At 43.9% G+C, this 139,820-nt stretch overlaps 11 protein-coding genes across 19 annotated transcripts; 6 read left to right on the plus strand and 5 right to left on the minus strand.

Annotated features, from left to right (window-relative positions):
* Positions 1-652: 652 nt before the first annotated feature.
* On the plus strand, positions 653-9,942 carry slc49a3 (solute carrier family 49 member 3). The gene is made up of 10 exons (XM_028417049.1): positions 653-1,064; positions 2,852-3,010; positions 3,088-3,304; positions 3,753-3,829; positions 5,126-5,263; positions 6,203-6,319; positions 6,423-6,575; positions 7,296-7,453; positions 7,976-8,079; positions 8,512-9,942. The coding sequence occupies exons 1-10, from the start codon at positions 900-902 to the stop codon at positions 8,688-8,690; spliced, it is 1,467 nt and encodes a 488-aa protein (XP_028272850.1). The 5' UTR covers positions 653-899; the 3' UTR covers positions 8,691-9,942.
* Positions 9,943-10,288: 346 nt separating this feature from the next.
* ncbp1 (nuclear cap binding protein subunit 1) lies at positions 10,289-16,132 on the minus strand. 2 transcript variants are annotated; one of them, XM_028417048.1, is made up of 23 exons: positions 15,949-16,132; positions 15,280-15,368; positions 15,100-15,200; positions 14,866-15,022; positions 14,677-14,784; positions 14,455-14,576; positions 14,292-14,361; positions 13,992-14,207; positions 13,808-13,905; positions 13,654-13,717; positions 13,465-13,575; positions 13,299-13,363; positions 13,146-13,208; positions 12,988-13,062; positions 12,736-12,839; positions 12,507-12,629; positions 12,250-12,352; positions 11,821-11,914; positions 11,641-11,744; positions 11,440-11,557; positions 11,222-11,362; positions 10,986-11,099; positions 10,289-10,845 (listed from the first exon to the last, which is right to left on the minus strand). In XM_028417048.1, exons 1-23 carry the CDS (start codon positions 15,980-15,982, stop codon positions 10,732-10,734), a joined length of 2,388 nt encoding a protein of 795 aa, XP_028272849.1. In that variant the 5' UTR covers positions 15,983-16,132; the 3' UTR covers positions 10,289-10,731. The 2 variants fall into 2 exon arrangements, with proteins under 2 accessions (XP_028272849.1, XP_028272848.1); XM_028417047.1 differs by having other exon boundaries at positions 11,222-11,365.
* Positions 16,133-16,155: 23 nt separating this feature from the next.
* tstd2 (thiosulfate sulfurtransferase like domain containing 2) lies at positions 16,156-19,043 on the plus strand. 2 transcript variants are annotated; one of them, XM_028417051.1, is made up of 9 exons: positions 16,156-16,552; positions 16,878-17,143; positions 17,244-17,352; positions 17,440-17,559; positions 17,666-17,771; positions 17,884-17,999; positions 18,140-18,298; positions 18,424-18,562; positions 18,634-19,043. In XM_028417051.1, exons 1-9 carry the CDS (start codon positions 16,421-16,423, stop codon positions 18,861-18,863), a joined length of 1,377 nt encoding a protein of 458 aa, XP_028272852.1. In that variant the 5' UTR covers positions 16,156-16,420; the 3' UTR covers positions 18,864-19,043. The 2 variants fall into 2 exon arrangements, with proteins under 2 accessions (XP_028272852.1, XP_028272851.1); XM_028417050.1 differs by having other exon boundaries at positions 16,157-16,552; positions 16,851-17,143.
* Positions 19,044-19,509: 466 nt separating this feature from the next.
* Positions 19,510-37,790, plus strand: sec24b (SEC24 homolog B, COPII coat complex component). Of its 2 annotated transcripts, XM_028416545.1 has the most exons (24): positions 19,510-19,785; positions 20,324-21,019; positions 21,110-21,268; positions 22,701-22,835; positions 25,382-25,465; positions 26,231-26,394; positions 26,601-26,782; positions 26,893-26,995; positions 29,088-29,214; positions 29,317-29,426; positions 29,598-29,710; positions 29,791-29,909; positions 30,388-30,443; positions 30,684-30,890; positions 31,042-31,165; positions 31,662-31,820; positions 31,902-32,075; positions 32,157-32,267; positions 33,206-33,381; positions 34,111-34,248; positions 34,372-34,476; positions 35,030-35,122; positions 35,589-35,692; positions 36,816-37,790. In XM_028416545.1, the coding sequence occupies exons 1-24, from the start codon at positions 19,692-19,694 to the stop codon at positions 36,928-36,930; spliced, it is 3,648 nt and encodes a 1,215-aa protein (XP_028272346.1). In that variant the 5' UTR covers positions 19,510-19,691; the 3' UTR covers positions 36,931-37,790. The 2 variants fall into 2 exon arrangements, with proteins under 2 accessions (XP_028272346.1, XP_028272347.1); XM_028416546.1 differs by lacking the exon at positions 22,701-22,835.
* A 9,780-nt stretch (positions 37,791-47,570) lies between these two features.
* Positions 47,571-52,646, plus strand: hopx (HOP homeobox). Its single transcript, XM_028416449.1, has 2 exons — positions 47,571-47,918; positions 52,378-52,646. Exons 1-2 carry the CDS (start codon positions 47,769-47,771, stop codon positions 52,453-52,455), a joined length of 228 nt encoding a protein of 75 aa, XP_028272250.1. The 5' UTR covers positions 47,571-47,768; the 3' UTR covers positions 52,456-52,646.
* Positions 52,647-65,137: 12,491 nt separating this feature from the next.
* On the minus strand, positions 65,138-74,127 carry spmap2l (sperm microtubule associated protein 2 like). Of its 2 annotated transcripts, XR_003671391.1 has the most exons (10): positions 73,902-74,127; positions 73,787-73,817; positions 73,511-73,567; positions 72,963-73,097; positions 71,624-71,761; positions 70,669-70,810; positions 70,323-70,457; positions 69,615-69,770; positions 69,130-69,280; positions 65,138-65,248 (listed from the first exon to the last, which is right to left on the minus strand). XR_003671391.1 is itself a non-coding variant. In XM_028416740.1 (9 exons), the coding sequence occupies exons 1-9, from the start codon at positions 74,047-74,049 to the stop codon at positions 69,182-69,184; spliced, it is 1,041 nt and encodes a 346-aa protein (XP_028272541.1). In that variant the 5' UTR covers positions 74,050-74,127; the 3' UTR covers positions 68,448-69,181. The 2 variants fall into 2 exon arrangements, 1 of the variants encoding a protein (XP_028272541.1); XM_028416740.1 differs by lacking the exon at positions 65,138-65,248 and having other exon boundaries at positions 68,448-69,280.
* A 129-nt stretch (positions 74,128-74,256) lies between these two features.
* On the minus strand, positions 74,257-76,751 carry arl9 (ADP-ribosylation factor-like 9). Its single transcript, XM_028416741.1, has 4 exons — positions 76,373-76,751; positions 75,868-76,045; positions 75,602-75,777; positions 74,257-75,445 (listed from the first exon to the last, which is right to left on the minus strand). The coding sequence occupies exons 1-4, from the start codon at positions 76,607-76,609 to the stop codon at positions 75,269-75,271; spliced, it is 768 nt and encodes a 255-aa protein (XP_028272542.1). The 5' UTR covers positions 76,610-76,751; the 3' UTR covers positions 74,257-75,268.
* Positions 76,752-77,265: 514 nt separating this feature from the next.
* Positions 77,266-78,391, minus strand: LOC114442843 (snRNA-activating protein complex subunit 1-like). The gene has a single exon (XM_028416654.1). The coding sequence runs from the start codon at positions 78,388-78,390 to the stop codon at positions 77,290-77,292; it is 1,101 nt and encodes a 366-aa protein (XP_028272455.1). The 5' UTR covers position 78,391; the 3' UTR covers positions 77,266-77,289.
* A 397-nt stretch (positions 78,392-78,788) lies between these two features.
* srp72 (signal recognition particle 72) lies at positions 78,789-84,743 on the minus strand. Its single transcript, XM_028416811.1, has 19 exons — positions 84,593-84,743; positions 83,972-84,092; positions 83,596-83,716; positions 83,349-83,492; positions 83,154-83,265; positions 83,048-83,079; positions 82,807-82,931; positions 82,667-82,724; positions 82,449-82,580; positions 82,234-82,362; positions 81,981-82,053; positions 81,792-81,856; positions 81,607-81,702; positions 81,258-81,361; positions 80,992-81,069; positions 80,617-80,754; positions 80,488-80,525; positions 80,251-80,410; positions 78,789-79,489 (listed from the first exon to the last, which is right to left on the minus strand). Exons 1-19 carry the CDS (start codon positions 84,690-84,692, stop codon positions 79,309-79,311), a joined length of 2,007 nt encoding a protein of 668 aa, XP_028272612.1. The 5' UTR covers positions 84,693-84,743; the 3' UTR covers positions 78,789-79,308.
* Positions 84,744-85,302: 559 nt separating this feature from the next.
* On the plus strand, positions 85,303-89,739 carry leprotl1 (leptin receptor overlapping transcript like 1). The gene is made up of 4 exons (XM_028416335.1): positions 85,303-85,409; positions 86,028-86,103; positions 86,838-87,024; positions 87,458-89,739. Exons 1-4 carry the CDS (start codon positions 85,394-85,396, stop codon positions 87,572-87,574), a joined length of 396 nt encoding a protein of 131 aa, XP_028272136.1. The 5' UTR covers positions 85,303-85,393; the 3' UTR covers positions 87,575-89,739.
* Positions 89,740-91,502: 1,763 nt separating this feature from the next.
* LOC114442617 (fas-binding factor 1) lies at positions 91,503-102,530 on the plus strand. 5 transcript variants are annotated; one of them, XM_028416331.1, is made up of 8 exons: positions 91,503-91,691; positions 92,275-92,432; positions 94,399-94,655; positions 95,178-95,265; positions 95,934-96,046; positions 96,604-96,756; positions 96,821-96,896; positions 101,703-102,530. In XM_028416331.1, exons 1-8 carry the CDS (start codon positions 91,601-91,603, stop codon positions 101,739-101,741), a joined length of 975 nt encoding a protein of 324 aa, XP_028272132.1. In that variant the 5' UTR covers positions 91,503-91,600; the 3' UTR covers positions 101,742-102,530. The 5 variants fall into 5 exon arrangements, with proteins under 5 accessions (XP_028272132.1, XP_028272135.1, XP_028272131.1 ...); XM_028416334.1 differs by having other exon boundaries at positions 96,824-96,896; XM_028416330.1 differs by lacking the exon at positions 101,703-102,530 and adding an exon at positions 97,468-97,791.
* The last annotated feature ends 37,290 nt before the right edge of the window (positions 102,531-139,820 follow it).

Raw genomic sequence — 139,820 nt, forward strand, 5'->3', positions numbered from 1 at the left:
ATGGAAGGATGGAGAGGATCTTTTCAGTCTTAAGTGGGTGGGACATGTTTCCAGGGACCTTAAATGGTGACGGACCTTGCTATAACATGCTAATAATCGCCTCATGGGGGCTGATGAGTCGTTCTTACAGTATCAATAACCACAATAACTCTGAAACAGATTTTTAATATTTTTAAAGATAGAAAAAATATTTCTATAGTTACTTGAAACAGCTGATGTGTTGATTTTTCTGTTAATGTTATTGTTTTCTAAGCTAAGAACCTTAACACTGGCAAACAGCAGATTAACACTAAGGCTGGATGTTCTGTAGAAACCTTTAATTTATCATTTATTAGCATGTATGTATAACCTATGTATAACTAATGGTCCATTAGAAAGCATGAGGTCTTTAAGGGAGGAGTGTGTTGTCAGAGGGATGCTAAAGAAAGGAAGAGCTCTCACTCTTTTCCTGTTTAGCTGTACTATAAATTATAATAATCTGATGATAATCCATCATATTTATCTAAAATAACTGTTTAATAAAGTAAAAAAAACAAATCTTTTATCCTCTGTGTTCGACTTTTTTTTCTGACACCAGCTGCAGGTTTGAAAAACTGCCGGATTCCATTTTTCACGCCAGGAGTGGCTCTTCGCCTCAGTAGACGATCTTTGTACAGTATGCCGCCGGTTGTTTGTGGACTTTTTCGGGAGTTTTAGAAACATCTCAGCCCCTCAGAAGAAGCAGGATGGGTTCATAGCTTGTTCTCAGTACACACTGTGATTGTTTAGTTTATCTGAGGCGTGTGTGTGTGTTGAACAACAACAACAACAACAACACAAAGCTCTGAAATGTCTCGGATTTTTGTGCGGTGTTGTTAGCTAACGAGCGCGCGCCGCTAGGCTAACCGGTAAACACGACGATGGACGGCGGCGCTGAGACCAGCTCAGAGGTCCAGACCGGTTCCTCTTTGGTTCCAAAGACCCTGACCAGTAATAACCTGGAGAAGCTGCTGTCCTTCAAGGCGTACCGGAGGCGGTGGCTGGTGCTGATGGTGCTGTGTTTGTTAAACTGCTCCAACGCGACGGTGAGTTCGTGAAAGTTTAATGTTAGCTTGTCATCAGGTACTGTCACAGTTTGGGACTTTTAGGGACTTTACTACATTAAAATTAAAATTAAAGTGTGATTTAATTATTTTGTATTACTAGAAGACATAAATCAGACCACCCCATTCAAATCTATTTAATGTCCTAACCTTTGTAATAAAAGAACTACTAATAGCTCTTATGTCATGTGACGTAGCCTTTTCTATTTATATTAATATTATTATTATGGATTTCTAAACATTTTTTATTTTATTTTAAATATTCCAGACTGAACTTGTTTGTCTGCCACTAAAGACAAATAAATCTCTATTAAGGGGTTTCTTATCTGCCGCTTGGATTTCAGGGCTTTCTTTATATATATTTATTTTTGAATGAAGCATATTATAACGATGTTAATGACTCTAAGCTAATTTGTTGACACATAAGGAAGACTTCTTTTTCCAGTTACTTAGTGTCAATGCATCCACATAATTCTATGTCTCCACGAACAGATGAACACATGTTTCACATGTTTGACTTGTGGATTGTACAAACATACATTTAGATTTAGTTTGTAGAAAACATTGAAGTTTCAGTGTAAATGGAAACTAAAGACATGAGCCGGGATTGAAATGAAGCTGTAGCTGAACTGAAACAACACCACACCAAATGTGTGTTAACTCCATTTTACTTTCAGTTTGAACATTTTTATAATAAATATCATGTTGATCTTCTTCAGAGAAAGACGTAGATTAGGTTACTGAGAGGAGACGAAAAGAAAGGGGTTGATATGATGGAGGAGGAAGAACAGGTGCAGCACAGTGTGTCGAAGATCGGATCGTGTGGTGCTAAAGAAAAATTGAACTGAAACAGCGAAGGCCTGTTTTGTTAGAATGTGTTACATGACGACAGTAACATTGTGTGATTATTTTCCTGTGTGAAACATCTTCCCATCACGTGCTGCTTTAAGAACAAGTTAGATGAGGCTGAAGAGGAAATGGAAAGAATGTGTTGAAGGAGATAAGAGAGGGTTAGCAGAGGACCCACACAGGACTGTGTTGTACGGATAACGTGATTCTCATGTGTCACTGCTCGGCAGGTAATCCAGGCTGCTTTCTCCTGTGTTTGCTTGTCTTAAATTGCAGCCATGTTTGGCAAACACGGCAGTGGCAGTATAATACTGTGGGGATGTTTCAGTGCGTCTAGAACTAGGAATCAGAAAAAGAGAAAGAAAAGAAACGTAAAGCAGCCTGCAGCAAAACTCGGTCTTGGTCGTGGTTTTCTCTTCGTCTCTTCTGGTGAATCATTGACCGGCCTACACAAAGCCCTGAATTCAATCTGACTGAAGATCTTTAGAGTGTTCTTAAGGTCATGGTCCATGCCAGGAGACCATCAAAATTCACCTAAGAATGAGCTAGGAAACTTCTTAAAAACCACACCAAAGTGTTCACCACCACACTCCAGACTGTTCAGCACAAAAAAGGTCAGACGACTGAGTGTTAGCATCAGGGGATCATCATTTTGAGTGTGGCTGGAAATGTTAAAACTGTCTTTGCTCCAGAGAACAGGGAAAAATGTCTGATTTTTGTCAGTGCTAATAATTTAGCAGCCATACTGTTGTGGCTGATTAATATATTGGATTTTATCCGTTTATCTGGAACCAAACATGATCGCATTTAACACAATTGTTTAATGTTAACAGTGCTTAAAATTCAAGATTCACCTTTGACACGGTGAGTTTTATTTTCAGAAATTATCGTAATGTTTGAATTCTCATGTGTCTTTCCAGATATGGCTTACCTTTGCACCAGTAGCAGACCAGTCCGCCCAGTACCTAAAGGTCACCTTGGACGATATAAACTGGTTATCACTGGTCTTCATGGTGGTGGCTATTCCGCTCAGTTTTGGCACTACCTGGATGCTGGACACCCTTGGGCTGCGGATCTCGGTACAAAAACTCTAAACAATTACGTTTCTGTATTTTTTAGTATTGTAATTTGACCTCCCGCCATCTTGACCTGACAGCTGATCTTGGGGTCCTGGCTGAACATGTTTGGAGCCTTGCTGCGCTTCTTCGGCACTATTTCAGTTGTGAGCTCAGATGTCCGGTACCCGCTGGTGATGCTGGGTCAGACTATGGGTGCCATCGCTCAGCCCCTCATCATTTTCACCCCAACCAAGCTGGCTGCTCTGTGGTTCCCTGAGAATCAGCGAGCCACAGCTAACATGATCGCCTCCATGTGTGAGTGACCTCAGGAGTAGAACAGTCTTTAAAGATTTCTGACCATATATTGATGATTACTGGTGGATCTGATGGATCGTTTTAAACACATGAATAGGTTTTTAAAGGTTTATGGGTAAACACTGGAGTGTACATGCAGACAGTGGATTAATGTCCTGGTGCTTGTGCCTGCTGTCATGTTTGAGCAGTATCAGTACACAGAGGAACTGCCAACATGTGCACGGAAGCATTTTGTCACCACACTCTCATGGAGACACAGCAAAAGGAAGCAGATAACAATAGTCAACGTACCAAAAATGAAGAAAGTAGAAAATCAAAAACCAGGAGATCAGGTTTCACTTTCAGATTTGTTGTTTTGATGCCTCTGACATCACTGAAACAGGAAGTGATACACTGACCTGAAACAGCCCGAACAGCCCCTGATAACACTTCTCTCTTCCCTCCTCAGCTAATCCCCTGGGTGTTCTTCTGGCTAACATCATCTCTCCTGCGCTGGCCACCACATCCACCCGTATACCAATTCTGGTGAGCTGAGCTAAGATGAACTCTGTAGCCTTCAGGAAGTGCTCCCTGTCTGTGCAGTGTCATCATTTTCTGCTAACATGTGGGAATTGATACTCTAAAGATCAGCAGAGTAGCAGTGTGACCTCTGAGTTTATAAAAAGGCGCAGCTCAGTTGTTTAGAGCCTGTTTTCCAGACTGATTTGTTAACTTGTATGTGGAAATACAGGAGCATTTAACACTATAACGATAAAGAATTTATATAAAAATACATATTTCCTAACTCATCTTCCAAACATTAGTGAATGCTGTGCATTGACTGACAGTGTAAACAGTATAATGCAAGTTAAACAGATGTAAAGACTTATTTTAAGCTACTGGCGTTTCCTTTGTATCAATGAGTTGCATTAACTGTGGTAAAAAAAAATTGTAAAAATGGGTCATAATTTGAGGAGCAGTGAGAAGGGAAAGGCTGCAGGATTGAACTGAATTTGTCTTGTTAAAATATCCTACATTTTAGAACCCATCATAAATGTGTTCTTCTGAAGATATAGACAAGAGTCATGCAACAAATCCAAGTGCAGTCTGACTGTAAAGGTCGAGACCCTGTGTGCCTCCATATTTGTGACATTGTGTAGCTTCTCTGTAGACATTTGGCCTGGAGAACCATTAAAGTGTTTACAGGTGAAACGTGGAGGCGGATGAAGTATCTGAATGTCCAGTTATTATAGATATAGATATAGATATAGATATAGATTAGATATAGATTAGATATAGATTAGATATAGGGTTTCAAAGTGAGAAGCAGACTCCAAACAGTTTCAGGCTAGCTTCAGCAAATAGAAGTAAAAATGAATGGTTGAATTAATAAATAGATGAGAGAACAGTTAAAAAGTTTCAAGTTCAGTTTTTTCCAGGCTTTTTATTGTAGTCTGAGTCAACATTAGGCTATTTCGGTCAAATACTGAGTGCATATGGGCTCAACTAAACTGATAATGACCCAAGGCAATCAGGAATTGACTTAGTTGGGGTTGGAAGGGGGGGGGCACCTTTTTCCAGTCTCTGTCTGAGCGAAGGCCTAAAGTTTTAGTTGCTATATAACACTGGGGGGCACTTTGTGGCATGTCAGGCCCTCCTCTGTTCACTCACCATTAAAACAAGCATCTCCTTTAGAATTAAAAGCTCATCATAGCCACAAAACTGCAGCAGCTGACCTCTGACTGCTCCTCACCTGCTAATGATGATAAACCGCCTTTGATTTCAAGTGCTAACATCCATTTATCACCACATTGTGTGTGTGTGTGTGTGTGTCTCCTCCAGCTGCTTGCCTATGCAGTGCCGACGTGCTTCATCTGTTTCCTAGCAACCGTTGGGATACGGAGCAGTACCCCCCCAACACCTCCGTCAGCGAGCGCGGAGTGCTCCAGCTCAGAACCGTTCAAAGAGGGCATCAAACTGGTAAGACAGACACAGACCTTGGTACCTTGGTAACCAAGAAAATGGAGGAGACGCTTGTTCTGGGGATTTATGTTTCTTTCGCTGTATGTCAGATGGAAATTACTGCAGCCAAGACACTAAAGTCCATTGATGCCATGGAGATAATCCTGATTAGGGACTTCCCAGCACACTGCCAGCAATATCCTGTCAGGAAAAACAGACTCTCCAAGAGGAAACAAAACTGTATGCTGAGGAGTTAAATCAGCTGTGCAAACTCTAATAGGAAGTTAACTGCGCCGCAGTGCAGACACTGACACATCATCACCAGGGCCTTGTTTTTAACCCTGATGTGAGATAAGACGTCTGAAGACCGGACGGCCTTAGCTTATCTCTGATCTGGCTCTCAAAAGTCCCAGATCACGCCGGCGTGATTGTATTACGTGACATTTCCATCGATCTTTCCATCTTTGGAAAGTGCAGATTTCGAACGTTCACCCAGTTTTTATTTTATGTTGATACACCCAGTAAAACCAGAGATACGATACGTTTTAGTTCGAGTATTTGTCAGAGCATAAAAGTGCGATCAGAGCGCTCGGCAGGCGTTTGATTTCTCTCGCCGTACTCGTCAATTTTGGTCTTTTTACAAGTCGGTCAGATATAAATAGTAGATAAATAGTATTTTTTTCCATTCAGATTTAGTGACTTTTTGTTTGTTTTGGGGCCCAATATGTTAATAGAGTAGGTTAAACCTAAAAATAATGATCAGATCTTATAGGTGAGGTTGTGCTGAAAAGGATACCAAACATGGGTATGGTAATATTTTCAATGTGGGATATTAAGACAAAACCAAAAGCATTCATAAACAGCCAGAATAGGCCCAGACTTCTGAAGGCTAATGTTGTGCTTTAACTATGTTTCTGTGCAGTGCACATACCTATTCTTGTGCATGTTCCTCTGCAGTTACTGAGGAACAAAGCCTACCTCATCCTGCTGCTGAGTTTTGGCTCCGGCATCGGTATTTTCACCTGCTTCTCCACGCTGCTGGAGCAGATCCTGTGTGTGAAAGGATATACCAACGTAAGTACAAAGCAACGCAGACAAAAGGCGCCATATTGATTTTGGTATTTATGTAACTGTAACCATGGTAACATTTATTCCTCATACCGTGTAACATTTACAGGACTTTGCTGGCTTGTGTGGCGCTCTCTTCATCATCTTTGGCACCTTCGGCGCCGCCCTTTTTGGTCTGTACGTCGACAAAACCAAGAAGTTCATCGAGGTCTCAAAGATCAACATGAGCTTCACGTCTCTGGCCGGCATCGCCTTCTCAGTGGTCAGAGCTCAGAGCTTTAAGAGCTTTTTATGGTTTATTATTTCTGCTGTGAAGGTGGATGTTCTCATATGGAAGTCTGTGAGGATTGGCACGTTTGGAGACAGCCTCGAGTGGACAGCCGAGTAACTGCAGTCTTTGTCACTTCCACAATGAGTTTCTACCCGTTTCAATGTGCTGCCTGCTGTTAAACCAGTTTAAGGAATAATTCATTAGTATCAAGAGATCCACCACTTTTTTTGTCACCTGTCTGCTACCTAGATAGTCAACGTTGATGATAATTGATGTTTTTAGCAGCAAACTGAAGCTTAAATTGATGCTGTACACTGCTGTTTAGTGACAGATTTATACTTTAATATCTGCAGGTCTGTTTTATTTGGTAAAAACCGTTCTGAAGCTTAAAGGTTGATGTAGAGGCTGCTGGTTATAATTACTTTAGTATGTGCGTGCAGGTGATGGTAAACAAAGAAAAATGGAACACTGGGTTTGATGAACACTTTCAATGCTCCTATGGGGTATTTTGGTCCAGCTATATTGACAGTTTTGTCAACTGAGAGCCATAGGAATCGAATACCTATGAGGTTATCCAGAGGACACCAACCCCCTTTTTTAAGAGTTCAGAAGAAGCAGGAAGTTCAGAGACTTTTACTAGCTAAAAAAAGAAGAATCAGTTTGGCAAACAGCTTTTTAAATGAGGAATGAACTCTTCTCTCTTCCTCTCAGGTCGCTCTGATGCCGCAGCAGAAAGTCGCCGTTGCCGCCACCTGCTCCCTCTTTGGCTTTTTTGGGTTTTCCATTTTCCCGGTGGTCATGGAGCTGTCGGTGGAGTGTTCGTATCCAGTAGGAGAGGCCATTTCAGCCGGACTCCTCTTTGTGTCGGGGTACTATTGATTGATCATACACATACACGCTGCTCTTCATTGTGAGGAGGTTTCAGTCTGATTTGTTTAAATTTTCACCATGTGGAATTAAAATCCACATGCAAAGTTAAGGCTCCAATTCTCCATCAAAATATCTGTTAACTCCCCAAATCCATCATTCAAAGGTCAAAATGCTCGGATACAGATAAGAGTTCTAGAGCAAGAATGGCTCCAGCAAGATAACATTAGGATTTTATTTGGGGGGGAAACAGATAAATGTGGACTTTAAGATGCCTTAAATGTTCAAACAAGAAAATGAGATACACTGATTAATGTTTATTGACAAACTCAAGAGCTTCTGTGTTAGATCAGTCCCTGTTTTAACAGCCAAGAAGCCAACAAAGCTTTGTGAGTCCTCCTTCAAAACGTTTCATCAAGAAGAGGTTTTAGCTGTTTTCAAGGGATCAAGAGAAACTTAAGGCACTGAATGTGTGTAACATTTCCAGCTACGGTATTCAAAATAAGGTCCTGATCCTCTTACAGGCAGGTTCTGTCTGTCATCTACATGATCCTCCTTCAGTCGCTGACCACGCGGCTCACGGACTGTCCTCTGTCCACCTGTGGGGACGCAGTCTTCAGCTGGAGAGGTATGTTGAGTTTTTTACAGTCTACAGGTTCAGTCTGCAGCTGCAGTGCAGATCTTTTATCTCCCCCCTTTCTGCAGTGAATGCAATCACACACAAACAGCTGATACCAAGCAGCCCTTTGTCTGTTCTACCTCATAAATTCATCAGTTGTTTGTTTCTTTTATTTTGTTCTGAACATTGAGACGCTCCAGAACTAGTACTGTTAGAGAGTGTTTGTCCTGGTCTTCGTTCAATCAGAGGCCAATACTGTGGAACTGATAGATTCACATATTGTTTCACAGCTTGCAAAAGACTGAGAACCCCTGGTATAGAACAAACCTTTCCTTTAGTGAAATCAACTCATTAATTGGCTGACAGTACTGTGTATCTCTGCCCAGCCTTTAATACATAACTATAACACTGAAGTGACTTTCTTCTACCTCTGGCCCTCAGTGCCCCTGATGCTGTTGTCTGCTCTGAGCTGTTTTTTCACCTGCGTCTTCGTCCTCTTCTTCCACACCCGCTATCGGCGCCTGGAGGCTGAAGAGCAGGCGACTTACGGAACAAAGCAAAGCGACAGTTCGGTTAAAGACCAGCAGGCTTTGACTGCAGAGCAGCCAACAACAAACTGAATTACGGGTGAGACTAATCCAAATCAGCTACAGGGGAAAAGGAGTTGCACTAACCTCACTGACGGGATAAAACGTTCCTGTGCATTTGCATTCTCTTTTCGTACAATACTGGGGCCAAACACTTTTGACATACTTTTTATTATTATTATTATCATTATTATTATTGTTATTATTATTAATAATAACAATAACTTAAACCAATGAAATTTAACACACATGAAAAAAATAGGAAGGATTTTTATAGAAAAAAATAAATATATTAAAGTTTATATAACATTCTCAGGTCGTATGCTTTAAACTAAATAAGATAAACCAAACATATGAAGTTCGTATATGAATGGTACCGTTAGCACTTACTGCCGTTAGAGAGAAGCAGTGTGGAGGAAAAAAAACACACATTCTTCATGTTCAGTAAAAATCATGAAGGTTTCACTGCAGCGCTCAGCATCCTGATCTTTACTGAACTGAATGCGCTTCATTATGTTCCTCTGAAAGGCCAAAGCTGACTCCAGACACAGCAGAGCTGCACTCCCAACACGGACTGTAACACAAAAAGGGACGAATCTGTCATGTCAGTCACAGGTTGTCTTAATTATAAGGAGTAACTTATATAACAGTCCTCTCCCTGTGCAATGATAAACTTACCAATAGGGACCCAGAGTGCTTTTGTTATCATGTTAATCTCTGCTGTAAAGGTTTTGGAGCTTCTACTTTGAGTACGTACAAGGACTGTTCTCCAAAAACACTCATACCGTGAGCTGAAATATGTCCTTTATATCTTCTGACCTCAGTACAGGCACATCTGTACTCAAACCACTATAAAAGCTCGAATAGCTTCTGTTTACTAACTCATACTTCAAGATAAAAATGTATTCACTTTATATTTACATGCTGCCTTCTGGACTGCAGACGTTTAGAAACGGGTTTGAAAAGTGTTAAAAGTGCAATAAAGCAAATAAACTCTTTACTGATACTGTGCCTGATGCCAAAGCAATACATCAGCATGCATTCAAGGACAATGTCCTCTGAACGTTTTACCATTTTAAAGCCATTTAATCGCTCAGAGTCTCATGTGTTCATATTTTTATAACTTGAGTTTTTGTCAATAGGACCAATATGGAAGACACAGAGCTAAAAACCAGTGATACTGATGCTTTTTAAAGAGGTGGTAGGAAACAGACTGAAGGTCATGTGTAATGTACATATACTGTATGACTGCTGCGGCTGAAATAAAAATAAGTCTTCTTTCCAAGTTTCTGTTCTGTTTTCGGCTGCAGATCAGCCACTTTACTCACTTTGTTTTTGTCATGTGACAGCTGTTTGTGAGTCAGTCATGTGCTCCCAGTTGTGCTGAGCACAGACTTTTAAAACCTTTCAGCATCTTCTTAGTGTACATGCTTTATCTTTGGCAAAGTAAGTTTTGATGAATTGTCCAAATATTCTTCCTGTTTTTATACTTTCTATGGTGATGGGAGCTTCTGTGTAGATATTTGCACAGATTTCCTTTTGGTTTCTAATCATTCTTTATCTTACACAGCCTGTGTTTTAAAGCCATCGGTATAAAAAGGGCGCAACAAAGGCACAAAAAAGCAGGAGCATAAGGACTGGACAGTTTTAATTACTTCCCAATTCCACATAAAACAAATATAAAAAAAGTAGATCACTCTCCAGATTCAGAATCAATCATAACCGACCTGAAGTCTCCTCCTCCTCCTATGAACATGTCTCAAGACAGTTTGTACAGTTTTAAAAAGACCCATTCATCATATGAGCAGGAGGTAAAAATCAGCTAACTGAAGCAAAAAATAAAACAAATTAAAAAAAAAAAAGAAGACCACTACATCAAATTAATAGACTATTCAAACAGACTGCTGAGTTCCTACTTTGAAAGACGTCCTTGGTTCCGGCTGCATGTAACTGACATGAAAGGCCCCAAATGCAAAACAGGTCAAATTAAAAAAAATAATAATGGTAACGAGATTCTTGATGCAAGAGCGTAGTAGGTTCTAAAGTGTCGGTTTGTCACATTAGGTAATACGTCTCAGAGCTGCAGGGCGCAGAACTGCTGGTACACGGCCAGGATGTGGTGGTCGAGCTCGGCGGTGAACAGCAGGTTCTCCAGGGTCCCCATGTACTGCTGGATGGTCACATGGTGCTGTACACGAGGGCAGACGCAACATCAGAGACAGGACACACACACAGTGAGTGTTTATAGAGTGTGAGTTAACTAGATTTGAGAAAAAGTAGAGTCTATAAAGCAGATCTGACACTGGCTGTGTGTGAGAGATGTTTTACCATGAGGAAGATCTGCTGCAGCCGCTCAATGCAGTTTTTGTACCAGGGTGTGCTGATGTCGATGCCGCCTGTCTCACAGCGAACCAGATGCTCCGTCAACAACATGATGAAACGCTGAGTGGGTTGGAGGGAAACACACACACACACACACACACACACGTTTGGGTTAAAGCTGCTCTGAACAGGGTTCTATCAGGGGAACTGCATGAATTTGACTGCGTTCATCAGCAAATCACCTGGAAGATGACAAGGAAGAGGTTTTTCTGTTCGCTCTGAGCAGACTCCACCTTCTCCTGCAGCCTCTCGATCTGCTCCTCCAGCTGACCCTCCTCATCCTCGCTGTTCTTGTCCATGTCTTCATCGTCGCCGCTGTCCCTCTGCTAGAGTACAACCACACGTTAGTGTTCTCTAAATAAAACATGTTGGACATGATGTGATGGAACGTGGAAGTTACCCTCTTGTGCTGCTGTTTCTCCAGCTTGTCTTTGGCCTCCTCCAGCTCCTTCTGGATCTTCTGGACGTGTTTGTTCATCTTGCGGATGGTCGAGTGAAGAATTTCCCAGATGTAAAGTCTAGAAAAGCGAAGAGTCTTTCAGTTTCTATTTTAGACATTACTGCACGTGACTCACCCCCCTTTCAGCAGCTGCTCTCTCACCTGGTGAACTCGTGGGCCATATCCTGAGAGAAGAGCCAGTTGGCGACGGCAGCACAGTCCACAATCTGCGTCCGAACCATTTTGTCCACCAGCACTGCAATCATCTGTGATGGGCCAATAATCCACATGTGAGTAAAACGCAGCGATTTTCCTGCATAAGCCGTTTATGTTTATTTGTACCTGTGGGTGGTTCCTCCACACATCATACACCACTTTGAGGATGTGGAGTTTTCCCTCGTCGCTGTCTGTCAGGGCCTTCAGGATCTCATGGAACCTGGGAAGAGCAGGTTCAGGTGAGAAACCTTTGAATCCCTTTATAGGACAGAATGTTTTTAGTCTGTTTTAGCTCTTAGCTTTTCCCCTTAGGTACGGTTACTACATTAAAACATGTTGTGGTTAATGGTGCTGTGAATTCAAGGCTGTGGAGTAAAAGCGGAGGATGGAAGTGGCTCCCTGGTAAAATGCTTTCTACTCACACAGCTTCAGAGTTTTATTTTATTCTGCAGGACAAAGCCTGTATTTTAGTCTGGAAATGATAATGATCACTACAGACACTTTTTGTGTTTTCAAATTGAGCTAGATAATTTACAAATGTCAGGTTAAACTTACTTTCCAAGGGCACTGAAGGAGTGACTGAAAGATTTTGCTGCCAGGTGAAGCAAAGTCTGCAGGAACACGTCGATCTTCAGAGGGTTGAAGCTCTCGCCTTCGTCTGCAACAAAGTCAGTAAGTATCACCACTCAGGTTGAAATCATACCCGGGTGGATCTTAAAACCACAAGTCCTGATTTCCTCTGTTGAATGGCACAAGGTATTTACAATAACAAAGCAAATAAAAGTGATGGTAAAGAAATTAAAAAAACTTACCATCATCATCTTCTTGGTTGGGGTTGGGGACTTCTTTTAGGATGGCGAGAATCTCTTCGTTGGTTGCTCGGTTCTTGATGGCGTTTCCAACGGTGATAGAGGCGGGGTACCCAGGTAACGAAGCTGTGAGGCAGCACACATTTTGTTAGTTTGAACCATCTGATGAAATAATAGATGAGGCTTTTATCAATATGTTTATGAAAATAGTAGGGGGGGGGGGCATTCTTACAAGAACTTTCATCCATGTATTTATAAGTGAAGATGGGTTCAGCAGGGATGAGGGCTGAGAAGGTTGTAGGGACGATGTCCACTATCCTCTGATGGTACGAAAGTCTGTGGAAGTGGAAGGAGCGAAACAAAAGGGATGAGACAGATGTTACAGATATTCCCACTGAGAAATCATAGAAAATATGCTTCTGTGTTACAGAAAAAAAACTAAATCTGCAGATAAAAATCATGTTACAGTAAATTTCTTTAATACCTCATGGATTTCTCCAGAACCTCTTTGACAAACTTGGGCTTTGGTTTCTCCAGATCCACAGACAAGCAGTCAGCCCTTTAAAGAGGGAACACAATTCCAATCACATCCTGAATGTCCCAACTATTTAAAGCTTCATACAGTTGCTAGAAATTGCTCACCAGTCATCCCAGCTCCATCGGAACTGGAAGTTGCTCAAATGATGAGAAAACCAGTTGATTAGTCTGCAAAAAAAGGTGATGTTACATCACAGACAGGAAGCAAACACTGCAGTGAATCTTTTCTGTCACTCAGCAAATATGCAGAAAAATTACCTGTCTATACAGGTGGTGTTCATAGTGTCCAGTCGCATGTAAAGCATCTCTGTGGCTTGAGCCAACTAACAGGCAGGTGTTAAAGAAAGAGTTCCTCAACCCATGCTCAAATAATTCATATTTCTTTGTACTCATCCTAAAATGTAAGAAATACAATCAAGGATACAACTTGTGGCAGCGATCCGGGCTGCAGTTTGCACAGCTCGATCAGGAGTGCTGTGTACATAACATCAAGGTGAGGCGGCGAGGGAAGCTGGAAGAGTTCTCCAAAGATCACCTGGAAAAAAAAACATTCAAAACATTGATCATGAAGGCTTTAACTTGCTGGTCACATCATGCCGAAACAAATGTGTACCTCCACAATGTGGTAGTTGAGCGGGATCTTATTTTTCCCTGGATAGCTGAGTAACTGAGCAGCACTGAGAGGAAGGACAGACAAATGTCAGTGTTGAAGTGATCATTCATGCACACGGTGAAGCTTTACAATCACGATCTGGCTCTGTACTCACCATGTTTTCCTCTCTTTCCAGTGAGTTTTGATGATACAGTGCAGGTTTTCTTCGATGACGAATCTCTCCACAGAATGACTGCCAGGCATAACAGGTCCCTGGGGAGGAGGATCGTGCCAATAACCAGGTGTGCTTTAAAATGTGATTTCACTGGTGTGTGTTTGTTACTAATATCTGTCATTACCTCTGGAGCATCAGTGTAGTCAAACATGCGGAAGATGACGCGGGGGATGGGGTACTGGGCGTCAGGCATGTGTCCCGGCGGGGTGAAGGGGGGCAGGTTGTGTTGCAGGGCCTCGCACAGCACGCTGTCGAAGGCGATGTACGGACGAAGGATGTGACGCTCCTGCCAGCGGTCTTTCTTCAGCTTCTGGATCTGAGCCCATAGGCAATCCAGGTACTGGAGAACAGGAAGAGACCATTTTATCACCCCGCAAAAAATTACACATTTAGACAAAAAAGCTGCTCATTGTGTGTCTCCTACCTCCTCTTGTGGATGTGGCTTTTCTGCAGTCCACACCTGCAACATGGGGACGTGAGTCTTTACTCTTCTCCTGGAAAATTCATAAAATACAGATCCACATGTAATGAAAAGAGCTTTTGACAACAGGAACATGTTTAACTGATGCAATATTGACGGCTCTTACTTGAGGTATCCTTCAACCTGGCTGAGGAGCCGGTCCATCTCAACATCCTTCTTCTCATAGAGCTCCTTACCGACCCAGGGCAGACAGGACAGAACGACGTACACAAACCAATCCGACCTCACCTGAGGACGCAAAAGGGATCAATTACAACACATCAGCATGAAGCATGCTGTACAATTAATCCATTTGGTTCACAGATAAAACAATCAAATGTCCACCTACCTGTGGGACATCTTCCTCCTGGGTAACACTGACAAAGTTTTCAAACATGGCCACCATGGAGGGAGCAGCAATCACATGGCAGTTGACCAGGTCAGACAGAAAACGCACCTAAAATGAAAGATATTATGTAAGAAAATACACACATTTGTCGTGATACAATTTGAAAAAGAGTATTGATAGCAAGCATACCAAGTAAACCGCTTCATTGTACAAGTTATTTTTCAGCGTCTCTTTGAGCTGCCTGATCATGGCCTCCACAAACTCGCCGCCAAAGTTGTAGTTCCTGGCATTAAGGAGGCCGACTAAAGTTGTATACACGGTCAGCTTCTCGGGCAGGAGGCGGGCACTGTCGGCAAATGAGAACTCAGTGAGAACAGGCATCCGTACACTCTTTTCGTTCATGTGGAGCTGGTATGTACTTACACAGCACATAAAATGCGCAGGATTTTGTTTTTGTAGTTTGGAAGGTCGGCCTCTAACACACCTGCGAGGCCCTCCAAGTTGCTCTCCAGAGAGGATGTGCTCTGTGGGGGAAACAGGTTTTTAGAAAAAGCTCCACAGAGCTGAAGGTTCTGTTTTTACTGGACATAAAAATAATCCCACCTTTTCTCCCACACGACATATCAGCGACTCAAGGCGGTCCTCTATCTCAATAGGCTCTGATGTTCTCCTCCTTTTATGGGCTTGACCTCCTAGAAGGTAACACGGCCACAGTTAAGAGTAACTCAGAAAAATCACTGAACACAATATTGAAGCACTGAAAACCAATTTGTACTACCATGAGCTGAATCTGAGTTCACGAAACCACTTCTACGCTGTCGTTTAAAAGAAAATGACTAAAGGCTACAAAAACATGGAATCAGCTTTAACATTATCTGGGGGAGCAAAAAATTCTGATCAATAAATAAACTTAAAATCAGCCTCATACTACAGGTTAACAACAAATCTCAGCACCTAGTTGCCGCCCCCATATTAACTACACCGGAGTTAACCAGACTTAGCTAATCCAGCAGCTAGCAGTACCGGTTAATTCTGTAGGTTCTACTTTAGCTGACAGTCTCGGTTTAGTACCACCATAATGTTAACAAAAAAAAATATCAGCAACTATTATGCAAGTTTCGACAATAACTTCGACATAACTCCAATAACGCAGCATTTAATGCTAAACCAGGCATACTGCGTGAATGCACCAAAAACACGCTAACGTTAGCTAAGCAAAGCTAGTTAGCATACTGTCTGAATTACACATGCCGTGATCCTTCGTTGACTCACCGTCATTCTCGTCGCTGTGTCGTCTCCTGGACATTTTTCACTCCACCTAACTAAAAAAAATCAACAGTAGCCAGACAGCAAAAAAAAATAACCATGCAACGAATCAGGAGGATCGTTAAAGAAGCTTCTGTCTAGATCACTCAGCCTGGCCGCAGAAAAATAATAGCGGTTGGATTCAAGTGAGGCACATCCGGGGCATTCACGGGGTCAACCGGAAGGTGCACCGTCTTTATTCGTCCGGCTCTTTCCTGCCCCCCGTCTCCTCCACGTTTGATGAAAGTGGTGTATTTATTATGTGTTTTTATAAAGTCTAAGGCTTTATATTAAGTATTAGCCAATATTTTGATAACATTTAGTAATGTGGCAATTCAATTGATTTAGAAATACGCTGATTTTGACGGCATCTTGTAACTTAGCTAAAACTGTGTACTAGCTAACAAAGTTCAGGCTGTTTTAGTAGCTGTTAAACGCAATGGCAGGCGATAATATTCCCTGTTCAGAGTTCATGAACCTGGAGGTTGACACTCCAACATGTGATGGATTAAAACAGGAAAAACTACTGTCTGCTTCACAGAGAAGATGTTACAGTTTGTGCAGGAGGAAGGTGAGTAGCAACAGAAACACTGGTATAGCCTAGCTTATGTTTGTGTATTCTGATAAATTTAGATTTATCAAAAATGACAGCTCACGGTAAACAACTGCAAACAGCTAACATCTAAAAAATAAATTGTTTCTATATATATATATCTATACTGTGCTCATGTGCAACAGCTGTAGCCCTAACACAGGTGACATGCGATGGCCTTCATTGCTGGTAGTTCTGTGAAGATAAAATGTTGCATTGATTTAAGACATACTGACTTTGCTGCATGAGAAACGCTTCGTTTTTTTGGTCTTCATAGTCTTTTGCTGCCTTTGTTGCGTCCAAGAGGAGCAGCGGTCAGGAGGTGGAGGGAAGCACAGCTTGGTGCTGCTGTGGCCAGACCTTCAGTGAACACCCTGCCGTTCACAAACATGTGGCCAGAACCCATAATTCTGAAATCCAGCAGCTCACACAGGACACATACGAGCATCTGTTAAGCCAAATGGAAGAAGAACCTGAAACACAGCAGCTAGATGAGCACAAGGCAGCGGCTGTGGACGTCTCTGCATGGACACCAAACATCGGCCATGTCTCTGAAGGCCAACTTAAAAAGTACACGCACGTTTTTGTTCCTCCTGTCTGAGCTTAGCTGTCATCTTGATGTTTATAATTTCTCACTCCTCTTGAATATTGTTCTCTTGCTCTCTGTTAGTGGTCCAGGGAAGGTTCTCCTCTACTATTGCTACTGTCATGTAGAGGAGCCACATATCATCTGTGCTTGGCAGAAAGCTTTGTGTGAGAAGCTTCACTTAACTGGCAAGGTGAGTAAACTCTGAAAGGATTCTGCCTGAGAGACCCACTTACTTGACATGACAGTCATTTTAAAATGTATGTTGATCTTTTTTCAGGTGAGAGTAGCAACAGAAGGCATCAATGGAACCGTTGGAGGAACTGTCATGGCCACTGATATTTACATTGAAGCTATGACTTCACATCCTCTCTTCAAGATGGACAGAGAGGATTTTAAGGTCAGAATAAGACAAAGACGCCTCCTCTGGGTGTCATATAGTGTCTCTGTTTTTATTAAACCCTGCATTTTGATGGAACAGTTTATCCACATGTGGTTTTGTGCAGACGAGTGACGGTGGTGCGGAGTGTTTCACAGACTTGAAGGTGGGAGTCTATAAGGAAATTGTTCCAATGGGAGTGGATCCTGATGTCATTTCCTACCAGCTGGCAGGTACTGGCCGGTTTCTGTTGAAGATGCTGCACCTTAAAGTTTTACTGTGTGTATTTTTTTTAGTTAGTTAGTTTTTAGTTTATTGTGTGAGTAATGCATTTTTGCTTCTTAGGAGTTCATCTGGAGCCTGAAGCGTTTCACAGAGAAGTGGAGGCTCTGCTGGCTGAAGGAGATTTTTGCTCTGACACCATCCTCCTGGACTGCCGCAATTTCTACGAGAGCAAGATTGTATGTACTTTCATAGACTCTGCATGCTATCATCTGACCTTTCACCTGTTTGTGCCCTGCCGACACCAGCTACCATCAAAAAAGGAAATATTGTCACAAGTGAATGATTGAATAATTGGATTTTTTTTATTTCCCATCAGGGGCAGTTTACCCGATGTCTGGCACCAAACATCCGTAAGTTCAGCTACTTCCCGGACTATGTGGACCAGAACCTCGAGCTGTTCAGAGACAAGAAGGTGCTGATGTACTGCACAGGAGGGATCCGCTGTGAGCGTGGCTCCGCTTACCTTCGCTCAAAAGTAAGCTGGATTGTAAACATCCTGCACGTTGCTGGGTCTTCACTGTTGTATTCAAAACGTTTAACACATCTGCAGCTTCTAATCAGAACTCTTGTTAACTCCTGAATCTCCTGCCTCGCCTGCAGGATGTGTGTAAAGAAGTTTATCAGCTGAAAGGTGGAATTCATAAATACCTGGAGCGTTTTCCTGAAGGCTTCTATCGAGGGAAACTTTTCGTGTTTGATGAACGCTACACCATCTCCTCAAACAACGACATTATCTCAGGTCAGTGCGTGCACCGAGCTCCCCTGTCAGCCTGATGAATTAACAATTAACAATGACTATTCTCCGCTCAGACTGCAGGTACTGCGGCTCTCCGTGGGACCACTATGAGCTGTGTTCCACTAATTTCTGCTGCCAGCTGGTTCTGTCCTGTCCCAGCTGCAGACAGGGTGGACACACAGCCTGCTGCCCCACCTGCCAGATGAAGGGACGGGCTCAGAGCGAGGCGACGCCGCATCAGAAAGAGGAGTGTGAGTGCACCGACACACGTCCCAGAATCCCTCAGGATGTGTCTCAAACATAAACGGTGAAATCGGTGCTTAATAATGACTGTAACTGTGGTAAATTTTAAAGTTTTATTAATGAAACATTTTATTACGCCTGCTGTATCTATGAAATGTATGTTGTGATTATTGTGAACATGTCATCACTAATAACAGGCTCATTCCAGCTTGTTTGTGTATAAATGTGACTTCTCAAATTACAGTTTTGATCTGTTTTGCATTCTGATTTTACAGATATTTAATTATCTACACCTAACACAAGCAAACAGAACAAGTACTGTTCACTACTGCACTGCGTGCTTTCCAAACTTTGCAAACCTGGGCTAAGTTCTGGAGTTTGCAGGTGTCTCTTAAACAAACCACAATGCAGTAACGCATCTGTGTGCCTCACTTAGGAAGTACATGCATATGTGTCAATGTGAAAACAAACCGTTAAAAAAAACAGCCTTCAAGTGTGCAGTGAAGTTATTTCATGACCATAAAAAATAAAGACATGCTGCAGACAAACATGCAACAACCTACAGAAATCAGTGCAAATTGGTGTGAATAAATAAAGTCATCAAAGGGGATTATTGATGTAATAGTACATCACAGATAACTGTGGAAACCGCATGTAAACGCCACCAGAGGGAGTGAGAGGACCACAGCTAGGAGGATCCAGCTATAAGCTGCTCAACATCCCCACCGGAGGAGGAGGCTTCAGCCCAGGCTGCCCGGGTCTCCACTGACCAGCAGCAGCAGCCGCAGGAGCCGCAGCCTCTGTTTCGTCCTTCGTCTTTGGGACACTGACGCTCATGTGTACTAACCCACCCGTGTAATTGTGGGCTTAAGGACGGAAGGAGCGAGCGATGTCTGCGCCGGGTTTCACCAACCTGAACAGCTCCGTCAGCTACAGCCAGAACTCAACGCCGAACGGTGGAGCTGCGCCCCCCTATCAGAATGGTAACGCAGGCCGGATGATGCGATTAGCTTGCCCGCTAGCATTAGCAGTCTTAAGTCTGATTGTCCGACCATTCCTTAGTCGGTTTTTAGTTTGTTTTTGTACATATGTTGTGGTTGTCACAGGGGTGACGAATAAACTAGGGCGACATGTGAATTTTGTGAAGGTTCAGCTAAAGCTAAAGCTAATCACTAGCTAACTGAGGAGCTCTTAAAGCCCAAAGGAGATAGCGGCTAGCCCTAGCTTCAGAGCTAGCTAAGTGTTATCCGTGCGACAAGTTGCGCAGCATCGTTTAATTTCTTAATGTCTACTTTATTCTGTACAACAAAGAACTGGACGAAGGTACGCTTAAGTGTTTTATATTTTATTAATAGTCTTTATTCGTATCTAGTAAGAGTTAGCGGGGAATTAACCCTCACTGCTGAGGTTCTGGCAGCTAATGATAACCTCTGATCTGTATGCTATGAATGAGAATTTGTTTTGGATGCTATTAGTGGATGTAGAATGGTATTTATGGACACTAACTGTCCCTGGTTTCAGGTCCAGTGCAGACCTACCCCTCCATGTATCCACCTGCAGGCTACTATGGAGCCCCACCTCAACAACAGAGCTATCCCACCATCCCCAGCCAAACGACCCCTGTTCCCAACAAAGCACCCAACACGAACAGTGCCCACAGTGCCAACTACTACCAGAATAACCATCAGCAGCAGCAGCCGCCATGTCACCCTCCGCAGCATCATGTAGCCCCATCGCCATACAGCAGCTCTGTCCCTCCTTCTCAACCATATGCCAGCCTCCCCTCTTCAGCACCAACACCGTCAAATTCCCAGTACAACCAACAGCCATTCCAGCAGCAGCAGCAGCATCCACGGCATCCACCCTACGCCACTCCAGGATCCTACTATGGGCAGCAATCATACCAAGCTTCCCCTTCGCAGCAGCAGCAGCAGCAGCAGCAGCAGCATCCCAGTTTGGGACCAAGCGGCACTGGAGCTGCCGTCTACCCGATCGTCTCGTACCCATCTGCACCCGGAAGTAGCCAGTATGGCACCCTCAGTTCCACCCAGAGAACCTCTGCGCCTGCTGTCATGCCTACGCAGATTAGTGCACCTTTACATCAGTACAGCGCTGCTGCTGCTGCACCACCATCCTCAACGACAGCAGCGCAGCCGGGGTACGGAGCGGCACCTCCAAGTCAGATGGCACCCACAGTCAATGGTCAAGGCAGCGCAGGTCTGTGTGATCCCTATCCATCTAGTGTCTTGATTTCAGGCCTCTTCCGGCCAGATCTTATGTTATCTGTTGTTGTTTTTTTCACTGCAGCCCAGAATGCACTCCACCAACAATACAACCAGGCTCCTCTGAGCTACGACTCCTACAGTGGAGTCTCTCAAAGCAGCAGCAGTGGTGCTGTGGATGCAGACCGACCACCCTCAGGAACCCCCTCTGCTTCAGTCCACTCCTCTCCAGGCCACCACCAAGGTAACCGCAGTTTTCCTTAAAATTCTGGAAAAAAAAAAAAACGGCCACTGCAAACTTGTGTGGAGAAGACACACTTTGTTGTTGAATCAGTTCCTGTTTCTGTTTTAAGAGGAAGAAACACCGATGTGTGCTTTAGTTTAACAGATTGGAATGTGTCTTGAAGACCTCACTGTAAATATTTACTTCAGACAGCGACTTGTGTTTTTGTGCTCTGGTTTCTGTCTTTTCTGCTCAGCAGTAAGTTTAGATGTAAATGCTTTAACTCCTGCTCGCTGAAAGCCTGTGGTGTCTGTGTGTGTGTGAATGTTCACAGCTGGGAGTGAGGCACATGTAAGGTGCACATTTGAACATGCTTGTGCAAACACAAGCATGTGAGCCCTTATACAAACGTTACCGCGTTGGGTTACCAGGATTTCTTTGTCTGTGACTGTGGTAGAGTTTTCTACGGTCACCCTTACTAGCACCACTACGAGGCTGTTTCAAAAGCTGCAAATGCATTTTAACAGTTATTTGGGAAGTGAAAATTTTTTTTACTCTCTCTGGTCAATACAATGTGCATCCAACTCAGTTAGCCTGATAGCTTCAGAAAACATGTAATACAAAAGCAGTGCAATGACAGGACAATCTCCAAAATAGGAGCATCCATTTATTCATATGTGTTAAATTAATTCCTCTTTTTTTTAATTTAATCTTCTTAAATGAACAGTACACCCCCAAAATCAATGATTCTTTTTATTTATTGATCTGCCATCCGCCTAGATCATTCAGTGATTTCTGCCTTTTTACCGGTTTATAGGACTGAAACATTTAATCTCTTCTAAACATTATGACCCCGTTATTTTGTGAAAAATCCACTGACGTTATTATGAGCAGTTTCAATTGGAGAAAAGGCAGAAATCTCCACACGCAACATTTCCAAAAAAACAGGCAACTCCCACAAAAACAATCCAGAGATAAGGGATGCCCAAAAATTAATATTAAAAAAAAGCAAAACAAGAACATGTCATGTTCCATAGTGGCATTAGAGATTATATTATATAACCTCTATTCTGTTGCTGCAAATAAGACAAACTACCGTACTCCCAGTTTTAGAATATTTGTGTGTGCCCCTGCCTCTTGACTAGCTGAGGTAAACCCACACAGCTGTTAAAGATTAGTTTGTGCAAGAAAAACTGAAATGAACTTTTAAAATGTGATATATAATAACTGCTAGAATAAGACGAGAATAAGCTGAAGCCAGTCAAATGCCAGGGGCCGGATAGGATGGATGAATAGCACTGCAGGTCAGAGGAAGAATATAAATATTTGATTGAACTGTCCCTTTACACACACACACACACGCACACCTGAGCACCTCAGCCCTGTCCGCTGATGATCACCCTGCCTTGACAGTTTTCTTATATCCCTTTCCCACTCCTCCCCCTTCCAACAGGCATGCAGTATGGATATGTTGCTAATAGTGGAGCTAGCTCTGCCTCTGCCGCCACCTCAGGCCCAGCAGCAGCCCCCTCGTCATCCAGTTCTGATGATGATGAGGAGGAGGAGGAGGATGAGGATGAGGAAGCAGGTCTGCTTTAGCTTTTACCTCCCTTATAACCCCTTCTTGTTTTTTTTTCCACCATAGTCGGTTCATTTAGTTCCTTTTAAACCCTTTCCTGCATTCCCTTAAAAAGACACCATTCATGTACCCACTCATGCAGTGCCGCTGTTGGTATCTCTCCTGTTCTGTGTCGAGCGGCCATCTGTCACTTCTGGTCTTAATCAGCTCATTATCCACGCCATCCTCACCTTTCTAATGGGCTAATCAGATTCCTCCCTCTTTGTCCGGCTGCCCCTCAAAACAGCCAGAGCAAAGCTCACCTGTTCTGCTCCACATTTCCCTCTCATAGCCGTCTATGCTCGTATGCAATGCTGGTCTCATATATTCACTGTGTGTTGTTTAACAGAAAGGTGTCAGGTAAGCTTCGGTTCTGTTTGTCAAACAGGGGAAGAATTCCTCCTCACATGGTGTCTCACTTGGTACTGTTTGGAACGTCATCAGTGCTCCTTCGCTTGCCAGCAGTCATCCATGCTAATGGAAGAAAAATCAATAAAGTGCATTTGTGTTTGTGCTGTAAGCTCTGCACAGCAGACTGAATGGACTTGGTACGAGTTGGAATTAGATCCCATTGTTTAGGTGTTTAAACATGTGGTGAAGGCACGAATCAACCACAGTTCAGATTAATAACTAACAGTTAAATACATTTGTGAAGCTGCTCTAATCAGCATCAATCACTGGAAAGAGAATCATCTGATGCTGAGACTTTGTGTGGCTGCGTACCAAAGTCTCCATCTTATTGGCTGAGATGTCATTGTAAGGCTCATGTGCCATTTCTCATGTCTTTCTGTGTTATTGTGCAGCCATAGATTATGAGAAGAGTTGCATTTACTTTTAATAATCCAATAACCCCAACAGCACTTAAGTACGTAGGTTGGCAGGCAAACACCTGGCCAGTGCCGGCAAACACACACACTAAGGTGGCATCACAGAGTTTTAGTGGTATTATAGCATGTACGGTATTTACCCACCACTCAACAGTAACATCAATGAATGTCAATGAAAATAATCAATAGTTGCATTAACAGATTTTTAGATTGATTTTTCCTTTAACATTATTTCCTCATTTAGATGTTTTATATGGACACTGTGCTGTAATCGGCCTCTGTTCCTCTCATGTTATCCTCCACCCTGCTGTTCTGCTTATGATGATCCCTCTGGAGCTGTGTCATCATCCAGAGGTGAACAGGTGTTTAAATATAGTCACTCCCCTGCTGACAGGTTCAGGCTCTGTGTGTGTGTGTGTGTGTTAGCACTGCTGAAATGACGAGAGTTACACAAGTCAACACCTGTTGTTGATTTGTAGTTCAGTATCATGTTACGAACACATTTAAAATCATATAAAAAAACAACTTTTGACAATATTTTAATTATTTAAGTAGCTTTGAAATAAAAAAAAAAAACATTTCATCAATTATTTTATCAGCATTTTCTCATTTAATAAAATGATAGTTGGGTCAGAATATAGATTAAATTCCATGTTGACATCCCGATCATGTTTCACTGTGTAAATGTACACATTAAAAACACAAACCGTGATTTAATCACTGATTGATTGATTACTCTAAACACCGACTGACTGACTGACTGAGGTCACACTTTGTTTTGGTCCATCTTGTCATGTTTGCTGAAGCTGCTGAGTCAACTCGCCAACTGATGCCAAAAATCATCTGAAGTGAGTGAACTGGGAACTTGTTGTCATGGAGATTGCGAGCCTGATCTGATCATTCAAACACATGTTGCGCCATGAAGTCCGCTCAGCCTCCATGCTGGGTTTTGTTTCACTGAGATAATCAGATCAGTGCTGATTGTGAGAAACGGTTCAGAAAGGAGAGAATGGAGCCGTAATTATCTGTAATCTGGCAGAGCTGACAGGAGAAAAAGGAATGAGGAGGAGGAGGAGAAGGAGGAAGGCTTAGCTGCCCCCGGTGTCCTCCTCATCCTCCTGCTGCATAATCCAGTAGTCTGCTGGTCTGATTTAGTCGGAGATAATTGGATCCCGTCGCGCCCAATGAGCCTGGTGCCTGGGGGCTGGCAGCGTCTTGGTTTGCTGTTGTTGATCCCTCCTTTTGGCCCACATGTTTTAATGAGTTCATTCAGATATTCTGCAGATGTAATCCTGCTCACTATTTATCACGAGGGCACAGTAACAGTGGAAGTGAGTGAAGAGAAGAGGAATACATGTCTTATTCTCAGAGGCCCTCGATCCCCACCGAGCATCATATATACGCTCACTTCTTGAGCGCATCCTTTTCATGTTTTTCTCTCACTGCCTCCTCCCTCTCCCTCTCCCTCTCTCTCGCTCTCTCTGTGAAGCTTGAGGGAGTCGGCACATTTCCTGGCCACAGAAGAGAAAAGCTGCTTTTCATGCTCTCCTTTCATCTCAGCCTTTCCTTCCTGGTTATTAATTTAATTTACAACCACGTTGTTTTGTCTCAACCATATTATTACTCCAGTCCTTCCGGGCGTTCTTTTATTTCCAGTTTTGAATCCTCTGCTTGTGTCCCTCTTTTCAGGCGGTGACACTTCCTCCTCCACCACTGGCAGTGCCTCTCCAGTGCCCAACAGCTATGATTCCCTGGAAGGTGGCAGCTACCCAGGTGCATAAAGGCAGTTTAATGAGCTAAAGCTACATTTGCAAGCTAAACAATACATTAGTCCACTACTTACAGCTTTGAGGAAACGTATACATACTCAGGACTCTCCCTTGGTGTCCTCCCTGTGACAGCATCACAGTGTATTCACTGTCCTGATACAGTTATACATGTTAACATCCATAAGTGAAAGCAGACAAATACTAGAGGTGTTGCAGATACCTCCATACAGTATGACTCTTTGGCTCCATGTTGCTGCTCTGTGTGCTTCTTGTGAGTCAGTTATGATGTTGCACACACATTGCAAACACAACTGAAGTCAGTAGATCTGCCCCATGTGACCTGATCAAGCTGTTCAGTCAATATTGGGGCTGATATATAAATGCAGTGCATCCCTACTGGATACCAAAATGTAAAATCATAATACCTGCAGAACAAGCAAATAGCCAAAAGAGATATATATTGATGAAGGGCCACGAAGAGCTTAAAAGGTAATCAATAGAATCTAAAAACTTACTCTAAATCTCAGTGTAGAGGTGCTAAAACAAGAGAGATGTGATCTTACTTCCTTGTCACTGAACCTGACACAGAAATCACCACCTGACGTGTTCGTAAAGCAGGGTTATTGGACGGTGGGAAACATACGGTATCTGCTCCTGTAGGTCAGATTATATCTGTGATGATAATGGAGCACACACTGTGATCTTTGCACTGTGTTCATCATGTTAAAAGACTGAAAAACCATCACTTTACTGATGAACTCTTCCACAGATTCCATGCCACCTTCAGAGGACATGACCAACCAGGCTCAGGCCTACAGTAACTATGGTTACTCCAGCATGCAGTCGACCTATCGGCAGGGGCCGGCCTCCCACACAGACACCTCCCCATCCCACGACCTGTACGGCCAGGCGAGCTACCCGCCGTACTCCCAGGTTAGAGGCTTAATGCTTCAGTGTTTATTCACTGCAGTGAATCCACTGTAATATTATAGAGCTGGCAGAAAATAAAAGCAGGACTTTTAAAAGCATATAGCTGCTCTTTAAGGTGGATCAATAACATTTATTGTAACAAACGAAGCATATTTAGGCGTTTTAAAATTTTAATTTGGCGCTTTTTTCTGTCTTTTGTTTCTCTGCAGCCGTTCAACCTCTCCCAGCTGTCTGCAGCTCTCGGGGGGCTCAGCGGGGTGCCGGAGCTGGAGGTGGAGGCTCTGCGGCCGATAAACCTGCTGCAGGAGAGGAACCTGCTGCCCCCAAGGCCCCTGGAGCCCCCCGAACCAAACCTCAGCCCTGACCTTAAGAAAGTCAACTGCAGTCCACAGTAAGTCAAGTGCAGGCAGGGTCAGTGTGTGTTGGTGTGTGTCGACATTTTTTCCCCTCCCTCACACTTCATCGTCTAAGTGTTTTTAAATGTGTCCCTCTGCTCATCAGGACATTCCGGTGTACACTGACCAGCATTCCTCAGACCCAGGCTCTGCTCAACAAGGCCAGACTCCCTCTAGGCCTCCTCCTCCACCCCTTCAGAGATCTACAGGTAGGACCTGAAAACTAAATAAATACATAACACAGAATCATGCAGACACAACTTTTTTAAAGATTTTTAGTGAAAGTCAAGCACTTCAAGTCCAAAGACGATCTTGAAATGAGATGTTAAATAAAAGGTAAGATTACCCAAAACTGGGGAATAATGTACATTTCAGATTTATACAGAAATGACCTTTAACATCTTAAAGCTGTTCTGCAGCAGTGGAGGTTGATCAAGCCTTGAAACGTTGCCTCATACTTCCTACAGATGTCCCAACTTTCCTTGATTACTTACAAACCCCCCCGTGTCTGCATAAAAGCAGTCTTGGGACACACCATGGTACCATATACCCTCATGAGCATTATTTAAGCAGAATTGTACTGCTGAAGGTAGCGTGTTGCTCTGCTGGGGTTTGTTTTGCTGGATCCAGGTTCTGTGACTTGTACAGAGTGAGAGGCACCGTGAGGTAGAACAGATACCACAGCATTCTGCAGCACCATGCAGTCCCCCTCTGGAATGCGCCTCTTAAGTAAAAAGAACTGGATGGTACGTGTGAAAAGATGCAGTGGCCCGCATAGTCTCCAGACTTAAACCCCATCGACCTGATTTGGGATGAACTGGACAGTCGAGTGAAAGCAAAGTCAGAAAAACTTTCTGAAGAATACTCGAGGCTTTGTTTACTCTTACGTTTGAATTGTTTATTTGTTTTATGCTTTCAGTAAAACCTTCGACCGGTCATGTACATTCAATATATTTATAGCTATATAGTTGTTTTCATTGTTGTGAAGCCTCATAATCTGCATGAAGCACTTTGCTTTGCAGATGTGTAGATATTTCTTGTGGCAACAGTTTCAGTTTCTTTTCCATCACTCGTTTGTTTTTACCAGGTGCTCTAAGCAAACCACAGGTTTGTTCTGTTTGGGCTAAAGACAATATTTCTGCTGAAGTGATAGCACTCAACGTGTTAAAAATATAGAAAAAAGATCATGAGAAAACACTTTATATTCTGTCTTTGGTCCCTGTTGTCCATTTGTTGATCCAAGCGTTTGTAGCTGCAGTGACAGCAGGAGGAGCAGACTGATGATGATGATGATGAAGTGCAGGAAAGATAGGAGTGTATTTATAGATGTGCTGGGTGACGTGGTGCCAGGAGAGATGCATTGACTTCACATGAAGAAGAAAGACAGGAAGTCAACACCCACCAGGCCGTTATAAAACTTTGAATATGGGTTGACAGAAAGTCTGTGCAGGTGTGAGGCAACAAAATCGGATATTGAGCAACACATTACATTCGTGTTGTACAACAGATATGCCTCCTTCCTACAGTCCTGGCACCTCCTGTGAATGTGCATCTCTTTTACTACACTTGCACAGTTTCTGTTAGCGTCGGCGTTTTGTCTGACTCACACTAACCAGTATATCAATTTGACTCATCGACAGAATTCACTGCACAGTATTTTGTGCATGTGGAAAACCTGGCATCCAACATATCAGTGTACACACAGTAAAGAGGGTGATTGAATATCTTGAGTATTTTTATTTGTTTTGGCCATATTTAGTGTATAAAAATCAATCAATAATATATCACAAATATGTACTGCTGCCACCTTGTGCTGATCATGGGTCTGTGCAATATTGATTTGGAGGTGGAGATGTTGAATATGAGCACAAGCCTGTGCAGTCGTTACTGTCATGAGTGGTTGTAGATTAGCATCTACAAGCAAGATAAGCTAGCTACACCTTAGCTAGGGCTCAATACAGAGATTTAGGGATGTAGCCTATAATGCCTGGGCCTTTGTACTGTGGTATATTTCTTTGTAAAGAAAATGTCAGATGAGACCCAAATAGTGGTTTAAATGAAAAGCATTATGTTTGTATGTAAGGCCGTTTAGTCCTGCCAATTACCAAACAGATAAAAATCAGTTTCAGATTCCTGCAGCACAGACAGAAAGCGCTCTTCAGTGATGTGTGGGGATGATCAGATCACTGATTATCTGCAGTGATCTGAGGCCACACCCTGTAAAAGGAACCATAGAATGTGTTATATTAAATTTTTTTACATATTTTTCTTTAACCCTTTTTTCTCCATGTCTCCCTGCAGCAGCTACCGGTCATCACATCCAACACCATCGTCCGCTGTCGCTCCTGTCGCACCTACATCAATCCATTTGTCACCTTCCTGGATCAGCGCAGGTGGAAGTGCAACCTCTGCTACCGGGTCAACGATGGTAAGAGTCCAGTTAGATGTTTTCCTCTGTTTGGGCATTATTATTATTATTATTATTATTATTATTATTAACACTTTTCTCTTCTTTTCCTACCTGTTTCAGTACCAGATGAGTTCATGTACAACCCAGTCACAAGGTCGTATGGTGAGCCACACAAGAGGCCAGAGGTACAGAACGCCACCGTGGAGTTCATCGCCTCCTCAGACTACATGGTAAAATGCTCACATGTACTGTGATTGTTTGTCCACTAGAGGGCAGTCCTGTATTATTACTGCAATAACCCATCCTCAGACAAAAAAAGAGCCTGCATGTGATGTGAATTACTATGGACATGAATCATTCTAACACCTCGTGGACTTTCTCTGGTCCCTTTGTGTTTGCAGCTGCGACCTCCTCAGCCGGCGGTCTACCTGTTTGTGCTCGATGTGTCTCACAATGCCGTGGAAGCAGGTTACCTGAAGTACTTCTGTGAATCACTTCTGGAGAACCTGGATAAGTGAGTGCTGATCCTCATAAATCTAGCAGCTTTCTGGTTTCCGGCAGATGTGGAGAGGGTTTCTGTGTGCTGCTCCTCAGGTTGCCTGGCGATGCACGTACCAAGGTTGGCTTCCTCACCTTTGACAGCACCATCCACTTCTACAACCTGCAGGAGGGACTGTCCCAGCCGCAGATGCTGGTCGTGTCAGACATCGATGGTACGTCTGTCCACTCACTCCATTCACAGCAAAACATTCAGGTTTATGCAGCAGTTACATTTTGTTGAGTACGTTCCAACTTAAAACACATTTAAATAAGTTAGAACTCTGCTGTAATGACTGTTTTTGGCCACTTGAGGCAGCAGCAGATTAACTTGGTCTCGGTTTATTACATTAATATAACAAAGCAGTGAAACACAATGTTCATAGTTATCTTTATTTTGTTTGTTTAATTGTACAAATATAATCAAATTACTTTTCTTTTAGTCCAACCATCTTGCTTTAAGTAACTATAGGGACAGGAGGATTTGGTGTTTATTGCTTTTGAGGCAGGATGAATTACTCTATCCTTGAATTCAGATTGTAAATGCCTGTTTACAGTGAAGTTAATTCCAGTAAATTACTTAAACTTAAAAAACTTAAAATTAAAACAGAAGATTTGCCACAGTTTTATTTCTTTTCTTTTCTGTTTTTGCAGATGTCTTTATCCCATCACACGATAGTCTGATGGTCAACCTAAAGGAAAGCAAAGAGGTAAAGAGCCTTTTCTTTTTATCATGTTGTTGTGTACTCAGTGATACAATGTGCAGTAAAAAGCTTTGTTAATGTCCCCACTGAAATGTCTGTTTACTGAAAAAGGATTACAAATATATATTACTGCTTGTTTTAAAGGAGTTTTCACAGGAACTTCATCAAAAGCAACATCCTTAAAAAGCTGGAAAAAAGACTTACTGTATTACAGCACATGCTAACAAACCCTAACCCTAACCCTAGCTGGTGGAGGACCTGCTGAAATCACTACCAGGCATGTTCAGCCAGAGCAGAGAGACACACAGCGCCCTCGGTCCCGCCTTACAGGCCGCCTACAAGCTCATGGCGTCCACAGGAGGCCGCATTACGGTGATCCAGACTCAGCTGCCGACGCTGGGTGCCGGGAAGCTGCAGTCGAGAGAAGACCCCAATCAGCGCTCGAGCACTAAGGTTTCTATTCATTTATCAGACACTGGCTCTGAAGTTTGAATTCTTTCTGTGAAATCTTTGTTTCTGTCATTTGTGAGAGCCGCTGCTGCGTGGATTAATACTTTGAAGAGCTGTGTGAGGATGTCTTGGCAGTAACTCTGTGTCCTTGCAGGGCATACCGCACCTCGGCCCCGCCACCGACTTCTATAAGAAACTTGCATTGGACTGCTCAGGACAGCAGATTGGAGTGGATCTTTTCCTGCTCAGCTCGCAGTACGCCGACCTCGCCTCACTTGGTGAGAACACAAACAGCTCTGTGTTCATATTAGGCTGTGAAAGGCGACCATGTTTTCACAGATCAATGGATTTTAATCACAAAAACTTAATTTAAGGGAAATCAAGCATCATTATTGTTGGGAGCATAACTTTCTGTCCTGACGAGTCACTCAAAATAAAATGTTCCCCAGCAGCTTATACATCTGCTATTAAGCCACCCATAACATTTTGGGGAGTCAATACGTAATCATCCCCGTTTTATTTGCTAATTTAGCTCCTCTCCCACTGCTGGAGCTGTTCTCGGTCAGACACTGGATACATCCTGAAACTATTTTCTGCAGCAGCTTTAATTTATTTGCTTCATTACAAACATTTTATTCACTTGTCACTCTGTTTCTGTGACGTTGTGTGGTTGTGTATAACACAGCATTTGGGTTGAGGGTTCCTTTGGTGTTTAGATGTTTTAAAAAAACATCACTTAAGCTCCATAAACCTCCTCCTCCACCTCTTCTTCAGCTTGTATCTCCAAGTACTCAGCGGGCAGCGTCTTCTACTACCCCTCCTTTCATTACATCCACAACCCGGCCCAGCTGGAGAAGTTCCAGAGGGATCTCGGGCGCTACCTCTCCAGGAAGATCGGCTTTGAGGCGGTCATGAGGATACGATGCACTAAAGGTGTTTTGATGGTGTTAATGTGCTGGTGTGTGTCTTCTAGAAATCCTGTTGTCTGACCCCTGCCCCTGATCGCCCCCTCAGGTTTATCCATCCATACGTTCCACGGTAACTTCTTTGTGCGCTCCACCGACCTGCTGTCCCTGGCCAATGTGAACCCAGACTCTGCCTTCGCTGTCCAGATGTCCATCGAAGACACTCTGGTGGACTCGTCTCTGGCCTGCTTCCAGGCTGCTCTGCTCTACACGTCAAGTAAAGGTACTGAAGAACTTCACATGCTGATGCCTCTGTATTTCAAAGTATATACTTACAAAGAGGTTTTTGAACGTCTCCCTGCAGGAAAGAGGCGAATCAGGGTCCACACACTGTGTCTGCCGGTGGTCAACCAGCTGAGCGACGTGTACTCCGGAGCCGACGTCCAAGCAATCACCTGTCTGTTGGCTAACATGGGTGAGTCTGAGCTTTCAGCTGGTTTCTTCTGTGATACAAAATACACTGAGTGTCCAGAAGCTGGTGGTGGTGACGTTGTAGTCATGTGACCGTGCTGTAGGTGTTTAGCTAAGGAATCAGTGGTCTGGAACAGGAAGACTATAATAATTTGAAAAATTATTATGTTTAAAAAAAATTTGTGTGATGTAAACAGGATAAAAAAAATATGATTTCTCTCTCATCAACCAATCAATTCATAGTGTTACATTAGCTTTTACTTGTGGTGATCGTACACAGGCTTCATTTAGTGGATTAGTGTCCTGAAAGATGGATTTTAAACCTAAATCGGAGCTGTCGTCGGCGACAGAAATGGACATGCGCTGTTCAAACTACCGTAGCTCTGGTTATGTTCGCACTATTGGAAAAATTCACACAGTAATGACCACACTGCGTGTGAGCCAGGGGCAGGAGTTTTGTGGAGCGTAGGAGAGTTGATGTAAAATAGTTTGAGTTTAATTTTTCAAATCTCATAAGTCTTGTTTCTGAACATTTATAGTTGTTTATAAAGAGAAATTTGATTTTTTTTCTTTTTTTACTTTTCTTGTTATTACACACTGCTCTGAGCATTTATAACATAATAACAAATATGTGCCAGCTTTGGAAAGTTATATTTCATCAAGAAAAAACTGGTGAAATAATTAATACAAAGAACGTGTTCTGACAGAATCATTAAAAAAAAATATATGTTATAATTATAGTAGTGAAAGGGTTAAATCTGATGTTATGTCCTCCTTTGCATCAGTCTGATTCTGTTGGACGCAGCGTTAAATGTCATTAGGAAGTGGCTTCCATTCCAACGCATTCATCACTTTCACTGTTTAACAGTAGTTGAAGGACGGTTGCAGTGTTTGAACCTAGGCCTCCAGTTCTCTTCTTCATCCTGTCTCCTTATATTCCAGCCATCGACCGGTCGATATCCTCCAGCCTGTCGGATGCCCGGGACGCCCTGGTGAACGCAGTGACGGACCTGGTGACCGCCTACAAGAGCAATGTATCGAGCCTGCAGCAGTCTGGACTTGTCATTCCTGCGGCCCTGCGTCTCTTCCCCCTCTACATCCTCGCTCTCCTCAAACAGGTGTGGCTGCTCGTTTGGCATCAGCGCACAAAAACACACCTCACCTAGGGTAATTACAGGATTTAGACACATTCAGACTCATACCCACAAAAACCAAAACACATAAGATGGTCTGATTGAGAGTTGAGTGAGAGGTTTTGTATAAACGCAGCGTTTTCCACCTTTTTACTGTTAACGGGCGTCTTCTGGGATCAGAGGACGGCGCGTGGAGTTGGCTTGACGTACTGCTTCTTATTACACATCTTAAACAGAGCTTTACTTAATTTGTCACACACCCCGAAAACAGCCGCTACCTGACCTTTAAAATGTCTTCAACACACTCTCCTAAAGCCGCGCTCAATGACTGTATTCATCCACCCAGGACATGCAGGGTGTGTCCACATTTAGACACACACGCCTCCTCCTGATACAAATACCCCTACAGGTGTTCATTATAGTGTAATAGTTTACACCCTTTACTATTCATAGAGACAAGAGTTTAAATGACATCATCTGTGGCCTTTTGTACTTTGAAGATTATAAAATGTTTGTTGAATAATTTCTCCAATTGTGATTTAATCGGCTGAGCAACCAGCGCCACCTGGTTCTGGACTTCAGAGGGATTTATTTTACCTTTTTATTAAACACAGATTTGTGGCTCGTTGTGCGAATGAAAGTTTAGTTTTAAGCAGCTGCACCGTGTAAATAAATACACAATAATAATCCCCAATAAACTGCTTTTGTCTCCAGAAAGCTCTGCGGACCGGCACCAGCACGCGGCTGGACGAGCGCGTCTTTGCCATGTGTGAGTTTAAGACGCAGCCGCTGCAGCAGCTGATGAGAATGGTTCATCCTGACCTGTACAGGCTGGACAACATGTCTGACCAGGTGGGACACTGACAACGTTTTTTTTATGTAGCTCTTTGTAAGGTGATCATTCTGTAGTATAGTATAAATATAAATGTATAAGCCCTAGGTCCAACAGATGGTGTTTGTTTGTGTGGTCTGCAGGGGGCGCTGCATCTAAACGACACTATCGTCCCTCAGCCTCATCTGCTCCACCTGTCTGCGGAGAGGCTGAGCAGAGACGGAGCTTTCCTCATGGACTGTGGAACCGTAAGCTTTCATTGTTATTGATACACTCAGACCCAATAACCACATCAACACATCTTTTATAAAGACAAGCGTTGTTTTGGTTTAAAATAACAAGGACTGGTTAATGTTGTGCGTTTGCTGCTTCACGATGGCCCCTCAGGATAATATCAGCACCGTCATTAATCAGTTTTTATTGACTTTAAAGACATAATTCAATCTTCACATTGATTTTTAGTCTTAACAAACTGCATTACGCTGCAAATTATGTCAGAAAAATGAAAGTAGCTCAAAAATTTCAGGAATCTGGTGCTTTTTAAAATGCAGAAAACAATTTGTAGTAATTTAGATTATTTGTAATTTTTCTCAGGTTTATTGATCGTAGACTGATACTGTTATAAGCAGTGAGAGCTTTGCTGTGTTTCCACCTTGTGTATGTAGCATGTACTTCGGTGACATGCTTATTTAGTTGCTTGGCGTGTTCTTCAGACTTGTAGCCGAGCATCCCATGCTTGCTGTGCCTCTGTGTTTTTATTTAGCTGCCGTAATGTCGCCTTCTTTTTGTCTGTCCGTCCAGGTGTTTTATCTTTGGATCGGCAGGTCCTGCAATGAAATGTTCATCCGAGATGTTCTGGGCTGCCCCAACTACACTTCCATACCCCCCAACATGGTGAGTGAGGCAAACACAAGAACGGCTTTATGTTCATATTTCCATCCGTTTAACATGATGCATCAGGAAATGAGAGGTGCTGACAGTAATGCTCGCCACCGCCCAGTGCACTGAGAAAATGATGAAATATTAAAACATGTTTCGCTGAGAATGACTCACAGTTTTGCCTCACAGCACATTTTTGTTATAAAGAAACGACTTGTGCTGCAGAACAGATCTGCTGGTGCAGCTTTTTAAATCACCCGTGCAGCCACCTAGAAGCTTCTGTGATGAACACACTGTGGGTGTGATGGCAACACCCAGAACAAACACAGACAGTCAGCACTTGTTTACGCTGCACATGTTATTTTCCTATCGAGAGTCGACGCATGTTTCTGTTCTCCACACTGTACAGCCAGCATGACTGGAGTGAGTCGACGTCAGCTGATGTTTTGGTTTTGCTCTTGTTTCTGTGTGTGAAACCCAGAGTCATGTTCCGGAGCTGGAGACGCCTCTGTCGGAGAGGGTGCGAGCGTTCCTCGACTGGCTGCAGGACAGCAGAGCCTTCAGCTCCATGATACACGTCGTCAAGTAAGCACCGCTGCACATCTGGGTTCACTGTCTGGCACTTGAATGCCTCTCATCCAGATGTGGGGTTCAGACCAGGACACGGTTGATAAATTGATGCAAGTTTCACTTCCTCCATCACCAACGGCACTGACTGCAGGAAATCAGGGGGTTTTAGAACAACAGTGAACATCACTGCAGCACAATTAAGAACCAGAGGAGATAAAAACAACACATTCCAGGTCCTTGTCACTTTTAAACTGCCAAAAACAGTTTGCAGTTTAACTAGTAGTGATGTAAGAGGCGCAGCAGTGAGGCCAACAGTTCTCGGGTGAAACAGGTTTTTCTTGATTGATCCTTCTGTTCAAACATTAAAAGATCCTTTTCAAATGTCCTTTCATTGTCAGAGATTAGAGCCACTTCAAGCCCAGGTGAGTGTTCAGCACAGCTTGAGCTCCCATCAACGCAGAGATTACCGGTTTACAGACGGACTGAACACTGATTTATTTTTACCACTTTGTGAATTTACCACAACTTCAGCACAAACTAATGAAGCCAACAAGCTTCAAAGCTGTTTCTGCAGCCTTCTCTTAGTTAGATCTGTCGGGCCCGTACCTCTCTCTCTCTCTGTGTGTAAACATCCGCTCACATACCTCTCAGTCCATTTGTACTGACATCAGCCGACAACACCGCGCTATAAACATGTGGTTAAGCAACAATGCTGTGCCACAGGGAGGAGGAGAGAGAGGAAGCAGAAACAATGCCTTCCCTGTGGGTGCCTTTAGCACCGCTGTCAATCAGTGACCTCACTGCTTACTCTGTGTTTACGCTGGAAATAGTTTGCTGTCAACCTCAGGCCCCTTTAACATGAAACCGTCCACACCCTGTTTCTGTTCAGCACAGCTCGCTGGAAAGACGATCACACCACGAGTTCACCAATATGATCGACAATTCCTGTTTAAATGTAGGCTAGTAATACTAGCATTACAGCTAATAGAAGGGTTCTTCAGTGCTGCTCGCCAATGAACGACAAAGCATGAAAGTTTAGCTTTGTAGATATTGTCAAAGCTGTCACTGCATGTTAGCTAATGCTAGCTACTGCCGGACTTGCTGCTTTACCGCTTGTCTTTGTTTCCTCTTCCTGCAGAGATGATGCTTCAGCTAAAGCCACGCTGTTCCAGCACCTGGTGGAGGACCGGTCTGAGTCGGCTTCATCCTACCATGAGTTCCTGCAGCACGTTCAGCAGCAAATGTCCAAGTAGGCTCCTCCTATCCCGCTACGCGAGAATCTAGATTTCTGAACACGTAGCGAGTAAAAGGACGTTGACCTCGTTAGAGTGGAAAAACTAGCCTGTTAGCCTGTGGTGGACTCCCTCAGACCAGTGTTAGTGAGGTGGGCTTCCTCCCTTTCCTGCAAACAATAAACAAAAGCACCAACGAAAAGATCGCCGTCTCAGCCGCGATCGGACAGGGGAGGAGGTGGTAGCTAGTAGAGAAGATAAAAGAGTTACAGATATAAAACGGAATTATGAAAAGCGCTCCTGCAGCAGCTCGTCGCTGCTTCTTAGCCTCTCTCGGACCTCTTCAACCTTCTCATCACATCCATCCTTGGGGGGGGGGGGGGACAAAAGGGAGTTTTGGGGGGTGGGGGTCGAGCCAAGAAGATGCCACTTCTACACGTTTTACTTTGTTTCTGTGCGCCTCACATGTAGCCAGTGCTGTTCCACTTTTGTTATTTTAAATTTTATAATTTATTCCCTTCAGTTTGATTTTATGACTTTTTTTGTGGAAACACTGGAGAACAGAAACGAGAACTCTGACATGTGCTTTAAAAAAAAAAAAAACACACGTCACCGTGTCGTCTGCTGCTGCTGCCCGCCGGTGACGGACGACGGCCGCCTCCTGCGTGACGGGAGCGACAGCGGCTGGACCCGATGAACCTCCGTCGGCTCCACTGTATGAACTCCGCAGACTTCATCCCTCCTGTCGCCATTCCTCTTCCCATTTGTTTAATTTTTTTCCAGGCGCTAACTGAAGTTGCTGTCCACTTTGTAACTACTGAAGAGAATCTTTTATGTGCGATAATTTATGAACCAGCTTATTAAATAAAAACAAAAACCAACTCTACCCGTTTCATGTGGTGTTTCCCAGCGTTCCCTTCACACACTTGTAGCAGGTTGATGCTCCCTCAGACATCATGTGACTTTTTTTAGACCTTAGTATATTTTTATGCCTCACAGCTGACCACTTTGTGATTCTGGGTTGTCAATCCTGTTCTTGTAAACAAAGGGTTTCTACTAAGGTGACATCATCATTTTTGGCTTGGTGGATTAGATTTCTGTGGTCACATGACAGACCTCGGGGGCATGGCAAACAGGAATATCTCAGATGTGCTTTGGCACAATGTCTTTATTTTCTTTCCACTTTGAATGTGAATGCTGTTAAATTCAGCTGTTTAAGGATGTGTACACAGTGTTGCAGAGTTATGGCTGAGAGGCTCTGACTGTGTGTAGAGTGTGTGTGTGTGTGTGTGTGTGTTACAGTAGAGTCAGGGCCGGTGAGTGTGTGACCTGAAGCTGCTCCTCAGCCTGGACCCTCCTGCATGTTACACCCTTGTACCTCCTGCCAGAGAGCAGGGGTGTGCACAGACCATGTGTGCGGTTGTAGACCCTAACAGTGGTGCAGGTTCTTCTCTGGACTCTTGGTAGAGGGTGATGGTTTCCTGATGATCCTCTCAGCCGTCCCTGTCCCGGTGATGCAGCTGGACACAATGCTGTCAGTTACACTCCTAGACGGTGTTGAGGATCTTTGTTGACACCATGTACATTTCAGCATGCACTGTTGCACAAGTGTCACCGCTGTGGACACCCAGCAGTTGAAAGCTGCTAACCCTCTCCACCTTAAGCCCACGGATGATCAGTGGTCGAGGAGTTTTCCTCTCTTTCATCATGTCTACACTCATCCACTACCATGCTGAGAGTGATTGTTTAGCCATAGTACAAGCCACTGTTATCGATGGTAGCATGTAGTCTGCGCGTTGTTGTGCTTTAAATGGTTTGTGAAGTTGGTTATTGTTTACATCCAGTCGTCAGCACCAGCTGCTATCATCCATGTGCATCTTTACATGTAACAGTTTGCACTATGAAGTGTCTGAAACTGCAGGAAAAGCCATTTAAATGCAGACTAAACTGGAGGAGGCCTGTGTGAGAGTGGAGTTTGTGCTGCTTAGGAAGGAGCTGTGAAAGGGTCTGAAGTTAATGAGCTGCTGTAAACACACACAAACAGCCTCTTCTCAAACATATCTGGCTCCCATATGGTCCGGCTGCTGCTGTTCTCATGGAAAACCGCACGCTGGAAATATTTCCCCCAGCTCACGCTTTCGGTGCCAGGCAGGCAGAACACGGCCTCACATTTTCATTTCTGAATCAGGCTGAAATATGGAGCTGACCACATCCAGCTGGAGCCATCAAAGCACAAGTGTGTTTATAATGGTTTTTTTAATCTGATGTTTGGCGCCATGAAAAAAATCAAACTCCGTGGATCCATCGATCTGACCCTTCAGTTTTTTTAACCAACAAACAACAAGCTGTTCTGATCCGCTATATTTAACCTCCCCCTTTGACTGGTCCAACCCGTCACACACCCACCACCAAACACCCAGCCCTCCTCCTCCTGCTCCTCCTCCTCCTCCTCCTCTTCCTCCTCCTCCTCACTACAGGCTCTCTTTGATTATTTATGACCATGAAGTCAGAGTTTCCTCACACAGCTGTACATTTACTGTCTCTGCAATAACATTTAAAAACACACCAACATAAAGCAGGAGATTCAGGCCAATATGTTCTTCAAATGCTTCCTTTTTATTTGGCCTTTATGTCATCAGATATTTTAGGACTTTTGTTTGACTTCAGTTTGTTGTGAGGGACTTCGAAAACACACAATGTCCATTCAGTTTGGTTTAAGTACCGTGTGTAAAACTTATCTTTTCTCTTAAGTATTTATGGATAAATAAGTAAGAATGAAAGCCTAGCAGACCATCAGCAATGATTGATCAATGATTGATCACTCTTGGATGGATTCTCGATGATTTGTAACACCAACATTTTATGTTTTTGGGCCTTTTATTTAAATAGTTTTCCCAAAAAGTGGCCAGATCCTTTACAGACATGCCCAGACTGTCTCCCCTTTAAAGTTCCTCAGCAGCTTCTTTTCTTTTCTTGGTAGTGATCTATAATCTCTTTATAACATAAAAACATTTTGTTATAACATAAAAACATTTTGTTATAACATAAAAACTTGTTGTTATAACACATAGCTTCATGTTAATGTGATAAAAACCTATATCGCTATAACAAGAAAAGTGTTAAGTTTGTATGTTGTAATAACATAAAAACATCTTGTTATAACAAGAAACTTTTCACATTAGGACTAAATACTGATCTGTTTTTTTTTTCTTTTTCCGAAGAGGAACGTTAACGTTAGATACTTGCTCTGATTGCTCTTAATTAGTTGTTTTTGGAGCTTTAGAGCAGGAAAAAATGGAGCTGGTCAGTTTCTATAAAAATTACATGTAGAAGTTTTGGCTTTAAAATACAATTCTCTGAAGAAACAAACAAAAGCTCATCAGGACTCCTTGTTGAAGCGTACGGAGGATGAAGGACGCTCCGAGCACACCGCTGCTTCTCTTTGAGCTCGTTCTGCATGTGTTTCAGGTTGAGGATCCCTCAAAGGAGGAATGCTCGTCATAATAAACTCAGCTAGGCTCCACTTTCCCTGACCGGTTCGCCGGCGCATCAAGCTGCAGGAAAGCTGAACAAACAAACCTGTTTGTTCATCACAAAGTGCTGAAAACAATCATGATGCTGCCACAGACAGGTGTTATGAAAACCAGGCTCAGCCAGCAGTAAGGAACCACATCAGAAAATCCTGCTTCACAGAGACAAAACACTGGAGAGAACCACGTCTCTGTGCTCCGCAGGAGAACCACAGGGATGAAAAACAGGCCTCATGAGGTTCTTATCTGGCCTCAGACTCAAATAGTTTCCCTCACCCCGACTCCAAAAAGAGTTCTTCACTCTGTTTTGACTGCTGCCCGCGACTATCTGAAGTATATCCGCTGCAACAATAGTCCATTGTTTGCTTCCAGAAATTGAAAATAGACTGAAGCCAAGAAGAAAAGGCTGCAGAGCAACGTATCACAGACAGATAACCTCAGAGCGACCGGAGAATGTTTCTGAGGAGGAAAGGGAAGGCATGGACAAGAGAGACGGGAGGGGGGCACTGGAGGAGATTAGGTTCTATTTTACCACTGATCCTTTTCTCAGTGTTCAGATTGATTTATCAGGTAACCTGCTGCTCAGAGTCCTCATTACACGAGTGTTTGGATCGTACACTGCAGTGATTCAGTGGTTATAGACCAGCTTATGAAATAACTAAACCTTTTTTTATATATACGCAACATTGTGGTGGCCCAGAGTCCTCCTCCTGCCAACAGTTCTCCTCCGCCGCATTATACTGACTGTTTGCTTTGGATTGTGTTGCAGCTCTGGCTTTCATTTGTCATTTAACAAAAAGGCTTCAAGCTGCAGACGGTATTCGTGCTGCTCGTCTTTCTGTCTCCAGTTCAGGTGTCTGTTTTAAAGTTCCTGAAGTATGTGAGGATCTCTGCATGATGTTAGAACCTCCAGCTCCACCCAGTCTCATCCAGAAACATGAAATACTGATGTGCGTTTGAATGAAATGATGGCAATGTGCACAGGCAGGAATGCGCCCAATGTTTGCCAACATATCGATGTAATTTAATGTGTGGTTTCATGCAGACTGACACAAATCACAGCCGGCATGACAACCTGAAACCTCACCCTGTTTTTGTTCAACTAAATAGTTTTTAATGCCTGATCCCACATGAAAGTGGAAAATGAACAGGTCATGATTATTTATTACAATAAAGCAATGGCGGTGAATGTGGACGCTAACCTGGGGCTTGGTGTGGGTTGGAGCCCTCCTGCCTCTTGAAGTGGACTTTTCCATCTTTATCCCTTGAAATGGCTGATTTGGGTGAAAAGACAGTGATTTGTGTGCAGGAAACAATCGATTTGTGACACATGATGGGATGAGACTGTGTCAAACAGCCAAAGCTGCACAGACGCTGTGTGAAGACACAGGAAGTTGTGAAGTTGTGTCTGTGTTCAGGTCGGTGTGGGTCTGATTTGTTGTGTCCGCCTGCTGGTTACAAAGACACAGTTTGTTTGTCTTAAGAAGAAGAAACATGATCCAGACCTGTCTGTGCGTTCCATAGATGAATCGCTCTAACAGAAACTCATTGGTTCGACGGTCTTTTCGGTAGTTAAATAGTTACATTTCACCTCTGTTTGTCTTCTCATGAGGCCTTTTCAAAATTAACTCAAACAACAGTTTGTGAACAGCTTGTGTGTCTCGGCACAGATCTGTGAGGACAAACCTCTGAGTTCTGCTCCTATAATAATATAATTGTGCTGTTTCTTCAGTCCTCTGGACTGTTGTGCTTGGCCCGGCGCTCGGGTTTTAGATTCAGGCCTTTTCCCCCTGTGTAGTTACCTACCGTGGGCCCCCTCCGTTTGACGCGGATCGTATAAACCCACCCTGTTATGTAAGAGATCCTGCCTTTATGCTGCCTGAGCAGCTCCTCGGAGCGTCTCTGCTTCCTTTGGATTGGTTGGAGCTGCAGGCCGACTCAGGAAGCTGTTTCCTGCCGTCAAGTCTTGGCTTCCATTCCTGGCTCTTTGAAAAGTTGCTAGCACTCTGAGAGAAACCGGCCAGTCACCATCACCTGTGTTCATAAAGGGGTTCAGCATGGTGAATATATCAGCAGCCAAGCACGTAACAGACTGGATTTGTTGGACTGACGCTGGTCAGAGTTGAATGAATCTGACACTTTCTCACTGATCGTTGTGTAATCCACTGGTCCTCCTTCCCTTGGGTTAAGGGTCTGAGGGTCATGCTCAACAGCAATGTGCACATCACTGATCTGTCGATCACTCACGTCCCACCGTCCTGCTGTTTTCGTCCATGTCCTGGTCACATCCTGTATTGATTACAGTAGTTCTCTTCTTGTTGGTCTACCTCATGAATTGAACTTTCAGAGCCCTCCACAGCACCCCTCTGATCTGCTGCACACTCGGGTCTTCCTCAGCCCTCCTCTTCTCCACCTGTCCTCTGTGGGGTCCAGACAGAGCATTCAGCTGCTCTCCCTCAAAGATTCTGGACCTCTAGACCCTAGAACCTCTGTACCACTTTGTGCTGTGTAAGGTGTTCTTGAGGGGTTTGGCTCCTAGTGGTGAACGTAGTGGCTCAGATTGTTGATTAGATAACTGGTTTATTAAGAGTTTATAAAGTTTTAACTCGATTGTAACATTTTATAATCTCTTGACTCATGAGAAGCTCCTGTGATCTCTGGAAACCACAAAAAAAGTCCACCCAGTGTGGTTCCTGTTGATGTGATCACGTGTGCAGCACATGTTTGTGTGTATATGACCCGGTGTGAGCTGTCAGCGAGGCTGCAGCCATGTGTCCGCCGCTCCCAGGTCAGCGGAATCGCATTCTTCAACCCCTGATGTTTCGGTTTTGATGGGGGGAGTGTGTGAATGGGTGGGAGCTCTCTCTTATGTAAGCGCCATGTGCCAACCATGAAGCCAATAATGAACCCTCTCTCCCAGGCGTCGGTAATAACTCGCAGCAGCAGCTCTTTAATGAAAACAAGCCTCTGTGAATTACGACGGTTAAACAGTGAAGGGACGGAGGACACGGCTGCTGGGACTACCACCGCTCTGCTTCCCCTGTTTCCCACAGGAGGCAGACATTATTAATAGAAACCTACACGGACATATCTGATTCTCCGTGGATTTACTGTCTCGGAAGGAGGATGAAGACAAAACCCGGTGTTTGTCTTGGATCAGTTTCCTTCACAGTGTTTCTACAGTGTTTAAACCTCCTCCTCATGTGCAGTGACAGAGAAAAGCTGTTACAGCAGCCATGTTACAGTCACCTCGGCTCACCTTCGTCTCAAAGTGCTTTCACAACAGTTTACCCCAAAAACTGTGGAGGTTTAGCCACTGCAGGAACTTCCCTGGTGGCTCCGAAGTGGCCCTAAAACATGCCAGATTAGGTTAAACACCAGCAGAAGCCATGTGAAGGAGGCTTTAAGGGGCAGATTACCAGCCCATTTTGTTAGTGGCATAGAGACAGAGATTATTTAAGCCCCGCCCAGAGTGTGAGGGAAACGATCCGTCATTGAGTTTGTGTTCCATGAAGGTTCCTTTTTAGTCTGCCAGAAGAAGAAAAAAGACACTCGTCAGTACAAGATAAATAACCCAGACAATCCGATCCTGACCCTCAGTTCACCTTCATAATTCCATATAATCTGGATTTTTTTCCAAAAGGCTCAGTCACTGCTGTCATCAGGCCTTTTCTGAAGAAGCCCAAGCTACAACTCTGAACATCTATTATGTGAAATCAAGCCTGCCAGTCAGCCTTGTGCACCAACAACCAGCAACCAGATCTGTGCAGTCCTTTTTACAAAGACTTCTAATATTTCTCAGACTGCACCGCCGTTCATCATCTGGTTCTCCAGTTTGGTGGTTTGATGTGGACGGACAGATGTGGGGCCGTGCCAGAATTTTTGTGGAAGATTTTTTTGTCTGAAGAGCTTCTTCTTCTAGAAAACCTTCATCCAGCTTTTATACACCATCCATCTCTCTTTGTGTTTTGGAAGTCGTGGCGAGTCTTTCCTGAAGCCCGTTGTTTTCCTGGAGCGTTTTTGAAGTTCCTCCCAAACTTGGACACCGGTCCTGGAACAGTACTTGAACCTCCAGCTGTTTTCATGTTCCACCTCTGCTCTGAGGTGATCTGATAAAAGCAGCCATGCGCAGCAGCTACACGCTGTTTCCCTTTCTCGGTGTGTATCATGATGTCAGCCTCTGACTCTGACAGGAGCTCCTGTGAGTCCGTGTCGGCGTAGTTTGACACTCATACCTGTAATTACACATAAAGACGACATTTTAGCACATACCTGTGTGGTGCAATCAGCCGTCTGACCTACAGACAGAGGAGGAGATCCCAGGACTGCCGCACGGATCAGGATGATGTCACATGCAGTTACCTCAGACCTGCTTTGTTTTTCCAGCTGTCAGGATTCCCCCCGAGGAAACAGACTCATGTTTTTAATCTCATGTTTAAGATGCTAAGCTAATGCTGTGCTAAAGACTCAGCTGTGCCGACTGTCAGAGGAAGGCTCTCCTTACACCGTGCATGTAAACGTAAATGTTTTTTTTAATGATTGAGCCTAAACTTTAACTAAACTTTAATTAACTTAATTAACTTTGCACATAATGTCATCTAAATGAGGTTTATGTACTATAAATAGGCAGAACTTAAGTTAAATATAAAGAATAAATGATATTTTATGCTTTTGAAACGATCAATCCATTGACCCTGCAGCTGCACGATCAATGAACAGTTAAACAAAAACTGTTACGGTACTTTATTTCTTCATATTTATGGACAATGATGCTGACGGTTTTGTTATTGAGCTCACTTCCATTTAATAAGAAAGAACCTCATGACTCAGTCATGACTAACAGCAACCGACACATAGTGATGAGGTCACTGACGGTCAGAATAACGTCCGTCTTTCTGTCTGTCCGGCGCTGATGGGAAATAAAAGGTCACAGCCCGGTGATATTTTTACTCTCATATCTGCGCCGTGGGCTCACAGCCACTCACCTTTATCACGGTCATCCTCTGTGCTGGGCTCACACACACACACACCTTCATATTTACTGTAACGTTTATTTATTGACTAAATAAACTGCTTTTCTGTCACTTTTAGAATGGAGAAGCTTGTTACCTGGGGTTATTATTTATTTTTATTACTCTAAAATGATTAACCTGAAAAATACATAAATAAAAACCTACCCCGTAAGTTAGGTCTGTGAATATTTAAGTTAGAGTTGAAGTGTTGAAGTAACTAAACAATCTGGCAATAAAACAACTGTAAAAATCTGCAAACTGTAAAAAAAAGTGTTTTTTTATAAAATTTTAAATTTTAACACTGAATTAACTTTTGAATCCTTTCAGCAAGTTGTTAAAGGGTTAAAATCAATCACAAAGCACAGATGTTACAGTTAATAGAGTGTGTGTGTGTGTGTGTGTGTGTGTGTATTAACTCTCTCAGAGTGAACTTTGGATCCTCACAGATGATTTTTTTTTTCCATCTTATCTCTGAATACGAGCTGAACGAGCAGCCAACCAGCTCTGACTGTATTATTATCACATCAGTTCTGAACTGTGTGTGTGTCTGTGTGTGTGTCTGTGTGTGTGTCTGTGTGTCATAAAGCGACAGCTTGTTATCAGCAGTCACACATCTGTTCTGCCGTCAGGCACAGATAAAACTCACTCATCTATCTTCTTTTGAAGGACCCGTCTCAGCAGCAGAAGACTCTTCAGTCCTGTTGTTAGTTGTGTGTTTGTTGTTGTTGTTGTGTGTTTCCCTGTCGTCTGATGCAACAACGTCTAAAACTGTTTGTACCCATTGTGTTTATCACATTGTCATTCTCCACCCTGTCATCACCAAAGTCAATATTTCCACCCACTTGTACTCACAGCTAAATAGTGCGTATCATATCTGTTGCTGAGGTGGGCGGTGCCTGTTACCGTGGTAACCGAAGATGGCTGAACACACTCACACACATTCACTTCGTCAGAGGTTTTTTTTTTTTGTGCTGGCAGCTGAAGCGTCAGTGGTTTGGGGTCCAGTGTGGGACACGCTGCTGCATGCTAACAAATGCTAACAAAGCTCCTCTGCAGCCTCTTTATTGATCTGATTGGCTGTCTTGATGAAAACCTCTGTGGTGTCCTCATCGCTTTAAGAAGAGAAAGGAGCCCGAGGAAGCTGCTGGCTCTCAGATATCCTTTCAGAAAATGTGGCCCTTTGGGGGTCGTTTCCACTGGTCGGGTTCAGATTCTGTTTTCACAATAAACAAAGATCAGCACAGTCAAGCTCGGAGCACTGAACAGTTCTGGAACCTTCTACAATCTGAGCTCGAATGTCTCCACATGTTGGACGTGTCTCTGAGACCCTGCATTAAAAAGATGAGCACATAAACTCTGTGAGAGTTCAGGCTTGTCCTCGTGTGCGGAGGAGATTTTTGTGCAGGAGGAGGAAATTACCCATAAAGCTTTGCAGCCCAGCTTCTCAGTGAGGGCTCCACATAATTATGGGTCTAATCAAAACCCAAAGATAGAAGGAGGAGCTGAACATGTGTGGGAGCGTTATCAGGCCTGTGTGTGTAATGTGTCTGTAAACATCCTGTCATTAGACAGGAGAGGAGTGTGTGTGTGTGTGTGTGTGTGTGTGTGTGTGTGTGTGTGTGTGTGTGTTACTGTAGTCATGCTTGAACAGGTGCTCTCAAAGCTTTGTGTTCTCCACCGTTCTGTCATCATGTTCAGTCATCAGAGTGGAAAATAAACAGCAGATTAAGCTGAAAGACAAGATGGAAATCTGTGAGTTAATCCTTTATCCTCTTTTGATTGTAAGGATTAGATTAGCAGCTTAAAACTGTCTTAATGTGGCATAAAAAAAAAATATTTTGGGGGAGTAATTGTTAGAATTTGGGTCTAAATCTTGCTTTCTTCCTCACAATCTCCAGAATAATCCCATTAATCTTCCAGGATTATTGTCTTTTTATTTGCCTGTCACTTTATCACTTCATTAAGTTCATCTGCGCCCAATAATTGGCATTAAATATTGATTTATTAGGCTGTGGGGTGTGTTTGTTTTCCTCCTCCTCCTCCTCCTCCGGCTGTTTGTGGGCGGGCTCAGCCGGTGGGCCTGGCTTCATGATGACGCGCCTCTGTTGACAGTAGTAAAGCCTCCACACACACCCTCACTCTCTCACACTCACACACACACACACGCTGCCTCCAACCTCTGCTCACACACTCCCGCTGCGCTGTCACTGAACATCTCTGCGCGTCCAGCTGTGCGCACAGCGGAGCTCCGAGCCGGGCTGAAGCTGAGCTGGTGGACCCCGCCGGACAGACCGGAGAGCAGGAGGTGAATAGAGGCATGGCTTCTAAAGCGACGGAGGGTCTGAGGCTGTCGGAGGACCAGGTCAAAGTGCTGGAGGACAGTTTCAACAAAGTCAGCAAGCATCCGGACGGGACGACGCTCATGCTGATCGCAGCGGAGTGCGGGCTGTCAGAGGAGGAAACACAAGTGAGTCCGCCTCATGCTCAAACTCTGTGTGTGTGTGTGTGTGTGTGTGTGTGTGAGAGAGAGTTTATAGTAGGTAAAATTCAGTTTTTAGGCTGGAATAATTGATTCGATGTTTGTCTTGATCCAATAATTAAATTAATGTGTATTTGTTCTTCAATGATGCACCTAAACCTTAATATCCTGTTTTATATTTATATTATGACCTCAGGAAGCCTTATTATGACACTAAAACATTAAAAATATCTTTTAATTAGTAGTAATTAAAACCTGAACCATGTCATTTTTATGAAATACGTATTTACTGACAGCTCATGTTAACACACTGAGTGTTTCTGGGTGTCCTTCCCCCGGGTCTTATGTTCAGCCGGCTTGTGTTTACTGTCCTGCTCCTCTATGGAAGCAGCACATCACATAAAATAATCAGAAATCAATATATACAACAACTATTTGCATCTTTTACAGCCTTTACCAACCAGTGCAAGCCTGCAGATCAGACAAATACTCGCTGAATTTCCGTCATGTGACTGTTGGTCACATGTGAGTCACTCATAGCTTCCTAGTTGTGCAGAAAAGTGCAGAATTTTTTGTTTTTAACAGAATTTTGTTATTGTGAAAGGTTTATTTTTTGATGATTTTTTAATTACAACATGGAAGTGGTATTTATGAAAGTGGTGGTTAAACATGATGCATTCAAGGACCAGTGAAAAGTTCAAAGTCTTTTTTAATATTTATATATATTTGTGGTTGTTGTGTTAAAGGCATTCATGTTAATACTTCTGAATTCTAAGACAAGCCTTTAATAAAAACAGTTACACACCCTGTAAACATGAGGAAATAAGCTCATGCACACAGAGCATGTTTGTGTTTATTTGTGAAACTCGAGCCTCTGATGTGACTGTGAGCAGGGCAGCTTTGTGTGTCTGTGTGTGTGTGTGTGTTTGCATCACAGTGTGATGAAATAATCCTCGTTTGACTGTCGCACTGCTTCATTGAGCATCAGTTGTGGGAAGCTGTTTGACAGAGCTGAGTTTCCTGCAGGTCCGAGTGTAGCTACACACACACACACAGGGAGAGGTCGATCTGTTCAGGGTGACTGAGGCGACTTTAAAGAAAGCAGGAGTTGTGTGGGAGGCTCTGTTTGTAGTTTGTGATGTTTGTGTGGTTGGTGATGTCGGTGATGATGTCACCGCTCCTCTGGCCTGTGCTGCAGTCGTATACATGCAGATGTACACGATGCTCTTTTTTCTGGATGCTGACAGGAAGAGAGATGACAGCTGACACAACATGGATCAGATACTCGTCATTTACACATGTGAAACATTTCCTGTTTTCAGCGTCTCAGATGTGGGAATCAGTTTTTTTTCTGTCTCCTCTGAGTTTCGGACAAAACAGTTGATTTAAAAATGTCTCAGTTTGTGGACACCTTGACTCTTTAGGCTAATTTCTGACACTTTATTGAGCAAACACACACTTCTGTGCTGCAGCGACCTATGTTCAGATGTGGACAGGAAACCAATCAATGACTAAAGATTAAACAGTGATAAATATCAAGCCAAGCTTATTAAATGTTAGAATTACTTTGTTTGAAAGTTTGATTTTGATAAATAATGTAATGTAATGATAACAAAAAGACAAGAAGAGCACAGCTTAGGCATGAGCTCTGGAGTATTCACCTTTAATAACAAAGAGGCCTGCTTCAGATTTAAACCAGTGGTCATAAATGGAACTATAAAAACATCTGCTGATGAAAGAACCTTCCCTGTATTACTTTGGTATTTGTTTTCCCACATGTAAAACCTCCCACCTCTGCCTTTATCGGAGGAATGTTTTTGGCCTACTGTAAATCTGAGCGGCCGTCACATCAGCAGCCAGATGTGAAGCTTCAGATAACAACACACAGTGGAGCTGTGCAGGCTCCGCCGAGCCTCCGTCAGACGACCAGCGCGGAGACCAGGAACAGCCCCGCATGCAAATCCGCTCATTTGCCTGGGCGTGAGCGGTGTGGCGTGGCTTCTCAGGCAAATTCCTGCTATTGTGTTTGTGTCTGTGAGGTCGGCAGGTGTTGAAAGATTCACAAACGTCTCTCAGATTTGTGTTTGTGTTTTTGTGATGAACCAGTCTGACCAGATCTTCTCTCCTGCACAGATTCCAGACTGATGTGTTCAGGTGTGTTTATTTACACAGAGTCTTTGTGAGGATTTCCCCTAGTGGTCACTTGTGGTATTTCAACAATCTGTGCTGCTTCGTAGTGTTTAGATTTGCATAACTTTGTGCAGGCATATGTGGGCGGAGCCAACAAGGAGGCACCTACTGAGCATGAGCGGTCTTCAGAGGCAAATCTAGGATCTAGAAAACTTCTTTGCATGAGTCGAACAATGTTCATTCGAATGAGCGGGCAACATATATGCATTCAAAGAAGATGATTCGATGCATAAGAAGGAATGATATAAAACAAACTGAAGACTAATCAATAAGTCTTGAGCACAATTGGCGTGAATATAATAAAAATGTCTGCTTTTGTTCAGCCATTGTTCTGGATACACATTGAGAACTGCTGCCACCTGCTGGTATGGAGGGTTGTTTCTCGTCGTATTTTTGGTGCAGAGAGTTACTGGAGTCGGCTTTCGTTCCACTCGTTCTAATGTCCGTTTTGTGTGTCAGAGAAGAGCATTATGGGTAAAGGCGTGCAGACTAGAAGCAGTCTGCTCTATATTGCAGTCTAGAGATGGGAAACGTGTCTGTTTCTGTGTGTGTCCTGGTCTCCATTTGTAAATGCGTGTCTCTTCAGTAAAAGATGGGAGACAGATTCAGCCCAAGGTCGTCTGAAGCATGATGAAGCTGACCACCTGATCAGGATTATCCACTCACAGCCGGTTTCCTCCTTGTTTCTCTGTTGAAATGTGAACATAAGCAAAGTTTGACTGACTTGCTGTGAAGCCTCATCTTCAGCCAGTCAGTGCAACGACTGAGGCCTTTAAAGCAGCCTGTTCTGAGTTTCCATTCACTGCACACAAAGGTGTGTGCAATCCAGTCCAGGCAGGGTGAGGTAAGGGCTTGGCCCCTCATCAAAGGGCCCGGCTGAACCTCCAGCTGATTTAGTTTTTTCTTCTTTTTGTCGGGTGTTTTGTGTTTGTTAACAAAGCTCTCATTGAAGAGAGGTTTAGCTGAAGGAAGCCACGCCGGCTGCCGCTCCCTGTTTCACATTAACTACGTTTACAACGTGGCCGGGCCTCCGCGCCGCCCTTTTATGTGTTTTCAGTCCCGCAGCAGCAGCAGCAGCGTCAGAGCTTGAAAGGACTCCTTATGCAATCTGCTGCCGGTCAACAGGAAGAAAAGTGACACAAGCACCATTGTGTGGGTCAGCAGGTTTATAAATCTGACCATTATTGTTCAGAAATGGCATGTGTGTAATGCTTTTAGAAGGCATTCAAAGGACAACAACCGCCTCCATTCAAAGCCTGGCAGAGAAAATCACATTTTTTGAAGACATCACAGTCAAGTTCTTGAATTGATTTAGTCTCTGTGTTCTGAAGTGCAAACCCAGATGACTCAAAATGGGAATCTGGTGTGTTTTCTGTATTAAATGTGGAAAGCGTTGCTCCTGCCAGGCGCACGGCCCAAACATCCAGCCTCAGATGCGTGTCAGCGGGCTGAAACCCTCCCTCTCCCCTCGGTGTTATCGACATTACGTCAGCGCTTGTTGTGAATCCCCTGACAACCTGAACCACAAAACAGCAATGCGACGGGTCACGGGTTGTTCGAGTGTGTGTGTGTGTGGAAGCGCAGTCATGATCTGGCCACAGTGGTAACTGGCTGGGAGGTCAGCATGTGCAGAGTCACACTCAGGGTCTGCGTTAGATGGGAACGCTGCATTTTTTTGGTGGTTTCTCTGATAAAACTTTGCCTCTGGGTCACTGCGGTGCCGCTACGAGTCCACGGACACTTTAACATGCACTGAAAACATGTGGCTGTAATGTTATTGTGAGGATAATGAGAGACAGACGGGACAGTTTTTATTTGATTCTGCATCGAAAACACACTAAAAAACTGTGACATGCTGCAAATGCTAAATATTAAATCCTAACTTTAGCATGTTAAAATGTCACATGCTAAACGTTAACACCAATAACTGCAGCTGCTTTAAACTGTTGACATAAAACGTGCTAATGTTAGCATGTAAACTTCCTGACATGCAGTGGATGCTAACATTGCTGATAATCTAGTGTTAAATCATGTTAGGAGAGCTAAATGTTAGCATTTATCGGCTATCAAATCCTAAAATTCAGAAAACATTCAGCTACACGTCATGAAAAATCTGGGTCTTCGCTCCCAGTGTTAATCTTTTATGCTAAGCTAACTATATCTGCAGACAAAAGGCTCTGCAGCATGTTCAATCTGAACAGACCCTCGTGTCGCCTGGTTTAACGTCTCCCTCCTTTGTTCTCTTTGTTTCTGGCAGAAATGGTTCAAGCTACGTAACGCCAAGTGGAGGCAGGCGGAGGGTCTTCCGGCTGAACTGGGATCGGTGTTGGACTAGTCGTCCTCTGAAGCTCCTCGTGGATGAACTGACCTCCTCTTCCTCCTCTTCCTCCTCACAGACTCCCCTCTCCACCTGTCCGTCTTGTTTGTATCTATTGTGTCTTGCAGAATGTGAAGGTGTTCGTGTGTTCTTGCCAATATATCCGCCATGTTTACAGAAATAAACATATTGTTATTGTAAGTTAATCAGACCCGTGTGTGTTTTGTGGTTACTGTACATCTGAGGTCCACTGAGGAAGCAGCCTCACACAATAGTCTGTTGGTGGTGGTGGTGGTGGTGGTGGTGGTGGTGGGGTTGTATTGTTTTCTTTGCATTGTTGACATGTACGTCTGTCAGCGGGGAGCGGAGCTGGACGCCCGGCGCTTCACATGCGTGTAAGGAAGTGCTGGGATTACAATGGATGCTGCTGCCGCTGCAGCGATCCGGGAACTTCTGTAGGAAAGATCTGGAACATTTCCAGACAGAGGGGAGGAGGAGGAGGAGGAGGAGGAGGCAAAGCTCTGAATGGCATCATGGGCCAAATAAATGGCAGGTGATGTCATTTCATTGTCCCCTTTTTTTCCTCATGAACGAACGCAGTGAAAAGAATGTGACCTCACCAGAGAGTTCCAGCTGTAGGCCTCAAAACAGGCTCAGCTTTATATTAAATACACAGTAGAAACCTAGAAGAAAAGGATATGTTTCCTGGGGGACCCCAAAAAGTGACGGACCTGGCTAGGCTAATAACAGCCAACAGGCTAAAGAATGAAGTGATCAGGATGTTAAAATAAACCAAAGAAAGTCACATTCGAACACTGATTTTCAACTAAATATTTCAACAACTAGCGTTCCACCTCGGTCCGTCACTTTTTGGGGTCCCCTGGAAACATTTTTCATTTCTGCCTGTTGCAAAGCAGGTTTTTGGCTGTTTGAACACAAGTGAGTTGAGTTCACTCCTCCAGTGTCATTATGTTAAGTCAGGTAGCGCCATGACTGATGTTTTCTATGGAATAGTGATGATTAAAACACACTCAAGTTCTCATAATTATGAGATAGAAATTTACAGTTACAGTGTCCGTCCTTCTAAAGGCTCAGAGTGTAGACCTGTAGGAGTGAATAAACACAAATATTTGAAAGATTTGTGCTGCAGAGAAAAGTGGAGCGAGAACGGACAAAGTTTCTCCTTTTACAGGTCAGAGAAGAACCCCTGCGCTCTCTGTGTGGAAGACGTGAAAGAGGGCAGAGAGGATGAGGTTTCCTGCCAACAGGCCTGAGGTGAAAACACTCTGATCGTGGGAACCGTTTGCACAACGGGCTCAACAGAAACCAACACTAACCCAACAGGTACTTCCACAGCTCATAAAACACACTGCTGCTTTATTCCACAGGTGGTTACAGCGGGCGCAGTCACATGATATGATCGCTGCTGATGTTTACAGCAGCCCCTGACTCTGAGCAGAGAACCCACACCATGGTGTGTGTTTCCTGAGCCTGGGGGGGTTTCCTTCTGTTCAGCAGGGTGTGAAAAAAAGAGTCACACCCACTAAAGCAAAACAGAAAACAGAGTCTCAGTCAGTTAGTATGTTGTTATATGTAAATGTATATCAAATTTATAACATTTTTCAATAGTATCTTTGCCTTATCTTTACAAGGTCTTACAGTCGTTACTCATTTTCAGCCAGAACAGATCCACAGAAATTCACTTTATATATAAAGATGTGCGTGTGTGTGGGTGTATGTATACATGTATGTAGCTATACATACACTTACTGTATACTTACAGACATATTTGACACCTTACCACGGCCGAGAACCTAACCCTGGCTCAGGATGAGGAAAGAGTTCGGAAGGTCGCAGAGTTGTGGTTTAACCCTAAACGTAATGCAGAGCTAGGGTTAGGTTCTCGGCCATCGTGAGACATAGAGCCTCAGTAGATGTTCATGAAATGGAGATAGAGAAGACCTTCTCTAACAATAATCCAGTGGAATATCTGTTACAGCTTTGAAGGATTATTTATAGTGAATTTTTAAAAAATGATATTTTTCAATGAGAGTCTATGGGATTTTAGTGTCAATTTAACTTCACATTTCTCCACAGTCCTGCAGTAGATGTTCGTGAAACTCACTGTGGAGATAGATGAGACCTCCTTTAACAATAATCCAGTGGAATATCTGCTGCTGATTTGAAGGATTATTTATACCGATTTGTTTGTTTTTTTAAAACAACAAATGCTATTTTTCAATAAGAGTTTATGGGGTTTAGTGCCAATTTAAGTTCAAATTTCTCCACAGTCCTGCAGTATTTTTTCATGAAACTCACTGTGAAGATAGAGAAGACCTCATTTAAAAATAATCCAGTGACATATCTGTTACAGCTTTGAAGGACTTTTTATAGTGATTTTTAAAAAAAAAGATATTTTTCAATGAAAGTCAATAGGGGTTTAGTGCTAATTTAACTTCACATTTCTCCACAGTCCTGCAGTAGATGTTCATGAAACTCACTGTGGGTATAGTGAAGACCTTCTTTAATAATAATCCAGTGGAATATCTGCTTCAGTTTTGAAGGATTAATTATAGTGATTTTTTTTAAAAAAAATCATATTTTTCAATAGGGGTCTATGGGGGTTTAGTGCCAATTTAACTTCACATTTCTCCACAGTCCTGCAGCAAATGTTCATGGAACTCACTGTGGGGATAGTGAAGACCTCCTTTAACTATAATCCAGTGGAATATCTGCTGCTGCTTTGAAGTTTGAAAAAACAAACAAACAAAAAAACAACAACAACAAATGCTAATTTTCTATGGGAGTTCAGTGGCACGTCACTAAACTGTAAAACACTGTGAAGTGTTGGAATATCCACAGTCTGGAAGAGACCTTGAACTAGACCAGTGTTTTGCTCTGTTTTGATTGGGTAGCATCTTTGTAAACTTGTCACTAGCCAATCAGAGATGAGTATCTGAACCTACCGGAGTTTACAGTGGGCGGGACCAAAAGAGTAGCGAATGGAGGAGACGGACTGTGATTGAGCAGGATAACAGAGTTTATTACAAGTTAAATTAATTGATTATGGTGAATTATTGAAGGCCTCGTGCATAAATCACGTGTCTTTTTGTTCCTCGGGTTGCGTAGAACCTTTTTTGGAGCTGTGTATGGTCAAGACTTCGGAATCCCGGGCCACATGGACTTGCTAGCTAGCTCTTGGCTAGCTGAGGCTTGTCGTCGCTGTCTCTGCATGAAGAGGGGCTCAGGACTGGGTTGCTGGTCAGACAGTGGACAGAGCTGGATTTGTGCCGCACACGGACGAGGCTTGGGACGGGTGTTCTTCAGTGCACGGCTGGCTTCCGGGCCGAGGGCAGCCACTACAAGGTGGAGTAAAGACGGAAGACCTTTACCTGAAGGGATGCAAACAGCGCCAACATGAAGGTACCACACACTGAGTTTGGAAACATTTGTGTTGATCCTTATGTGTTCACTTACTTTAGATGGCAATGTGTGTCCCTGTGGTGTAGTAGGGGTACTGGGAGTTAAAGTGCATGGGATTGATTTGCTAACCGGACCTTTTCTTTTCAGAATCATATTCCCTAATTTATTATTGTAAACACGTCCTAAATGTACAGTTTGGTAGGCCTCACCATGCCTCACCATGCTCAAGCGTTATCAATTAAAAAGGGAATGTTGAATAATCTTGTACTTAATATTGGGATTGAGTGGGTGTCCTATGTGTGTATGTGCAGGCTCAGCCCAGGACTTCCTGATGACCTTGTCCAGCTTCTTCCTCTGCCTTTCTGTGATGCGATGTGATGAAGACCACACCATACAGGATGTAGACTGATGCCACCGCAGAGTCATAGAAGGTCTCCAGGAGCGCCCTCAGAAGGTAGAGCCTCCTCTGATCCTTTGTATACAGTGCATGAGTGTGTCTCTGTGTGGATTAGGCATGGGACGGTTCAGGACAAAAGTCCAAACCCTTCAGTACACTTGTCTCGGTTTGGTGTGTGTGTGTAAGTGTGTGTATGTAAGTGAGTGAGTGTGCGTGTGTGTGTGTGTGTGTGCATGTGTGTGTGTTTGTGCGAGTGAGTGTGTGTGTGTGTGAGCGTGTGTAAGTATGTGTGTGAGTGTGTGTGTGTAGGCCTGTCGCGCAAGCAATAAATCAATTAATTGCACGATAACTTTAAATGGGCTCGATAAGTTTTTCGGCCGTGATAAATTACATTTGCATGCTCGTTTGTTTTCCTCTCTCTCTCTCTGCCAAAGAGACTAGATGTCATTAGTTCTCTTAAGATTAGACTGTCTACATAGTGGTGTTTTTAAAATTCACTGCAGCTGCTTCACAGCGGCCTGATGCGCGCACACACACATGCAGACACATGTGCGCACAGGTGAGTGTTGTTTGGCTCTGTTGCTCATGACATGCTAGTTGGTTTGACTTAACTCCATTGACTATGCTCAGATAAGATATGGTAATAGGTCTACCACTACTCATCATAATAATAATAATAATATTCATATCAACTTTAATATTAATATCATGAATAATAATAATGATGGTGATTGGGGCCTTTCCAGTGTTAAATGTTCTTTAGAAATTAAAGTTTATTGATCTTTGAAAGGGTGTACTTGCATTATATGTTGTTATCATTATATTAGTTGAACATGGTCTGAAAACAACAATATTATCGATTATCGCAATAATTTCTCTTGGCAATAAATCACCCAGCAGAATCTGTTATCGTGACAGGCCTAAGTGTGTGTGTGTGTGTGTGTGAGTGAATGTGTGTGTATGTAAGTAAGTGTGAGTGTGTGTAAGTGTGTGTGAGTGTGTGTGTATGTAAGTAAGTGTGAGTGTGGGTGTGTGTGTAAGTGTGAGTGAGTGTAAGTGTGTGTGTATGTATGTAAGTAAGTGTGAGTGAGTGTGAGTGAGTGTAAGTGTGAGTGAGTGTGTGTGTATGTATGTATGTGTGAGTGAGTGAGTGTAAGTGTGAGTGTATGTGAGTGTGTGTGTATGTAAGTGAGTGTGTGTGTGTGAGTGTGTATGTAAGTAAGTGAGTGTGTGTGAGTGTATGTAAGTAAGTGTGTGTGTAAGTGTGTGTGTGTGTGAGTGTATGTAAGTGTATGAGTGTGTATGTAAGTGAGTGTGTGTATGTGAGTGTGTATGTAAGTAAGTGAGTGTGTGTGAGTGTATGTGTGTGTATGTAAGTAAGTGTGTGTGTAAGTGAGTGTGTGTGTGTGTGTGTGTATGTAAGTGTGTGTGTGTGTGTGTGTATGTAAGTGAGTGTGTGTAAGTGAGTGTATGTAAGTGTGTGTGTGTGTGTGTGTGTTTGTATGTGAGTGTGTGTGTATGTAAGTGAGTGTATGTAAGTGTATGAGTGTGTGTATGTAAGTGAGTGTGTGTGTATGTATGTGAGTGTGTGTGTGTATGTAAGTAAGTGTATGTAAGTGTGTAAGTGAGTGAGTGTGAGTGTGTGTAAGTGTATGTAAGTGTGTGTGAGTGAGTGTGTGTGTGTAAGTGAGTGTGTGTAAGTGTATGTGAGTGTGTGTGTATGTAAGTGAGTGTATGTAAGTGTATGAGTGTGTGTATAAGTGAGTGTGTGTATGTAATTGAGTGTGTGTGTATGTATGTGAGTGTGTGTGTATGTAAGTAAGTGTATGTAAGTGTGTAAGTGAGTGAGTGTGAGTGTGTGTAAGTGTATGTAAGTAAGTGTGTGTGAGTGAGTGTGTGTGTGTAAGTGAGTGTGTGTAAGTGTATGTGAGTGAGTGTGTGTGTAAGTGTGAGTGAGTGTGTGTGTATGTGAGTGAGTGAGTGTGTGTGTGTAAGTGTATGTAAGTAAGTGTGTGTGAGTGAGTGTGTGTGTAAGTGAGTGTGTGAGTGAGTGTGTGTGAGTGTGTGTAAGTGTGTGTGTGTAAGTGTGAGTGAGTGTGTGAGTGAGTGTGTGTAAGTGTGAGTGTGTGTAAGTGTGTGTGTGTAAGTGTGAGTGAGTGTATGTAAGAGTGTGTGTATGTAAGTGTGTGTATGTAAGTGAGTGTGTGTGGGAGTGTGTGTAAGTGAGTGTGTGTGTATGTGGGTGAGAGTGTGTGTGTGTGTGTGTGTGAGTGTGTGTATGTGAGAGTGAGTGTATGTGTGTGTATGTAAGTGTGTGTGTTTGTGAGTGTAAGTGTGTGTGTAAGTGTGAGTGAGTGTGTGTGTATGTGAGTGTGTAAGTGTGAGTGAGTGTATGTAAGTGCGTGAGTGAGTGTGTGTAAGTGAGTGAGTGTATGTAAGAGTGTGTGTAAGTGTATGTAAGTGCGTGAGTGAGTGTGTGTAAGTGTGAGTGAGTGTATGTAAGAGTGTGTGTATGTAAGTGAGTGTGTGTGGGAGTGTGTGTAAGTGAGTGTGTGAGTGTATGTAAGTGTATGAGTGTGTGTAGGTGAGAGAGTGTGAGTGTGTGTATGTGAGAGTGAGTGTGTGTGTGTATGTAAGTGTGTGTAAGTGAGTGTGTGTAAGTGAGTGTGTGAGTGTATGTAAGTGTATGAGTGTGTGTAGGTGAGTGTGTGTGTGTGTGTGTGTGTAAGTAAGAGTATTTGTGTATGTAAGTCTGTGTGTGTGAGTGTGTGTAAGTGAGTGTGTGAGTGTATGTGAGTGAGTGTGTATGTGTTATAAGTTCACTTACTTTAGATGGCAATGTGTGTCCCTGTGGTGTAGTAGGGGTACTGTGAGTTAAAGTGCATGGGTGTAATTTGCTAACCGGACCTTTTCTTTTCAGAATCATATTCCCTAATTTATTATTGTAAACACGTCCAAAATGTACAGTTTGGTAGGCCTCACCAATCCCATGCTCAAGCGTTATCAATTAAAAAGGGAATGTTGAATAATCTTGTACTTAATATTGGGATTGAGTGGGTGTCCTATGTGTGTATGTGCAGGCTCAGCCCAGCACTTCCTGAGGACCTTGTCCAGCTTCTTCCTCTCCCTTTCTGTGATGCGATGTGATGAAGACCACACCATACAGGATGTAGACTGATGCCACCGCAGAGTCATAGAAGGTCTCCAGGAGCGCCCTCAGAAGGTAGAGTCTCCTCTGATCCTTTGTATGCAGTGCATGAGTGTGTCTCTGTGTGGATTAGGGATGGGACGGTTCAGGACAAAAGTCCAAACCCTTCAGTACACTTGTCTCGGTTTGGTGTGTGTGTGTAAGTGTGTGTATGTAAGTGAGTGAGTGTGCGTGTGTGTGTGTGTGTGCATGTGTGTGTGTTTGTGCGAGTGAGTGTGTGTGTGTGTGAGCGTGTGTAAGTATGTGTGTGAGTGTGTGTGTGTAGGCCTGTCGCGCAAGCAATAAATCAATTAATTGCACAATAACTTTAAATGGGCTCGATAAGTTTTTCGGCCGTGATAAATTACATTTGCATGCTCGTTTGTTTTCCTCTCTCTCTCTCTGCCAAAGAGACTAGATGTCATTAGTTCTCTTAAGATTAGACTGTCTACATAGTGGTGTTTTTAAAATTCACTGCAGCTGCTTCACAGCGGCCTGATGCGCGCACACACACATGCAGACACATGTGCGCACAGGTGAGTGTTGTTTGGCTCTGTTGCTCATGACATGCTAGTTGGTTTGACTTAACTCCATTGACTATGCTCAGATAAGATATGGTAATAGGTCTACCACTACTCATCATAATAATAATAATAATATTCATATCAACTTTAATATTAATATCATGAATAATAATAATGATGGTGATTGGGGCCTTTCCAGTGTTAAATGTTCTTTAGAAATTAAAGTTTATTGATCTTTGAAAGGGTGTACTTGCATTATATGTTGTTATCATTATATTAGTTGAACATGGTCTGAAAACAACAATATTATCGATTATCGCAATAATTTCTCTTGGCAATAAATCACCCAGCAGAATCTGTTATCGTGACAGGCCTAAGTGTGTGTGTGTGTGTGTGTGTGAGTGAATGTGTGTGTATGTAAGTAAGTGTGAGTGTGTGTAAGTGTGTGTGAGTGTGTGTGTATGTAAGTGTGAGTGTGGGTGTGTGTGTAAGTGTGAGTGAGTGTAAGTGTGTGTTTTTGTATGTAAGTAAGTGTGAGTGAGTGTAAGTGTGAGTGAGTGTGTGTGTATGTATGTATGTGTGAGTGAGTGTGTGTGAGTGTATGTGAGTGTGTGTGTATGTAAGTGAGTGTGTGTGTGTGTGAGTGTATGTAAGTGTATGAGTGTGTATGTAAGTGAGTGTGTGTATGTGAGTGTGTATGTAAGTAAGTGAGTGTGTGTGAGTGTATGTGTGTGTATGTAAGTAAGTGTGTGTGTAAGTGAGTGTGTGTGTGAGTGTGTGTATGTAAGTGTGTGTGTGTGAGTGTGTGTGTAAGTGAGTGTATGTAAGTGAGTGTGTGTGTGTGTGTGTGTTTGTATGTGAGTGAGTGTATGTGAGTGTGTGTGTATGTAAGTGTATGAGTATGTAAGTGTATGAGTGTGTGTATAAGTGAGTGTGTGTATGTAAGTGAGTGTGTGTGTATGTACAGTGGGGAAAAAAAGTATTTAGTCAGCCACCAATTGTGCAAGTTCTCCTATTTAAAAAGATGAGAGAGCCCTGTAATTTTCATCACAGGTATACCTCAACTATGAGAGACAAAATGAGAAACAAAAATCCAGAAAATCACATTGTAGGATTTTTAAAGAATTTATTTGCAAATTATGGTGGAAAATAAGTATTTGGTCAATAACAAAATGTCATCTCAATACTTTGTTATATACCCTTTGTTGGCAATGACAGAGGTCAAACGTTTTCTGTAAGTCTTCACAAGGTTTTCACACACTTTTGCTGGTATTTTGGCCCATTCCTTCATGCAGATCTCCTCTAGAGCAGTAATGTTTTGGGGCTGACGCTGGGTAACACGGACTTTCAACTCCCTCCAAAGATTTTCTATGGGGTTGAGATCTGGAGACTGGCTAGGCCACTCCAGGACCTTGAAATGCTTCTTACGAAGCCACTCCTTTGTTGCCCGGGCGGTGTGTTTGGGATCATTGTCATGTTGAAAGGCCCAGCCACGTTTCATCTTCAATGCCCTTGCTGATGGAAGGAGGTTTTCACTCAAAATCTCACGATACATGGCCCCATTCATTCTTTCATTTACACGGATCAGTCGTCCAGGTCCCTTTGCAGAAAAACAGCCCCAAAGCATGATGTTTCCACCCCCATGCTTCACAGTAGGTATGGTGTTCTTCGGATGCAACTCAGCATTCTTTCTCCTCCAAGCACGACAAGTTGAGTTTTTACCAAAAAGTTCTATTTTGGTTTCATCTGACCATATGACATTCTCCCAATCCTCTTCTGGATCATCCAAAGGCTCTCTAGCAAACTTCAAATGGGCCTGGATATGTACTGGTTTAAGCAGGGGGACACGTCTGGCACTGCAGGATTTGAGTCCCTGGCGGCGCAGTGTGTTACTGATGGTAGCTTTTGTTACTTTGGTCCCAGCTCTCCGGAGGTCATTCACTAGGTCCCCCCGTGTGGTTCTGGGATTTTTGCTCACAGTTCTGGTGATCATTTTGACCCCACGGGGTGAGATCTTGCGTGGAGCCCCAGATCGAGGGAGATTATCAGTGGTCTTGTATGTCTTCCATTTTCTAATAATTGCTCCCACAGTTGATTTCTTCACACCAAGCTGCTTACCTATTGCAGATTCAGTCTTCCCAGCCTGGTGCAGGTCTACAATTTTGTTTCTGGTGTCCTTTGACAGCTCTTTGGTCTTGGCCATAGTGGAGTTTGGAGTGTGACTGTTTGAGGTTGTGGACAGGTGTCTTTTATACTGATAACGACTCCAAACAGATGCCATTAATACAGGTAACGAGTGGAGGACAGAGGAGCCTCTTAAAGAAAAAGTTACAGGTCTGTGAGAGCCAGAAATCTTGCTTGTTTGTAGGTGACCAAATACTTCTTTTACTGAGGAATTTACCAATTAATTCATTAAAAATCCTACAATGTGATTTTCTACATTTTCTTTTCTTATTTTGTCTCTCATAGTTCAGGTATACATATGATGAAAATTACAGGCCTCTCTCATCTTTTTAAGTGGGAGAACTTGCACAATTGGTGGCTGACTAAATACTTTTTTTCCCCACTGTATGTGAGTGTGTGTGTGTATGTAAGTGTATGTAAGTGTGTAAGTGAGTGAGTGTGTGTAAGTGTATGTAAGTAAGTGTGTGTGAGTGAGTGTGTGTGTGTAAGTGAGTGTGTGTAAGTGTATGTGAGTGAGTGTGTGTGTAAGTGTGAGTGAGTGTGTGTGTATGTGAGTGAGTGAGTGTGTGTATGTAAGTGTGTGTATGTAAGTGAGTGTGTGTGGGAGTGTGTGTAAGTGAGTGTGTGTGTATGTAGGTGAGAGTGTGTGTGTGTGTAAGTGAGTGTGTGTATGTGAGAGTGAGTGTATGTGTGTGTATGTAAGTGTGTGTGAGTGTATGTGTGTATATGTAAGTAAGTGAGTGTGTGTATGTGAGTGTATGCAAGTGTGTGTGTATGTAAGTAAGTGTGTGTGAGTGTATGTGTGTGTATGTAAGTGTGTGTGTTTGTGAGTGTAAGTAAGTGTGTGTGTAAGTGTGAGTGAGTGTGTGTGTATGTGAGTGTGTAAGTGTGAGTGAGTGTATGTAAGAGTGTGTGTAAGTGTATGTAAGTGCGTGAGTGAGTGTGTGTAAGAGTGTGTGTATGTAAGTGAGTGTGTGTGGGAGTGTGTGTAAGTGAGTGTGTGAGTGTATGTAAGTGTATGAGTGTGTGTAGGTGAGAGAGTGTGAGTGTGTGTATGTGAGAGTGAGTGTGTGTGTGTATGTAAGTGTGTGTGAGTGTGTGTGTATGTAAGTGAGTGTGTGAGTGTATGTAAGTATGAGTGTGTGTAGGTGAGTGTGTGTGTATGCGTGTGTGTAAGTAAGAGTATTTGTGTATGTGAGTGTGTAAGTGAGTGTGTGTAAGTGAGTGTGTGAGTGTATGTAAGTGTATGAGTGTGTGTAGGTGAGTGTGTGTGTGTGTAAGTAAGAGTATTTGTGTATGTAAGTCTGTGTGTGTGAGTGTGTGTAAGTGAGTGTGTGAGTGTATGTGAGTGAGTGTGTGTGTATGTGTTATAAGTTTACTTACTTTAGATGGCAATGTGTGTCCCTGTGGTGTAGTAGGGGTACTGTGAGTTAAAGTGCATGGGTGTAATTTGCTAACCGGACCTTTTCTTTTCAGAATCATATTCCCTAATTTATTATTGTAAACACGTCCTAAATGTACAGTTTGGTAGGCCTCACCAATCCCATGCTCAAGCGTTATCAATTAAAAAGGGAATGTTGAATAATCTTGTACTTAATATTGGGATTGAGTGGGTGTCCTATGTGTGTATGTGCAGGCTCAGCCCAGCACTTCCTGATGACCTTGTCCAGCTTCTTCGTCTCCCTTTCTGCCACCCAGCAGAATCTGTTATCGTGACAGGCCTAAGTGTGTGTGTGTGTGTGTGTGAGTGAGTGTGTGTGTATGTAAGTAAGTAAGTGTGAGTGTGGGTGTGTGTGTAAGTGTGAGTGAGTGAGTGTAAGTGTGTGTGTATGTATGTAAGTAAGTGTATGTAAGTGTGAGTGAGTGTGTGAGTGTATGTAAGTGTATGTGAGTGTGTGTGTGTGTGAGTGTATGTAAGTGTATGAGTGTGTGTGTGTATGTAAGTGAGAGTGTGTGTATGTGAGTGTGTATGTAAGTGAGTGTGTGTGAGTGTATGTGTGTGTAAGTAAGTGTGTGTGTATGTAAGTGAGTGTGTGTGTATGTGTATGTGAGTGTGTGTGTGTGAGTGTATGTAAGTGTATGAGTGTGTGTATAAGTGAGTGTGTGTATGTAAGTGAGTGTGTGTGTATGTATGTGAGTGTGTGTGTGTATGTAAGTGTATGTAAGTGTGTAAGTGAGTGAGTGTGAGTGTGTGTAAGTGTATGTAAGTAAGTGTGTGAGTGAGTGTGTGTAAGTGTGAGTGTAAGTGAGTGTGTGTGGGAGTGTGTGTAAGTGAGTGTGTGTATGTGAGAGTGAGTGAGTGTGTAAGTGTGAGTGAGTGTGTTGTGTGTCCTTGGGCAAGGCACTTTACCCGCATAGCCTCCAGTGCACTCACTGGTGTATGGCGCTCTTTGCTGGGCTGCCTTAAGCAATTTCCCCATTGTGGGACTAATAAAGGTTTCTTAAATAAATGCATGGTGGGATAGAAAACGTTATAATAATATAAAAATACTGTGACATAGAATGTTGGTCATACCTCCCAGCACTATTTGTGTGTATTAAGATAAGAAGTATGTTTAATGAATATTTATTTTTTGATATTAATAATGATTTGTTCCACAATGGGGAAACTGTGTGTGTTACAGAGTTAGTACGTACAGATACAGTATAAAAATACATGATACTATACAGAGTTACAATAGACTGTACATTGTAGTAAATGCACATATCAGCAGTGTTTGTTGTACTGTCTGACAGCAGGAGGAAGAAAAGACCTTTGGAGTCTTCACCACACTGAGGGTTGGGAAGTCTCTCTGCAGTGCTGACAGGGCGTCCTGCAGGGGGTGAGACTCATTGTCCATCATAGATGACAGGTTTGCCAGGACCCTTCTGTCACCCACCCCCTGCACTGAGTCCAGAAGACAGCCCATGACAGAGCTGGACTTCCTGATGACCTTGTCCAGCTTCTTCCTCTGCCTTTCTGTGATGCGATGTGATGAAGACCAAACCATACAGGATGTAGACTGATGCCACCGCAGAGTCATAGAAGGTCTCCAGGAGCGCCCTCAGAAGGTAGAGCCTCCTCTGATCCTTTGTATACAGTGCATGAGTGTGTCTCTGTGTGGATTAGGGATGGGACGGTTCAGGACAAAAGTCCAAACCCTTCAGTACACTTGTCTCGGTTTGGTGTGTGTGTGTAAAAGTGAGTGTAAGTGTGTGTGTGTGTAAGAGTACACACTTACACTTGTGTGTGTGTGTGTGTAAGAGTACACACTTACACTTGTGTGTGTGTGTGTGTGTGTGTGTGTGTAAGAGTACACACTTACACTTGTGTGTGTGTGTGTGTAAGAGTACACACTTACACTTGTGTGTGTGTGTGTGTAAGAGTACACGAGTACACTTGTGTGTGTGTGTGTGTGTAAGAGTACACGAGTACACACTTACACTTGTGTGTGTGTGTAAGAGTACACGAGTACACACTTACACTTGTGTGTGTGTGTAAGAGTACACGAGTACACACTTACACTTGTGTGTGTGTAAGAGTACACGAGTACACACTTACACTTGTGTGTGTGTGTAAGAGTACACGAGTACACACTTACACTTGTGTGTGTGTGTGTAAGAGTACACGAGTACACTTGTGTGTGTGTGTGTGTAAGAGTACACGAGTACACACTTACACTTGTGTGTGTGTGTAAGAGTACACGAGTACACACTTACACTTGTGTGTGTGTGTAAGAGTACACGAGTACACACTTACACTTGTGTGTGTGTGTAAGAGTACACGAGTACACTTGTGTGTGTGTAAGAGTACACGAGTACACACTTACACTTGTGTGTGTGTGTAAGAGTACACGAGTACACACACACACACACACGTGTGTGTACTCTTACACACACACACACTCACACAAGTGTAAGTGTGTGTGTAAGTGTACTCTTACACACACACTTACACTTGTGTGTGTGTGTGTACTCGTGTACTCTTACACACACACACACACAAGTGTAAGTGTGTACTCGTGTACTCTTACACACACACACAAGTGTAAGTGTGTACTCGTGTACTCTTACACACACACACAAGTGTAAGTGTGTACTCGTGTACTCTTACACACACACACACACAAGTGTAAGTGTGTACTCGTGTACTCTTACACACACACACACAAGTGTAAGTGTGTACTCGTGTACTCTTACACACACACTTACACTTGTGTGTGTGTGTGTGTGTAAGAGTACACACTTACACTTGTGTGTGTGTGTGTGTGTGTGTAAGAGTACACACTCACACAAGTGTAAGTGTGTACTCTTACACACACACACTTACACTTGTGTGTGTGTGTGTACTCGTGTACTCTTACACACACACACACAAGTGTAAGTGTGTGTGTAAGAGTACACGAGTACACACTTACACTTGTGTGTGTGTGTGTAAGAGTACACGAGTACACACACACTTACACTTGTGTGTGTGTGTGTGTGTAAGAGTACACGAGTACACACACACACACAAGTGTAAGTGTGTGTGTGCAAGAGTACACACTTACACACACACTTACACTTGTGTGAGTGTGTACTCTTACACACACACAAGTGTAAGTGTGTGTGTAAGAGTACACGAGTACACACACACTTACACTTGTGTGTGTGTAAGAGTACACACTCACACAAGTGTAAGTGTGTGTGTAAGTGTGTACTCTTGCACACACACACTTACACTTGTGTGTGTGTGTGTACTCGTGTACTCTTACACACACACACACACACAAGTGTAAGTGTGTGTGTGCAAGAGTACACACTTACACACACACTTACACTTGTGTGAGTGTGTACTCTTACACACACACAAGTGTAAGTGTGTGTGTAAGAGTACACGAGTACACACTTACACTTGTGTGTGTGTGTAAGAGTACACGAGTACACACTTACACTTGTGTGTGTGTGTGTAAGAGTACACGAGTACACACTTACACTTGTGTGTGTGTGTAAGAGTACACGAGTACACACTTACACTTGTGTGTGTGTGTAAGAGTACACGAGTACACACACACACACACAAGTGTAAGTGTGTACTCGTGTACTCTTACACACACACACACACACACGTGTGTGTACTCTTACACACACACACTCACACAAGTGTAAGTGTGTGTGTAAGTGTGTACTCTTACACACACACTTACACTTGTGTGTGTGTGTGTACTCGTGTACTCTTACACACACACACACACAAGTGTAAGTGTGTACTCGTGTACTCTTACACACACACACACACAAGTGTACTCGTGTACTCTTACACACACACACACAAGTGTAAGTGTGTACTCGTGTACTCTTACACACACACACACACAAGTGTAAGTGTGTACTCGTGTACTCTTACACACACACTTACACTTGTGTGTGTGTGTGTGTGTAAGAGTACACACTCACACAAGTGTAAGTGTGTAAGTGTGTACTCTTACACACACACACTTACACTTGTGTGTGTGTGTAAGAGTACACGCTTACACTTGTGTGTGTGTGTGTGTAAGAGTACACGAGTACACACACAAGTGTAAGTGTGTGTGTGTGTGTAAGAGTACACACTTACACACACACTTACACTTGTGTGTGTGTGTGTAAGAGTACACGAGTACACACTTACACTTGTGTGTGTGTGTGTGTAAGAGTACACGCTTACACACACACACAAGTGTAAGTGTGTACTCGTGTACTCTTACACACACACACACACACACACAAGTGTAAGTGTGTACTCGTGTACTCTTACACACACACACACACAAGTGTACTCGTGTACTCTTACACACACACACACAAGTGTAAGTGTGTACTCGTGTACTCTTACACACACACACACAAGTGTAAGTGTGTACTCGTGTACTCTTACACACACTTACACTTGTGTGTGTGTGTAAGAGTACACACTTACACTTGTGTGTGTAAGAGTACACACACTTACACTTGTGTGAGTGTGTGTAAGAGTGCACACTTACACTTGTGTGAGTGTGAGTGTGTGTAAGAGTACACACACTTGTGTGAGTGTGTGTGTACTCTCACACACACACACATGCACACACAAGTGTAAGCGTGTACTCTTACACACACACAAGTGTAAGCGTGTACTCTTACACACACTCACACAAGTGTAAGTGTGTGTACTCTTACACACACACACAAGTGTAAGTGTGTGTGTGTAAGAGTACACACTTACACACTTACACTTGTGTGTGTGTGTGTAAGAGTACACGAGTACACACTTACACTTGTGTGTGTGTGTAAGAGTACACACTCAGCGAGGAGCGTCCGTCTGTTGCCATCATGGCGGCGCCTGCGTTTTCTGGATAATCCCAAGAAGCAGGAGGTCCTTGCAGATAGCTCAAAATCTGCAACATCACACACTTGTTATACAAAGCAACCTCACAGTTAATCCTGCATAACTTTAAATCTTAATATAACCTAAATAGGTGATTTCTACAGAAAAAACTGTTGAGGTGAACGGTCAGAGGTGTTTCTGCCAAGGCCAGGTTGTGTATGACAGAAACTCCCGTCACCTCAGTGTGGGACAGACTGACTGCAGAGTGTGTGCAGAATTTGAATGGACTCTGGTTTTGTTTGTTGCTAAGAGGACTCTGCAGAGCTGCGAGGAATCTGCCAGGCTCAGTCCAAGTCCTCCTAACACCTCTGAGTCACTTCATGTGACCGTTTTCTCTCCTCTGTATTAACTCGACCAGATCTAAAGTGAAACCACACGGATGCTCTGGTTTTACTTTATACAATGTAAACGGTGATTAATTAAAAAAATAGTGAAGTCCAGCAGATTTATTGGCCTCAAACCACCCACAGCTGCTGCCGCCAGCCTCACTGCTCAGGGTGCATTTGTTTGGACAGAGTTCCTGTAACTCCACACAGACACACAGTTGTTTGCAGGGTTACGTCATGCAAACCAAAATCGCAGATTATTCTGTTGTGTATGCTTTGTTTGCACTTACTAAAGATGCTTTTTGGTTGTCCACATGTCTCCTCCTCCTCTCTGCAGCAGCGTCACAGGTCATGATGGCAGCAGGCTAGTCTGGGATTAGCCTCCCAGCAGGATGAAGGTTGAGTCTCCTTTGATGTGATGCGCTGATCTAAGGATAACAACTGAGAAAAACCTTCTTAACAGCAGTGTTTACAGCAGACGGGTGAACTGGAGTGAAGTGTTTTCAGCCATCTGTGACCTCTGACACCGCAGAGCATAAACATCCCTGACATGGGTTCACTCACATCCAGCCACACTACGACTTAGACATGTTTCTCTTTACTTCTGCCAAAATAAATCTGCACTTTCACACTTTGAAGATTTGATTTAGTGTTTGTCTCTTAATAAAACTATTTCTTGTCAAAGTTGTATTGTGATTATTGACTTTAAATACATGAATGTAAGCATCATTAAACCCTGTGAAGGGAAAGCTCAGAACGAGGAGCAAACACTGACCTTGGTCGTGGCGCTGACGGACTCTGAGGTGGACTGAAGGTCTTTCCGGCTCCACTCTGGTTCTCGTGGAGGGATGTAGTCCCTGGAAAGCTGCTTTGGTTCTGCCAGAAACTCAATGCGCCTGCTGGCTGTGGCCTTCCTCGCTGCCCTGGAAACCTGATTACAGACATTCAGACATGAATACATACAGTATATTTAGTATTGACAGCCATCAGACAAACTATCGCACTGCACGCTGCGTTTTCTGTCCAGAACAACACATCATGAGGGCCGTAAATATCTGAAAACTATCCAGGACGGGAAGCATCAAACAGTCGCCTGATAATAATAAAGGCTGGAAACTCTGCAGTTAATTGAAAGAAGCATGAATCATGTAAAAAAGCTGCAAAACGTCTGAGCTGACTGATGTTGAAATAAACGGCTCTCCTCACTCTTGTTTGTTGCCAAATTCCAATTGAGGAATTTTCCTCACACATAATAATTTTCCTACATTTTCAGCCTCCTGTTGTTGGTGTTTATTTGGCATCATTATCCCCTTAAACCCTCAGATAGTTTATGAAGTTTAGGTCTGAGCAAGCTCTCTAAGTCCCGTCAGTGAAACCAACACCTGGAGGCTCTTGGATCTGAGACATGGGGAGGATTCTGAGGCTGACTAACAGCCCCACTCTGTGCTCCATGTGATGCTGCAGAGTCTGTGAGGCCTCTTACCGTCCAGATGGACTCCTCTGGACGTCCCAGTTTCCAGCAGATGTTGCTCTCCTTCAGTCTGGGCAGAGACAGCTGGACCAGTCTCTGAGAGATCCTGGCTGTTCTGGAGGCCAAGGAGATGATGGAGGCGACGCTCTGCAGACAGACAGACAGACGGAGGGAAAGACTTCATCAATGGGAACAGAACCAGAAAAGCACACGTGCAGGGTCCAGATCCAGGCCTTTCTGCAGCATGTGGCCGCTGACATCCACACTATTAGCATCAATTAGCATCTAATAAATATGTGAAATCAGGTTTGTAAACGCCACAGAGCAGCAAAACATAACAGACGTATAAAGACGTCACCTGTCTGTCAGGATGGAAGTCGGGGTGGGTGAGCTTGGGGTTGCAGAGCTGCAGCAGTCGGGGGGTGATCACTGCAGTTTTCAGCCTGGGATCCAGGTGCCAAACCGGACAGCTAGTCTCACACTGAGTGGTGTGAGGAGGCCTGAGGGACGAGAGGACAGAAAACGTAAGTGCACTGAACTTTTCATGACATTCTTCTTGTAACATTCTACTTTTATTCTGAAAATATTTTAATAGAATCCCTGCTTTGTCTGCACCGAGAGAAGCTTTCAATCAAAAGGTCACTGATGTCACAAGGAGAATAAAACAGAAAACCCTTCTGAGATAAACTCTACATTTTATAATATATATATTTGTAGAGAAAGAACCGAGAGGTTTAAGTCTCGCCTGCTTCTAATTATGGTTTCATGTACAGCGCTCACTGAACTTTCTGTTACTTCAATTAGAAACACAGACATCTACTCGCTGCACTGATTCAAAATAAAGTCCAGTCGACTCTCTCTGCGTGCTCGACGACATGTTCAGCTGCCGCGGCGCTCAGGGTTTATAAAAAGACTTCCTCGACTGTCTACGAGCGTCCCAGGGGTCCTGAACTTTGGACAATAAGCTCCATTGTCTCGCCTCCCTCTCTCTCTTGCAGTCGTACTCTGAAATAACAGATGCCCCTGTGCAGCCGGAGCCGTTAGTGTTGGACCGCAGCCTCTGCTCATATTTAACTTTATGATACGTTACATTCAGCAGTGATTAAACTGCAGCTTTTGGTTTGAATGTGAGCCACCGCAGGGTGAAGCTGTGGGTCTGGACACGTGACATGGAGCTCAAGGAGCCTCTGATGCTGCTGCTCGACACATTTTCATACTCTAATGAGCAGTTTTACATCAATTTAATGTTATTTGTATATTTATGACTTTTCCTCAAGTCTAACACTGAGCAGAATATCAGGAGATGATGTTACCCTGCGTCCTGGGAGCCACGGCCCCTGGTTTTGGGTGTTGACAGCCGCACACTGTTGTCGTACTGGGATGCCTTTGAGGAAGGACGCTGGGTCTTCCTGAAGAAGTTCACTTCCTCCTCCTCCTCCTCCTCCTCCTTCCTGCAGGAAAATGGAAGCTATTACCACATCCATTATATGTCTGGGACAAAGGTTTGTGTCGAGCCAGAAGGAAGAAGGAGGAGGAGGAGGAGGAGGAGGAGGGAGTGATGAGGGGAGCACAGAACAATAGTTAAGTGTCAGTGCTCAGCTGATAATGGAGGAATGAGTGGAAAATCATCTGCACACTCAAAAACATCTAAATTTGGTTAAAACAGTTAAGACTGGAAGAATACGTGAGGTCAGATCCTCCGGCTGACATGTTGACTCATCGTTAAAAATGCAAGTAAGACGCGTGTTTTCTCTGCAAAATCCTTCCTGACCGATTCTTCTGAGCCTGTTTTGTTGCATCCAGATCTCTTATCTTCAACAAATTATTGACGTATTGTTCTACAAAGTGTAACAAGTTCTTGAAGTCGAACGTTTAAATGTGCGAAAACAAATCACAATTTTAGAAATTCAATTAAATTCACACAATCAGGCTGCAAACGACCACCATTGGTGTAATTACTCTGACTGCCATAAGGGGGCGATAAATGCTGTGCACTGCATCTTTTATCAATGAATTGACTGGTTTATATGTAATAATTATAATTATTGTTATATGCAAATATCTTCATAGTTATAACATGTTGAACAGTTTCTCAGTGTGGATTCGCTGCTTCTAATCTATATTATATCGTTTTTCTTCATACAGGTCGATAAAATAGCAGAATATTAATAATGATTATTATGATTAATAATATATAGTGTTTTTCAAAATGATTACATTTAAAATGAACACCTGACCTCAGAGTATTGATCAGGGCCCTCTGAGCTCCTCCACTGTGTGACAGCCCAGCAGGTGATCACTGTCATCTCCAGTTACAGTAAATTATTGTTATCATCAGTGCGACTTCCTGTGTGTGGGCTTCCGATTGAATTACCCAGAATGTCTCAGTGCTTTTAATCTGACAGCTGAGGCAGGGAAACAACGAGCACTATCACAATAAAAGCCTCTGCAGCTGTAACTACCCGCCCGCTGATTGAGCCTGATGCACCTGGCATCAGTCCTGAACACCACTCTGCTGTTTCCTGAATGTGTCGATGCAGCACGACATACATTAAAAACTAAAGTCTTCAGAGCAGGAACACAAACAGCCCCTCCCTCTCATGCCTTTTTGATAGGCGTCATCAATAATGTTAACAGACAGGCTGCAGTTACCTCCGGGGGTCCTCCCTTGCTGAGAAGTCTCTTTTGTGTCTGGCCAGGTGTTGGATTCTGGTGCTTGGAGCGGCTCCGAGCGCTGAGGAGGAGATGGGCCGTATCGGCTCCTGGTTGCCCCAGCTCAGCCTCTCACTGATCAATACAAAGATGGAATGTTTCCAATAAGCAGCTGCAGAGACAAAAAGGCTGCTGCAGAGGCAGAAACAATATTTTCCAAGTGAGTAATTACCAAATACAACAATGATACTTTCAATCAGCTATGACCTCAGAGTCACTCTTCATCTCTCCGTTGTGTTTCCATTCTCCACGCACGCTCACAGCATGCCAGACATCTGTCTTTAATCACCAACAACCACCGACCACACTGGCTCCTGAGCTGATTCCATGTTGGATCAATGAACCGACATGCAATCAGCTGGAACAGAACATGTTTAGGATGTAAAAGCAAACATGTCATCGTGAGGCGGCCTGTGGCATCAGAACCGATAGTTGATCCACAAAGAGTCTGATTGTAATCATGGCGTTTGTGTGACTCAGCTACTCACCAAGGAGTCGTGGCCCAAACTGTTTTTGAGGTTTTGTGCTGCGCCAGCTCCAGGATCCTACCAAAAAACACGACATCCACAACACAGCACGCATCTAACTGAACTTCATGTCATGAAGGGACTCTGGTACTTTATATTTTCAAATTAAAGACAAAGATGTGATTTATACGCTGCACAGATGAGCAAACTGGAGAATATTCACTTTAAATAAATACCTTTGTAACAAACCTGTCAGCTTAATCAATTAAAAAAAGATAATTAAAAACATAATCTTACCGGTTTGATGGACCAAATGTGGACCGAACGCCTGCAAGAGTCAGAAGCAGGTGAAGTCAGAGACGACAATTCAAATGACAAACATCTGTGTGCAGACAGGAACGGACACATTTACCTTGTTTTCCAGACAGCATCTCACCGTGCAGGCACGTTAGCCTGGACGTGTCGACTGATGGTGTCACCTCTGTTGCTGTTGCTAAGGAGCTCCGAGTCCCTAGCAACCAACTCCACACCTGACGACTCCTTGAAACTGGAGTCAGCATGATTAACCCAGCCACCTTTAACGAGTCCAGACTTCCGACACAGGATGTTAAAAGGAAAGTGATACATCGAGGTCCGCTGGGGGGGGGGGCTGCTGGTGTTACTGCAGGGTTTAAAATACAGGACAGGTGGGTGGAGGAGTCTGCATTCCCATAAACACAGAACTTTGTGAGGATATTCAAGAGATGATGAAAATTAGAACACCAGAATAGTTTACAGTAAAATATTTATTTCACTCTGCAAACAGCATAAACGTCCTGAACTCACCACTCTGTGTGTTGGTGGCTTTGGTTTTGGGAAAAACTTGAAATGTTTGGAAAAATGAAAATGTTCCTTTACATTCCTCACAAATGTTAGATTCAAAGGCATTGCAACAACAGAGTTCACCTTCACCCACAGTGCACAAAAAAAACAAAACAAACACACAGCACTCATCAACAAACCAGTAAGACTCTACATCCATTTTTAAGATGAAGAAAATTCCCTTTTAAAGGCTTAAGACGCTCCAAATATAAAAGAACATCATTATTATTTAACTCTGAACTCTGATGAGGTTGTGCTTTCGTGTTAAGTGTTGATATTAACAGCACAAAAAGTGCATCAACCTTTAAACCTGCACACTGGTGACCCCTACTGGCAGAAAGATGCAGTGACGGAAGCAGTCAGTGAGGACATGAGTGCTCTGAGCTGATATGAAGGATGAAGGACACCTTTAACCCTCTGAAGCCCATTTTATTGACATGTTTAAAACATTGATATGTGAACTATCTGCTTTGTTTAAAGCCTCCATGTCTACAGATCCACCAAATCACAGTAGATTGTTTTTCTTCTTTAGTTGGAGGAAATTTACACATGCAGACAGAACAGTGATGAGCATTTCATGCATGTTTATGCATTTTGGGGTTCAGGGGTTAAACCCTTATATGTCAAAGTGTTGAATATTCCGTCATGAAAAATACAATCTTACTGAAAATGGCTTCTTGCTGCAGCATTAAAGAGCACCAGGATTTTAAAGCTTTAAACGCAGTAACAGTCCTGTGAAGTGTAACATTTATAACAAACACCGGACAGAAAACAAAGTGGTTAAGAGTGCCCCAAAGGAAACACAAGAAAAAAGGCGAGGTCTCTTATTAACGGACAGAACCAAATACAATAAATACAGTCCTGTTGCTGTAGTGGGAACAGTGCAAAGAGTGCAACCAAACCAGCCACCAGTGTGTTCTATCTGCCCTCACAAACCATCTGGATGATCAGCTCCTGAGCATCCTGGACGCCTGAACTCAGCTGCGCCTCGCCCTTCTTCACGTGGGTACCGATGAGGAACAACCGGCGGTCCCCGACCTCAGACAGGGACAGAGCGTCATGGAGGTCAGTGATGCCGCAGGAACCGGGCAGGTCCTGGAAAGAGAAGACAAGCACAGCCAAATAAACAAAGCTCTGAATCTGATCTTGACTGTTTGCTCTCTGGTTTTAGCTTCCCCCCCACTTGGTGATTAAATAGCCGGCAGGCTTTTGTTCAGAGTCCATCTGGAGTGTTTTTTCTGTCACACTCACCTGTTTGTTGGCCAGCACCATTAAGGGCAGGTCGGGTCGAGAGGCCAGCAGCTCGTGTAAATGTTTCTTAGCGACCGGAAAGAGCTCCGGGTCGGACGAGTCGACCACAAAGACCAGCAGCAGCGCTTTGGACATGTACCTCTGCCAGTACGGCCGCAGATCCGCCCTGCCTCCAACTGAAGCACAGACAGACGCACAGTCAGCGCGTACATTAACATGCTACGTCTCCACATAAACAAAGAAAACCTTCACACGTTCACACCTACTTTCTAGAAACTCGATGTGGAGGTCCTCTCTGTTGATGGAGACGGCGTTGAAGCCGACGGTCGGCTTCAGGTCGTGCTCCAGGCTGCTGCTGGCCAAGCAGTGCATCAGGCTGGTCTTACCGGCTCCATCCAGACCCAGAACCAGAATGTGGGTTCCTCCTGACGCCACGGGCCGTGCCTGAAACACAGATTACATGCTGGTCATTTATAAGCAAGCCTAAAAACTTGTACATAAACCAATATACACACAGACAGACTGCAGTCAGAAACAAATGGTGAAATATAAATAGCTGACATATATGGTATTATTAAAATAAACTACGTTTCCCAGAATGCCACACACGAAGCCTCAGAGAACGACAAATTGAGGCCATAAGTTCAAAACTAAACTCAAAGTAAAATGTCCCCAAACATTAACTGTGGAAACTTTTTCGTTGCTTCCGTGTTATTTTGGATGTTTTAGCACGTTAAGCTAACAGGTGTGTCCGCTAACTGAACGCTTCACCTCGGATGTTTTCTGAGCTTCCACCGCAGACAAAGTCTGTTCAGCCGAAGCCTCCACTGTCCTCTGCTCCTTCTCTTCCTCCTCCTCCTCCTCCTCCTCCTTCTCCTCCTTCTCCTTCTGCCGTGTCTCGGTCTCCGTCTGTCCGGAGGAGGACGCGTACTTCCAGATAAGATAAGCGACTCCTCCCGCCAGAATGACGGAGCCGCCGAGGACGCCGGCTTTCCTCAGACCGACCATGGTGTTCGACGGTCGGGTTCGCTGCTCTCTTTATGGTCGCTGTTTGTATTCACCCGTCTTTTTCCAACATTGTTCGAGTTCTCGTGAAGTTCGTGTCCGCCTCCTGGTGCTCCTCCTCTCCGCAACAAGTGGATTAAGAAACAGGAAGCTGCGGAGCAACGACTTCCGGCTCGAGTGAGGCGCTGTGTTGATGCAGTTCCTCGGTCTGACCGGCAGGGGGCGACATTTAAAGTATATTTAAAAAAAACACGATTTAAGAAAAATGTGATTTTAGAAATAAACATCTTTCTGTTTCTACTAATATATTTAGCAAGATATTTATAGATTGATATAAAGTCTACCGATGTAACAATACAGTCCTATTTTATTGTGTAGTTATAGTTTACTTTCTTTTTAAAAAAACGCTTAATGTTAGAATATAATATAAAATCATCTTTATATACCATTTAAAAAATTAATTTCAATAAACAAACAGTTACACTACACACTTCCATGACTTTATTAACTAACATTATTTATAAAGTGGTTTAAAAATAAATAAGTCAAACATTTACATTCATAAAAAAAATTCAGGTTTGTTTATTGATATATTTATTAACTAATGAGTCCTATCTGACACTTAACACAAACTGAACAAACATAAACCGTTTTCAGTCCTCCTCGGTCCCCCTCGCTCCTCTTCAGGGCTTGTAAGGAGCAGCCTGGTTGGTCCTCCTCTGCCCCTCCGGCTCCTCCGGAGCGCTGAGGAGCCACTTCTTCAACTTGCTTTCATCCTGCGTCACGCCAAGGCTTTTCCAGGTCCTGGCCCTCAGAGACGGAGGCCTCCCCTTCTTCCCCGATGGACCTGCTGTCTCCTGGACCTGCTCTGCTCCCGAGCTGCACGACTCCACCGTCTCCACCTGCCGGTGTCTCCTGGCCTTGGGCGCCTCCTGAAACTTGTTGTAGCTCCTCTGCTTGATGGAGGAGAGGAGTCTGGCTCTTCTGCTGCTGGCCTTGTCCTCATCTTCCTCCTCTTCCTCCTCCTCCTCCTCCTCTTCCTCTCCTGCCTTCTTGTGTTTGTTGACCTGAGAGGAGAAGGTCTTCTCCTGCCATGTGAGGAAGTCGGTCAGGCAGTCTTTGAGTTTGGAGGCGAAGTCTCGGTTCGTCATGGTGACCTGACCTGTGACCTCCATCGTGGCCTCCTTCAGCTTCTCATAGTGGCCCTGGACTTGGGCCACTTCCTCCAGGACGTTTGAAGACATGAGGTCGTGCACGGCCGTCACTCGGCCCAGGAACTCTGCACACATGGCCTCCTGCTTCGGCTTATGCTGCTTTTGAAAGACCAGGAAATGCGGCATGGCGGTGTAGTGGATGGCTTTGATGGAGATGAGCTTCTGGTGAATATAAACCACGTCGATGTGCCCACAGTGCACAGAGTCTTTGAGGAAGGCCTGAACGTGAGCCCAGTCCTTCAGGGAGAGTCTGATGTTCACGGGCGGTGAGATGGGCTGCGTGTGGTAGAAAGCGAACATCAGGTACAGACCTCCCACTCTGATCTGGTAGCTGTACGGAGGCAGGAAGAACTTCACGGCCGTGGCCAGGGTCACCCTGCAGTACCTCCTCAGCTCACTCACACTGCTGATGCCTCTGAAGACATCTGAGAAGCACCTGTCCCTCCAAAGGGCTGAGAAGCTCTCAAACCTCACAGAGTCCGCCTGCTGGAAGCAAGCAAGGAGCTCCTCCACATCCTCGGTCAGGAGCCTGTCGAAGACACTGGAGTAAATAGGCGGCAGACGGGGCATGGTGTCCTGCGGAGGGCTCTGCAGCGTGCCCAGAGCAGGTGGAGCTCGTTGGGGTCAAATTAGCGCGGGAGGCGGCGCAATGAACCAATGAAACCGTCACCAACAGGTGTGTGAGTGGGATTTGGAGCCGGCCCCCTGGTGGCTGCGGTGTGAACTACAACTTCTGGCTGCTTCAGACTAAAAGCAACACAAATACATAAAGAATTCTTTATTATTAGTTCAAGGGTTAAAAAACGAAAATTCCCTCATGTTATATTCTACTGCTGCTTCTTGTTTAGTCCACCAGGTGTCACTAGTTCCGCTCTTTTTAAAAGCTCAGCCTGTTAAATATAAATAAAGTCAATCTTAAGGAAACGGAATGGTTCGATGTGTGGTTCAGACATAAGACAGTAGACTTGTCACTGTTCAGAGTTTTATTAAGACTTTGTGTGTGGCCAAAATACTCTCTCTGAAACATGCAGCGGACACAACTGTAACTCCGTTCATCGACTTCTGCCCGACACGGGAATTCAAAAATAAATATATCGCTGCTGAAAATAAAAACATAATAAGGAAACGTGAAGCAGATTATTTAAAAATCCAAATCTTAAAGGAAAATTCCACCAAGATCAGAGGGTACTCTGCAAAAGCAGTTTTCTAACATTTAAAAAAAACAAGATTCAGCCTCTCGGTGCATGAATGATGTAAGGTCCCACAAACAGCGACAACTTTTTCTAAACTAGCAGTTTTTAAACAGTTTTCTGAGGTCCTACAATGACATTTTAGTGGAATTGTCCTTTAACCGTTTCCTGCCTGTGCTGTATGAATGAACGTGGAGTGAAGGGGAGGTTCTGGTTTAGATAAACAATCTGAACAGAAAAAAAAATGGCGGCTGTTTCAGCCGTTCGGATGTTGACGGCCTTCTTCTTCGTCCTCTGATTACCAGCCTCCTTTTCCTCCCTTCTTCTTCTTTGGTGGTGGCTTCTTGCGCGTGGCGCCTGAGGCTGCAGGTTTCTGCTGTCGTGGGGGGACCACGCTGCTGGTGGGGGCCGCAGACGAGCCGGACGCGGATCCTGGTCTGGGGGAGGTAGGAGGGCTACTGGCGGTTTTACTTGCGTCCCTGCAGAGAGGAAAAGCCAGAGTTGGTCATGAACTCAAACCGCAGGACGTTTCTGCACTTTACATATTTAACTATTCCTGTTTATCCTGCCTCTAATTTCCAGTCAACACTTCGCATCTGCTGTAGAAAGCCTGCAGATCAGTCATGTGACTGACATGGTCACTAATGAGTCAATCATGGCTGCCTAGTGGCACTGAGGCGGGCGATTATTTATAACTAACTAAAAGCATTGCATTAACTAAAAGTTAATGCAAATAGTTTGAGCATTCAAGAACCAGCAGACTCTAAGGATGGTGATTCTCACCAGGCTGTAGTGAGATGAGTGTGCAGATTATATAATCCCACAGAGGCTAATCTGAGTGGATGTGAGGACGTTTACATGTCTGGACACTCACAGCGGTCCTGCGATTCTGAACAAATTGCAGGTTTGCAATCAAAACAGTCAAATAAACCAACATAAAAACACATTTCCTCCTAGTTTTCTACATCTTTGAAGGATCTTTTCGGATGTGGGATCATTTTAATGTGCAGACTAAACCTTGCTGCCTGTTTGCTCTCCCACACACTCGGTGTTAAGGTGTAATAATCTTTATTCCTGCACAAACACACGAGCTCCTGCACTCAGGGTTAACTGGCAGTGAAACAAAGGGACAATCTCAGGTGTTTTTCCTCCATTAGTGGAGCTCATTACAGGAAATTGCACCCAGACAGCTCCGCTGGCAGCTGACCGGCACATGTTTGAGATGGCGGGGTTTACTCACAGCTCGGCTGAAGCTCCGACCGTCGCTCCCTGCGTGCCTTTTCCTATCTGCTCCTTCTTCTTGCCCTTCTTCTTTCCTCTGTAGTACGAGCGCTCCCTCATGGGCAGCCACCTCTCAGGGTCAGGGGACGCTTTGGGGTCGCAGTTTTTGGGCAGTTTGCCTAAAATAAAAATAAAGATTAAGTTTATAGATCATTTTAACAGTATAATAGGTTTAAATGATTTATTCTATTCTCACCTTTCTTCTTCTTCTTCTTCTTTTTGATCTCCACTTGGCTGTGAAGGAAGCACAGAAGCAAAAACAAGGTGAATTCTCTGTGACAGCCGCGAGCATCATGAAGCTGCTGTGATAGCAGCGAGGACTTACCCCTGCTCTTTGGGGAGGTTTTCTCCGACGACTTTAGCAGCTTTTTTCCTGACGTACGTAGCCCCGTGAGAGTTCTCCAGCTCGTCCACGTCCACATTGAACGACATGGCGTCCGCAGACGGCAAGTGTTTGCTGAGGCTTTAGAGGAATGCTAAGGAGTTTTCATATATGTAGGGCTGCAGATGACTCCCTTCATCTTATATTTTAAAATTTTTTCACAACTATCTGCTTTTTAAAACCACGAAAACATTTCAGTTCATGCGTTAATGTCAGAAAAGCAGCAATTTGTCTCAGGAAAGAAGCTTAAAACAGGGAATGTTTGTCATAGAACCTGCTTCAGCTCAAGCGTCCTGCATCTGTCAGGTGAAAGGATACGATTTGGCTTTATCTGTGTCCACCAGAGAATACGCAGAGATGAGTTGTGCCAGCGTGTGGATATCATTCGTGTTTTGCCTGTGAAAATGCAAAGAAAAGTTTCATTCCTGTGAAACGTCCAGCAGCTGTATAATGATAAATAGTCACGCCGTGGGAGAGTTTCGATAAATATTTTGGCAACAAGAAGCCGAACCAGCAGCTGGGAGCTGTTTCTTTGTCTTCAAATCCTTCACACATGTCGAGTGTTTGTCTGCGATGTAACTCACTTCCACAGCTGCTCCAGATCACTGATGGCTTCTTTTTTCCGGCCGTACTTCAGCTTGAAGTTGGCAGCTTCTCGTACAAGAGCCAAGTGTGCAGCAGATCCGGGCTGTGAAGGAGGAAACACGACGTGTTCACATTATGTTATTCCCTCCAACCTTGATTCAGTACACCTACGACTGCTCAGAACAACAGCTCCGATGTAAAGGTTCAGTTCTTAGGGAGCCACGTGTGCAACATGAAGCAGATTTTCTTCTCACAGTTCTGTGGCTTTAATCTTTAACTATGGCCTTTTACAATTAACATGACATCTACGAGCAGATGTGAGGTGGAACCGGTGAAGCGGACACAGACCTGTTCAGACTGGTAATGCTCGATAGCTTGTTTCAACACATCGATGGCGCTGTCGATGTCTTCTTCGTGCGAGTACATCGTCACCAGAGCTGAAACCTGCGAGGTGCCAACAGCACAGTTTAGATGGATCACATGACTCCATAGAGCTCAGGATGACAAATAGAGAGCAGCCGGAAGCATCTTACCATCCCTGGTTTGTGCTTGAACTCTTCGATGGACCTCAGGACGTCACAGGCTTTTGTCACATGACCTAAATACCAACACTTTGTTACATTTTGGAAATATTTTCCCACAGATTATTATGAGGCAGCAAAAACTGAATGAACCTCTGACGACTTGTTTCCATGTATGTGTTAAGCTGTGAACTGTGGTACCTTGTACTAAATAGAGTTGTGCCATTGTCAGTTTGATGCCCGAGGCGCTCTCTGGATTCTGATCTGAGAATTGCTGGAAAACAGAACAAACTCAGCACAAATGACCTCATAAAGCTGAAATGTTCAGCTCACACTCTGTGCAGGCACACAGAGCGAATTCACATAAAGACATTTATGATATTTATGACACAGTTAGGGGAATTCAGGCAGGTTTTGGTGGACGTGAACGGTCATCAGCCTCTGTCGTTCATACCTGGAGCAGCTCGATGGCTCTGCTGTGCTGCTTCTCTCTGCACAGCTGAGCCACCTGGATCAGGACCGGCCGCGGGTGCCCCGGATTCTGAGTGTGAAGACCGGATGCCAGTTTCCTGCACTGATCAGCCTGATGATGACAAACGGCAATATAAACAAATTTATGACAAGTAAAGGTAGAATGACAAAGAAGATCTTCCTGCGTCGCTGCAGTACCTGGTTAGTGTACATGGCCAGCAGGGCTTTGTTGAACTCGATGGCCTGCAGCTGCTTCTTTGCCAGTTTGTATTCGACACCTTCAGCATTCGTCAGCTTCACCTTCTTCTTTGAGTCGAACACATTTTGGTCCTGAAGGAAGAAACAAGCACAGCAGAAGCTTAGCTGCTCTTTAGCAGCTGCCTTTATCACCAAATGTCGGCAGAAGTTCCACCCACCTTGTTTATTGTGATGATGTTGTTGGCAGTCACAGCGAGCAGGCCGACATCAGAAGGTCTGAAGATACATTAGAATTAGAACTACCTCAACGTGTTCAATGCTTTGTTTCTAAATCTGATGGGATGAAGCTTGGACTCACTTCAGCTTGATGACCTGGTTGTAGAGCTGCAGCGCCTCGTCTGTGCGACCCTGTAACTGCATCACATACGCCATCTGAGAGTGGATGACAGCCAGCTCTGACTCGATGTCCTCCTCCGTCACATCCTGGGCCAAACAAACAGTGTGATCAAAATGCCGTACTGAGGAAACATGTTTAACACGTGAGCCAGGTTTCTTAAATAAACAGGTTTAAATGTGTCAGAAAATGAAGAAACACTCACAGAATCATCTGCCAGCGAGACTCTGCACAGCTCTGTCAAACAACGATCGGTTAGTAGGACATTAAAGAGCAGAAACATCCCACAGAGGGAACGTACACAGACTCACCTTCTGCTTGTCGTAGTTTATTGAAGGCTTCTGTGAGCTGCCCTTGTCCAATCAGAGTGCAGGCAGCATTGTAACAGAGCTCATAGGTTGACTCTGGAAGACCTAGATCGTCCTACAGCGGATAATGAAACATATGTTGACTTATTCAGAAGAGCATCGCTTGATGAAAACGTGAATAACCAGAGGGGCACTGACCATTGGCACTTTCTCCCACTGACTCGTCGCAGCCACCACAGCGGCGAGGTTAGTCTTCCTCTCCTCCTCATACTCGTCCTGGGAGTTTCTGATCAGGTCTGTGTAGACGGACTTACAGTCATCGTAGCGTTCCAGTCTGTATAACTGGACAATGAGAGAGCTCCTAGTAACCATGCACCAACTCTGACAGAATAAACTATCAAAAAGCACAGAGTACTATCATCACTGGTTGGTCAAACAGCCTCACCACTTGACCGTAGAGCTCCTTCAGCTTGTCTGTCTGCTCAGCAGCACCTTCAATGGTCTTCAGGGAACTTTCCACTCTGTTCAGCCGGTACTCACAGTAGGCTTTCTCAAATACAACGTCACTGAGACAGAAAGACAAATAAGATGTTTTTAAAGAGGCAAGTACCCACTCATGGCACTTGTTCTTAAGATCTAAGCTCCTGACCAAGCTGCTGAATATTAGAACAAATATTTCTACTGTGGCTCTAAATCTGGGAAACGTTTACAATTAATGTCAACAAAACAAGACTACAACGGCAGTATTATATCTGATATAACACAAATGTGTTTTGTGGTGTGCATAGATAAATGTACACGTGTGACAGCACATTGATTACCTGCTCAGCACTTTTGAGTAGGTGTTCATGACATTCAGCGCCTCTTTGAAGCTCCCATTCTGAACAAGGCAAACTATTTTACAGTGAAGGGCCGTCACGTCATCCTTGGTTTCGTGCAAAACTGTGGCAAAAAAACACAAAAACATAAATCAGTATATGCAGGATTATTTAAAAAAATATCTCGACTACACACTGATCTTTATGTGAAGATATGATGATCAAGTGGAGCTTAAACAGCCACTGTAAAAGCTGATTAGCTTGTCATAAGCTAGCTGGCAGGCTAGGGACACGTCAGTAAATCAGAGACAGACGGCGCCTTTCTGGAGTTTAATAACCTTTGATTATTGTGCAAAATACACTCAAACAGCTGAAGCTGAATTCTATTAACATACAATATACAACAAGAAGCTGATGCATGAAGGCCCGTGTTTGTTTTACAGAGTTGACAGTTTGCAGTTTGACCACCGTTAGTTTAGCTACATGCTAACAGCTGGTCATGCAGCTAGCTCCTCCAGTCAACCAAGCTAACTAGGACCGTAAGAAAAACCACCGTCTATCTGCTGTTTTAGCTCCGCTCCGGTTCCGTTTGTAAAGATCTTATTGCCGGACACGAACACCTACTTTTAGTGAGAGCTTTGAGGGCTCTTGTGTAGTCTCCATTCTGTCCGCAGCGATTCACTTCGGTCCACAGCGAAGCTACCGACACACCACCGCTCGCCATCTTCGCTGAATGGACCCTCAAGACGGCGGAAGCAGAAAGTGTTCACTTCCGGGTTCAATAAAAAACCCGTATTTGGTTATTTTTTGTAAACACATTTCTTAAAATAAATACACAACAGTTGTAAATTATGATGTAATCTCAATGTTAATAGAAATATTACATTTTTTTAATAAAGAGATATTTAATTAGCGGTGACGCAGACGTGTGATGCCTTCATCACCAACGCGTAAATCTGGAATAAAGAGAACCGTTATGCTGCATTTACAGGATAACAACAGAGGGACAACAACAACAACAACACAAAACTTTTCCAGTTTCTTGTGCCTACTGTTGCGCTCATTCTGAGAGGTTTTAATCTATCCATTAAAAAAGCAGTGCAACGACTGCAATATTGTCCTCCTCTGTGTACATACATTTGTACCGAACTACTTTTAAGTACTGTGTTTTTCTCCCATCGATATTTGCCTAAATTCTGACACATTCAAAAACATTCAAATATTTTAATTTACTATTAAAAACACACAAAGAATGTCTGATACTAGGAAAAGCTTGATTAATCGCTGTTTTGATGTAAGCGGCTATAATTCCGACATTCCTGTTGGCACCTGAAGGCGGCGCGCCGGGCAGAGTCGGGCCCGGCAGACGCGGAGAGGGCACTGTTGTCATTCGTCGGGGCTGTGTCGGGCTTTTGTCCAGGAGAAATGGCCGGGATTAAAGGTAAGCGGTGCCACACTCCTTTAACTTTAACCAGCACCTGAATTCCGCCTCGGGTTATATATATTTGTGTAAAAAAAAATCGCGGGAGAATCAACACTGATTGCGTTTGTCATTTTCCGCTAGCTAACGGTACAAGTTGTTAGCTACAGGGCCAAAACAGACGTTAGCATTAGCTGTCTGATTAACGTGCACTCTTTTTGTACAAACAGAACCGCTACGTGCTTCACATAAATATATAATTGTAATGCTGCTTTATAAATCCATTTTAATGGCATCCCATTTTCACTGGTATAATAACGCGGTAATTACCGTTATAATGCTAATGCTAGGTGCACCTTAACTTCAGCGGCGCAGATTGGGATGCTGCGCTTGTTACAAGTGAGCTGTCCGGATTAATTTGCTGTTAACAAGCAACAACACAGACTGTGATACTTTCATAGTTTAACATCAGAGCGGCTTTGGCTGCTAATGTAGCTGTTACACGTGAATCCAGCTGATTCATCACATGATAGCCTCGGTCAGCAGGGGCCCAGCAGCAGCAGCAGCAGCAGCCATGAGGCTGTTGATGCTCTGTGGGTTCACTGGAGCACTGTTTAATTACACCGCCTCTTCCTGCAGCTCTCATCAGCCTGTCCTTTGGAGGGGCCATCGGCCTCATGTTTCTCATGCTTGGATGTGCCCTCCCTGTGTACGAGTAAGTACAAGCATCACACACACACACACCACTGATCCATATTTACCCAAAATGTACCAAATATATATGGGCTGGTAGTAAAATGTGGTGTAAATGTATTGAGTAAGCAGATGTGTAATAATGAAGATACTCCACTGTAAGCTGTGTATTAATAATATACAATATTATTACCATTGGTCTTATTCATTTCTATAGTAAGTAGTCATGTAATAAGCGTAAATCTGGTCATTACTGTGAACGTAGCCCTGACAGGAGGGGTCATCATCACTCTGAAGGGTTCACATTGATTATAATAACCAGATTTCTGCTCAATATTTGGATTATTGTGTGACAACTTGCTGAAGTTAAACAAAATCACACAAAATGTTAATACAAAGCATCTTCTTTAGCATACTGGGTAAGGCCCTGCGTGGTTGGAGTCACTGAGATTTCTCAGTCAGATCTGAGTATCACTGATATCTGCGTATTATAGAAAATTTAACCCTTCAGGGTGACGTTGTACTGTATACAGGACTCCAGAAAAGCAGGCTCAGAATCCTGGATCAACAGCATTCTTCTGCTAATGCTGAAGACTCAACTCACTAACAGCCAAATTATTTACTTTTTATTGGATCTTTGAATCCAAAAGCACAAGATCCTGACATTTAAGCTCCTGCTTCATATACAACACCTGTGAAGTTGGGTGCAGGCCGCTGCCTTTTATATTCACCTCTCTGTTTCCTCCCTCTCTGCAGCAAATACTGGCCTCTGTTCCTGCTCTTCTTCTACATCCTCTCTCCCATCCCTTACTGCATCTCGCGGAGGGTGGTTGATGACACAGACTCGGCCAGTAATGCCTGCAAAGAGCTGGCCATCTTCCTCACAACAGGCATCGTCATTTCAGCCTTTGGCTTGCCCATCGTCTTCGCAAGAGCTGAAGTTGTAAGTGGATTTATTGTAATTATTAAAACAATCAGGCACCTTCTTGGGAAAATATTGCAGAATTTGAAATATCAATGTATCATGCATGCTTCTGTCCACACTCAAATCCTTCTTTTCAGCAGTAAAGTACCACTTTAAATCAGTGTGACACAGTCAATAGCAGTGCTGTACTTGTGTGTGAAATTTCCAACAGTCCAACATGTCTGCCTCTGTAGCAGCTTTCTGTCTCGATGCAAACAGTTAAAACATTAAAACAAATCCTTTTCCAGAAAATCTGGCGTCTGATTCACACCCAGAAAACGTGTTGACAGGAAGAGAGACAAATATTTACCTGGAGCTGTTGTTGTTATCGTTAAGACTTTGCTGTAAACAAGCTGTGGACGTCAGCAGACGCAGAATTTGCTAACCCGACCTGTTAACCTTGGCTTCGCAGATCGCCTGGGGGGCGTGTGCGCTCGTGCTAACTGGTAACGTAGTCATCTTCGGCACCATCCTGGGCTTCTTCCTGGTCTTCGGCTCCAATGACGACTTCAGTTGGCAGCAGTGGTAAAAACAGCAGCAGGAGGGGGAACCTTAGTCTGAACTGTTTTTATTAGCATTATAATTATTATTATTATTATTATTATGGTATAACTGTTTGGTTCTTGTTGTTGTTATTTATATGATGACCACCCATCCATAGACTCACACCAAACCAGTGCAATATTTGTTTTTTTTACCACCTGCATTATGTTGACTTGACAGACATTGGGATGGAAGATGCTGACTTTCAGTTGGAGTTTTTTTTCATTTTTTTTTGCATTTCGCTCTCTGGCGTGTGTGCGGTGAGTTCTTCACCTGTACGTCCACACTGATGTGTTGAACGCTGGTAAACAGCTGCTGATGTTATCTGTGGGGGGAAAAAAGAGTCCAATTGAATGTCAAAGAGTGAAAGGACACGTTCAGGGCTGGCCATCCTTTTTCTTCCCCCTCATGTTTCCGCTGCAAGTGCTCATAAAAAAAAAAACCTCTCACAGCCATTTGATGTGGATCTTATTGGGTTTAAAGAGCCCTTGCCGATGTTGTTGTCATACTAAAGGGTGAAATTCCATCTTGTAAAGATCCTGCAGATTTTATTTCAGCTAATGTGACCAACAGTAAGCTGTGAAACTAGAAATTAATGTGTTGTAAAAAAATCAGCGGGCCAAATTTATACTTCACATGTCTGTGAGACAGCAGCAGACGCCACAGATGTGCAGGTGTCTCTGTTGTGTTACTTAAAATGTTCCATAAGGTGCGCATCGGACATCCGACTACTGGACAGCATAATCTGTGCCGACACAAAGTCCGCTCGATCACTGTGTCGATGCGTACATCCACGCCGAGTGAAATTCAGATTTGCTGCCCTCCCACCAGAGAGTGCTGCACAAACCTGGAAGTGTGTTAGCATTGTAGCACTTCCTGGTCCCTCATCCTGACGTTGTTTTCAAATGATAGATGCCTATAATATGATCTGTTGTTAACGTAAGCTCACCGCATTGTTTTGTATGACACGAAAATGTTGCTAACAAGTATCTTAACAAGGCTACAGACATCATCAAGGGCATTTGCACTGTTGGTGATGTTAACATTCAGAAGCTAATGATGCCTTTTTGCTGAAGGAATACATGAGATGCTAACCTCCAGGTTGGCCCCATCATGATGTTTGTTACACCTCTGGAGCCCTGTTACATGTTTGTGAGTGAGGATGAATCTGAGCATCCTCACAATCGGTGTTCAGATCAAATGAAACGACGTGGTACCCACACGCCAACAGGAAGCAGGCTGCTTATTCACTGTGCTGTTCTGCATCTGATACCTCAGTGTTAGTGTTTCGCCCCGTCAGGTCAAGAAAGCACCAGAATCCTGCAGCAGCTGCCAGCTAGCTCAGGATTAGCCTGAGGACAGCAGCCTTGCTGGAGACATGGCCAAGCTACAAGACTTAAGACCAGGGCTACTTATAACCGAGGCCCGGCCAGCCACTAACTGCCTCTAAGCTTTTAAATGTGACTCCTTCAAAAAGAGGCTCCGGTGACTGTGCTTGGCTTCATTTAAGCACATTAGATCCAGATCTGAGGCACACACCAGCATTCCCAGCAGAGAAACATGTCTGTTTGTCTGTATGTCTGTTACGTTTAACTGCATTAGTGGCAGCTAAACACGGAGTTAAGCCCCTGCTGCCTCTCTGCAGCACCGGGGAGCTGGAAGGAGGACCGAGCTGCAGCTGAGTGTTTTATTATTTAAACTTTTGTCCTGTAAGAACATATGTGAGCAGTAGAGTAAACATCTGTGACTCTGTTCACTGATGACGCCTGCATGCTTCTGTGTCAGCTCCTCCATGTTATGATGACCTTAGTGAAGCACTGATTGTAAAAGCAGCACAGTGAAGGCAGCTTTAAGAAAAGAAATGTACTACTGAGATGAAGTGTTCGTATGGTCTGCTGCTGAACAGGGTGCGGTCTGCGTGACGCTCCTGTAGTCTGCTGTGACTCCGCCTGGTGTGTAGCTGTGAGATGGGTCTTTCTTTCTGTTGTCTTTTTTTTTCATTTTTTTTGGAAGAACAGTATTTATTTCGTGGGACGCTTTGTGTCGATGTCCAACGCCACTTCCTTTCTACGATGTTTGTTTTAAAGATGCAGAGGTCAGCATGGTGGGTTCCTTTTATTTTCTCTTTTTTTAATAAATGCCATTTTTGAACATCCTCTCCTCTGAATGACTACAAGTGAACTGTGCTGAACAGGAATTATGTTTACCTGGACGAGCTGGTCTGTGAAGTTGTTGTTGTTTTTTTTCTCACAGGGCTCCCTCTGCTGGCCGGAGGTGGGAGAGCAGGCAGGCAGAGTGAAGCTTAGTTCAGTCACCTCTCACTGACATGTTCAGGTCTATAAATAAAAACTGAGAAGCGATACGGGAAAAGACATGATTACACAGTGTCAGTGCAGCCTCACACTCAGCACTGGGAATACTTTAAAACTCTCTATTAGCATACTGTTGGTTTTTACAGTCAAACCAGAACAGCCATTTTAATTAGTGTTAAGTAAACACAGTTCTTCCTGTTCTGTGTGCTGCACTGAATCTTGTTTTAAATCACAAAAACACAGAAAACAACAAAGTCTGAATCTTTTCTTTATGTTCAGGGGACAAAATATTTACTGTTACATCCAGATATTCATGTACAAGAACCAGACGATAAGCAACACTGGAGCTCTTCCTGTTTATATTTATAAAGCTAAGCTAAGCTAAGCGCCTGTGAGCCGAAGAGGTGCCCATTTTCTCAACTAACTTGTCACCGATTAAATCCTAAAAACTGCCCTTTTAAATGAGAATTAACAGAATGAACAGACACGTATTGTCCTGAAAGACTCCATTAAAGGTAGGGTAGGAGATTTTGAAAACTCAGTGAGAATCAGCCAGATTTGGAAAGTAAACACACGCCCCTTTCTCTCGGAGCTCACCCCGAAGCCACGCCTCCCAATCACATGGACACCTGAAGACGTGCTGCGCTCTGTGACTTCGGCCATCATGCACGTACCTCTCTGGTGCTCAGAGCAGGAAGAGAGTGACAACCAGCCAATACTCCGTGCAGGGTCCACCCGGAGGATTGGCTGATGTTTTTAGTGTTTTATAGCTTCCACAGATGATTCATATTCGTTTTAAAGTGAAACTGCAGAACTAATCGGTTACTATCGGATTGTAAAGAGAAGTTACACTAATGCACAAAAAGTGCATCAGAATGAAATCTCCTGCCCTACCTTTAAAATCCAATGTTCACACTATATACGTTACCTATATACAAGTTTTTGGCCCAACTACAGTGTCACTTCCTGGAAAACTATAGACAAACGATAGAAAAACGCTTGTCTCATTCCGCACCGAGAGGCTTGTATTAGTTTAACATCGCAGCAGATTTGGTCTTTCAGGAAACAGCGTAAAACTCATACATGTGTAAATAAATAGCATGAGTTTGGGGGGATAAGTATTGGTCCTACTTTTATTTTTGTGACAAAATTGATCCAAACTTTCTGAGCCTCTCTCCATCACCACATCCATAAATAACAGAACATCTGGCTGCTTTTCGTTACACTGTCTTGTAAATATCGGCGCATCTGTCACATAAAAGATGAGATAATATTGAGTCTCAGTGTATTTTCCTCTATAAAAGGTCTTATGCAATCCTGTGTTATAAAGTCGTATCTGGAGGCTGCTGCTATGAAGACTCCTGCCTGCTAGATACAACATGCCCGGCTCTCAGCTCTCCTGCTGCCTTAGGCAAGAATTTCAACATTATCATCTGCATAAAGGCCAGATTAAGCTTTAAAGTTGTGCCTGAAACAAGTCATACTTTCCTCCATGTATTCAAGCAGCAGCCCAGACGGCAACAAAACACAAAGACACACACAGACAGCAGCAGCAGCAGCAGCCGGCCTCGCCTCTGTGTTATGAAAACAGCAACGTGGATTAATGCTTCAACCTGCCCTGTGGAACACGCCCTGCACTGAGGAGCACTGAGGAGGCGGCTTCAGATCAGAGCAGGACCTCCACACACACACAGGTGAGCATGAGGAGGTTTTTCAGAGCACACAGGGACGAGGACTGCAGCCAGATCCAGTACCTGACGGCCAAGTGCACCCGCCTGGCTCATGACAAAGGTAAGACCTGAAGGTGGAGACGTCAGGGATCCAGTTAACGGCTCTCTGACGGTTAGACGGTTATCGATCAGCTGTTTCTATTATTTAGTCCACGTCTCTCACATAAAATCTGCTTGCTAATTAATTCAAGAGCAACATACTGTGAATCATTTTTTCCAAACGTAACATTTTCAAGCAGTCTGGCAACGCACAGTGCTGTTCAACGTGCAGGTCAAAGGTCGAGGACTCAAAGTGAAACTCTTTACCTGACTGTAAAGGTTTGCTTTGTTTTTATTGCCTCAGACTTTTCTGCACTGAATGGAAGCAGCAACACAGAACAATCTTACCTACATTCACCCAAACTGGACTTTAATGTGAAGCATATAAGCCCACAGTCACTCCGGTGAAGTGTTGTTGTTCTGGAAGGACTCATACCTCATGTCTGTGTTGACTCTTTAGACAGATTAAGGCGGTTAAATGGACACGTCACATGGATGTTTAGTATAACCTGGTATAAGCCATAACAGTTTGACTGTTATCCAGTCTTACTTCTGCATTGACCCGTCCTCCCTGACCGTGTGATCGGGTGTTTTTGTGGCTGCAGCAGTGCTGGACAGGGACTTCCTGGTGAGCAGAGAGCGGGAGAGGAAGCTGCAGAATGACCTGGAAGCTCTGGCAGCTCAGTTTCTCCTACAGCAGCAGGAGAACATGGAGCTCAGGATGAACCAGGACCAACTCATCAGCAGGATCCGCCAGCAGCAGGTGGAGTAAGCATGATCTGTGCCCAGGAGGAGACTAAGGTGTAGATGATCTGTACAGTATAAGCAGCTGTAATCAATCCTTTATACTGGGAATGGATCAATAAATCCCAGCAGCCTCGCACCAGCAATGGGCACCAACCCATTCACTGTCCTATTGCTGTTACAGCAGCTTTATTATTTGTGTTCAATAGTAATTTAATTATAGATTTTTTTATAAAGCTGTCCAGACAATAATAAACACTATTAATAGACTAGACTAGAATAATTGTACACTTACCATTTATCAGTCAGAATATAAGACTGCAGTTGCTGAAATACAGACAGACGCCATGACAGCAAGGCCAAAGCATCCGGATTACCCAATTACAAACTAAAAGTACTCCTCAGATCTTTGCTTCCACGCTTGCTTGACGGCCTGTTAGCTAGTGTTCAAACAGAAAGTTAAAAGAGGACCAGAGGAAACTAACATCGCGGTCAGCAGCCATTGACAACACAAATCCCCCACTGGTTCAGCCAAGCTGCCGGTTCACCGTGGAAGAGGGTTTCTGGGCTAACAGCGACAATGCAGTGTCACCTCCTGACCTTAACTCTAGTATATTGGTATCAATGGCGTCTTCTTTCTTTTTTTTAATGACAGTGCTATATATCTGTGGATGCTCTCATTCATCCAGGTCATAGACAAGAGTTTAAATCGAGGCAACTGGACTCAAGGATTGTTTTTTTGAAGACGTTTCGCCACTCCCCCAAGTGGCTTCTTCAGTTCTGCGGCAGTGCTATAATTACATAATTCAGCCTCACTGTCCTACAGTGGGAGAGGTCAGAGCCACGCTTTATATCAGTATACATCGTCTGTTATGACCCATCATGAAGGGACTGCTGAAACAACAAATAACATCTAATTACTACCACTACTAATAGTAATAGTAATAAGAGTGAATGAACCCCGCCTCTCACCTGTAGTTAGCTGGGATAGGCTCCACCCCCTGTGACCCTGCACTGCAGGACGGCGCAGGTTAATGGATAATAGATGGAAGAGTTAATCATTTGTTTCATTTACAGAAATCAACTGGAAAATATATGTAAAATGTCCCCTCAAGGTTGCCGTACTGGTTTGTCCTTCACTTCCAGGTTCTGTATGTCGTTTTGTTTTTGCTGTATCTGCATCCAGTCCGTTCTTTTATTCGACATAACTCTTTTAGTCTAAATGCTCGTCAACCTGTAGACTGTAACACGCCTCAGTGTAATCTCCTGACATCTCTCTGTTTAGTGCTTCACTTCTAGTTTTTACTAAAACCAGCCACAGCTGGAAACACTGAGTCTGAATTAGAGTCAACGACCAAAACCTTTTGAACAGAGCCGATAAAGTTTAGTCCCGATGAGCGACTCTTTTCATTCAGTCAAACCCTCGTTCACCTGAAGGCCAGCACCTGTGTCCTTTACCCTTGTCCTGTTTAACCTCATTACAGTTAGTGTGGCTGCACGTGGAGCTGCCAGTGAGCCACGACTACACTCATTACTGGAACTGGTCTCACCAGTAAGTGCCGGTGTTCACATGCAGCAGCTGACTGCAGCTGTGAGCTGTTTCACAAAGGGATGCAGAACGTGGACATTTTTTATGTAACAGAATAATATTATTTCTGTTTTTGTCCTACACCAACACTCACACAGAGGGTTTGCAGCCTATCATGGTGTTTTCCAGCCTCTGTCTTGGAAGCTGCACGGTAACAAATGATCAGCTCCTGGGGAAACCTCAGCGGTATTGGTTGGAGATGTGGAGAGCGTGACTCCCTCACTTTCCCCACAATGACCTGATATATCGTCAAGCTTGGGCTTGTCCCAAACTCTTAGCTGTGTTTGACATCACTGCCTGCACCAGATAACGACAGAAAGGCCTCCGCAGGCAGGTTTGAGGTGATAAAACCTTCACTTGAAACTGTGTGTGCATACTCACTGTACATCTGTCTCAGGACGTGGCGGACATGCTGCAGCAGCGCTTGGGCCTTCTGGTGCAGGAAAGCTCTCGGGATGCGGAGCTGCTCCAGCAGGTTGGCTCGGAGCTGCTGTGTCTGCAGAGCTCCGAGGTTCAGCTTGAGGGCCTGGTGGCGGAGCTGCACGCCGAGGCCCGGCACAGGGCTGCGGTGGCTGAAGACCTCCAGGCAGAGCTGCAGGCTGAGGCCCAGCGCAGAGCCGCACTGACAGAGAGCCTCCACATGGAGCTGCACGGGTAGGGCTTAAGTCAGAAACAATTTGATAATGTAACAATAAAACAAATATCAGTAGAACATTTTGAAGACATGCACTATTTAGATATATCACAGTTACTGTTACTTTATCTCTTTTCTTGTTTAAAATGAGTTTTTACTGATAAGTGTGCCGTTCAGTTCTGTGTCTTGTTCTTACTCAGACGAACTGTCCATAATTTACTCCATGATGCAGCCAGCTGTTAAAATAAAACATAAAAATGAAGCCAGATATATGTAAACATTAGAATAACTTATCTCAGCAGCCTTCAGATGAAACCGCATCGAGCTCTGACCTGCAGAACAGAAGCAGCGCCTCGGTCTGCTGACTCTAAATCCCTGCACAGTGGGCTTAATGTCAAAATGTGTTCAAAGACATCTGTCCAGAGAACTGTAGCATTAGAAACAAATCACATCAAACACATCCCGGAAATCCAGATGAGAAAATATAGTCAGTAAATGAATGTTTGAATTAACTGTCCGTCTTGTGTGTCTGTCATCGACAGTAAGACGTTACAGGTTGAGGAGCTACAAGACGCCAACAGATCTCTGACTGCAGAGCTGGAGGATCTGCACAGAGCTCATCAGAAGGAGGTGAGGGGGAAAGGTTTTCTCTGAAGTGCACTATACATGACTTCACTTCATTTGGAGTCCGCCTTCTGTTCTTCTTGCAATGCCACGTTTGTCCAGCAGGTGTCAGGATTGGTCGTTTTTCTGCCTGAGCACAAACAGAAGTTCACATGAGTTAAAGACCTGATAAAGTCCATTTGTAGGCTTTCTGCAGGCAGCTCTTCACATCAGAGGTGATGGATTGATGCTGTGTGGCAGAGATCCATCTAAATACAGTGAATATTTCTGCTGCTGCATTTTCAATAATTAATTTCATAAAGCCTTCACATTTATGCTCCGTGGCCAGATGTTAAGAAGAACACCCAGCCCTGAGAGCACACTAACTCAGAGCGTGCTGGCACCGGGTCTGCTGGATCTGGGCACCAGTGAAACATTCCTCCACACTGTCAGGATTTACTCCTGACTTCTCACAGCCTCACTCCCCTCTTTGGCCTCAGCGCCAACCAGTCCATCAAACAGCACACAGGTCTACACCTCTGCTTCCTCTGAGTGTCGGTGAACAGCATCACTCATCTCCTCCTCATTCCAGCCTCTGCTTTCTGATCTACAGTTACACACCACAGTCATGATTTTGTTTTCTTGATCACATCTTGAATTCAGGGGAAAAAATGATGATGATGATTTTTTTTTAGGTGAGAGAACTGCGGCAGGAGAACGAGGGAAGTCTGAAGAAGCTACAGGAGACAGCGGAGCAGTTTGAGTGGCTCTGTCAGCAGCAGCGTTACTGGATGTGCTGTGTCAAGAGGTGAGTGCAGGTCTGTTATGACTTTATGATTAATACACACATTTGCTCAGAGCTACAGCAGCAATGAAAACTCACCTTTTCACATTAAAGGGCACAAATTTAATATACTGAAGTCAAACGGTTGCTGAGTGAACCTTGTCACCTCACCACAAAACCCCAGTGACACAAGCAGAGGTCAAATTTACCCCACATGGCTCCACTCATGGAGGTGGAGAGTACTAATTCTTTACTTTATAGACCCTTAAAATGTCATTAATCAGCTTCTTAAAGCTACAGCATGGGACTTTAAATGAAGATGGTGTAATTATAGCCACTGACAGAACAGTACCTACAAGCATGATGGAGCCTTTGATGGAAAAACTCCCAAGAAAGTTCACAATATTTAAAGTAATTCTGAATGTTTTGGTGAAGCAAACGACACATTCATATACAGATACAGTATGTACTATGCTGTGGAGAAATGCTTATATATAAAGCCAAGCTTTCAGGAGCTTTAAAGGAAACAAAGGTGGTTCCATCCAAACAAATGTGCAACTAAAGGACTTTTGTTTGTTCAGGTTCAAAGACGGCCAGATGGAGGAGAGAGACGCTCTGCTGCAGCAGGTCAGCGTGCTGGAGAAGGAAGCTGAGAAACTGAGGAAGCGTTCCTGTGACAACAGTCCGACACAGAGCCGCCACTGCCCCCTGCAGGACACTGAGAGCTGTGACAGGTGACGAGTGACGAGCTTTCCTCAGTCTCCATTGAACACGTTTAAATCTGCGTTTCTTTTAAAGCAGAATTGCATCATGGGACGAAGACGCAGCGGCTGACTTGGAGTCTCAGGTGGAGAAGTCAAACCTCCTGTACCAGGTAACACATTTCGTAACAGCATCTGACTACAGCTTTACGGTGTCTCTACCAGATTGTATAAAGATGTTCGATTGACAGCTCTGAAAAGTGAGCTGGATCGCCCCCTGGTGGCTGGCTGCAGTACAGATCATAAACCCCACCCCCTGCATGTTAGTAAATGGCTAAAAATATTCCTGGAAATAAACGTTTCCATTAGTTATTGTGGGTTAAAAAAGGAGGAAGTAACATCACAGTCAGCAGCCAGCAGAGCAGCCCAGCTCCACACAGAAGCAGTTGGGTGTTTGGATGGAATGGCGCCCATAAGTGAGACATTTTGGCCTCTGTTTTGTACAATGGGCAGAGCCAGAGCCTCGTCTCCACACTCATCCGGACAGGCACCTGTAAGGTTTATTTAAAGCACTAATGTCCACAAAATTAGTCCATGAAATGTCACAATGTAGGGAAATAATGAAATCCAGCTATCATCACCAGCAGCATCTGTAACAAAAACCAGAAACGTTTGCTTGTTTTCTGTCATTAGGTAAATCAGATATTTGTTGCAGATTTGTTAGCTCTCTCTTTATGTCATCAGAACCCTCAGATGAACCTTCATTTATTCGAAATCTGGTGCTGATCTCAGCACTGAAAGAGAAGTCATCCAAACATCAGAGCTAATATTCATCTGGGTGCGACTGCCAGTCCCTGCAGGAGTCCTCGTTCATCCAGAACGCCTCACAGAGCTCTGACTCTTTGTGGGTACCGACGTTTCATCAGTGTGTTTTTTTTTTCTTTTAATAATGTCTTTATGCAATCAAAGCACAACCGCAGCAGCAGGGAAAGTACGTCCTTAAGCCTCGAGGGAAGAAATCAGCTGCGTGAGCTTTGACTGAGTTTAAGATGACCAGTAATAAGAATACTTGTATTGTGATGGTCTGTTCAGAGAAAAAGAGGAGTTAGCAAGAAGGTATGTACAAGTAGCACCTCATTTTAGCCACATTCTGCACGGTGTTTATATGCATTTTGACCTTTTTGTGTCAATTTACGTTAATGCGCTACCTGGATAGAGGTTAGAGAGGATAGTTGGTGTCTAAAGGTGGAGGAAGGTTTTGTATTCCCATCTTGGGGTCCTCTAAAACCTTTCCAAGCATGCTGAAAACATTCAGTTTCTCATGTAAGGTTGGACACATGGAGGCCTTACGGGGGATTGGTGCCAGCCTCGGGCGGCATGGCAAGAAGGTTCCCGGTTCGATTCTGACTGGGGTCTCTCTGTGTGGAGTTTGCGTGGGTTTTCTCTGGGCTTCCTCCCACATTCTAAATTGCGTGCGTGAATGGTTGTCTGTCTGTGTTGCTTGCGATGGACTGGTGACCTGTCCAGGGTGGACCCCGCCTCTCACCCGAAGTTAGCTGGGATAGGCTCCAGCCCCCTATGACCCTGCACTGCAGGACAAAGCGGGTTAATAGATGATGGATGGATGGATGGATGGTGCCAGCCTCTTGTGGACATTGGAGAAAATGCAGTTTTTGGCACTTGAGCTCTGAGCCCTGAGGTTTGCTGTTTCCTGGAAATGGGTGAAAACAGCTAAAGCCTTCAGCTCTCAGGCTCATTACTGGGCGGTTTCCAGTGAACCAGCAGAACCTTTAATAAGTCCATGCTTCCACTCATGAAATAGTTCCACTATTCTTCAGGCTAAGCTAAGCTAACTATACTTCCCATAAATGTCAAACTGTCTTTTCAGGGCACGGTGCAGATGTAGCTGCCTTTAGATTTCAGAAGAGACCCTTCTTTGGGTCTTTGGATCAGAGTCCAGCACGAATCTCATGGGTGCAATAGAAATTCAAAACAACAGTGATATTCATCTGAGGACGGCTGCCAGTCCCCTGTGGACTCGCCGGGCTGCCAGAACATTCATATAACTGATACTTCATGGGCACCAGAGTCTAATCAGTCTTTTATTTTTTCTGTCTGTCTGCTGCACCCTTTAAAAATACAAAAGTTTAAGATGCAATCAAACAGGAACTCCTGGATGTCCCACAAAGAGACACTCCAGGAAGCGACAGGACCTCAAACACTTCCTGTTCCCAGAGGAGTTTTTTTAATAGTTTAAGGTGTTTGTTGGCGACTCTGGGGTTTTTTTAAAGCTCCCACATCTTCTGAATGACAGGTTCAGTGTTTTAGAAACTCGGGGCTAAGAGGAAGCCTGACAGACGGAACACAAGGCGAATACTGGTGTGCGGATGGCTGCCAGTCCCAGGAGGAGCTGCCAGAGCCTTCAGAGGCGGCTGATGCTTTCTGGGCACCGGAGTCACATCAGGCCTTTTCACTGTCTGTCTGTCTGTCTGTCTGTCGGCCGCACATGGCTTCCTCCCAAAGGCGCTCGGGTCCTCTTCCAAAGCAGCAAAGAGATGACTAATAATGACTGGAGGGGAGTGATTGCCAATAGCCTCTGTGCTTCGTTCCCCTCACCTCTCACGGGCTCTGCAGTGCATTTCTTTGGATAATTATTCTGATTGAGTGCAGATGAGGCAGTTTTTTTTCCCTTTCAGTCCCTGCAGAGCTCAGAGAGGGAGGAAACTCAGCTGGAGGAACAGGGACCGCCGGAGACACAGAGGAAACAGCCATGATAAAAACACATTACCAGCTCTGACATGATTTATAGAACCGGCAGATTCACAACGTGTCGACACAAGGATCGATCTTACATGACAAAGAGGGAGGAAAGGGAATGATGCCGGTGCCTGAAGGCCTTGAGGTCCAGGGTAGTTTTTATCTTGGATGCTTTTTACATCAAATTGAACAGGTTTTAAACAGATGGAGCTGGTGGCTGGACGAGTTACTGATGGAAGACAAGCTGGTCCCAGAATGTTCTACCTGTTTCCATGGAGCAGAATGAACTTGAGCACAGGTGCATCTGAAGTTACCCCAACCTAGATTGAAAAGACAGTTAGGCCCCATTCACACTGGAGACAGTCATTCCAGCTAGAGTAGGATTGAGTCCAGACAGCCTTAAAGCTGGATGCGCTCAGACCTATTTTCAGATCTGGCTAGCACACACTTGTGTAAGCACTCAATCCAGCATGTTTGCTGTCCTCCAAACCACTAGGTGGCGCCTCGTAATATACAGAGTCCGTTCAGGCCGTGGTAGGACCGCGTATGCGCATGCGTCGTGCGTTTTTTTTGTCCCGTGTCGCGCCCCATGAACCAGAAGTAGCACATCGCTAACCGGAAATAGCATGTCGCTAACCGGATTCGCTAGCCACATTTGATCCACCTCTCGTGGGTGGATCTAGCCGGATTGAAATCAAACTGGATACAGCCGGATTCGAGGTGTTCACACTCAGGAAAAAAACATCTGGATAGGCCCGAATCCCGCTTTAGCCAGATTTTTTCCCCCAGTGTGAACGGGGTATAAAAGTCAGTCAGTACAACAAACCCGAACATTAAAGAGGAACACTGAGTAAAAGTCGGATTATCACTGTCTGTGAAACTGGATTAAAATAATCCAGTTTTATTTACACATATTCCAACATGTATAGCACCATCAAATCAGTGGTCTGGATGGTGTGGGAGGCTGAGTAGCTAGCATCAGCTAACCAGCAGTGAAAGCTTCGACAATGAAGCTAAAAGTGATACAAGAGAGGCCATGTGATGATTGTTTTACAGTCACTAACCAGGGAAAGCTAGTCCACGTTCATGCTTTGTCTCTTAAGTGGCGAGCAGCACTAAAAACATGAGAAGTGTCCTGTTAGCCATAATGCTAACATTTGTAGCGACCATGAGTAAACAGGCGTCATGTGGAGGGGATGCTTTAAAACACACTGTTGACGACAAGTAAGTCGAGTAATTTATCGACAGGGACCACAGACATTTAAAATCCTATTAGAACAGTGTGCCATTGACTGGTTAGCTCTTTAATGATGACAACATTTAGCAGACTGTGCACTTCTAACATGTGCAGTCCAGCATGTGTAGTGCAACTTACATGTGAAAAGACGTGTCAGTAAATCTGTGAATATTTGCTTCAAACCTGCTTTTTAGAGGGATAAGCCATCGTTTAAGTATGCTAACTACTCTCAGTGTTTCATTTCCTCTTTAAAGTTCAAGATGGACGGTTTACACATGATCATTTGCATCGTATACGTTTGCCACCTAATTCCATAAATCACTGCTAACATTGTGATCAGGAGGATGGATAGAAGGAGGAAGTCTGGAGTCCGCAGACTGTGACTAAGATGGTGCTTCAGAAGAATGTAGTATAAGAAAACAACACAAATCAGCTTGCATCAGTCCCTGACAACAATGGATCATTAGCTCGTTTCCTGACTGTCTTAGGGTTGTTAGCCAGATTAAAACCAAGACAGGCAGTTAGAAAACACCTCAGGCGTGTATTAGTCCAATAACAGCTGTAGCCATGTGACGGATCCACTAACAGTCTTAAACACATTAAAAGAATCTGTATTTTCACCAATTAGAATGGATGAAGCTGCTTGGAGGAGCAGCCAAACGTCTTCAGTGAACTCACACACCTTTGTCATGCTGTAAACACTATGCTTGGATTAAAATGAAGTCGATGACTGAGAACCTTCAGTACAAATAACTCATTTATAGATAATATCAGACAGACTGTACCAGATCAGAAAGGTGCTTCTGTAGTTCTTCCAGCTTACTATCGACACAGTTTTGACCCATAAAGCCACAAACTGCAGATTCCTTCACACATCTTTTGACTCTTCAGGACACACCGGGTCATTTTTTTTCTCCCTTCTTGCACAAACTTGTGTTTATTGTCTTTAGTCCTCTTCACTTACAGTTTATTTTTCTGTCCTCAGGCAGGGAGCCCAAACAACAGACACCAAAAACCTCCATGAGGACAGAAGCCTGGAGGCTGGACGGCTTCACTTTCTCTTCCCACCTCCTGCAAACCAGGAGATAACCGCTCCATGTTTGTGTGTGTGGTTAGCTTACTTCACTGTCTTTGTTTCAGAAAGCCAAACAGTCTTACAAAAACATACCTGTGAAACCATGCGGCCATTGTTTGCTTTGTTTTCCTCCCACCATTGTCCCCTGTGTGATATATGACTGAATTAAAACTCATACTGAGCGCCTGTCCTCCTCCTCCTCCTCCTGCTGCTGTCACACATGCACATCACATGTGCCTCAATGTTGTCTGGTCACATTTTTCAGTAATTGTCCATTATTCCAACCTTGTAATCAACACCACTAACAACAGCATGAGCACCTGAGAATGTTCCCTTTCTGTTGTTTTGCCAATAAATCCTGCAGCAGCTGGAGCGCAGAGGAAACAACAAACGCATTGTTTGGACTAAAACGGAGAGCGGCTGATTGCTCCCCCGCCGGGAGTTCGCTACATCTCCACTCTTGATGATCAGATCCCCTCACTTATCGCTTTGCTCTTGTCAGCAACAATCTGAAACGTATGTGAAGTGATTTGGCTCAGATTAACCACGACGACTCGGAGGTTTCATCGTACAGACATGTGTCGCACACATGGGAGGAATGGCAGCCGCAGTCTGGACACAACAGAGGCCAAGAGATTTATGCATTTTGTCACACCACATAATGACTGTATATACAGTGCAGCTAACAGCAAGTCACACAAAAACTGACCATAAAGTGGAGCGTTTTAGGCAAATTTCACACCCCATTAAAAGCGTAAATTTAACTCATACGTTGGTGCTTCAAAGTAATAACAATAAATATAATAATAAAGAACCCTTTGTGATTTTCTGCATAAATAAGACACACAGCATCAGCAGAACAAACCCTGAAGACTCCTAACAGTCTGTGAGGTCATAAAGGAACTCAGGTTAACCTCTAAGCAGCTGAAGGCCGCTCTCACATAATATCACTCATATTGATGTTATGAATCCACCATCAGGAGAACACTGAACAACCACAGTGTGCATGTGTCAGAGCTGCGGAGAAAGACCCTGATCTCCTGCTGCCTGTCTGCAGTTTGATGAAGATGTGGACAAAGCAGAGGGCTGCTGGGAAAATATTCTGAGGACAGATGAGACCAGAATAGAAAAATCTGGAGTAAGTAAAACTCTGCACTAAAGCATAAGAAGCTCATCCTATCTATGAAGCATGGAGGTGGTAGCATCATGGTTTGGGCCTGTTTTGCTGCCATCATTGATGGATCAATGAATTCTGAATGACAGCAGTGAATTCTAAAGGAACATGTCAGGACAGGACAGCTGAACCTGAAGAGAAAGAGCAGCAAGACAACGAGCCCAAACACACAAGAGGTTCTACAAAAGATCAAGATCAGAATGACACAAGGCTGTACAGATTTACCAGCCTGAGTCTGCACATAAAGTAGAATCCACCTACAGTCTGCCTGTGGCACATTTTAGCCACACATAAACTGCTTGGAGTGCAGATATGATACGCAAGTGAAGAAACAAGTGAAATTATCTTCTGAACCACCATGACCTCGTGGGTCTTCTGCGTCGTCTTTACAGCTAAGCAAAACTTTTTTTGAAACAACTTTTAAGGCAAATATTTTCCACTGATTCTCAACAATAGTTTTCAGCCTGAGGATTAGTTCAGCATCTTAGTCATCAACTGAAACCCTGAGTTTCATTACCTCTCTCTGTGCCATAATTAGGCCGCACACCTTCGTTAATCCTGGATATTAGGTCTGGTGTGCGATGAAGCTGACATCGTTGTATTTTTTATTTTAGATATGCAATAATTGATGCCAAGTGGGTACAAATATGTCCTAATGAGCTCAACAACAGAGAAAAACTGTCAAAAACAACAATGAAGGAGATAAAAACGTGAATATGCAGATTTACAGAGACAGTGTGTAAAAAAAATCAAACTTTAAGTTCTGATTCAGGGTTTTTAATATTAGCTTTCAATAAATCATTTGGATTTGTTTTAAAAGTTTGATTTGGTAATGTTTTCTGCATGAATTAACTCTTTATATTTTAAACTTTCTAAACTTTTTAAACTTCTGTTAATCCACAAATAGGCCCCACATCACCTGTCACTCAAAGTCACGCCTAATCTCACAAAGAGTAGCAGGGATGATGTATTTCTTTAGGCCAACATGGAGGTCAGCAACTCTTGGCTTTCCTCACCAAAAGCATGTGAGATTTTTCCATTAACCCTTTGGATTACTGCAGAACATGAACAAGAAGCTAATGTTACCATACAAACAGTAAGTACAGTCAGGTCAGTTCTGTAAAAGTTCACCCAGTCGTGGTAGAATTCGTCGACAGACATGGACCCCCCTGACCTGCCGGGCCAGTCATTCCCAGTCTGGACACCCTCGTCTTCACAGCCAGGTGCACTCAGGACACACCCTATCATCCCAGTCATAACGCTCTTGATCTCTTGATATGGATTCTGCGCTAGTGGAGAAGCTTTTCTGCACTCACTATGCCCACTCCAAAATTCTGACCAATCACACAATAGTTCTGACACGACCAAGAACAAAGTTCTGCTCAGACGATGTGTCCAGAACAAGCTGCAAGTGACGTCATTTTCTCCTCAGTAAGTTCAAAACCTCTGGATCGCCCCCTGGTGGCTGGCTGCGGTATAGGCGATAGAACCCGCCACCTCCATGTTAGTGGATGGAACACAGACTGAATAACACCTAAAAATAGTCCTCACACTGATCTGTGTTAGTCTGAGGTAATGTTGAGGTCAGCAGCCAGTGGAGCACCCGTCATGGCTTCACCTCTTGATCTTCAATTATACACTCAACAAAAATATAAACGCAACACTTTTGTTTTTGCTCCCATGTTTCATGAGATGGACTTGAAGATCTAAACTTCATTCCAGATACACAATATTACCATTCCTCTCAAACATTGTTCACAAATCTGTCTAAATGTGTGATAGTGAGCACTTCTGCTTTGCTGAGATAATCCATCCCACCTCACAGGTGTGCCACATCAAGATGCTGATCTGACATCATGATTAGTGCACAGGTGTACCTCAAACTGCCCACAATAAAAGGCCACCCTGAAATGTGCAGTTTTGTCTCACAGCAAAATGCCACAGATGCCACAAGCATTGAGGGAGCGTGCAATTGGCATGCTGACAGCAGGAATGTCAACCAGATCTGTTGCTCGTGCATTGAATGTTCATTTCTCCACCATAAGCCGTCTCCAAAGGCGTTTCAGAGAATATGGCAGTACATCCAACCGGCCTCACAACCGCAGACCACGAGTAACCACACCAGCCCAGGACCTCCACATCCAGCAGGTTCACCTCCGAGATCGTCTGAGACCAGCCACTCAGACAGCTGCTGAAACAATTGGTTTGCATAACCAAACAATTTCTGCACAAACTGTCAGAAACCATCTCAGGGAAGCTCAACTGCATGCTCGTCGTCCTCATCGGGGTCTTAACCTGACTCCAGATCGTCGCCGTAACAGACTTGAGTGGGCAAATGCTCACATTCGATGGCGTCTAGCACGTTGGAGAGGTGTTCTCTTCACGGATGAATCTCGGTTTACATTGTTCAGGGCAGATGGCAGACAGCGTGTGTGGCGTCGTGTGGGTGAGCGCTTTGCTGATGTCAATGTTGTGGATCGAGTGGCCCATGGTGGTGGTGGGGTCATGGTATGGGCAGGCATCTGTTATGGACGAAGAACACAGGTGCATTTTATTGATGGCATTTTGAATGCACAGAGATACCGTGATGAGATCCTGAGGCCCATTGTTGTGCCATACATCCATGAACATCACCTCATGTTTCTGCAAGATAATGCACGGCCCCATGTTGCAAGGATCTGTACACAATTCTTGGAAGCTGAAAATGTCCCAGTTCTTGCATGGCCAGCATACTCACCGGACATGTCACCCATTGAACATGTTTGGGATGTGCTTGACCAGCGTATACGACAGCGTGCACCAGTTCCCACTAATATCCAGCAACTTCGCACAGCCATTGAAGAGGAGTGGACCAACATTCCACAGGCCACAATAGACAATCTGATAAACTCTATGCGAAGAAGATGTGTTGCACTGCATGAGGCAAATGGTGGTCACACCAGATACCGACTGGTTCTGAGTCCCCAGACCGCCAATAAAGCAGAAACAAAATGCACATTTCAGGGTGGCCTTTTATTGTGGGCAGTTCAAGGTACACCTGTGCACTAATCATGATGTCAGATCAGCATCTTGATGTGGCACACCTGTGAGGTGGGATGGATTATCTCAGCAAAGCAGAAGTGCTCACTATCACACATTTAGACAGATTTGTGAACAATGTTTGAGAGGAATGAATATATTGTGTGAATATTGTGTATCTGGAATGAAGTTTAGATCTTCAAGTCCATCTCATGAAACATGGGAGCAAAAACAAAAGTGTTGCGTTTATATTTTTGTTGAGTGTACGACACATAGTAAACAATGGATTTTCCTGTAACAGTAAAATCCTATAGATCTGATATGGCTACAGCATGAGGCTAACCATGTCAATAATGGATTACAGTAAAGCTTTGCTGCAGACACTGTGTGTGAAAGCAGCCGCCGGCTCTCACTTCCTCTGTTAAACTGTGCAGTCAGACGTTTACACTCACGTACAATAAAACCTCTGCAGTCTGGATTTTCACTGTTCGATATTTCCCCTTGAAAACTATGAATCTGTGCAATTATTTGTTTGTCAGCATCTGGCTACACGTCTCACATTCGTCAGAGACCTCCGGGTGGTCCGTGTGAGTCTCTGAGTGCGCCTGGTTCTGACAGAGTGTGAACATTACTGGACGTGTGTTGTGGTGTAACACCGAAGCTGAGGGCAGAGGTAAGAGAGGCGAGGTGACGCTGGAACTGGAACGTCTTGTCATAAAGGTGTGGCCCCGGGTTTTGTGGCAGCGCCCCCAGGACCACGAGGGACCATCAAGTGGCAGCAGCAGCAGCGGCAGCAGCAGCCTGCCCTCTGACCGCCAGCCGCCAGAAGAGTCTGACCTAAATGGACTGTAAATGGCTGAGGTGTAGCCAGAGATTAACAACGTGCCACAGCTGGAGAACAGGTTGCGTTTGCTGCACCCGTCCATGCAGAACGAGACCCAGACGTTATAGGTGTTATTAATAGAACGACTCTAGGTACGGCAAGAATAGCATGTTTATGTCCGAGCCTGGTCACAGCCAGGGAAAACACATTACAGACATTTAACACCAGGATATACCCATTAAAAAGTGAGACTTGTTAAAATGAAGATTTTTTTTGCCTATACAAACACAGATTATGTGGTGTGAGCATGTTCAGTCCGTAGATTATATGGATTATAAAAAAAAGGTTTGGAAACGGTTCAGTTATTGTGAATAGAAAGTGCCTGTTACACTTAAGGAACACCCCTCTGCCTCTACAAAACACACGGAGCTGTTTGTGGTTTGGAGCTAAACTCCATGCAGTCACGTCCTATTCGCTTCCATCCAGCTGTTTACTCCTGTGTGTATACTGCTGTTTGCTTTCATCAGACTGACGACTCCTGGATGGATCCTTCACGTAGGACAAACCGAGCCGCTCGGCCGCATGCTAATATAAAACACAGGAGGATGATTCCTGTCTGACACTGTTTAGACAAGTATGTAAATGTTTAACGGTGGCGTGAGCAAGCACACACACACACACAGAGGTTTAGGTGTCTCAGAAAGGACCTTGTTTGGCGGTTAACGCCCATAGTAAGTACCGCTGTATGTAAACACAAGGCTATGCTAGTGACGACAATCCTCAAAACAAATGGCTGAAATGCCTGATTAGGGTGCACTCTTCTTCTTTAGAGGCAGAAAACAGACGAACTGAAGCCCTGAGACACAGGTGAGGAGAGCAAATGCCATCCATCCATCTTCAACCGCTTATCCGGGGCCGGGTCGCGGGGGTAGCAGTCTAAGCAGGGACACCCAGACTTCCCTCTCACCAGACACTTCCTCCAGCTCCTCTGGGGGAATCCCGAGGCGTTCCCAGGCCAGCCGAGAGACATAGTCTCTCCACCGCATCCTGGGTCTTCCCCGGGGCCTCCTCCCAGTGGGACATGGCTGGAACACCTCCCCAGGGAGGCGTCCAGGAGGCATCCGAACCAGATGCCCGAGCCACCTCAGCTGGCTCCTCTCGATGTGGAGGAGCAGCGGCTCTACTCCGAGCTCCTCCCGGGTGACTGAGCTGTCACCCTATCTCTAAGGGAGCGCCCAGCCACCCTTCGAAGGAAACTCATTTCGGCCACCTGTATTCGCGATCTCATTCTTTCGGTCACTACCCAGAGCTCATGACCATAGGTGAGGGTAGGAACGTAGATTGACCGGTAAATCGAGAGCTTCGCCTTCCGGGTCAGCTCCTTCTTCACCACAACAGACCAGTACAGCGACCGCATTACTGCGGAAGCTGCACCGATCCGTCTGTCAATCTCCCGCTCCATTTTTCCCTCACTCGTGAACGAGACCCCGAGATACACAAACTCCTCCAAATGAATAAATAAATGTCCTCCAAGGCAGAGTCTGAACATTCCCCCTGTACCTGTGTGGGTCTTCTCAGGCTTCCTCCAAAATTTAATACAACACGTGTATGCTAGCTACCGTTTGACTGGTTTGTGAGTGGCGACTTGTCCAGGGTGTACCTAGCCTCTAGCCCGGTAACAGCTGGGATAAGCTCCAGCCTTGTACAGGATGAAGCAGGTTAAGAAAATGGATGCATGTTCTCCTGTACTGTTATGCACCCGCTCTACACATTGGACCGCACTTTGGTGAAGGCTGATACCGAGAATCCCTCTAGACCGTAATCAAGGCTGTAAATCTGTTACCTGTTGTTTGATCATTACAACAGCTCACATTAATATTACAAAACTATTGACTACATGTTCTTGAAAGTCCTGACAAAGTGTCAACAACACAAAAATAACTACAGCGTACACTGGATGGGCCTTAAAGAGGCAGCGGAGGGATACAGTAACCCTGGAACGAACCCATTCACTGCCCTTTGGATAGAAGCCTGCAGACAAACGATGATGGATGTCAGGTGTACCACAGTGTGTGTGTGCGTGTTTCCTTTCTTCAGTGAGGTCTCTCTGGTTGGTCTTCACTTCTTAAAGGAGCGTTTATCGTTTTGGTCCAGTTTAAAGCAGCAGTTGTGGTTTCTCATGTAAAGCTGGAAGGAAACCGGTTTGACGTTTCTGTCGTAACGCAAACACGTGTGCAGCTGAGACTTCCTGGTTGACGGAGCAGAGATGTTGACACACTGCTGACCCCTGGCTGGCATGTGGCAGAGGCATATTTTACATCGGACAGGGTCACTGAAGGGTGACTGTGTGTGTGTTTGCATGGCGGCGGCGTCGAGCCCGGACCATCGAGTGCACAGGTGAAGCAAGACGACAAGGTCGTTCCAGCGCAGGAGCAGCCTCCCTTTACTGTCGTATGAAGCCAAAACACCAAGGGTCTGGGAGACAGATGTGTTTTACACTGAGAAACACTCTTTCCACTCTGCTGAGTGTTTACACTGGCAGGACGTTCTGACTGATATTATGGCAGCCATTTCTCATTGTTATTACACTGTCAATACTGCCAGTTCAGTTCTCACTAGATTCTGAAGAATAGCTGTTGAGGAGATTCCCAGGATGCCACGGTGACCCGGTGGATGAAGGGAAGAGCCGTAATTTGATTTTCAGCTACATGTTTAATCGTCTTCTCCTGATCCCAAGTTTTCTTTGACGGCAAATAATGAAAAAAAGAAAGGGTTAAAAGTTCACCACTCAGGCCAAGCGATGACTGAATGATTCCAGTCCATGTATTAAAGCAACGCACTGTAGGTACAAGTATCAACAGCGTAAAGAGCTGGAAACAAGGGGGGAGCTGTTAGCCTAGCTCTGCCCTGTGGTCAGAAATGCTTCCTGCTAGTTATGAAGCTAATAATTTAAAACTAATCTACATTTTTATCACATTTTGCAGTTTTTAAGTTCCTTTCTTTTTGACCAGGTAAGCTATCAGGTCTTAGTATTGTACAGCATCTTGTTAGCTTAACTAAAAACTCCCCAGCACCCCCAAAAGATAGAAGGTCAGAGCAAGAGCCAGCAGACATGATCAGAGGGGAAACAGTAATGAGCATGTTATAGTTCTGGTCCATGAAATCAGCAGCATCTGAGAACATGGACATCAGCCTTAGTGCAGTTGGTTTTGTGGGTTTATTATCAGTGGTCAGTGTCAGAGCCAGCCTGGAACATGACCCTGATCCTCGGTGGCTGGTCAGTGTAACCATGCAGGAGGCCACTGACAGAGATCCATGACAGGATGTTAGCGGCACCTCGACACGGAGCCGGACATCAAACCATGAAGAAAGTCAGCTCACAGGTTCCTCACACAGGATCAAGCCCAGCTCCTCAGCTCCTCTTTGAGATGGATCCTGAGAGAGTTCTGAAGCAGTCCGGAACCTCTGATCCGGTCTAAATGGTGGAGACATCTGTCCCTGCAGTCTCTGCTTCTTGCGGCCTCTGTCCCTGTTTGAGCTGATTTTCCTCTTCAATGTGAGACCAGTTCGATTTCATGTCCTGCTTCTGGCACCGATCTGACGTACAAGGTGTACCAGGCTGTAAACATTTCCTCTGCAGGTTCTGGCAGCAGCAGCTGCAATCTATTTTCTCTCAGACCTGAAATGCCTTTCGTGTGCCAGGGCAGGATTGTTTTGAAGCTTTCTTTTTTTTCTAACTCTGTCTCTGTTTCTTCTCCTTATCCCCACCCTGCCTTCTTCTTCCTCTTCCTCTTCCTCCTCCTCCTCCTCTTTTTCAGACATCCTGCCGTTCGTTTGGCACCTTAAAAGACAAGAAGCAAGAGGCCACAGAGGATCCCGGGAAGAACCTCCGTGGTTTTTGTCAGACACCATTAAAGAAGCAGGGCTCTGTCTCTGTCTGTCTGTCTCCTGCTGGGCGTTTATCATGTTGTGGAAGTTTCGGACTCTTTAAATCTCTGCTCTGCAGGTGAAACAATGATGAAAGCTGTGGCAGAAGAAGCTCAGGCCGTGCGCCGCACGTTCAAACCAGAAGAGACCGTTTGAATCGGCAGCAAATTGAGTTGACAAGCGCAACTTTTCCTAGGTCAATATTCCTTTTTTAGTGTTTTGCTATGACCAGCTGCTCAGATGGTGTTCGCTAAACCTCGTTTTATACATGAATTCGTCAAATACAACGATAATTTGTGTATAAATCCTTGGACTGACCTCTCTGTTGGCTCAGATTTAATTGATTGTGTTGTGAAAATGCACTGTTCAATCTACTGCTCTAATGATTTATTGTGAAAATAAGCACTCTAATAGGTCACAAATATCGGACTCTGTAGTCCAAATACCAAACGTTTGGTGATTTTAACCACCTGAAAACATTCTTTAACTTCTCATGTGTTGGACTGAACCCCACTCAGTCACAGATGTGTGCTCTGCATCATGTCTGACAGGCTGCAGTGTATCCTCCGTGAGCCACTGGAGGTCCCTGTTGCACCAGGATTGTCAGGTCACTGGAACACCCCCCCCCTCCCCATTTGGCACGCAGTGCTCACATCTTTCAAATGTGTCTTCAATTAGCGGGCTGCCGTCGACACCATGCTCTGACTTGGAATGTCAGCTGAGCTGGAGATAACCTCCGTGGTTTTCTTTTATCTCTCCATAAAAAAAGAACGTTTCTGGATGTCCTGCACACATTTGTAAAGCAGATTCAACAGTCGAAAAAAAAGCCACTTCTGAGGGACCTTTCAGTTTCATTTGGGTTGTGATGCGACTCATGATACTGAAGCCTGAGCGCTGCTGTACGAGCGCCCGGCCTGGAGACCTGGTAATGAGCGGGTAAGACGACACTCAGTGCACAGGTGAAGATTCTTCAGCAGCGGGGGTGCACGGATAAAATACACGCATGTGTTATGGTGTGACCGGCAGGGACTTTGAAGAACGTCACGCATGTTCTGTCCTGATATTCAATATCCATACATTTGACAAATTAGATGCATAAAAATGACAGGAATTCAGAGGTTTCACTGGAATGTATCCCACTGTGGGAAAGACACTCAACAGTCCACAGAGGTCCACACTATCTATGGACTTTTTTAACAGTCACATTATTTCATTTATTCTGAAAGCGAAACTAAAAATAGGCTACAGCTTCTTTTATAGGTCATACTGTGATGATGCCTAAAATCCTAGAAGAAAGCACATTTAAGCTTCTACATGTCTTAATTAAACATGGTTACTAACAAGTAAATGAGACCATTCAGTGTGCTGGGGACATAAGCGTTCTGAGCATGCTAACCTTAGTAAAGTCGTAGCATATTCCAGCTTCAAAAATCATTCACAGATTTTTGCAATAATACACGTTAGCTTTGATTTAAACAAAACTTGTGAGGCTATAAACACGTCATCTGTAGCATTTTGTATCATATGAAAAAGACAATGTTGTAGTAAACCTGGCATTTCAGCATCTTTGCAATGTCCAAGAAAAAGTGCAGTTAAGTTTGTTGAAGCAAGCTAGGCTAGCTAGCAGTGAGCCCTGTTTAATTAGCACTATGTGAATGTAGAGTATGTTAACTGCTAATAATTGAGCTTATTTTATGTGTCGCCTAATTTCACTGCCAAATTTACTAGAATGTTATGATGAAATTTCAATTAGCGCAGCAAGTTATAGCTAATGACAGATGGCACTTAATGAAATCTGCAGCATAAAATTGTGATAGCATGCAATGCTATTAAGAAAAGTTGTAAATAAACACTGAGCGCAATGCACGACATATTGCTACATATTGCTAATGTAGTGACCATCAGGTGTACACTGCTGATCCTGATGCATTGTGGGATACACTGCATGCACTTTAAATCATCTCTCTGTGCATTCAGACATCACTCCAACATGGTGAAGACATTATGCAGGACACTATATAGTGAGTAGGGACGCAGCCAACACAGAAGCTGACCTTGATGTTAAAAGGTAGCCTCTCTGAGTGGTGGACCATTTGAGCAACTTCCAAGTGTGCATGCAGATATCGACCCAATCCAGTTAGCATCGTTAGCAGTATCACAAATATTATGATAATTATAATTATAATTGAGTCTATTTTATAATGTATATATCTTTTTCTTAACTTATCCCTTGCTGTCTGTATGCCGTTGCAAAAATGCAATTTCCCCATTGTGGGACTAATAAAGGTTTCTTAATCTTAATCTTTAATTTTATGGAAAGTGTAAATCAGATATTAGCATGTTAGCCAACTAATAATATGTATATCAGCTGACTTATGAGTAATAACATTCAGTCTGACACAGATACACACAAATGGATTTAGAACATGTACACACCCACTCCATCATATAACACACACACACACACCCATTCCCTTAACTCCAGCCTAATATTATTGTAAGGTTTCCCACCTGTCTGCAGCTGTCAGCAGGGTTTTCTTGCTACAGATATCTCCCACCTACTGTGTGTGCAATGGTAACACACACACACAGAAACAGTAGCCTCCTGCCCAGTTGGAGACGAGCACGGTGACCGAGTCACACACCGCAGGAATGCAGCTGCCTTTCTGCCAAAATTAGGTACGACAACAAACCTAAAAACATTCAGCAAACACTCAATGCAGCCGAGCGGGATTTGTAACATGGCTCAATTTTATCAAAACAAACTTTACAAAAACACAACACAACATTTTTGAAGCAGTTTTACTCTCCAAAGAAATTCAGGGTTTTTCCAAAATCTCACTCACACCAAAAGAACTGTGTGTTTTGAATAAAGCTGAAGTGTGGTGCATGGTGCGGTCACTGGACATGATGTGGGCAAAAAAAAGGAAACAGGTTATGACTCACTGACTGCTTCACTGCTGCCATTGTACAAAACGTGAGGCTGAACATCGTGCTTACAGGTGCTGCCATGTTGGAGCAGCAGAGGTCAAGAGGTGAAGCCACAATGGCTGCTGACCTCCAACCCTAACACAGATCAGTGTGATAAGAATAAGCTAACAAGCCACAACCCATGGCTTGGTCTGTGTTCCATCCACTAACATGAAGGAGGTGGGGTTAATGACCTGTACTGCAGCCAGCCACCAGGGGGCGATCTAGATCATTGGACCTCACGTTTGGGAAGGTGTCACGTCATCCATTTTTATACACAGTTTATGGTATGACGATACTAAACAGTGTACTCTGGGGATGTGATGTGAACAGATGAGTCGACTTACATCAAAACAACACGTCGTACTGGCCAACATTTCATTTTATTTGCTGAAAATATTGTGCAACTCTCATTAACTGATCAATATTCAGTGTTGACTGTTGACACCTCCGGTTAAAGAAACACTGATGTGTTGGACAGAATATAGATTTTGATGATACATTATTAAATGAAATTCTCATAAACTTTTGAAATAATTCTTTGCAAAACTTTTGAAAATGAATATTTTGTGATTTTAATGCAGCATTTTGTGTTTCTGACTAAATGAATCAGCCAGATTTACTTTTAGTTGAGCATTTTTGTGGATTGTAGCCTCAAGTGTAAACATGTCTGCATAATATCGATGCTTTCTGTGTGTAAATATGCTGTTTCCTGTCTTGTTGCGTGTTATGTTGTTTTAAAGCTGAAGGTCATTCTGCTGCTGTTTGAGTGTCTGCGGACGAGAGTGTCAGAGTGAATGTGAGTGAAAGCTCCTCACAAACACATGCGTGACTGTGTATGCACTGGATCCTATTTGTGTGTGTGTGTGTGTGTGTACAGTACGTGTTCAGTGTGTGTGAGTAAATCCGTCTCCACTTGCTCCGCGACGTCTCTGCCAAGCAGACAGGGTGACATGAGAATTGAACCATCTGCTTCTCCCCGCTGGCCTGATCGCCGGGCCGTCAGTAACTCGCCCCAGCTGTCTGGGAATGGATCCCGAAACGTTCCAAGCGAATGGCAACCGCCACACAAAAGACTGAAAAAAACCAGAGCGACGTGAGACGAGGCAGATGTAAGATGGTACTTCTCTCTAAGCTACCCGTCTTAACGTTGTTTCAGGGAAACTGACGACCAAAGAAAAGCTCGGTGAAAAACCCCAGACGGCGCCGCACAGCGGGTTTAACCTGTGTTCTCCTGTCAGGAACACAGCAGGTCACAAAATCTGGAGGACACGAGCAGTCAGACCAGGCCAAGAAATCGTAGGTGCACATGTCACAGTCACAGCGGCTGAGCTCTGTCGCCCCAAGCTGGACAACAAGCTTTCTGTTTATTCTATTCTTAAACATTATGTGACCAAAAGTAAATGGACAGTTCAAACCTCCATTCACTGATCACTGCTGCAGCTTCAGAGCAGATCATGAGGATTTAGATGATCACTTTGTGTCTCTGTCTGCACAGAAACAGCTCAAAGAAATGATCTTCACAGTTTACCGTGGAAGAACTTGTCTGTCCTGACCTCAGGGTCACCTGACGCCTGACGTCATCATCAGGCAGAAAGCAGAAACATGGAGGGCAGCAGACACATGCTGTCCACAAACTCTTGGCCAGATAATGTTAAAAGTTTGATTAGAATATGTAGGGATATATAGTACACGATGATTACAACAACCAGTGGAGCCACCCTCAAGTGGCCACACGGGGAACTGCAGGTGCATGTACGTTGATGAAGATGCTCAGTCATTCTGCTCGGAGGAGCAGCGAATCATCTTCAAGAAAACTCCAGTGCCTCGCTTCACCCTGCATAAAGGCTTTTTTGGGGGCTTGTAACTGACTTTTCCTGCCTTAAAAGCATCAGTCTCACACCTAGCTGACTAATATATGCTGCACTAGGATTACTTGATGTGTTTGCAGTCCATCATGGTGACCATGACAACCTGTGTTAAGTGGTGCAACATGAAGTAAGCAGCATCATTGTTTCGTTACATTTAAGCAGCCACCTGCTCCGGAAACGAAGCGCCAGAGATTCCAGCGTTTGGATGAGAGCAGAAAAATGCAGCTCCGCTGAGCTTCTGTCAAAACAGTCGAAGCGACACTGTCCAAACAAGCAGCTGTGAGTAAACCACAGATTACAGAGAGCTGTGTATCCGTGCAGTATTAGGCCTGCTCTCTGCTGTGCATGTTTAACCCCTCTGGTGATGTTTAACTGTGATGCTATTTGAGCACGAGCAAATTCATGCAAGTTTGTTTATGCATCTTCCAGAAATGAGTGGTTTGGATGAGCGTCTTTTCTCCCTGTAGTCTTTTAGTTAATTTAATCCATAAGCCGATGCTTTAAGGGTGGTAAAACGCAAGACTAAAGAGAAGAACAACATTTTTAACATCAGGCAACAAACGGAGCCACAGAGCCATAAATCTGCTCCAGTGTTTCCTGGCTTCCAAACGTTCCCTGAGTGCTGCTCAGGCTCAAGTGCTTGGATGCTGTTTCTGATCACAGTGGCCAAAAAGGCTGCCCGTGAGTCCCTGCAGCAGGCAGGTTTTAACGCTGCTGATGCACACTGTGCGCTACCCCGAGGCTTGAATCTGGTATCAAAACATAAGGAACATATCTTAATACTATTTTCTGCACAGTGCGGCTGCTGTACATCCATTAAATTGCCTCTGAGCTGAGGTCCAAAGCACTTCAATACCACAAGCTCCCCAAAGAAAAACAGCACATCTGAGAAGAAGAAAGAAAACCTCTGCGTCTGCAGGCCAGGGTATGTTCTTTGTGGCATGCTCGTGGATTTTTTTTTAATAATCCTATATGCTCGGGTTTAAATCTTGACTTTAAAAAAACGTCTGGTTGCCTCGCAGGTATTTTCATTGACAATTAACCCGTGTGGATTGGTGTCAAGGGGGTGGCAGTTGACTCCTGCACCCCAGACAGGTTGGAGAATGTCTGGCAGTGAAAGAGGGGAAGAGGCGTCTGGGTGTGGAGCAGGGGGTTGTGGGTTTTGGAGTCTGGAGGTGTACGTGTGCTATCCATAGTGCAGGTTTCACAGCAGCTGCAAAGCCAAATAAAAAGCTTTTGTTCTGAAGGCTTAACATACACAAATGTCCAGGCTAATGTTTATTTCAGCCAAGACACCAAACACTGCAGGTAAAGGTGGTTTTCTAAACTGCAGTAGGAACAGTATAGTTCCTATAGGTTCATACCATCACAGGATGGAGGTAGAGACCAGGCGCGCTTAATACTGGCTGTCCAGTATGATCACAAAAGTATGCCTCAGATATCCAGCTGTAACTGTACTGCATCAGTTGTTTAGGTTTACTTGCATCAAACAAAAGTGCAATGTGCAATTAGAAAGTTCGCTTCTTCAGCAGCTAGACAGACCACAAGGACATTTAACTAAGGCTAACATTACCAAGCATGCAAGCTAAGCTAACCTAGCCACACTGCATGTATCTAGTGTTGTTGACTTTGTAATGTTAGCTAAGAACAGGCTGGCTACATTAGTGACCAGATTATTCCCATACGTTTGGATGGGTTAAAGCATATGTTCTCACAGTGCGGCCCGTGGGCCAATGGCGGCCCGCAGAACCATTTCTGTGATGTTGTTGTTAGTTTGAATCCCACTGTATCCCCAGGGATTTCTCAGGTTTTGCCAGGTTTTGCCAGGTTTAGCCCCATATATGTTTATTGCACCAATAAATGTAAACTGTAGAGATGCAACTGGGCCATTAAAATGATTACAAATGTTTTTTTTTCTTTTTTTCATTTTTTGTTGTATTCATAAATTGGCCCTCAGCTATCAAAACTTCAAGAACCCAGCTCAGTATTGTGATACATTAAGTAGGGATGGTTTGTCTTTATTAGCAGTCAAGCTAATGTTGTGGTGGCATGGCATCGCAGAGCATACACGCCACTTCCTGAGTGAAAAAAAAAAGACACCAGTGATTGATGTCTTTGGTCAAACAGAACTCTACAGCTTAACCTCCACTTCATCCTGTGAGAACCGTTCTGATACTGTTAATATTCTGCTTTCAGCAATGAACTCTAATTGTACCACACTTGGACTCCATCCAAACCCCTTCAAAGAACATTTTTACTGTAAAAACACAAGAAAAACAAAACACAGGACTGAAATCAGATTACAACTGACCACAAGCGTAGAACGTAATTTCCACAATCTTTTCTACCATCTGTAATCTGCAGCCTTACATCGATCGGTGTTGTTGTTTATTTTAGCACACCATACATGGTTACCAAAGAAACAAGTGTTTTCAGACAACAGACCTTCCCCGCTGAGCCTCGGAGGTAATTAGCTGGGGTTTGAATGCAGGCCAGCACATACTGCAGCACACTGCGCAGTGGCGAGGGGTAGAGGACGCGCCGCTTTGATGTAACATGGATTGGAGGGGACTGATGGGTGGCTGCATTCCCGAAAATACGATGTGACCTCTATAAAGAGCCCGTCCAGAACCTGTCTTTAATCTACACTGCTGGGTCACAGTCATACACCATGCTGCGTATGAGCATAGAAGCCAGAAAAATGATCCGTGCTCTGCATTTCTAGCAGGTTTTTCTTCAGAGGGCTTGGGAGAGCCTCAAAGTCTAAATCCACTGTAGTTCAGTGAAGGTCAGAGGAGCGGCTGGAAGGTCACAGGTTCACAGTCGAAGGCCAGCTGAAGAAATTCATCATAGACTCTCAATCTGTAGCTGGACAGAGAGCATCCAGTGGGGCGAAACAATGAAAGAACTGACAAATCCCGTCTTGTCCTCAGGCTTTCACTCATACAGTTTGTTGGTCAGAACTTTTTTTAGTCTACAAGTAAGATTTGTGCTCTGTGTGAGCTGAAGACGTGGTAGAAACTGTTAAACTACTCCACAAAAGGATGTGTGACATACAATTTGATATCAGTGTTTGAGACATTTGGTCATTTGGTCAAGATGCTAGAACTGTATGGACGGTGAATCTCTGAAGAACTCTTGTTTTTGCATTTATAGTTGCTTCATAAACTACCCCTCTCTGTCACTTGTCACTCCCCTCTGCTTCACTTGCACTCCACCTCTTTGCCTGCATCTGGATTAACTGTAAGTTTACATGAAAACATGGTAGCAGGTTCGTCCACAGATTATATATTTTCAATATATAAAATGCTTTAATACCAACTCTAGCTGACGTAAGGATGAAGGAACTGAAGTGCTAAAATACATTTCTGTGTTTAGGGCTCATTGTTGCAGTGCACTATTCAGTTAAAGCTACATGTAAGTGGGTGCAAAAACACCAGCTTAGCTTGTCCATGTCAAGCACTGAAGTATTAGTTTTCTATTGTATTGATGCTTTTCTACTTTTTTTAACTGAACCGAAACTCTGCTAAAAATAACAAAGTCTACTTCGCCAATTTAATCTGCATCGAGCAGTTCGAGCAGGCAGGAAGTCAGACATGAGAATCCTGTAAACTTTTCAAAATAAAACACCACACATGGACACAACACATTATACATCAATACTATGCTATAATTGGAAGGGGCAGGTTACAGGTAAGCCAGTGAGAGGCCAGACTATGAGGGTTTCCCATGAGATTTCAATCATGGACGGAGGAAAACTCTGCTTTGTTTTAACGAACTCAAACAAACGTCTAACCTCACAAATCCAGGCAGACAGGCAACACTTCTACTTCTGAAACCCTCCCTGCACTAGACACTGTATAAAGAACAACAGCATGGCAACTACCCAAAGGTGAGGCCAAAACATCTGGATCGCCCCCTGGTGGCTGGCTGCAGTATAGCACCCACAAGCCGGGGTCCATCTTTATTTACAGTCAGGTGTTGCTACAGAACGTTAAGCACACAGCAGCACGCTGACTTAATGATGGCTCTCAGTGAAATCAGAAATGATCCTGAGGGTAAGTGAACGTGCCAGATTTCACAGCAGCCCTTCGATTCTCTGTACACCACACAGAGGAGCAGTATCTGTCTCACTGCTGCTTCACTTGAGCCAAATAACAGCAGTCAAGGTGATAATGGAACATAAACATAAAGACAAAATGATAAATTAGATGACATCACATCGCATTTATTTGGCAGACGCTGCTCTCCACAGAAACTAACAATGATCTATTGATTGTGTTGTTCCAAAGAGGATGTAGGACGACACACTGCAGCTCCATATGAAAAATATTACCTTCTGATTTTTGCAGAAGGCTCTTTTTTTCTGCAGAGACCAACTAGAATACAAACTCAGGCTGAACCGGAGCGTGTGTGTGTGTGTGTGGACATGAGAATATGAGCAACACGGGGTCAGGTTTCAGGAGAAATAAGTGAATGATTACAGCTGAATCTTATATAATTTGACATTTTCAAATAAACAGATCTGCATTCTGCTACTCCCCATCGCTGATTGCTAAAACACAAATCTGATTCAAAATTCAGCGGGTTCACAGAGGCTCTGCTGATCCAAACACTCCATGTTTGACTGCTCTCTCTCAGGAAAAATGTGCTGGCTGACAGACGCTGATGTGATTTACTTTTCCACTCTGTTTGTGCTGAGCAGTAAAATGAGCTGCAATGATCAACAAGGCGAGCAGAGACAGAAGAGAAGAGCGCCGCCTACAGAGGTTCTGAACGGCAGAAGGTTTTGTGAGCATCAGAGATCCATCTGCTGAACTCTGGCAGATGTTAGATTTGAGGACTTACACCATTCTGTGAAGACTTTCCAGCCTTCCCCCTCTGAACGCTGTTAACGTGGTGAAGCTGAGCGTAGCAGCAGCCATGTTTGTGAAAACTGAACTGTCTGACGCTGCTTTTCTGTCGTTGGAGGATTTGACGGTGGCTCCAATGACACTGAGGCAGCTTAGCTAATGCATAGGCCCCGTGCACACTGGAGAAAGTCAATCCAGCTAGAGTAGGATTGAATCCAGATCGCCTTTAAGCTGGATACGTTCAGACCTATTTTCAAATCTGGCTGTGATCACACACGTGTCAGCGCTCAATCCAGCTTAACCCAGCTTGTTTGTTGTCCTCCAAACCACTAGGTGGTGCCTCGAAATATACAGAGTCCGTTCAGGTTTTTTTTTTGTCCATTGTTGCTCGTTCTTTAGTTTTTTTCGGTTCAAAAAGCACTGTGCCCTGTGCCCTGTGGAAAATAAACTTGGGACAAAGCTGTCGTAGTTCGACGGTTGTTTACATACGGCTTTTGTACACGACCCGGACATTTTCCCTGTGAACCCAGAAGTGTCACGTCGCTAGCCGGATTTGCGTTCAGACCTGAGCCACTCCGAGAAGTGGATGGAGGTCTATCAGGATATATCCAGATACGGCCCGAATCCTGCTCCAGCTGGATTGATTTCCCCAGTGTGAACGGGGTCATAGTTAGCATACTGTTAGTCAGACATGATTTATGCTGCACTCATGATGGGTAAAAACTTTCTCTCTGTTCTCACCTTGATGGAATCAGACTACTCCAGATTTGTTTCAATGTTTGTTTACTAGAGAATAACAAAAAAACTAAATACAGAAATACGTGTGTTAATTAAAATATGCAGCTACAACAAATTCTCGGTCTATTAAGATGACAAAATTTATGTTGACCCTGCAAATCTTTCAATGTGGTCTATGAATTGTACGAAAACTAAGATTATCGATATACAAGCTGATGGCAAAATTAGACATATTAGCTATCATTTAGCACCGATTCTAATCTGTGACTGGTGTTCTGATTTAGACCACAGCAAGTATCTGTTGTCACTATGTTAACTAGCCAGCTTAGCTAGCTGTCCTCATAATAAACTATGAATATAAGTTCAGAAATGACTGAAGAATCTGCTAATGTGCTTTTCAACATGGATTCAGGTTTGTATTCATTTCAAAGGGAACAAAACAAGGTCCAAATGTTCTTGTTCTTATAACTTTACCAAATGACAGACATATCTGTTCGTCAGCTGTCTGAGAGAAATAACACGACTTCACAGCTTCCTTTGGACGGCAGCATCTGCCTCATTTGTTTCTGCAACTGGGAAGTGACCAATCCAGAGAGGGTTTAAATCTCTCAGCAGCATTTAAAGTGTCTGGGATCAGCTCGCACATGTTCAGCAGAAGGTAAACCGTGGGCTGAGTACGTTCCACAAAGACTGAGCTTTTTCCAAAGTGATTAACAGACCCACAATGTCTGGAAAATGTAATTTCATAGATGCTTATTGACTCTGAAGCTCATTTATCACTGCTCAGCCACAGAAAACAGAAGACCGCATGCTTCCAAAAAATCTTTCATGTGTTGAAATTTTCTAAAAATGTCAGTAATTAAAAGAAAAAAAACCTGCAAAACCAGTTATATAGAAAGGTCCCTGGACAAAAGGCAGGAGCCCGGAAACAATGAAAAGACCAGAGCCAACAGGTACTAATGAGAAAAGCAGTGCCTCACCTAATCCAAAGACTAATTCAGCTGCACTGTAAAACTGCTGCTGAGTGAAACTGCTGTGAAGGCGAACATGCCTCCGCTGTGTTCTGGGCAAAAAGTGTCGTCTCGCGTGCCGGGTAGAGCGAGCATTACAGGAAAAGGAGAGAGAGAGCGAGAGAGAATGGGTGAGAATTCATCCAGGGTGGCCTTTTCCTCCCCTCTTCAACATTTTCCATCAGAAACAATGTGTGAAACCAGCAGAAAAGTTTCCAAACCTTTTATAACTCCTGGAACTGAACAGATGACATTACTATCAAATAAATTGCAGCCTGAACATAAAGAAGTCTCATATGGAATCAAAAAGCCAAACAATACCCTCATCTTTCAGCAGCTTTGATATAAAAACAAAAAAAGCTGGGACAGATGACAGCTTATGAATTTTCCATCTAGTGTTCTCCTTGAATGCACATATCGTTGCTTCCCTATAGAACGTGATGGATGTTGGGGTTTCTGGCGCTCTGGAACATGTGTGATGTCTTTGTAACACTCAGGGAGGTGTGACCCTCAAAGTGAGAACAAAGGCTGTTGGCTGCGGTGAACATGCAGATGTAGACGCCGAATAACGGAGTTCAAGTGCTTCAGCTTAAAGTGTAAAATGGATAAAACTGATGGAATATGTCAGCGTTTCATTTGATTTTAGTTTTGTTGAAAGCGTTCAAAAACGAATATGATGAGTGAACTGAAATCTGAAAATATGTCAGTAAAAAAGGTAGACCTGAATGACCTGAACATTGTGTTTTAAGTGTGATGAAGTGTCTTATGGCTATGAAATCTTGAGCATTTTATTGACCACATGATTAGTTTTGATGTGATCAGAATACATATTGTAAAAAATATGGTGTTCTCTGATATCACAGCGACCTTTGACGACCAGATTTTGAGTAAATGTTGGTGATAAAATGAGTTGAATATACCTACAGGATTTGTTCATATGGCCGATTAGAGGTCATATGTTACAGCTAATTCTGTACAAACGAGGTCAGTGTCAGTTTACTCAATGCTATGTGTGAGATGAGGCTTCAGCATGAGATGGCGCTGTGTCTGAATCATTCAGGGCGATTAGGAGATGAGGACATCATCACCATCAGGACAAAGTTTTAGTGGGTGTTTCTAACCTCAAAACAGAGCAATCCCTGTTTGGGAAACAGAATTGTGGGTAAACTAACAAAAAAATGTGGCCCACATTAAGAGACCTTCAGGAGGACCATCAAGACGTCCAAGACTTCATGCTCTTCTCCAACTCTGACCTGAGAATTGTCGACTTTTTTGGTCAAACTGTGAAAAGCCTGTGGCTGTGAGAGCAAACATTGTCCAACATGCAACGCAATGTTTACCCTAAAAAGCAGACAAACAGCTGCTCGACGGGAAATCATAATAAATAAAAAAGCATCCAAAAAAAAACAGCGCACATCAATATTAAGCAACGCAGCCAAGAGCACGGAAATAATTCATGGAAGAAGAGATTCATTCTTCCCTGTTCAAACCTCCATTAACGTGCACAAACTGGCAGCACTGCGAGCAGGAGCCAGTCATTGTTTGTCCTTTTATGGAAATTAGATTAGAAATATTGCTTCCTCTTGATGTATAATCTCACTGAGGCAATTTACAACTTTGGTAAAAAAAATCCAGCAACCTACACACCAATCCAACTAAATGGTGTTGGTCTGAGGACAGTGAATGCATCATGGAAAGAGAAGAAAGTCCTAATGAAGGAAAATATGAGCCGTTTCATACAGAGCACCCAAATCAACGTCAGTGTCCAGAAAGTCACTTCAAATGAGGCAGAACATTCATAAAACCCTAATACTACCCATTAGCTTCAGAATGCTACAGTTCTCCTGTTCTGAGGTTTTATTAATGTGTGCCAATGTATACCAATTTATCCCAAAAAGTCCAACATCTTATGGACTATTTTTACTCTCTGGGAGTGAGGACCTCCAGACCAGCGTAATTGGACTATTTTTCTCTGTGGAGGAAATTATTCAGCGGCAGTCGTTCTCCGCTCTCTTAAGAACTGGCCCCCTTTTTTTGCATTTATTTAGTTAAGCTGACCCCTGCGGTTTTGAATCCAGGTTTTGTAATCCCTCCATCTCGATCAGATTTTCCTGCACAAACACACAGCACAGAGGGGTTTTCTCTGTGGAGGAGCAGTCACCGCAGCGTTCGCAGGATTCACAGGGTTGACGGCTGTGCGGTCTGAGCCGAGCGTCGCCTCCTCGCGCCTCTCGCTTGGCCCTCGCTGAACCAATGACGTTTGTGTATTCTGGGCCGCAGCGGCGTCCCGAGTCCAGGCAGCCGGTGTCATGATTTGGCCGGGGCAAAGCAAGAAGAAGGCCACTCAGGTTCCAGAGGAGAAGCGTGACCAAGATCAACAAACAGACCCAAATATGCAGGAAGGAAGGCAAAATAAGCAGCACGGCGTTCGTGGGCTGTCGCAGGAGGGTTGGATCAGCCGTGGAAGTAATCCCAGGCTGCCGCCTCGGAAATTGATTGGCTAAGAAAAACAGCTCTGCAGAGGACGAAGCATTCGGATGATAGTTTATCTAAGAAGTGGCAGTAAGCCGACATTATGATAATTAACTCAGCATGTGTTTGATTATTGCCAATGAAATAAGACACCGCGGCGGCATCGTCTGAAGCTCGGAGACAGAGAGAGACAGGTCAGCATGTCTCTACGTAGACAAAATAATAAAAACTCATTTTTTACAAAACCATAACATGCTAACGTTACGCTAACGGCTGCTGATTGGTCAGTTCAGATTAGGACTGACGGTGGCAGGAGATCCTCCTCTATGAAACGCAGTCTTTCAGCACACACACACAGAGGCTCTGCTGCTGGTCTTATTTTGTGTGTTAGCACTAATAACATGGTTTCTAAAAAAGTTATATACATAATCTTATTTTAACAAAAGAAAACCGTTTCCTGTTTACTTCCTGGAAGTAGCTGGTTCCCAATCTGTGTTCTCATATCAAAATCAAAACCAATGGGCCAGTAAAACAAAGACCTGAGCTGCCATGACAGTTTGTGCTGTGGATTTATTTTTTTATAGCTGCCAATGTGAATGTGTGCCATCTTTAATATGGGACCAACTACTTAGCCTCACATTCCCATCAGCCCCTGCTCCACTTTTTCATCTTGTCGTGGTAGTCTGCTAACGTAGCATGCTAACACCAAAAATGTATTAGAAACTAATTTCCTGTGTCACATCTTTCTCTTTCTCACCGTCCTGCCCCTAGTGGAGAGGAAAGGGAGTGTTTGGACCTTTGTTTTTTTTGTTTTTAAAGCTACGTCTCTGTAAGTACTCCGACACTACAAACACTACATTTCTCAGACAGAGTGAGCGAGTGAGTAAATAAAATGTAGAGAAAAGGCTTTAAGCATTTGAGTAGCTTTGCTAACACAGGTGTGTGGGTTGGTTTGCTGATGTTAGCACATGAAAAGACAGCAACGCCTCTCCTCCTCTCTAAACGCCTCGTGTGATTCAGTGGTAACCGCTGCCAGAGGGTAATTCTGAAGGTATATCATTCAGAGGGGAGACAGATGGAGGATCTGGAGTCGGAAAGCCTTTTCGGATGTGACTTTTCATTTCTGTAAATAGTTTATAGTTTGTGGTTTTTGGGATCTTTATGGAGCAGGAGGCCACCTCGGACCAGAGTACAGGAAAAACAACAAACGTGAGTGAGGGAAGGGCGTCGCCTCGCCGTAAAGGGCAGCAGATCATTGCTCTGAATGATATTTATCTAAATGAGCCAAACACTGAGGTCATCATTGGATTAAATTTGTGCTGTTTTTCACTGCAGACCATTCAGCTAATCTCCTCTCTGCAGACAGAGCAGCTCTTACACTTCTCTTTACTGTTGTGCCCTCTCCTCAGCGACAGCGACCTCTGACCCCCTCCAGGAAGAGGACCACAGTTGAGCTATGGCTCCAGTAACTTAGTAAGTCCATTTCAATGCAGTTGAGCCCTAAACAAATAACTCAGGGCCTGTATTCTTTGAAGCTGGTTGCTCTCCAGACTTCCAGGGTGAGCGCTGCTCCTGCTTCGGAGGGTGATCTATAGTTTCATGCTTTGTCATTTTTATCGAGCCCTCTGCCCCTGCGGCCACACAGGGTCATTTCAGTCAACCACATGAAACTCCAGCAGTAACACACCAGCGTAATTCCCCCCTCACACACAGGATACTCAAATAGCTCTTTGGCGGGAGAGAGGAGACCTGGCGTAAGAGTCAAACTGGAGGTCACAGCCTGGATTTCTGCGATAATTTAGCTGAATAAATGGGACTAACGGTGGCAGCTGTGACACCTAAATGTCTGGAAACGTTGCCATCAATCAGCCTCCATCAGCGGGCCTTTGTTTTATAGTGAATGATGATGATTTTGAACTCATGTCAGCGATCTAAACAGCCTCCATATGTTGCATAGGTTGGAGTCCACTGAGCTCTGGCAGCAGAAATCCTCAGAAGAGCCATGAATGTGTGGATGACTTGTGAAGTCAGCGTACCTGCTCGGGCTGCTCCACGGCCGCACTTTCCCGAGCTCATTTATAATTTTTATTGGCTACTTCAATACTTCCCTTTACAAATGAAGGGCTTCATTTCAAAATGCAGTTCATCCACTTTGGAAAAGTGTTATTAAATATCTTGTGAATGAAAAGCTTGAGCTTTTGAAGCAGGAATTTAAGTTACAGACTAATTGGTTTTAGAGTTTTGCCAAAAATGAGTCACTTTGAAAAGGTGAAAAGGTTCTTTGAAGGAGGTTGCTTCATGTAAAAGCAGAATTTTATCAGTACTTTACTTCAGATCAGTCAGCACAGTCATTATTCTGACCTGGCTGTTACAGCCGTTCCAGTGTTTTCCGTGATCTAATAAACAGAAAGTTCATTCAGAGCTGCAGCCTGCTCACCTTCCAGTTTTATATTTTGATGTTTTTACACTCTATTAAGAGCTCCACTTATTTAAAAACACAAAGCATTCATGACTTTGTTTTATGCATTATTTTACTAGTTACTGGGCTGTTTGTTAATTTTTGGGCAATGGGCTTCTATTGTTTTGAACATAAAGGAAAATATTTAATATGCTTCTCATTTGTGGGCAACAGGCCAAAATGCAATGATTACTAGGTATGACCCTGATGAGCATGATATATACTTTTTCACATTATATTTCTATATTTATTTATTAATTACAGGTTGAACTAAAGGCCTTCTTTCTACAGTCTAAATAAGGTGAAGACTAGAGATTAAAAATGAAGAATACAAAGCTTCTACTAATGTCATACCGGCTTCGCCAGCGTTGACCAGAACTCTGTTTAGGCCTAATTGCTGGATCAAGTATTATATATATATATGACCACCTGCTTTCACCTGGTAACATCAGTCCCACCCACTGCAAGTCTCTACATGCAGCAGCGCCCCCTCCAGATGGTGCTCTAGGCGGCCGCCTATACGACCTCTGCACCTGATTAAATAATTTCACAACAGGTAAACTTGAATATTCTTTACAATTGGATGGAAAAAATATGTAAATATATCAGTTTTGGCAATCAATAAAAGAAAATGAGACAATGTCAGCTAAACTGTGCATCCCTACCATATAGGCCCGCTAATATTTTTACAGGGCGGTTGCCTATTTACTGTGAAAGTTAATGTGTCCCATTAACAATTATTCTGCCTGTTTTAGACTAACAAGCACTATAAATGTAATCCATCAGATCATTCAGGCAGGATCGTAAAAAGAAACTGAATATTTATCATATTCTTTTAGAAAAAACGTACTCCTACTCCCATACGAGCCAATGCTCCATCTCAGCATTGAGGCTTTGGACCTGCCATCCTCCAGCTGCTCCACCTAAACTCACTGTTCATCCAAATTTGAGTAAACAGAACAGAGGTGGACAGGTGTCAAACCTGTCAAATTATTTAGTGAAAAATTCACCTCTGTACAGATGTCATGAGGAGTTAGTGAACCCATCTGTGGAGACTTGACACAGGCTGCAGCTTGTTTGTGTTTATTCACTTTTGGAGGCAGTCCCCAAGTGGCCATTAGAGGAACTACAATGTCTGTACTTAATTTCTCAGGTTGCATCTTGGATAACATGAAAGATCCCACATATTTGTCAAGAAATGCATATAAACAAACTAAACTCCTAGAGAAAACATATATTTACACTGTGAATAGGAATATGGCATGTGTGGGCCAGCAGGCGTCCTCCTGCGGGCCTGCCTCACTGCATTGGAGCCAGGTTCATGCTAACATGGAGAGAACATCAAGCTGAATTATTTAAAAAAAAAAAAACGGTCCACCCTTACTATCAGCGGCGTACAGACTGATAAAATGAGGAATTGTGTGACCTCTGTCGACCTCTGATCTTTGGATCCGCCTGCATTCGTCAGAAAGACGAGAGACAACCAAGCAAATGGACACAAGGCTGTAAATTTATAATCGAGCGTCCAGGTCCAGACATGTGAACACCTTTGCCAGCTCAGCAGTACTGATAACTCTGGCAGCTATCTCAGTGTTATTTGCTGCTATGCAACTGCGAAAACACGTCTTACTGTGCAGGGAGGGGAGGTAGCATTTATCCAGGACCATCATCTGTTATCTGCACATCTCGTCCACGGTGTGAGGGATGGTCCGTGGTGTGTGGGAGAGTGGTAGCCAGTTTTATGTAAATGTGCGAGCTTTCATTTCAAAATAAATATTCCCAAAACTGCAGTGATGCTTAAGTGTCAGCTAATAAATAAAAGGCAGAGGCCCCTGTTACAGACTGATGGAGTCACTACTTTGCTGCTTTCTATCAGCACGAACACACAACACTTGGATTGGATCACAACCACACTGATGTGTTTTGGCTGGTCGGTGTAAGACTTCAGGGTGATTTTGGTGGGAAGCAGAGTTTTTTGAGATTTAATAAATAGCCCCAAAACTTGGGAGCTTATCGAAAAGCAGAGCAGCTGCGGTCAGAGGACGGGGAAGCTGCGCATGATGGTCACTCCTTCTTGCCAGCGGCGGTTACAAGGATGAAACGCAGCTGCTTCCTTTACAAGTCTGAGACAGCGAGCACTCACTGGATGGATGGACTGGCTTGTGTGAGGTCCTGAGGGAAGAAGGAGACCCAAACCACAGCTGCAGGGCACCCAGCCATCCAACATCCACGTCTCTTCACTTCCTCGCTTGCATCCACGCCCGCTTCCTGTCTGAGCGGGGATATAATTCAGCTGATAATGACACGTAAAATAATAGCCCTGCAAATGATGAAAACACTTGACCTGCGACCTTTGGGAGGAGGGGGAGGCTGGGATTTACATCCGACCTGAGCAGCGAGAAGGAGAATCTGCTTGGGAATCAGAGGCTTCCTTTTCTCGCTGTGTGGCCTCAGGAAAGCGTGAAAGGAGGCTGATTTGTGCAGCCTGGATTCAGGATGGGAGCGAGGAGCTGTGGTCACAACTCAATCTGTCCCATATGGGGAAGACATGAAGCTCGAGGGATGAACTGAGTGAGGGGCATCGTTTGTGAGCCAGACAGTAACAGTCCTGGGATTATCGTGAATTATCTTAATCTGGTTTAATTTATCAGCATTTAATTTATCAATAAACAGAAGTGTCCCTGTAAACCCTCATGGTACTGTGATGGTGTCCATTTATTTATATTCTCAAATAATGCACTAAATAATGTATATATTTGTATATATTTTCCCAGCGTACTGTATTAACCCATGCCAACTGGTACTCCAGCATTTGTAGACTGATTGCATCAAGGTGGCGTGATTCAGTCTCCCATTTCAAAGGCTCATTCACATGCTTCCTTCTTTCTCCTGGTGTTGAAGGATGCATCAAGAGCGACCCCAAATATCCCATTTCGTGTAAGCAATGGCAGAATTTTGACATCTGAAGCATAAACTTTGTGTAAATATTAATTGCAGGTAGGGCTGCAATGATTATTTGAGTACTCGAGCAATATTCGAGGGCAAAATGCATCGACAACTAATTTAGTATTCGATGACTCGTTAGTGACGACATTAAGAATGACCGTCTGGCTTGGAGGCGGCCATGGATCAAAGCAATGACAAAGCAGCGGTCCATAGTAGGGGTCCACTATTGAAATAGTCATTAGCTGCAGCTGCAGCCATGGGAAAACATGTGATAGTCGCAAAAATAATCGGCGAGTATTCGATTATCAAAATAGTCATTTGTTGCAGCCCTAATTGCAGGTTGCTAGGATACAGGAGCAGTGCATCATGACAAACAGGAAGTCGTCCACAGACTAGAAAGTCCCATTGAACATCGAACCTTTATGGACTATTGCTGCAGTCTGTCTATGAAGCACAGAGCTCACACAGCTACAATGGGAGCGCTAAGAAACTGCAGTTCCACTGAGTGTCCACTGGGGGCGATCTCCAAATGCGTGGTCATAGACCTCTATGTGACAGTCGAACTTTATAAACTAAAAAGTGTGACCTTAGCCTGAGCCACGACATTTTTACGTACTATTTTTAATTGAAATGTGACCAAGCTGCACTTCTTTTCAGTCCACTGCAGCCAATCCATCAGCTGAGGATCTGAAGAGGCTTTTAGTGAGTCGAAGGAGTCCTCCCCACAAAAACTGAAGCCAAAAAGGTGTGTTTATAAAATGTAAACTAAGAAGGCTGAGAAATGAGCGTACGGTAAACCTTTTCCTTCTGGCCTTTCAGATTACAGGAAGCCTGCAGGACGCCTGCTGCTCGCTGTGTGATTGAGTCCTCAGAGACGATAAAAAGGTGATGATGTGTTGCAGCCGAGGTTTGGTAGAAAACTGAACGTACTGTCGGGCTACGTCTGCTCTGACAGCTGACCGAGCCGTAACAAGGCTGAACCGAGCCGTGTAAGCATTATCACCATGGAAGTGTGATTACCTCACTCACACATGGACACCATAACACTGTGAAAGAAGCCAGCGACTGTCTGTGGATGTGCACGAGAGTGAGTGATTGTGTTCATGTATATGACTCACTGCCTTTGAACCCAAACACTCACTAATGAATACTCAGCGATACACTCTCTGTGTGTGTGTGTGTTTGTCTCTGTGGTTGCACTTAAAGCAAACCAGATATATATATATAATAGTAAAAACAGATCCATCAAGTCGAGTTGGTCTGAGAGAGAACATTAATTAAATCAGTGATCATGTGCTGAGTCAGAGTTCACTTCCCTGCTGTTCATCAGACTGTTAGCATGTTTGCTAACCGACAGTGAGCTGCTCCTCCAGCTCTGGAAGAACCCTGCTTTACCTTCCTAGTGTGTTCTTTTAGTGCAAATTTCTGTTTAACTGCTTATGTTTCCTAGACAGCACAAACCTGCAGCACAAAGTTCAAGTTCAGGTATCCAGCAGGTTTTTGTTTCCATGTGAGAAAATCTAAACCAGGAAACAAGATATTTTGATTTCCATTCAGAAAACCAGGAAGAGAGGAAACTGGAAATAAATCAGATTCTTAAATACAGGAATTAAAAAAAACTATTGTGGTTATAACTTAAAATGAGGAAATAATACACAACTGTGAAATGTTCTCTTTGTACTTTGGCTTTTGTTGTCATGACCCAACCAACCCAAAAACTGCGAACCTTGATGACAAATCACAGATCCTGTGCTCCGACTGGCTAAATCTGTCTGAACTCCTGGTTAGTGTAAATACATGCAGAGGTGTGAAGTGTGAGAGAAAATGAGTTAATTAAAAAGAGAACAGAGAACAATAGCTACAAAAATTGTAAGCCTCTTTGCCTGTATTTGTATTAAGCAGGAGTTTAGGTGGACTCAAGTGCTGCCTTGAAGGCCTCAACACTGAGCTTCAAAGCTTTAAAAACCCATCGTTGACATTAAAGAGCATTACTCTTTAAAGTTTATGACTGTTGGACATCGATAGGAACACGTCCATTCTGGCTCTAGCCAATAAACACGTTAAGGAACGCTCAGATTCATGGAGTGATTTTACTAAAAACAAGACACAACATATTTTAAGGCAGAAATCCAAGACACAGCTGCTCTGAGAGTGAAGGTGAAGCCCCTTCAATCCCTTTTTAATGGGCAGACCCCACCACACACTGGGCCTCAGTCTGTAATTACTCCCTGAAAACACCCTCTACCTTCACACCTATGGAACCACAAGCTGAAAAAGATGTTCCTAATAAGTCCCCGCCTGGTGATGGATTGCTCGCAGAGGCTGGAGCGCTGGCACAGTGTCTGTTTGATTTGGACGTCGCTCTGATCATCTCTCCGGGTTTCAGATTTCACTACGAGCTGCCGCCTCATTTCACCTCATTGTGAGAGCCCTTGGTCTCCTCGTCTGTTTTTGATATTTTAATCTACAGTCAGAGTCCTGGAACGATAAAACAAGGTGGAGTTTAAGTGTTTAACCCCGACAAATAGAGCTGGAGGGAGTTTAAACACTCCAGAACATGAAGGAACTGAAGCTTCACTGGAGTTTTTTAACCTGCAAGCTAGACTCCAGTCTGATTTTAGCTGTGAAATCTTTGTGCTTCCTGCAGCTTTACAGCCAACGTGAACATACAAACAGAAGACTTTCAGTTAACATGTATAGAAATCTCTGGGCAGCAGCCCGAGTCCTGCACACTGATTGCTGTAAGCCCTTTGTGGCTGCAATCACCATTAAACTCTTAAGCAACAACTCCTGCCATCAAATTTACGTCCAGAATCCTCGAGATCAGGAGCGGAAAACGCACTTTTGTCAATAAGCCAGAGAAGCTCGTAAATTCCAGAGCTGACAGGCCGCATTTGAGATTTTATCAGTTTGTCGGATGGAGTCAGTTCTCCTAACGGTTGTGGTTTGTCTGCCAGAGTAGTTACACGGACAAGGATTTAGCAGCATTAGCTTTTGGTGTTGTCAATATCACTTTTGTTTGATCAGTAAGAGCAACGTTCCCAGACTGTAAACATTACAAACATGTTAAATTGTCTGGAAGGAAGTCAAAAGGACGTCTTCACGCCTCCATCAGGGTCCTACTAAAATAAACTGGTGATTCATAATAAAGACAGAAGAGAAGGAGCAGAAAACAGAACTCAAATGAATATGATTCATATTTTTCAGTCTGACAGGTGCTTATTAGAGGACAGCTGAGTGGATGATCCATCTGACCAACAGTTCCTGTGTGACACGACGAAACTTCACCCCACCAGAACAAACACAACAAACGACTAATCGGATATTTACTGTCTTTGTGAGGTGAATATACTGATAAAAATCATATTTGAGCAAAAACAAAAATCATCACACTTAAACCGCATTTACACCAGAAACGTTACAGTAATGGCAGACGCTGTAAAATGCTTAGATTTTAGTCAATGAGAGGAGTTTTAGAAGCGTCCCAGAAGCGTCGCCCGCCCTGCTTTACAAGAGATGGTCAATTTACACCAACCTCCCTGAGCAGACAGGAAGTCAGGCACCAGAACACCAGAGAGTTACCGGTGGATTTTCAAAATAAAACGCTGTTTAGACTGAACTATGTCTGATTTACCATCGCAACCAGCAGAGAAACAGCCAAAGCCATGTACGAGGAGAGATTCATCTTGGAAGTAGAGAAACAGCATTTTATATGATATAAATTGTTTTTGTTTATCCAGACAACATCAGCAAGGAAAAGGCAGGAAGAGAAGCAGCAGCTGGTCTCAGAGTGGAAGGTGAGAAGCTGCCCTGTGTGTGCGTGTGTTCATGGCGTAGACGGAGGTTTCAGTAACTGCTCTGTAATCCAGCCTGATACATGTAGAGAGGACAGTAACCCTCAGGTAAACAGGTGAGTTTGTGAATAACATACGCATGGACACACGTTACGCTTCAGAAACGTGTCTTCTTACTCACACACTTCTGGTGTAAATCAGGGGTTAAACGCACCCAGAACTACCAGCACTTCCTCTCTCTTGACTTGATTGGAAGTAAGTTAGTGTTGTAGTTGTTTTGACATTTTTCCATGAATGAAAAATATTTTAAATGTCATCTACAGGAGGGATTATAATTACAGATTAGCAGTAGGTGTTAATCCTGCCGATGAGGGCATCATTGTTAAATAATCTCAAACCCTGGAGGTAAATCTATCAAAGCTGCCCAGAGACTCAGAGACCCAGAGAGATAAATGCTAAAATCATTAGCGTCCACGTACATGTTCATTCTGCTGTGCACGAGTGGACCTTTGCACTGCATGAATATCCTGTTGGATTGTCCCTTTTCTCCACTTTACTTTGATTCCATCTGCAACCTGTCTCTGCAACTCAGAGACAGGAGACGGGTCATCACTCATCTAAAACACTGACTGCACAGAAACAGTAGTACAACAAGCATCAGGCGTCTCAGATCCACATGTGAGGCATTGGGATACACCGTCCTTGAACAAAAACAAAAAAAAAAGTCAGTGTTCCGGCACTTCTGTGAGCCAGCTCGCCTTTTTATTTATCCGCCAGAGCTAATCACACGACGAGCCAGACTCAGCATGGTGTGCTCTGGCATGTATTTACAGCCGAGGCCACAGCCAGGACAGATCATCAGTAACTCAGAGAGCATGCTCTCCAGTATGGTCCCTCTACTGCTACAATTACCCAGTTAGCTGGGACGGAGCCGGAACATGAGGTCATCGTGGATCCGGCCACCTACAGCATCTCGTGACTGTGCAGACTGGCTGGGATGTGAAATGACCACATTACAGGCGCTAATTCTACTGGCACAGAGGGATTCAACAGCTTTCTCCACCTGATGAGCAATTTCTTATATTTGATACTCTCCGTTATAAAAGAATTCGGTCTTGCTGTACATGAGGAAAAGAACCCTGAAATCCCCTGTTGTCAATTTTTTATTGTTAGATCTGGATCAGATTATATATTTCAGAACTGTGTTTTTAAATCTTGTTAAAGCAGCAGATGTGTAAAGAAAACTGTGGGGAGAAAAATCGCTGCACGCCAGAGAAGGAAAAGCTAGTTTAGAAAAATCAGAAGACGTAAATGTTCTGTATATAAGAGCCTGAATTAGAAGAAGTTGTTTTAATTAATTTCACCTCCAATCATGTGAACAGATTGTAATGTTAAATATGTAAATACAGGGATATGAGATCCCAACGTGTTGTATGGTGCTGTATCTGTGTAACTTAAGTGATAACAAAACACAAACAGAGGACCGATATCTGGTGAAAATACTATTAACAGCAGCCCAACAAGCGATTACGAGGAATCCTAAAATACTCAGCTAGCTTGCCTTAAAACTTCTTTAATCAACATGATCAATGGAACAGTGAGACATGCATACACTTGAAACTAATAACTGCAACGACACAACAATTCACTGAACAATTTAAGATCTGACTTCTGCTTTTTTGTGGTACCACATGACAAAAAAACACAAGTGTGTACAGCAACACTACAAGTTTAAAATAAATCAATTAGATTGCTGTGATCGCTTGCTGAGTCATATACGCCGTTCACACTGGGGAAATAAATCTGGCTAAAGCGGGATTAGGGCCGCATCCAGATGTATCCAGATGTTTTTTTTCTGAGTGTGAACACCTTGAAACCAGCTGTATCCAGTTTGATTTCAATCCGGATTGGCTCAAATGTGGTCAGGTGTGAACGCAAATGTGGCTAGCAAATCCGCCTAGCGACGTGATACTTCCGGTTAGCGATGTGCTACTTCTGGTTCACGGGGCGTGACACAGGACAAAAAAACGCACGGCGCATGCGCACACGCGGTCCTACCGCGGCCTGAACGGACTCTGTATATTACGAGGCGCCACCTAGTGGTTTGGAGGACCGCAAACAAGCCGGATTAACCCGGATTGAGTGCGGACACGCTTGTGTGATAGCCAGATTTGAAAATAGGTCTGAATGTATCCAGTTTAAAGACTATCCAGATACAATCCTACTCTAGCTGGAATGACTTTCTCCAGTGTGAAAGGGGCCATAAAGAAACAAGATACTGACTGCAGTTCTCTCGATGGCCACAGGTGTCACCATTTTCTGTACCTTTAAAATGAGCTCAAAGATTTCCGTAATTAAACTTCTTCTGTGTATTCTCGTGTGTTGGAGTTTACCATTCACAGGTGTGGCTGAACTCACAGCGGGTAGAAAAGCATCTGTATGTGCTCACATAAGTGGAAAAACAAACTGTGAGATTCACGCTGACACGGCTTCGCAGCGGCAGGTGGACTGGGTTCAGCTTACAGGGGGCCAAAGGCCTCCGAGTACATAAACATGAGGCCTGGAGCATGACGCCACCAGACGCCGCGTTCTGCAGCACTGGCAAGTTTTGATTCCAAAAGGGAAACTTTGCCATTACAAGGCAAGTGGGCAATGAAAGTCCAATTAAGGCCCCACACCTCTGGAAGAGTCCAGCTCGGCTTCCATTTGGATGGAAAGCACAGTGTTCCACATCCAGTTACCTGAACACATCAAGCTGGATGGAGGCATGGATTCCATGGTGTGGTTCCATGTGGTCAAATGATGGAGTTTGGTTATTTGTCAAAGCTGACAAATGTGCTATGTGTAAGTCACATCTTTTTTTAGGAAAATAACACAGTTTGATTTTGGACATTACCCCTTAAAAAACACAACACAGCTTTTCAGGCATTCAGCACTAAATAATCACAGTCAAAGAAAGTTTTTTTCTGGCAGAAAAACAATCCAATTGTTCAATTTGAGAATAGTTCTAAATTTTCTCAATCGGCTGTCTGGGAAGGGAGCACATGTTTTTACTGGACTTTTTTTCCCCAGGTATTTAATGTGCATCCAGAGATCTGAAGCCAGATGTATTGAACTGTGTGTCTTCTTTGGTGTTTGTGTTTGTGCTGTGGAAACGAGACTGAACTGAACAGACTCTGCTGAAAACTACGGCGGCTCTGAGGTATAAAATAAACCCAGCACACAAAAGACTGTTTAGGTGTTGTTGTGGTTTACAAAATATACCTAATTTTTGCTTTGATTTTTTTATCTTATAGTTTTGTTTTGTTTGTCTGTTTTAGACAGAGAGGACAGATGGTTTGAAAGAGGAGTCAAAGAAGCATCTATGTGAAATTGGAATTCTAAAGAGAAGAGGAGGAGCAGGGCTGAGGCATCAGCTTAGCTGTAGAACCACATTGTCTATCTGTGTACAGTTGATGGTGGTGACACGAAGACACTGACTGACATCAGTCTGAAGGAACGGCTTCAACTGTTGTACTCATGAAAAAGACACATAAGAGAAGGAACATCACTGCAGCGTACAGTACATACATATTTAGCAGATTCTCACAGTGCACTGATACACCCCCCCAGCATTACTGCTCCCTGCAAGCAATTAAGAATCATGTTGATGTTTCCTCTGGCTCTCCTCTGGATGGAGGCAATGAGGAAAAGCACAGGCTTAAAGGTTGTAAACACGAAGAGCATCTGGCTGAGAGATGATTCCAGTCACCTCTGTGATTCATTCACAGCAAAGAGAACGTCCGTGAACTCTGCAGCATCATGAGGACGCTGAGGGGTGCGGAGGAACTCACAGGCTTAATGAATCACATGCAGCACGGCGACTCCACCCAGAAGTATACAGCGCTGGAGCCACGAAGGGGCAGCAGCTCCACCCTCACAGTACAGTCATACAGTCACAGGCTGCTGCATTCTAATGAAGCAGAGACTCAGGCATCAACATTCAGCAGCCATCACTGCTGAGATCACTGCTTCTGTGGCTGCTGCTACAGAGAGGCTTTCCAGACCCATGTCATGAATGGCACCCCCCCCCCCCCAATTAATGATTGACACAGTTTTGCTGTCAGTGGTGTTTACAGATGATACATACAACTTGAATTATGTACAATTTTAACGTGTTGATATAATTTAAATGAGTCAGTTTTAACCAATCAGCAGCCTCCGGGGCTCAGACTTGAAGCCCATGCAGAAGTGTCAGAACTTGTAGTTCACGCTGCAACCACTGGGGGCTGGCTCCAGAAGCGAGTCATTTCCCATAGACTCCCATGTTAAAATGGCCGACTTCACAGCAGAAATGAACATGTTTACAGCCTGGTATATTCAGACTTAAAATTACGCATAATTATGGGCGTTGCCGCTTTGAGTGACAGGCTGTTGCTGTATCACAGCGTGAGTTTCCTGCTTCCACGATCGCCTGACCTCCTCAACTCCGCTCGTGCTCCCCCTCTTTGTCCGTATTTGGAGTTTCGGCGGACTGTGCTGCCAACATGGCGGCAGTCAGAGCATCCCGGAGCCTCCCACCGAGCTCTTCAGAAACAAACAGGTGACGTCATGGAAGCTCTGTCCATAGTTTTTACTCTCAATGGCTTTAACATTGACATGATGCCACTTGAGCAGCTCCGCCTCCTCGGAGCGAAGTCTGCCTCCAGCTATGACGGCTTTGTTCTTCCAAGGCCTCTTTGGAGCCTGCTAATGCAATCAGTGCGAAAAAGCTCGGACATAAAATATAATAGGGGGGAAAGGAGCAGGAAGAGTTATGGGGCTGGGATGAATAGTTTCCCCTTTGAGTTGGTTCCGTTTTCGTTCAATTTATTGCTCTCAGCGAGCTCCTGACCAGAGAGCTCTCTCTCTCTCCTCAGCTCCACGTCAGAGGGGTCTACTGAATCTGCGGCACTCTGACCTCATCTGAGTGAGCCAAACACATGTTCTGTTCTGCAGGTTCTCAGAACCCCCCTACACTGCAGCAGGACTTAGTATAATCCAGTCCAGAGCTCACAGGTCCGTGTGCTGTCATGGAACGGCACCACTGCAGATAAATGTGACTTTAAGAGAATCATCCACATGGAGGACAGCTCAGTTCAAAGTGTCCAGAGGAGAGAGGATGCTCTCTAAGCTCTCCAGTAGAGTTTACTGTGATCAACACTGGATTAACTACAAAGATGTTTATTTTAATAAACACAGCAAAGTTACATTTGGAGCATTCTGGTGCAGGACTCCTCACAGCTGATGAGTAACCAGTAATATTTCTGACAGTTCTCTGTAAACAGAGCACTCTCAGCTGTAAAATGCTCCATAAAAGAGACGTGGTCAGCAGACATTTAAGAGACAGCAGGTGAAACTCTAAGCTTCCTGCACCATTTATGACTGAGCTAACGAGTGATAGCAACATGCTAACCGTTTAACAAACTATTCACTGAGTAAAAAAATATACAGAGTATAAACAGCATCAGGAGGAGACGCTCAAACACAGAAACCCAAGAAGTCCAAGAGGCCTCTGCCTATAAGTGGACTCTGAAGCACTGAATATTTTAATGGGGCAGGCTTTATGTGATGACACCGTCAACACGTCATCCAGGTCATCAATCCTTGAATGAAAATGAGCTGGATGACTGAGAATATTCATCAACAGTCCACTGTGCTGCACCATTTTTCTGCAGCAGCTGGTGCTGTGAACTACAGGTATGTGTTCGGCTCCATACTGACACACTTGTCAATCTCTTTTCAATAAGTGGCTGCATCATGGGTGTTGAAGCGTTTCCACTCTTGGCTCTGTGGCTCTGTGGTTTGTCACCTTTCTGCTCACAACCTCAATGTAAAGTCTGACTTTAAAGGAAATAGAAAGACAATTAAATGTACTGGTTTTCTACAGCGCTGCTCTGAAATAAGAGTCGAGGTCCTTTTTCACATGACGAGCTCCGAAGGTTCCAGACTGAGA

This window comes from Parambassis ranga, chromosome 10 (genome assembly GCF_900634625.1).
Source record: "Parambassis ranga chromosome 10, fParRan2.1, whole genome shotgun sequence".
NCBI classification, from domain to species: Eukaryota; Metazoa; Chordata; class Actinopteri; family Ambassidae; genus Parambassis; species Parambassis ranga.

Bases quoted from the DNA above. Each gene is read 5' to 3' on its own strand.
- ncbp1 (XM_028417047.1), bottom strand. From the start codon at position 15,982: ATGTCCAGGAGACGACACAGCGACGAGAATGACG. The intron at 14,362-14,454 runs GTAAGAGCCGTC...TGAATTTTCCAG, and splicing joins CAGGTTGAAGGATACCTCAA to GAGAAGAGTAAAGACTCACG. The intron at 13,576-13,653 runs GTACACATTTGT...TTTTTTTTCCAG, and splicing joins TCAACTACCACATTGTGGAG to GTGATCTTTGGAGAACTCTT.
- spmap2l (XM_028416740.1), bottom strand. From the start codon at position 74,049: ATGCTGACTCCAGTTTCAAGGAGTCGTCAGGTGTGGAGTTGGTTGCTA. The intron at 73,098-73,510 runs GTGAGTAGCTGA...TGTATTGATCAG, and splicing joins GTTTGGGCCACGACTCCTTG to TGAGAGGCTGAGCTGGGGCA. The intron at 69,281-69,614 runs GTCAGTGTTTGC...GGTTTTTCTCAG, and splicing joins CCGTCAGCGCCACGACCAAG to TTGTTATCCTTAGATCAGCG.
- LOC114442617 (XM_028416330.1), top strand. From the start codon at position 91,601: ATGAGGAGGTTTTTCAGAGCACACAGGGACGAGGACTGCAGCCAGATC. The intron at 92,433-94,398 runs GTGGAGTAAGCA...CATCTGTCTCAG, and splicing joins GCAGGATCCGCCAGCAGCAG to GACGTGGCGGACATGCTGCA. The intron at 95,266-95,933 runs GTGAGGGGGAAA...ATTTTTTTTTAG, and splicing joins ACAGAGCTCATCAGAAGGAG to GTGAGAGAACTGCGGCAGGA.
- sec24b (XM_028416545.1), top strand. From the start codon at position 19,692: ATGTCTGCGCCGGGTTTCACCAACCTGAACAGCTCCGTCAGCTACAGC. The intron at 31,821-31,901 runs GTGTTTTGATGG...TCGCCCCCTCAG, and splicing joins GAGGATACGATGCACTAAAG to GTTTATCCATCCATACGTTC. The intron at 33,382-34,110 runs GTGTGGCTGCTC...TTTTGTCTCCAG, and splicing joins TCCTCGCTCTCCTCAAACAG to AAAGCTCTGCGGACCGGCAC.
- hopx (XM_028416449.1), top strand. From the start codon at position 47,769: ATGGCTTCTAAAGCGACGGAGGGTCTGAGGCTGTCGGAGGACCAGGTC. The intron at 47,919-52,377 runs GTGAGTCCGCCT...TGTTTCTGGCAG, and splicing joins TGTCAGAGGAGGAAACACAA to AAATGGTTCAAGCTACGTAA.
- tstd2 (XM_028417050.1), top strand. From the start codon at position 16,421: ATGGCAGGCGATAATATTCCCTGTTCAGAGTTCATGAACCTGGAGGTT. The intron at 17,560-17,665 runs GTCAGAATAAGA...GGTTTTGTGCAG, and splicing joins TGGACAGAGAGGATTTTAAG to ACGAGTGACGGTGGTGCGGA. The intron at 18,563-18,633 runs GTCAGTGCGTGC...TTCTCCGCTCAG, and splicing joins AAACAACGACATTATCTCAG to ACTGCAGGTACTGCGGCTCT.
- arl9 (XM_028416741.1), bottom strand. From the start codon at position 76,609: ATGGTCGGTCTGAGGAAAGCCGGCGTCCTCGGCGGCTCCGTCATTCTG. The intron at 75,778-75,867 runs GTAGGTGTGAAC...TCTGTGCTTCAG, and splicing joins CCACATCGAGTTTCTAGAAA to TTGGAGGCAGGGCGGATCTG. The intron at 75,446-75,601 runs GTGAGTGTGACA...TTCTCTTTCCAG, and splicing joins TGGTGCTGGCCAACAAACAG to GACCTGCCCGGTTCCTGCGG.
- LOC114442843 (XM_028416654.1), bottom strand. From the start codon at position 78,390: ATGCCCCGTCTGCCGCCTATTTACTCCAGTGTCTTCGACAGGCTCCTG.
- slc49a3 (XM_028417049.1), top strand. From the start codon at position 900: ATGGACGGCGGCGCTGAGACCAGCTCAGAGGTCCAGACCGGTTCCTCT. The intron at 3,305-3,752 runs GTGAGTGACCTC...TTCCCTCCTCAG, and splicing joins TAACATGATCGCCTCCATGT to CTAATCCCCTGGGTGTTCTT. The intron at 3,830-5,125 runs GTGAGCTGAGCT...TGTCTCCTCCAG, and splicing joins CCACCCGTATACCAATTCTG to CTGCTTGCCTATGCAGTGCC.
- srp72 (XM_028416811.1), bottom strand. From the start codon at position 84,692: ATGGCGAGCGGTGGTGTGTCGGTAGCTTCGCTGTGGACCGAAGTGAAT. The intron at 82,932-83,047 runs GTGAGTGTTTCT...TGTTTGGCCCAG, and splicing joins TCTCGCTGGCAGATGATTCT to GATGTGACGGAGGAGGACAT. The intron at 80,526-80,616 runs GTAAGTCCTCGC...CTTCCTTCACAG, and splicing joins AACCTCCCCAAAGAGCAGGG to CCAAGTGGAGATCAAAAAGA.
- leprotl1 (XM_028416335.1), top strand. The intron at 86,104-86,837 runs GTAAGTACAAGC...CCCTCTCTGCAG, and splicing joins TGTGCCCTCCCTGTGTACGA to CAAATACTGGCCTCTGTTCC. The intron at 87,025-87,457 runs GTAAGTGGATTT...TTGGCTTCGCAG, and splicing joins TCTTCGCAAGAGCTGAAGTT to ATCGCCTGGGGGGCGTGTGC.